Source organism: Pteronotus mesoamericanus, unplaced genomic scaffold (assembly GCF_021234165.1).
Source record: "Pteronotus mesoamericanus isolate MK-2021 breed Mesoamerican mustached bat unplaced genomic scaffold, CSHL_Meso_final scaffold_167, whole genome shotgun sequence".
NCBI classification, from domain to species: Eukaryota; Metazoa; Chordata; class Mammalia; order Chiroptera; family Mormoopidae; genus Pteronotus; species Pteronotus mesoamericanus.
The window spans coordinates 1,256,549-1,374,836 of record NW_026555308.1 but is presented as its reverse complement, the minus strand read 5'-3'; the positions used below and the strand labels follow the sequence as shown (position 1 = coordinate 1,374,836).

General features: G+C 53.5%; 10 protein-coding genes and 1 non-coding gene across 21 annotated transcripts; 6 read left to right on the top strand and 5 right to left on the bottom strand.

The window, feature by feature from the left end:
- Positions 1 to 4,779: 4,779 nt before the first annotated feature.
- Positions 4,780 to 13,748, top strand: RNPS1 (RNA binding protein with serine rich domain 1). 6 transcript variants are annotated; one of them, XM_054589427.1, is made up of 9 exons: positions 4,785 to 4,873; positions 5,176 to 5,263; positions 7,900 to 8,087; positions 8,307 to 8,462; positions 9,119 to 9,310; positions 9,592 to 9,694; positions 9,940 to 10,093; positions 12,328 to 12,469; positions 12,909 to 13,747. In XM_054589427.1, the coding sequence occupies exons 3-9, from the start codon at positions 8,017 to 8,019 to the stop codon at positions 13,006 to 13,008; spliced, it is 918 nt and encodes a 305-aa protein (XP_054445402.1). In that variant the 5' UTR covers positions 4,785 to 4,873; positions 5,176 to 5,263; positions 7,900 to 8,016; the 3' UTR covers positions 13,009 to 13,747. The 6 variants fall into 6 exon arrangements, with proteins under 6 accessions (XP_054445401.1, XP_054445407.1, XP_054445402.1 ...); XM_054589426.1 differs by lacking the exon at positions 5,176 to 5,263 and having other exon boundaries at positions 4,780 to 4,873; XM_054589429.1 differs by lacking the exons at positions 4,785 to 4,873; positions 5,176 to 5,263 and adding an exon at positions 4,919 to 4,968.
- Positions 13,749 to 14,897: 1,149 nt separating this feature from the next.
- ECI1 (enoyl-CoA delta isomerase 1) lies at positions 14,898 to 31,244 on the top strand. Its single transcript, XM_054589424.1, has 7 exons — positions 14,898 to 14,983; positions 15,074 to 15,193; positions 24,625 to 24,752; positions 28,566 to 28,712; positions 29,292 to 29,413; positions 29,518 to 29,696; positions 30,812 to 31,244. Exons 1-7 carry the CDS (start codon positions 14,932 to 14,934, stop codon positions 30,976 to 30,978), a joined length of 915 nt encoding a protein of 304 aa, XP_054445399.1. The 5' UTR covers positions 14,898 to 14,931; the 3' UTR covers positions 30,979 to 31,244.
- Positions 31,245 to 31,480: 236 nt separating this feature from the next.
- Positions 31,481 to 34,144, bottom strand: DNASE1L2 (deoxyribonuclease 1 like 2). The gene is given in 7 exon segments (XM_054589425.1): positions 31,481 to 32,475; positions 32,891 to 33,142; positions 33,250 to 33,432; positions 33,434 to 33,539; positions 33,613 to 33,696; positions 33,790 to 33,878; positions 33,968 to 34,144. Coding segments are annotated over 7 exon segments (912 nt in total). The 5' UTR covers positions 34,112 to 34,144; the 3' UTR covers positions 31,481 to 32,421.
- Positions 34,145 to 35,119: 975 nt separating this feature from the next.
- Positions 35,120 to 44,889, bottom strand: E4F1 (E4F transcription factor 1). The gene is made up of 14 exons (XM_054589423.1): positions 44,706 to 44,889; positions 42,113 to 42,264; positions 41,040 to 41,145; positions 38,551 to 38,744; positions 38,340 to 38,460; positions 38,086 to 38,238; positions 37,827 to 37,996; positions 37,279 to 37,488; positions 36,929 to 37,037; positions 36,579 to 36,796; positions 36,129 to 36,327; positions 35,910 to 36,052; positions 35,774 to 35,836; positions 35,120 to 35,701 (listed from the first exon to the last, which is right to left on the bottom strand). Exons 1-14 carry the CDS (start codon positions 44,872 to 44,874, stop codon positions 35,345 to 35,347), a joined length of 2,364 nt encoding a protein of 787 aa, XP_054445398.1. The 5' UTR covers positions 44,875 to 44,889; the 3' UTR covers positions 35,120 to 35,344.
- A 5,799-nt stretch (positions 44,890 to 50,688) lies between these two features.
- Positions 50,689 to 51,876, top strand: PGP (phosphoglycolate phosphatase). The gene is made up of 2 exons (XM_054589422.1): positions 50,689 to 51,394; positions 51,496 to 51,876. Exons 1-2 carry the CDS (start codon positions 50,755 to 50,757, stop codon positions 51,819 to 51,821), a joined length of 966 nt encoding a protein of 321 aa, XP_054445397.1. The 5' UTR covers positions 50,689 to 50,754; the 3' UTR covers positions 51,822 to 51,876.
- Positions 51,877 to 54,057: 2,181 nt separating this feature from the next.
- Positions 54,058 to 60,437, bottom strand: MLST8 (MTOR associated protein, LST8 homolog). Of its 2 annotated transcripts, none has more exons than XM_054589419.1 (9): positions 60,224 to 60,437; positions 59,207 to 59,381; positions 58,976 to 59,027; positions 58,730 to 58,892; positions 58,232 to 58,307; positions 57,997 to 58,149; positions 57,028 to 57,152; positions 56,695 to 56,858; positions 54,058 to 56,583 (listed from the first exon to the last, which is right to left on the bottom strand). In XM_054589419.1, the coding sequence occupies exons 2-9, from the start codon at positions 59,333 to 59,335 to the stop codon at positions 56,465 to 56,467; spliced, it is 981 nt and encodes a 326-aa protein (XP_054445394.1). In that variant the 5' UTR covers positions 59,336 to 59,381; positions 60,224 to 60,437; the 3' UTR covers positions 54,058 to 56,464. The 2 variants fall into 2 exon arrangements, with proteins under 2 accessions (XP_054445394.1, XP_054445395.1); XM_054589420.1 differs by having other exon boundaries at positions 58,976 to 59,024.
- On the top strand, positions 54,507 to 56,032 carry BRICD5 (BRICHOS domain containing 5). Its single transcript, XM_054589421.1, has 6 exons — positions 54,507 to 54,557; positions 54,735 to 54,860; positions 55,084 to 55,239; positions 55,320 to 55,421; positions 55,684 to 55,837; positions 55,938 to 56,032. Exons 1-6 carry the CDS (start codon positions 54,507 to 54,509, stop codon positions 56,030 to 56,032), a joined length of 684 nt encoding a protein of 227 aa, XP_054445396.1.
- A 9,609-nt stretch (positions 60,438 to 70,046) lies between the features above and the next one.
- CASKIN1 (CASK interacting protein 1) lies at positions 70,047 to 88,425 on the top strand. The gene is made up of 20 exons (XM_054589199.1): positions 70,047 to 70,140; positions 76,743 to 76,794; positions 76,902 to 76,999; positions 77,200 to 77,345; positions 77,436 to 77,531; positions 77,662 to 77,792; positions 78,288 to 78,396; positions 78,484 to 78,592; positions 78,680 to 78,774; positions 78,949 to 79,066; positions 80,069 to 80,170; positions 80,260 to 80,348; positions 80,425 to 80,509; positions 80,597 to 80,688; positions 81,414 to 81,524; positions 81,608 to 81,709; positions 83,089 to 83,227; positions 83,302 to 85,329; positions 85,999 to 86,431; positions 86,775 to 88,425. Exons 1-20 carry the CDS (start codon positions 70,047 to 70,049, stop codon positions 86,869 to 86,871), a joined length of 4,326 nt encoding a protein of 1,441 aa, XP_054445174.1. The 3' UTR covers positions 86,872 to 88,425.
- Positions 88,426 to 88,690: 265 nt separating this feature from the next.
- Positions 88,691 to 104,235, bottom strand: TRAF7 (TNF receptor associated factor 7). 5 transcript variants are annotated; one of them, XM_054589414.1, is made up of 22 exons: positions 104,153 to 104,235; positions 102,084 to 102,296; positions 100,005 to 100,123; positions 99,725 to 99,782; positions 97,452 to 97,543; positions 95,006 to 95,122; positions 94,449 to 94,541; positions 94,243 to 94,276; positions 93,438 to 93,621; positions 93,205 to 93,339; positions 92,270 to 92,487; positions 92,120 to 92,193; positions 91,846 to 91,894; positions 91,638 to 91,765; positions 91,410 to 91,492; positions 90,631 to 90,670; positions 90,387 to 90,503; positions 90,176 to 90,298; positions 89,863 to 89,982; positions 89,643 to 89,774; positions 89,441 to 89,560; positions 88,691 to 89,279 (listed from the first exon to the last, which is right to left on the bottom strand). In XM_054589414.1, exons 3-22 carry the CDS (start codon positions 100,083 to 100,085, stop codon positions 89,265 to 89,267), a joined length of 2,013 nt encoding a protein of 670 aa, XP_054445389.1. In that variant the 5' UTR covers positions 100,086 to 100,123; positions 102,084 to 102,296; positions 104,153 to 104,235; the 3' UTR covers positions 88,691 to 89,264. The 5 variants fall into 5 exon arrangements, with proteins under 5 accessions (XP_054445389.1, XP_054445388.1, XP_054445391.1 ...); XM_054589413.1 differs by lacking the exon at positions 102,084 to 102,296; XM_054589416.1 differs by lacking the exon at positions 102,084 to 102,296 and having other exon boundaries at positions 93,211 to 93,339.
- A 683-nt stretch (positions 104,236 to 104,918) lies between these two features.
- LOC129083940 (small nucleolar RNA SNORD60) lies at positions 104,919 to 105,002 on the top strand. Its single transcript, XR_008530513.1, has one exon. It is a non-coding gene; the product is annotated as a small nucleolar RNA SNORD60 (small nucleolar RNA).
- Positions 105,003 to 105,685: 683 nt separating this feature from the next.
- RAB26 (RAB26, member RAS oncogene family) lies at positions 105,686 to 111,736 on the bottom strand. The gene is made up of 9 exons (XM_054589198.1): positions 111,383 to 111,736; positions 110,189 to 110,299; positions 107,815 to 107,856; positions 107,663 to 107,729; positions 107,474 to 107,526; positions 107,034 to 107,099; positions 106,884 to 106,940; positions 106,704 to 106,780; positions 105,686 to 106,596 (listed from the first exon to the last, which is right to left on the bottom strand). Exons 1-9 carry the CDS (start codon positions 111,575 to 111,577, stop codon positions 106,494 to 106,496), a joined length of 771 nt encoding a protein of 256 aa, XP_054445173.1. The 5' UTR covers positions 111,578 to 111,736; the 3' UTR covers positions 105,686 to 106,493.
- Positions 111,737 to 118,288: the final 6,552 nt, after the last annotated feature.

Here is a 118,288-nt window from a genome sequence, read left to right as displayed (position 1 = left end):
TGAGCTGATGAGACCTCACATCATCCAGCAAGCCCCAGAGACCCCCACAGACCCACAAAAGTGGCCATCTGGGGTCTGCCTCAACCCCTATCACCCATGGAGTGCCCTGGCCCTTTGGTTGCAGGGACTCAGAAAAGCAAAACAAACTGGGAGGGCGGAGTTCTTTTTCGTTTTTTATTATAGAGGGGGAGGGGGAGGGGGAGAGAGAGAAACATTGATCAGTTGCCTCTCACATGTGCCCCAACTGGGGACCCAACCTGCAACCTAGGCATGTGCCCTGACCGGGAATCAAACCCGCGACCTTTCAGTCTGGCCAGGGCTGGAGGGTTTCTTGCTGAGCAAATTCCAACCCCAGATTTCTAGTCTAGGATACCAGGGGAAGCCAAAGTCACCTGAGTCCCAGGGACCTCTGGCCTGGTCTCACAAAGCAGCAGACAAGACTGAGGAGTGAGCCAAGACCGGTACCTGGAGGGAAGGCAAGACTGGAAGGCAGGTCCAAGGGTGGCCACAAGCTGTCTGGGATGAGGGGAGGAAGGTTCCAAAAGGCTGGCCTAAGGCTACATCACCAACCAGGGCAGCTGATTTCTGCTGCTTCACCTGAGTGACACCCCATTCCTGCTGCTGTTCAGCTCACCTCTGGGGACCAGCACAACACTCGCAGCATAAGCTGAACAGGCCCTCTGGGACTCCCACCCCCACACATATGGGTCAGCGTGAAGGTGAGTGCCGCCTACATTCATCTAGAGCCTTCCTGCTGCACTGAGGGACAGGGCTTCTATAGAGAGGGGGACAGACGTTCCTAGGTAGGCAGCCTGGGCCCCATCTGGACCCAGAGAGGCCACACTCCATCCACTCCTACATTACAGAGACAGCCCATAGGTGTGGAGAGGTACCCCCACCACCAAAGTTAGAGTTCAGCAGGTCACCCCACCCCACAGCTGAGACCCACAGGCCAAGTGTGCGATGTTCTAGCCTCCGGACACAAGACTCCATTCCCTGAATCCTGGCTCAGGCCTCACTCCAAACCCCAGAATGTTCAAGCTCCTGAAGCCCATTTCCCTTCCCCAATGGGAGGGCAGGGCACTCTGGGGACCCTGCATGAGAGGGCTCAGGGTGGGTGGGCCTGGAGGCTGCCATAGAAGGGACAACAAGGCGGAGGTCCAGGCCCCCCCAAGAAAGTCAGGCAGCCGGGAGACAAGACAATGCCTGGCCCTGGGGTGCCATCCCACCTGATGGGCCAATGCGGTCTGGGCTTCAAGCAGGCAGAGGAAGGGGTTGAAGCTGTGGGATCGGGCCAGAGGAGCAGGGCCCTGCCTTCCTTCCTCACCATACGTTGCTACCCAGGCCCCACTCCTGGGGCCTGGGTGCTGGCTTCAGATGCCTCTCAGGTCAGAAAAGTTCCAAGTTGACTGGCTATATAAGGCACAAGGGAAGGGGAGAGGGCTGGGGGACAGGCCCCAACAGTTCAGCCCCAGTCAACACGACTGCATGAGCTGAGGGTTTCCCAGTGCTGCAGCACACTATTCACCTGCTCTGCATCCAGCTCTCACCAGGCCCCATCTTGTTGCCTGTGACTGCCCAAAGGTGGGCAGCTCAGAGGTCACTATCTTTGACTTCCTTGGGGCAGAAACAAACAGGGGCTTTGGGCATTAAAACTAGCACAGGCTCCAAAACCCACTGCTCAGCCAACCTGGCCCGGAAGCCCCTCCAAGGGGCAGCCTGCCACACCTCCTGAGAGAGTCCAGAGTTGCCTGCTGCACACGTGGGTGGGAGGGGGACACCTAGGAGGTGGCTCTGGACCTAACGCCCCACACCTTGGAGACACTAACTTGGGAGGCCTCACTACAACTCCAGATCCTCATTGGCTGGCTGGCCCTTTCAGACCCAGCCTAGCCACCCAGCACCAATTGGGCTCCTTTACGGGCTGCAGGCACCCACCCCCACAGATACGAGCCGGTTTTGGGGACCTGCCTCCTCTTCCAAGGTCTCCCCCAAGGTCATTAAGTTATCACAACCTCCCTGACCCTACCCAAACCTGTCCTCCACCTGGCTGGGCCACATGTGCTCTTGGCACAGAGACTGCAAGCAATGAATAGAAGGGCTTCCTGACATGGCTTACAAGGAGTTGCAATGCCTGCTCAAAACCCCTGGGTAGCCCGCCATGACTTCCAGTGCAACCCTTGCTATCTCTGACCCTTTTGGTGTGCGGAATCACCAGCCTTCAAGGGCAGGCACTGTAGAGCTTATCAGGCCCACAGAGGAAGAAGGCAGAGGGAACATTCTACTTTGACATGAGTACACTCTCAAAGTGAGAACAGCCCCAAACTGTCAACAGGTGGCCCTCAGCACTGTGAGGAAAGGTAGAGGGGCTCAGGACACTGGCCAGAGCCCACAGGATACCTATGGCTGGCTGCCAAATGCCCTGTCCACAGGAGCCCTGCCCCACTCCCTCTATCAAATCTGGACCAAAGACCTCCTGAGGTCCCCAAAAGCCCCTGCTCCCACCCCTCAGTCCCCAAGACTGCAACAGGTTTGCACGGGGGGCTGAGGGCGTCAGAGAGGAAGGCCATGAGCCTCCAGAGTTTTTTCTTACGTTTCTTCCAAACTCATTCTGCTAATCCCCAAAATGGTAAAAGCCAAGATGTTTAAATGTTGAAGCTCACCAGATGATAACAAGTCAATAATATTTAGAAACAAATTTGATTAAATTCATAAGTGAATAAATCAGCTTTCAGATTTCCCATAAAATGTGTTACACAATACAACATATAGATGATGCATTATAGAATTGTACACCTGAAGCCTATATAATTTTATTAACCAGTGTCACCCCAATAAACTCAATAAAAGGTGCTAATTAAAAAAAAAGATAAACAGTGTTAAAAATGTATATGCATACCAAATTATATTACTTTGGAGCATTAAAAAAAGCAGAGGAGGCTGTCAGACCAGCTGGTTATTTCCCCACCCTCCTCTCTTCATGGTAAGGACACTGGCCTGTGCTCTCACAACTAGAGTGTCAGTGCTGCCCTGGGCAAATGCTTTGGATTCAGGGCCTTGCAGGCACCCACTGATAGTTGGCCCAGGATATATAGGGCTCCAACATGCTGCCAGAGTCTTCTCACAGACATCCATGTGCTGCAGGCCTGGACCACCAAGGCCACTCCATCCCCAGTGTCGACCCTCTGGGCTTCTTCACTGCTGCAGACCCAAGGCTTCCCTTCTGTTCCACTTACTCCTCCATGCCTGGCCTTGGCAGATGTGATAGTGATAGAGAATTTAACTTGCTCTAAAAGTCTCACCATCCCTGCCATCAAATCTAAATCCAAAGGGAGGACCCAAACCCAGACTGACTTAGCCTGCTGACCACCACTCCCCAACAAGTTGGTACCTCAATGGAGGAGAACCTGGGGGCAGCCTACTCTTCCCAGGCCTCATTTGTCCCAGACTCCTCAGATACCCCTCCCCACAGGGTGAGGTGTTAGGGGCACACTTGACATCCCTGGACTGGCAAAAGGGACTGGAAGAGGGAAAGGAGCCACCACCTTTGGGGGGGAACACCAAAAGGAACAGAGAGCAATGACTTTGCAGAGGACACCCACAGCACCATCCATCCGTCTGGAGTCACCAAGCCTGTCCTTTCCACTGACACCTAATCTGTCTCCAAATCGCATTGGTTCCTTTCCCAAAATAGAGCACCTTGGATCTCTTCCCTTCTCTTCCTTTGCTGCACCTACTTACACAGACAACTTCTGGGGTTGGATGTACATTCCTTCCTCCCACTATAATCCTGAAGCAAGGGCTGCTTGCCTGCCACGGAGGGGGGCAGGTACTGGAGGAGGTGGATATAGGGGAGAGGTGGTATGCAGTAGGCACAGAGGTGAACAAAACCCAAAATCATGGCCCTCTCATCGCTGAGTTTTGCTATGACAGCCTGCTGGCTGGGCCGGGTTCACCCCTACTTCTCTCACCCCTACTTCTGCCTTTTCCAGAAGGTTCTGACAGTGCCTTCCAGCCTACACCGTCCACCGGGGGTAGGGGAGAGGGATTAAGACTTGGTCGGTATCTTGTACTTCGTCCATGTCCCCCGTCCCCCCGCCCCCCCGCCAGCACCTCTGAACTCCACCTTTCTAGCCCCAGCCTACAACTCCCTTCGCTTTTTCCAAGGCGCCTCCGCGCCTTTGCATTTAAAGTTCCTTCGGCCGGCGCGCCCTTCCATTCGGTTCTGAACTGCAGTGTCCCATCCTCAGAAACGCCTTTTCTTCTGCACCTGTTTTCTACCTTGCCTTTCGCTCCCCGTTCTGGACGCAGTGCCCCGTCCTGTCCGCTGGGCCGAGTTCCGCCAGTGCAGAAGCCGCGTCTACACGGTCAACCCCTACACCACGCGCGATTTTTCTTTTTTTAATCCTCACCGGAGGATACGTTCACTGCTTCTAGAGAAAGGAAAAGGAGGAAGGGAGGAGGGAGAGTGGAGGGAGGCGGGTGAGTGGAGGGAGGCGGGAGAGGGAGGCTGGGGGAGACAGGTCTTGGGCCGCATTAACCCCCTCGGCGCTGGCCCACCACCTGTCCTTGCGGTGCGGCCCTTCGACCCCAACAAGCAGCCTATTTGTAGACCCCATGAAGCGTGCAGCCAGCCCGGGGCAGCCCGAGACACCACACCAGAGAGGGTGTCAGAGAAGTGACTTCCACTACCGCTCGCCACAAACTGCCCTGGCCCTTTAACACTCTGAGCGCTCGCGCCCATTGGCTGAGGCGCTTACGTCATCGCTGCTCGCCGAACTGCGGCGTCTTCCCGCTCCTTAACCCTGACGACTGAGCGGCGCCGACCTCAGCGACCGAGGAGAGCGGGAGGAGGTCGCGGTGGCGGGAAGATGTAAGTGGGGGAATCCGACCCCATCCGAGCTTCAGGGGGCACACCCAGGGATCGGCGGGGCGCATCGTAGAGCCAGCGTGCTCTCCAGCCCTGCGGTGAGGACGCTGGCCTGGTGGTGCAGCGCGGGAACTAAGAAGAAAGAGTGTGGCCCGGGGTGGGCGAGTGGGAGGATTTGAGGCCGCGGCCCGGAAGTAGTCAGGGCTGCGGCGGGCGGAAGGGCGGCCTCGCTTCGTCCGCTCTGCGGCTGGTCCAGCTAGGCCCGTGGGACTTAGAGCAGCCGTGAACGCGGCCCCTTCCTTCAGGACCCTCTCGCTGGGCTGGAGACCCAGGCCTGCAACGCTGGGCCCAGCCCTGGAAGCCCCCACGGTCCGGCGCCTGGACTGGGGAGTTGTGAGTGGAGGGGGACGGCGAGGTTGCGTGCGGGGCCCGTGCCCCTGTGGGTGCAGAGTTGCTTTGTGGGATATCCTGGAAGACCGACTAATCCTCCCTTCGGGGCCATTAATTCAAAGCATTAACTTCACGAACGTTTACCGGGCTTCTGTGTGCAGTTCTCGGTGCTAGCTAGCCCTTGGGTATACGACCACTGAGAGATCGTGGAGCTCAGTTTGACGGGTTACCCCAGAAGGGAAGGTTAAAGGCAATGGAGGAGAGACGTGGCTTTTTCTATCTTTCTTATTTTTGCATGAATTGTGCCTAAAATGTGCTTTTAAATGGGGAGGTGCTCTGAAGATTTGAGCTGAACGCCATCTACTCGAGATTTAACTAATTGTTTTCTCCTCTCTCTGGCTGTTGGACGCGCACTTTCCGGAGGATGGGGGAGGTAACCAAGGTCCTGTGCTGTTACCTGAACTTGTGTGAGCAGAGAACCTCAACCTTTGCTTTTTAGCATTCGGCCACACCCAACAAAGCGTTTGTTTACTATGTGATTTTTAATTTTTAGTGTTGAAGAATAACTGGTGGTGCTTGTTTTTACAAAGTACACTCAGGCAGATCTTTAGAACCGGGGTGGGGTCCAAGAATCTGCACTCTAGGTCCACGCTGTTCAATAAGGTAACCATTGGCCGCATAGGGCTATTTAGCAGTTGAAAAATACCCAGTCCATATTGAGGTGTTTTAAAGACAGTGCGGGAGAGGTAATTATTTTACTAGTAAGTTTTATACTGGTTGTTGAAAAGGTAATACTTGGGATGTAGTGGATTAAATGCATTACTAAAAGCTAACTTCACTGTTAACTTCTACTTTCCATAATGTGGCTAATAGAAAATTGTAGGATATGTTTGGAGCTCGCACTCTTAATTGGACAGAGTTATTGTTCAATTAATTACAATTAATTGGACAGAGTTAATGTCCAAATTATTCTCCTAGTGATCCTAATGGCAGCTGTCCAGGAACCACTTGTTGAGCATTCAGGGATATGAGCCTGGGTACAGGGGTATTTGAGAAAAGAGCCTCTGAATATGGAGAAACATCCTTTTCTTCTAACATGAGCACACATATACTGAGCCTTAACTAGGTGCCAAGTCTCTTTCATGGGTTAATTTGATTGATGTCCCTGATAACTATAAGGGGTAGGACTGTAATTGTCACCATAATACCGGTGAGAAATTGAGGTTCAGAAAGGTTAAGTGGCTTATCCAAGGTCATAACAGCAAAGCCAACTCAGTCAAACTGACTCCAGAGTCTTAACCATAATCAGTGATTGTCCAAGGATGCTAACCTTATCCAGTATTGCCAGATCAGTGTCTGTAATACCTTGTTGTTTTAAGGCAAAACATCTTCAAGTATTTTATAGCCCTGAAAAACAGGAGCAAGGGTGATATCCTGCCCTCTTCCACTCTGATTTGATTGTCCAAGGCCAAGCAGTCTTTCTTGAACCAGGACATTATTTGCATTTTGGGCACTCCTACACACCCAGAAACAGAATTCCAACTGATGTGCTGTGTCCAGGTTACTTACAGGCTATTAAAAAAGGTGGGACAGAAGTAATTAACATCCTGACAGCTTTGCTTACAATTCAAGCAAATTATATAAAAGCTCACTGAAATTACTTAGGCAGCAGTCCCCAGGTAATAGGGTACATAGTGAATTAGTTGTTTGTTTTTGAGTAGTGTTTTCTGATGACCACTTACTGAGTACATGCTGCAGTCCAAGCACTTTGCTAAACCATTAACTGTGGTATCTCATCCAATTCCAATGTCTACTTCCCACCCTATCCCCCAGCATTTTATTTTTGAAAGAATATAAAGATACTGAAAAGTTGAAAGAATTGTACAGTGAATACTCACATTACAACCACCTAGATTTTATAAGTCACATTTCTGCCATATTGGCTGTATCTTGTGTTTAGCCCCACACATCAATCTTATTTTTTTCTTGCATTTCAAAGTAATTTGCCTGTTTTGGTATACTTCCCCATAACACTTCCATATGCATTTCATTAACTAAAGTGTAATATTTACAATGACTACTTTTGAACATTTTGCTGCTTTTTAAATGTTTATATGAGATATTTTTATCTGTTCATTGTTGGGTAGTAAACGTTTGATGCTGGTACCAGACACTTTTGAAATAGTTTTTGCTTCTCGTCATATATAGTCAAAGTATCCTACAAGAAAATTACAGCAATAGAGCAAGATCTAGACCTATCAGGAGAGCCGCATTCATTTTGGTTTCTCTCTGTTCTCCATGCAAGTGTGCTGTAGTATTTCTAAGGGAACATAGAGAGCTCATCATCAAATTTGAGTGAAAAATCGTTATTGTACCACCGGTAAAATAACAATGACAAAGCACTACCATCATTTCCTTAAGAAAAAGGCAAGCTGAGGTGACGATTCTACTGTGTGTCCTGTGGAAATGATATCCTCCCTGAGGAAATGGTGAAGATCCCCGCGTGATCCTGGCTTTGTGAACACTCGCTCGCTGCTGTGATCCTTGTCACCGTCTCGTGTGCTCAGCTTTTGCCTACAAAATAGCTTTGTTGCCTTGCCAATTTGTTCATTCTGTAAATCCTTTTATCTTGTTATTAGGCTGCACTTTGGCGTAAATTGCAATCGATTAGGGATCGTTTCTCAGACTCAAGTTAGAAGTGAGAGTTCAGATAAGTGAGGCCACCATTGCTGCTTTGAACACCTCAGAAGGGGAGAATGGATTTATCAGGAGTGAAAAAGAAGAGCTTGCTAGGAGTCAAAGAAAATAATAAAAAGTCCAGCACTAGGTAATCCTTCTGTCAGATTCTTCTAGTGCTACTTTGGGGGTGCTTGTTGCTAGGGACTCTCAGAAAGGGGAAGATTGGAAATGTCCTAAGCCACAGATCATTTTGCTCTGTGATGGCCTGGGATCTCTGTAGCCACTTGAATCCCTTTTTTGGGTTGTGCTGTAGTTTCAGGGTTCAGTCAAGGGGTCATGTGATCTCATACTCTTCCTTACCATCCAGGGCTCCTTCTCCTACCAAACGCAAAGACCGCTCTGATGAGAAGTCCAAGGATCGCTCTAAAGATAAAGGGGTCACCAAGGAGTCGAGCGAGAAGGATCGTGGCAGGGATAAAACTCGCAAGAGGCGCAGCGCTTCCAGTGGTAGCAGCAGCACCAGGTGGGGCTTGCAGGGTAGAGTGTTGAGAGGCCTCACATCCCTCCTAAAGAGCCCAGAGAGTGCTCTGTCTTAAATTATTTATAAAGAAAACAGACTCTCAAATTGTTAATCAGGATTCTAAGTGTGGCAGACTGGTTTGGAGTTTGCTCTGGTTATATATAGAAGTTGGTGTTTGTGTTTTTTCTTTCCTTGAGATGTTAAAGGAATGGGACATCTTGGGGTATAATTTTCTCTAAAATATTTTTTATTCAGAATTGTATTTGGATTGCCCTAGCCCACAACTTGTTTGTTCTCCCATTGAAAACCAGTCTCGATCAGTCAGTCAGTCAGTAGTCGCCTTTCAAACCAAGTTGGTGGCTCTGACTTGCCAGGCTCCTCTTTACCTTTCAGTAGGCAATGCTTCTGTGTTGGTAGGAAGCAGCTCATTCTTCCTTTCCTGTCATTGCATGATATTAATGTTGTTTTCCTTCCCCACCTAGAGCTTTGGCTTAAGGGTAAGGTGGTAAATGTTCTCCCCACTGGGGAAAGTAGTGCCGCTCAGAAATATGAGGACAGCTGTTTACTCTCTTGGGAGCACATGCAGGCTTGTCTGCACTGTGAAGAAATGCTGCTCCCACCTGTTGTTGTCTGTGACCACTTCCATCTCACCCCCCAAGGTCTCGGTCCAGCTCTACCTCCAGCTCGGGCTCCAGCACCAGCACTGGCTCAAGCAGCGGCTCTAGCTCCTCGTCTGCATCAAGTCGCTCGGGAAGTTCCAGCACATCCCGCAGCTCTAGCTCCAGCAGCTCCTCCGGCTCTCCAAGTCCTTCTCGGCGCAGACATGATAACAGGCGACGTTCCCGCTCCAAGTGAGCTCCCCTCCAGCACTGTTTCTCACCAGAACTTGTGAATTATCTGTGAACTTCAGTTTGCAAACTAGCGCTGTAAAGTTGCTGTAGTTATAAAAGTAGATCAAAAAAGGAATCTTTCTGTCCTGATAGTATTTCTGAGTCAGGGATGATATGCATGAACCAGTGGGAAAGGCTTCCTTATAAAAAAAAAATCTCATACTAGCAGTTAATATCCCCACTTTTAAAAAAACTGATGTGACAGAAGTTGATTGTTTTTGGTGTGTGTTTGTTTGCATCAGATCCAAACCACCCAAAAGAGATGAAAAGGAAAGGAAAAGGCGGAGCCCTTCCCCTAAACCCACCAAAGTACACATTGGGAGGCTTACCAGGAATGTGACCAAGGTGAGGAATCCCAAATCTGTCCAGTGGACCAGGGGGTGGCATCTTTGGATGTAGCTTTTCAGAGGACTTAAGTGATGGCACATGATTGTAGTAGCATGCTGATGAATTCCTTTTAATGGAATATATACATGTGTGTCTAGATATACCCCCAAATGCCAACATTGTAGTTGTTATTAGTGAATTCTCTGAACTCTTACACAAGTGATTTGTGCCTAAGCATTAGAGTGACCCTTCTTTCCCTTTAGGATCACATCATGGAGATATTCTCCACGTATGGGAAAATTAAAATGATTGACATGCCTGTAGAGAGGATGCACCCCCATCTATCTAAAGGTTATGCATATGTGGAGTTTGAGAATCCAGATGAAGCCGAGAAGGCGCTGAAGCACATGGATGGAGGTGGGTGGCCCTGCCAGCACTCCTCTACACTCCCTTTGTCCCCTGTCGAAGATCAGCTACCAACCACATGTAGGGACCTTTAGAACGGATTTCCGACCTGGCTACACATCAGAATTTCCTTGGGGCTCATTCAGGATTTTGATTCTTACTCAGTGGGTGTGTGTTTGCCAAAAACATGTTTTGTGAAACATCATTCTTGGAAAAACATTTAGCACATATGAATATTAGCATTTAAAGACTTTTTCGATCTGTTAAAAATTTAAAATTTAAGGATTGGACTTTTTAAACAGGATATATTGTGAATGTAATGGAGCCATTTGACTTTTATATGGGAATGTTTAATCCTCTCCTGGAGTCATTGTCTGTTTTTGCTGACATTTCAGCATTTTTAGGATTACTTTGCTGAATTCACAAATTTTACCCATTTCCTAAAAGCTCTTTATGGTGACATTTGTAGCTGTTTGGTATTGGGCAGAATGGTTTGAATGTTTGTGAATAGTTTCAGATGGCTCCTTTTTTTTTAAAAAAAAAATATTGTAAGCAGTATTTTACATTCGTAGTTATTTTAATTTTTTACTTACTGATTATTGATTATTTTAGAGAAACATTACTTATGCATTCACTGGTTTCTTTTTTCTTTTTTTTTTAATTGATTTGAGAGAAACATCAATTTATTTTACTTATTTATGTATTCATTCATTGCTTCTTGTATGTGCCCTGACTGGGGCGTCAAACCCACAACCTTGGCATATCAAGACAATGCTCTAACCCTGTGAACCCGGCCAGGGTCAGGTGGCCAGTTTTAATTTTGTGTTTAAGTCAGCATTTGAAAGAACGTGTAAGTTGTTTTTGCCCCAGCTCACTGCTGCTATAGTCCAGGCACCTGGGGCCAAGAGCCAGGGCTGCCCACAACACTGTGTGGGCTGCCAGGCTGAGTGGGGAGAATAGAATTTGAGCACCCCAGGGCCTCGGCAGCCTCCAGGGCCTCGTTATACACTTGATAGATAAATGGCCTAAAACTTTTCTGGATAATTGCCCTTGAGCCTTGGTAGTTTAGATACTAGAAAAATTTCCTTAATGTTTAGCTAACTCTGTTTCAGTCTATTAATATCCCTCTGGGAGTTTAGAATAAACTATAATTCATCACTATGAAATACATCAGCTTTTGGCTCTGTGAATCACATTTTTGTATTAGGTAGTAGAGATTATCAGTCGTGTTTCACAGAGTCTGAGCACTTGCTAAAAATTTAGGAGACTTGGACACATTCAAGATGTGCCTGATTATAAACATTCCATATCTTCTCAAAATTCTGGTGGACTTGTGAGTGTCCACATATGGTGCTGTGCACCGTCAAATGGAGCAACTCCACATTGTCTCCAGAAGGAAAGTGAAAAGGCCTGACCTTTATTAGCAGCTGGCCAGAGGGTAGATTCACCTCTGTTATTCTGTAGCCAGTGCCATGAATTCCCTAACTGGGGCAGTGATCCAAGGCCAGCTTAGGCTGCAAATACTTAAGCCTTGTGAGTCTCTTCTGAACATGTGCCCTCATGCCTCAGTTATCCCCTCAGCACCTTTGGAATTTCCTTGAACATAGGAGCTGAGACGATAAAAGAGCCCTCTGCCCTTTACGGACATACCGGGGTCTGTGCTTGGTCCCCAGAGCAATCCCAAACTGAAGTTGGGGGTGTATGCTTCCTTGGGGTTCCTGGGTCTGTGTCTCAGTTTTCTTTGGTCTTCTCTCACTGAAGCCCTGCAGGCTTCTCTGGCTTTTTTCCTGAGCTGCCTCTTTGGGACACTTCCACACTTGTAAGACAAATTTGACACCTCCTGAACCTCATTTCATTTTGTCCCTCCGCCTCTGAGGTGTTCTTCCTGAATACCATGTCTCAGGAGATGATAACTGATCCAAAACCTGGTGCTGATCGTCCTCCCTTCCCCAGCTTCCCATCCAGTCTGTCGCCTAGTTCTGGTGATTTGACATCCCATCCCTTGAGGTGGGTTTTGCCCTACCAGTTTTTGTGAAACCCCCTAGTGGATCTCTCTTCTCTTGCCTGTCTTTCATTGTTCTTGAGAAGGAAGCTCAAGTGCTAGTGCCACAGTCCTGCTCAGGGCCAGGGCACAAATCACTTCAGCAGATACCAGCATGTTCTTTGGGTGTTGACTTGGATGGCACTTTTCTCTGAGAGTCCATTCCAGTGCACCAAGGTCGAGGTGACTTGATCTTTTTTAACAGGACAAATTGATGGCCAGGAAATCACTGCCACAGCTGTGCTCGCTCCCTGGCCTAGGCCACCCCCCAGGCGATTCAGCCCTCCCAGGAGAATGTTGCCACCACCTCCCATGTGGCGCCGGTCACCCCCACGGATGAGGAGAAGGTGAGTCAGTTTGGAGTCTCACAGGGAAATTACTGATTGGGATCAATGTGGGTTTGTTTTATTTACAACACAATGTGACAATGATAGCTTTGGGATCTTCGGTTAGCCGCCATGTGCTCACATATGCACACACACCATGATGGCAGTGTTGGCATGGGGGGCCTTTGAAGCTCATGTTCATTACGGCTTGGGAAAGGAAGAGAAGGGCAACTGCTGGAGTAAGGGACCAGCAGAAGATGTGGCCCTGCAGGTTATACCAGAACTCCAGAACATGTTTCCTTTCCAAGGGCTCTGTCAGCCATCCAGAGGGAGCTATCCTGACACTGTTAAACCAGGAATTGTTCAGGAAGAAGCCAGCCTTAACCCTGCAATCCAAGATGCAGAGCTGCTTCCACGGCGTGTACTTAAGTGTCTGATGTGGTTTTTCCTCTTCCCACAGGTCACGCTCCCCACGGCGCAGGTCCCCCGTGCGTCGGCGATCCCGTTCCCCTGGCCGCCGCCGCCACAGGAGCCGCTCCAGCTCCAATTCCTCCCGATAAGCAAGCCACTGAAGCTCTGCCCCGTAACTTATATCCCATCCAGCTCAGTTCTGTCACTTTTCCAGCTGAAGGAGAGTCTAGGAAACAAATCCTCACTCGGGGGCAGGCTTCAAAGGCAGCATTGAGACGTTTCCTCTGAAGGCCAAGTTCAGCTGTAGAACTGTTGGTTTGCAGTTGTGCCTATGAAGATGCCCTCCAGGTTCCTGTCTAGAAAGCTCCCATGTTTCCAGTCCCTGAGAGTCGGTTCCAGCTGGCAGTGTCAACCCAACCTGGGAGCACAGTTTTCCATTCCGCCAATGACCTGGGGCCAGTCTAGGACCCTGAGGATCCTTCAGGAAAGGGCATGCTTTTGTACAGCTGCCATTCCTATTAACCTGGCCCTGCTCCCCTGCCTGAGTCCTGACCTCTAGGGTCAAATATCCCATTAGTTGCTGTAAATGGTTCTGTTTTCACATGTACTCAACGCACATACACCTACACCCCACATCTTTCTCTGAAATTGGTGGGCAAGTTGAGAGCTAGCTCTGCAGGGTCATCACACCCCATCGCCACCCTCTTCATGGTGGCCTTTGGGGTTACCTTGGGAACATGTACATTGCTTTTTGGCTTTTATTGTACAGTCAGTACTATAAATTTTCTGTTTTGAGGTTTTTTGTAACTTTGTAGCATTTTGTTGTGTAGAGTAAAAGGATTGTGTTGAATAAACTTAGGATTAGAATACAGATTGAGTGTTGGGTTTGCTGCCTCCTTCCTGTCCCTTGGCCCTAAAGATAATATAGTTGTGTGGGAATTAATATGGCTGCCTAAGAGCTGGGTTTCAGTTTCATGTTCAAAGTCACGCCTCCAAAATCAAGAGAACATGGGTCAAATACACCCAATTGTAGAGTTGCTCCTGCATGCGGACAAATAGAAGATGTTTTATCACCTTTATTTTTCCTCCTCAAAAATTAGTTTGTGCCATGAGGAAGACTGGGAAACACTTAAGGTGTTAAAAGAACAAAAGTTTAAATCAACTGACATTGTGCTTGGTGGTTACTGTGCTCAGTGTTCAAAACAAGAAAGAACAGGTGCTATCAGGCAGTACAAAGGTTTGCTGCCTATGCCTCTACTTCATTCCCCCAGCCTGGGTGGGCGACCACCTTGTTTTGGTGTATCTTTTCAGTGTTTCTTCCCTTGAGGAGAAGGTAGCAATAGTGGTAATAGTGACTGCCTTTTGCTGTCTGCCGCAAGTGTGCTGACCTACTGGGCTTTAGGGGAAGGCTGATGTTCTGTCATTAGTCACCTGGCTTTACTGAGCCCCATGCCTGTGGTTAAACTACCAGCTTCACTTCCTTTTCCCACCACCGGCAAGAGGAGGAGCTCACACTTGAGGCAGCACCTGGATCCCATCTAGGTTGCCTCTGTAGCATCCATTTAATTGGGGATGTCGGAGTTTGAAAAATAGCCCTGGTGTGAGCTTGCCAAGGTTTCCAAAGTCACGTATTACCCCTCAAATTTACAAATCTCTCCAGGGTTCTACTCCATGAGTTTTGTGACTTAACAGTATGTGCAGTCACTCCCAGTTCCAACACTCCTGCCTGGGTAGCTTGATACTCGCCAGGCTGGAAAAGCATGGGAAGTGTGCCAGCCTCCTATGGGCACAGCTGTGGGTGGAGGGGCGGAGTGCAGGTATGCCCTGGGCAGGCCGCCCATTGCCAGGCACTGCAACCCTCCACCCTGCAGCCCCAGTGCCTGCTCAGTGAAGCCCTTTGCATCTCGTAAGCTAAAGCAGGGCGGGGCGGCTCCAGCCTGCAGGAGGAGTGGCCTGAGAATTTGCACCCAGCCAGCGAGGAGAATATATGGAGGCAGGAGACTTGGCCTGTCGCCTGTCTCCGCCCCATCCATGAGACCACATCCTGGTGCGACCGCACTGGTCGGGTCAAGATGGCGATGATGGTGGGGTTGCGCGTCCAGGCGCGAGCTCTGCTCCGCCAGTGTATGTGGCCTTAGACGGGCGGACTCGGGGCGGGGGTGTGGGAGCATGCAGGGATGGCGAACTAATGGACTCCACGATGCTGTTTCTTAGGGGCCTGGCTCCCAAGCGTGACCCTCGGGCGGGCGGAGTCTGCGGCCAACGGTGGCGTAGGCGCACACACGCGAGGCTTCGGAAGCCAGCGAGTGCTGGTGGAGCCGGACCCGACCGCAGGTAAGCGTACTGTGTGCCTTCGAGCTCCGAAGCACTGGCCTCCTGCACGCCCGGCCTCGCCCCCTCTGTGTATCGGGCACGGATTCAGAGGTTTAGCGAAGGTGCCGACGACTGGCAAGGCAGAGTCACAAAACCTCCTGAGCTGGTTCCCTGCTTGTGCCCACCTCCCTGGGCTAAAAAAGGAGAAATTGAATAATGCCTCGAAGTACGGGCAACAGACATGCTCTGTAATGCAGCTTGTTGTATTATTGTCCCCTAGATCTGGAATCCAGGCTCGTGTGAAAGCTATTGAATTTCTAAAGGCCAAAAGAAAAAGCCCAATTTTAAAATCAGTTTCTGTTGCTTTGGTGGTTGTGGCTCAGTTGGTTGCACGTGGGACTGCAAAGTGTAAAGGTCTCAGATGGTATTCCAGGCCAGGTAACGGGACTAGCTTGCCAGTTAGGTCCCGGGCTGGGGCGCATGGGAGAGGCAACTGATTGATGTTTCTCTCCTTCTCGTTTTCCTTCCCTTCCCATGTCTCTAAAATATAAATAAATGAAATCTTTAAATTCAATTTCTGTTGAGTTCAGAACTTAAGGGTCATCAATGTAGTTGTTAGTTTAAATGGGTTTTCCCACCAGTTCATTATGAAGATAAAAATATTTGTTTTAAAAGTTTGGGGGCTGTGAAGCTATTAAGTTGGAAATGAAAAATACTCAGAAAATATTTTTAATAATTTTTAGAATTGCATTTTAATAATTTTTAGAATTAAATATTTTAATTTTTCTTAATGCTCCAACGCAGCACAGAATCGAGCAGATATTTTACTACTTAAAACTGGGAGCCACAAGTGGAATCACTCCTAGAACCACCACCACCGACACCCATCAGAACACCTCTTAAAACTTTCTGAAGATGGAAAATGTAGAAAGGGCACTTTTGAAAGAGAAACCTGTGCTTTCTCACTGGAAAGCACTCGAGCTGGGTGCCAAGAAAGCTTGGGGTCAGAAATGTACAAAGTTTTGGATTTTAGGACTAGCTGTCCCATGACCTCCCAGCTCTAAGGCCTCGGCCTTTCAAGATGGTGCCCTGATGTGCATTGGGGAAAGCCAGCGTCCTCCACTCCCAAACACACACAGGTTCCACGCTGTTGCCCATGCCTGGAGCAGTATCAGGACACCACGTTCCTTGGTTCATTTAGCCCCATTCTGGGTTGGGGCTGCCTGAGCCATGTTGGCATCAAGCTAGGCCCAACTGCGAGTCCAACATAAACCTGAGTTTCTAAAAGGATCATTTCTGTGACAGATTTGAATATATATGTGCAAAAACAGATTTAAAAGTATTGGAATGGATGGTGGTAGTGACTGCACAACATTGTGAATAAATACTTAACACCCCTGGATCTTACAGTTAAGAAATGATTTAGGCCCTGGCCAAGTATCTCAAAAGCATCATCCCAATATGCCGAAGTTGCCAGTTTCATCCCCAGTCAGACCACATACAAAAATCAACCAATGAATGCATAATTAAGTGGAACAACAAATCGTCATTTCTCTCTATCCACCCCCCTCCTTCACTCCCCACTTCCTCCCTCTACAATCTATAAATTTTTTAAAATGTTTTAATGGCAAAATTTCTTTTAAGATTTATTTTTAGAGAGGGAAAGGAAGGGAGAAAGAGGGGGAAAGAAACATCAATGTGTGGTTGCATCTCGCACGCCCCCCACCAGGGACCTGGCCTGCAACCCAGGCATATGCTCTGCACCAGGAATCAATCTGGCAACCCTTTGGTTCGCAGGCCAGCACTCAGTCCAGGGCTTTATGGTAAATTTTATGTTATATGAACAAGTAACTTTTTAAAAAGTATTGTTGAGGCAATTTTTTTACCAAAGCGCTTTCCCACTCTGCCATGGAAGAACCTCTCTAGTTTTGTTGGCTTGGTAGAAAGTCATGTTTGGAGTCAGAAAGCCAGATCTGATTCTGTCCTCACGGCCAGACCCAGTTAGTGTTGATGAATCTTGATGCTTGGATGAAGTAATGGAGTAAAAGTACTTTTAAAATGTTTTTATTTAATTGCCATTACTAAAGCTGATTTTAGATTCTGTTCAGCAAACATTTATTTTAGTATTTACCCTGTGCCAGAGGCGGTGTTACTGCTATCCCTGAGGTCATATTTCTCTTTGTTGACTCATGTTAGCCTTTCTTAACCTTTCCCCCAGTGTCCTCAATTCTGCCCACACAGCTCCACTAAAATGCAGGGCTACCTTCATAAACTTCCTTCCAAACTTCTGGAAGTTTTTTTATTTTTTTAATTATATTTTATTGTTCATGCCGTTACAGTTGTCCCTTCACTCGTCTCTACTAAGCCTCCCCCAACACACAAGACACACATGCTCTCAGGCAACCCCCACACTGTTGTCCATGTCTATGGATCATGCATATATGTTCTTTGGCTGCTCTCCATTCCCTATGTACTTGATATCCCCATGACTATTGTAACTACCAATTTATACTTTTTAATCTCTTCACTTTTGCCCAATTCCCTGACCCTCTCCCATCTAGCAATCGTCAGAACATTCTCTGAATCTGTGATTCTATTTCTGATGTGCTTGTTTGTTTATTTTGTTCTTTTTAAAGATTTTATTTATATATTTTTAGAGAAGGGAAGAGAGGGAGGGAAACATCAACATGTGGTTGCTTCTCACATGCCCCCTACTGGGGACCTGGCCCGCAACCCAGGCATGTGCTCTACACTGGGAATCGAACCAGCAACCTTTTGTTTCGCAGGCTGGAGCTCAGTCCACTGAGCCACACCAGCCAGGGCTGTTTTGGTTTTTTAGAGTCAATTGTTGAGCCCTGGCTGGTTGGGTGCATGAAAGGCAACCACACGCTGATATTTCTCTCCTCTTCCTCCCTTCCCCTCTGTCTAAAAATAAATAAATAAAATCTTTTTTAAAAAATCAATTGTTGATAGATATGTATTTATTGCCATTTTATTGTTCATAGTTTTGATCTACTTCTTAAAGACCCTTTAACATTTCATGCAATACTGGTTTAGTGGTGATGAACTCCTTTAGTTTTTTCTTGCCTGGGAAGCTCTTTATCTCTCCGTCTATTCTGAATGGTAACTTTGCTGGGTAGAGTAATCTTTGTTGTAGCTCCTTGCTTTTCATCACTTTGACTATTTCTTGCCAATTCCTTTTGGCCTGCAAAGTTTCTTTTGAAAAATCAGCTTGTTACCAAATAGCAAGTAGGGTCCTGCTGCCTGTGCCACCCTCTAGGCAAAATTTTGGAGGCAGAGGTGTGGTGAAAAAAGTAAGGAGTCTTTAATTAAAAGGTGCATTTTTTTTTTTTTTTTTTTTGAGGAGAGAAATATCGATTTGTTCCATTTATTTATGCAAACATTGGTTGATTCCTCCATGTGGCCTAACCAGGGATCAACCTGCAACCCTGGTGTATTGGGATGATACTCTAACCGACTAAGCTGCCTGGACAGGGCAGAAGATACATAATTTTGGAATAACAGCTTTAACACATGCATTAGTCACTTAAGACCATTAACTAAGGCTAAAATCTTTTAACTGTTGAGTTAAGCATATAGCTTTTCACGTGGTCTAATTACTTAAGCCTATCATTTAAGGCTAAAATCTGTAATTCTTGAGTTTTCCTATTATTTTTCCTGTTAATTTTTAATTATTTTATTTCTATAAGATTAGTTTATACACTAAAATAACATAAGACACAAAAGCTACAAAATTTTGGAAGAATGGTAGGCTTCTGCCTCAGAGCCCGTCCCCTCTAGCACACCCCCCAAAAAATACAACCCTGCTAAAGAGCCAGACCAGACAAGTCCTCGGCTGTGCCTGGAGTGCCTGCTCCCATTTAAAATACCATCCTTTGTGAAATACAGGCAGCTGCAGTATGATCATGCAGGCATCCTCGAAGAGAAAGAGTGAGTCTCTGCCCTCATTCCGTTTAAATCTTCTAGCCCATAATGCCATTTATTCCAGACGTGTCCAGCGTCTCAGTCAATCCCATCCTAGACTAGCAATCTGCACCTCCCCCTACCTTGTCTCTGCCCAATGGTAGGGAGATCTGTCGTGCCATACTAGCTTATTTACCATTCCTTGAGCAGTCTCCTCCTATGGCCCCTTCCTCACTCCTACTCAGTGATGTGATCAGATCTCTCTGTATCAAGCTGACATTCTTATGGGAGCTCCTTGGTAGGTAACTCACTGCTTTTCTCTTGCTGCTTTTAAGATTCTATGTTTAACCTTTGGCATTTTAATTATAATGTGTCTTGGTGTGGTCCTATTTAGGTCCAACTTATTTGGGACTCTGTTTCCTTGACTTCTATGTCTGTTTTCTTAACCAAATTAGAGAAGTTTTCTGTCATTTTTTTCAGATAGGTTTCCAATTTCTTGCGCTTTCTGTTCTCTTCCCACATCCCCTTGATGCAAACGTTAGTATGCTTGAAGTTATCCCAAAGATTTCTTATATTATTCTTTTTTCTTTTTTTCTTTTTTTTTTTTTGGATTCTTTTTTTCCTTCTTGCTCTTCTGACTGGTTGTTTTTTGCCTCCTTATGTTCCAAATTGCTGATTTGATTCTTGGCTTCATCCACTCCACTGTTGATTCTCTGTAAATTGCTCTTTATTTCAATTAGTGTTTCCTTCGTTTCTGAGTGGGTTTTTTGTTTTGTTTGTTTTATGCTGTCGAGGTCCTCACTAAGTTCTCTGAGCATCCTTGTAACCAGTGTTTTGAACTCTGTCTGATAGATTGCTTGTCTCCATTTTTTTAGTTCTTTTTCTGGAATTTTAAACTGTTCTTTCATTTGGGCCATGTTTCTTTGTCTCCTCTTTTTGGCAGCCTTTCTGTGTTTGTTTCTACCTATTAGGTAGAGCTGCTACGTCTGCCAGACTTGGCAGAGTAGCCTAATGTAGTAGGTGTCCTGTAGGGTTCAATGGCACAGCCTCCCCTATTACCTAAGCTGATTGTTTGAGGTGTTGTGCCTACCATGTGGGCTATGTACTCCCTCCTGTTGTTGTTGAGCCTTGATTGCTATTGACACATCCAATGTCAGCCACTGACCGTTTTGTCCAGGGTTGCACAGCATAAGCTACAAAGAGATCTGCAGGTGGCTGCTACTTGTGCAGCGCTTGGTGGTGCCCAGGTGAGGCCAAGCTGTGAACCAAGGCCAGCTGCTGCAAGTATAGAGCCTGGGGCACCTTAGCAAGAGGTACAGAGGTTGGTGAAGACATATGCTAGTTGTTTGAGGGAACTGAGGAAATTCTGAAGCATAGGCCAACACAAGCCATTCATATACAAAAGCCACTGGAAACAGCTTGGGTGGGCTCGTTTGTTGGGTGGGGGAGGGGTTCAAGGAGCCACATGGGTGGGGCAAACAGTTGTAAGTCAGGTTAATAGAGTCTCAGATATTGACCCTGCTTGCGAGCTCTTTGGCTCAATTGGGAGAGGGCTCAGAAAAAGAACAATGGCCTCTGCCAGCATTTCTTTCTGGGAGAATGCGGCCCCCCCCCCAGCACTTGCCCTGATGCCAGACAATTCAGTTCCTCCCCATATGTCTCTGATGCCTTTCAGTTGCTGCCCCCACGCTGGAGACAAGAGGGAGTGAGTCCAAATAAGTCTGTGCATGGGCTATCTAAGAGGAACTGCCTGAGACTCCTGCAGTATCTGTTTTCCACAGCCTCAATCCCACTGATTTTTACAGGCGGAAGTTGTGGGGACTTAATCTTCCTGGTACTGGAACCCTGGGCTGGAATCCTCTGCTCCTAAGATAGCTCTCCTGATTTTCATCTGCCACATGTGGATGTAGGACCAGCTCCTGCCAGTCTCAATGTGGTTTCTTCTTTAATTCTGTATTTGGTTGCTACGTTAATTCTGTAGTTGTAAGACTCCCATTCAGCTTGATTTCAATGGTGGTGGTTCTATAGTTTAGTTGTGATTTTGATGTGGTTGTGCAAGGAAGTGAGCCGTGTTTATTTATGTCTCCATCTTAACACAAAGTCTCTACCCAAACTTCTGGAAGTTTTGATTGCTCCTTGTGTGTACATGTACATACCTGTAGCTAGGTAATAATTACTTCTTCCTCCTAATTTAAAGGCCTCAAAAGAGCCCATTGTCTTCAGGACTTAATTTCCCTAGAGAATGTTTTGTTTTGTTTTTAGTGTATTTTATTGATTATGTTATTACAGTTGTCCCAACTTTTCCCCCTTTGCCCTCCTCTGCCTAGTACCTCCCCTTCCCTTTAGCAATCCCTCCCCTTTTAGGTCATGCCCATCAGTCGTGCATATATACGTTCTTTGGCTTCTCCATTTCCTATACTGTTCTAAACACACCCCTGTCTTTTTTGTACCTACCAATTATGCTTTTTAATTGCACCTTTTCCCCCATTCTCCCCCTTACCCCCTTCCCTCTCCCAGCTGATAATCTGTGGTTCTGTTCCTGTTCAGGCAGTTTGCTTAGTTTGTTGGGTTTTGTTGTTGTTTTATTCAGCTGATAGCTATGAATTTATTACCTTTTTAATGTTCATAATTTTAATTATCTTCTTTTTCTTAAATTCCCTTTAACATTTCCTGTAATAACAGCTTGGTGATAACCTTTTCTTTACCTTGTCTGTCCTTTATCTGTCCTTCCATTCTAAATGATAGATATGCTGGATAGAGTAATGTAGGTTGTAGGTCCTTGCTTTCATCATTTTGAATACATCTTGCCAGTCCCTTCTAGCCTGCAAAGTTTCCTTTGAGAAATCAGCTGATAGTCTTATGGAACTCCTTTGTAGGTAACTCTCCGCTTTTCTCTTGCTGCTTTTAAGATTCTTTAACCTTTGGCATTTTAATTATAATGTCCTTGGCACGGCCCTCTTTGGGTCCAACTTGTTTGGGGCTCTCTGCCTCCTGGATTTGTATGTCTGTTTCCTCACCAAATTAGGAAAGTTTTCTTTCATTATTTCTTCAAATAAGTTTTCCAATTTCTTTCTCCTCTTCTACTCCTTCTGGCATCCCCATGATTTGGGTGTTGGCATGTTTGGAGATGTTTCAGAGTTGTCTTCGTTTTTTTGTGTTGTTGTTTTGTTTTTTTTTTAAATCTTGTATCTTCTTTCTCTTCTGGTTGAATGTTCATTTCTTCCTTATGTTCCAAATCATTGATTTCAATCCTGGCTTCCTTCCCTTCACTGTGGGTTCTCTGTAGATTTTTCTTTATTTCACTTAGTGTAACCTTCATTTCTTTATGTTGCTCCTGTACTCAGTGAGCTCTTTGAGCATCCTAATCACCAGTGTTTTGAACTCTGCATCTGATAGGCTAGCTATCTCCCTTTTGTTTAGTTCTTTCTCTAGGGTTTTGTTCTGTTCTTTCATTTGGGCCATATATCTTTGTCTCCTCAATTTGGCAGCCTCCCTGTGTTTGTTTTTGTGTATTAACTAGAGCTGCTTTGACGTCCTGTAAAAGGTGCCTGTAAATTGTGTGGGGTGGAGCCTCAGGTAATGGCCAGGGTGGGGCAACCTGCTTCACTGCTTTGTGGCTCTGTGTGAGGGGAGAGCTCAGAAAGGTGACTGTGCCACTGCCTGGCTCCTGGGGGTTTGCCTGGCACTCGCCCCGTTTTCAGACACTTCACCCACTCCCCATAAGCAACTGGCACCTTTCTAGCTGTTGCCCTGGTGTTGAATCCCAGAGTGTGTGGGTTTGCATATGTTTTGAGACCGCATGGGCCCTTTAGCAGAGTTTCCTGACAATCCAGCAGTTTCTTCCTCCACCCCTTCCCCACTGGTTTTTACAGCCAGAAGATATGGGGATTTATCTTCCTAGTGCTGCAACCCTGGGCTGTGCAGCCTGGGATCGCTGGCTCCCACAGTAACCCTCCCGATTTTGATCCACCACACATGAATGTGGGACTACCTGTGATTTTTCTGACAGTTCTGGGCGTTATTTGTTTTAAGATTTAGTTGTAACTTTTTGTGGTTGCACAAGGAAGCGAAGCTTGTCTGCCTGTGCCTCCATCTTGACTATAAGGCTTTCCTAGAAAATGGTTTGTGTTGATAGTCCAGAGATTGCCAAGGTCCTGACCAGGGAAATGCACCCTAAATGAATGGTGGCATACCCGGAGTCCTAGGGCTCTGCCCTTGACCAAGCAGTGAGAACAGATGGCTGCAGCTGGCCCAGGCCAGCAGCTTCACTGTCCACAAGGGCAGGCCCTGTCCCTCCTGCTTTCCCTGCTGCTGGCATAGAGAATGAATGGAGAATATCTGACATCCCACTCCCAATATTTTTTGCCTCAATCTTTCTTTTTTTCATCCTTACCTGAGGACATTTTTTCATTGCTTTTTTGAGAGAGGGGAAGGGAGAGAGAGGAACATTCATGTGAGAGAGAAACATTGATCTGGTGCCTCCCAAACACACCCCAACAGGGGACTGAACCCACAACCTAGGTATGTGCCCTGACTGGGAATCAAACCCAAAACCTTTCGGTTATGGGATGATGTTCTAACAACTGAGCCACACTGGCCCGGGCCACCTCAGTCCTTAAACAAGCATGAACTATAGGACCTCACTGGATTCCTCCTTGCGGGAATCTCAGAGTTGGCTCACTTGCTCCTCAAGAAACTAAGGCTATTCCTACTCCCATTTGAATGGTGGGCTTGTCTCTGGGAGAAAAGATAACAAAAATTTGTACATGAATGTTCACAGCATTATTCACAATAGCCAAGAGGTGGAACCACTTCAGGTGTTCACCAGCACATAACTGCATAGACAGAATGCAGTGTACAGCAGGATATTATTCGACCTTAAAAAGGAATGAGGCAAACCTGTCTAGTGTGGCTTGGTTGGGCATCGTCCCACAAAGCGAAGGGTTACTAGTTTCATTCCCAGTCAGGGTACATGCCTGGGTTGTGAGTTCAGTCCCCGGTTGGGGCGTGTACGAGAGCCAACCAATTGCTATTTCTCTCACACATCAATGTTTCTCTCTCCCTAAAAATAAGTAAATAAAAACATAATTTAAAAACAAAAAAAAGGTAATGAGGCACTGATGTATGTTCCAACGTGGGTGAACTTTTTTTTTAAATTCCCACCCAAGGATATATTCATTGATTCCAGAGAGAGAAGAAGGGAAAGAGAAAGAGAAACACTGATGTGAGAGAAACATTGATTGTGTGCCTCCCATACATGTCCTAACCAGAGATCAAACCCGCAACGTAGGTATGTGCCTTGACTGGGAATCAAACCACAACCTTTTGGTATACAGGACAACGTTCCAACCAACTGAGCCACCAGGCTAGGGCCTGAGTTGTTCACTTTTAAAGGGTTAATTTGTTACGCAAACCTCACTTCTATTGGAAAAAACCATGTAACTTCCCATGGCCAAGCTGAGAGTATAGATTGCTTAGGGGCACTTTTCCAATCCTGGGCATGAGCTTTCTCTTCATTTTCACACTAGGGATTGCAGTAATCAAGATGAAGAATCCCCCGGTGAACAGCCTCAGCCTAGAGTTGCTGACAGAGTTTGTCATCAGCCTGGAGAAACTGGAGAACGACAAGACCTTCCGAGGCATCATCTTAACTTCAGTGAGTGCTTGTTAGCTCCCCAAGGCCCTGAGTTCCCTGATCAAAGTATGAACCTGCTACAGATCAAAGTCCAAACTCAGAGACCATCTGCATGTCACATAGTGTGGAATAGCTAGGCAGCCCTGGATGCAGGTGCCTGCGAGAGACTTAGGGATTGTGGTCCTGGGCAGATGACGTTTCTGCAGGGACAGCCTTGATTCGTGAAGGGTAGACTCTGTACAAACTGGGCAGTGGATTCCTAGGGTGCCTTCCTTGGGTGGTCCTCAGAGTCTGGGCTGGTTTTAACACCCAGACTCTTAGGACTGGGTACCTCATATGTGCCTGCCCACCCCCCCAGTGGGCATCAGGCCCACCTGCTCTCAGGCACCACAGGTGCCAAGAGGGGACACAGATAAAACCAAGCTGGGGAGGTGAAGTGAAGAGTCAACATAGCAAGGCTTTCGTTGGGTTTGGAAGAGCACTAGGGTCACCTTTCAAGTTAGGAGCCACAGACAGCATGAGTGTCCCGCAAAGCTAAATGCCACCACACTACCGAGACCACACTACAGATACCCCCATAAAGGGGTATCTTATCCTGCCATCAGTAAAGGTGTAGGAAGCAGACCAACAGCCTCTTTCAGCCACGGTTTAGTGCATCCACTGTGGGCGTGCATCTGCTTTCTCATCTCTCAGGTTGCCTCAGGGGTGGCCTGGTCTTGTCAGACCTCTGAATAGCCTGGCTGTCTCTGACCTGGGGCAACCCAGCACTGTGCCAGAGACAAAGGCCAGCAGGGGACTGCCGGGCACTGGGTGGGACGCATGTACTTGGTGGGTCCTGTGAAGCTGGGGTTTTCAGAGCAAAGCTTGGCCCCATCCTGTGGGAGGGAGATTATTCCATGTTTCTCCAAGGGTGGGACTGATACTGATACTCATGGGTATAGATTGCTGAGGGCCTGGGGGCAGAATCCCAGGGAACTTTTGACAATCGCAGCAAAACTTCCTGGAGATGCTAAAATTGCCTGGGAACTTTTCAGTCTGCATATTTTCTGAAAATACTCCATTTAAGATGTCATTTCATAGCATGATATTTTGTTTTTTTAAGATTTCATTTATTTGTTTTCAGAGAGAGAGGAAGGGAAGGAAAAAGGGAAGGAGAAAAACATCAATGTGAGAGACAGACATCAATTAGCTGCCTCTCATATGCACCCCAACAGGACACCAGACCCACCACCCAGGCATGTGCCCTCACCGGGAATCAAACTTGCAGCCTCCTGCTTTGCAGGACTACGCCCAACCAACTGAGCCACACTGGTCAGGGCAACATTTTCTTTTTTGTGCTTTAAAATGAAAGAACTCTTTTGTCACCAAACATAGGACTGTCAGAATGAGCGAGGGGGGAAACGATCATTTTACTGAGGCCCCCAGCCTAGGTGCTTGTGGGCACTGGGTGCTACATAGTGAAGGTCCCTGCTGCCTCCAGGCCTCAAAGTCGCACAACCCTGGAGGAAGGGAGCCAGCATGTGTCCCTCCAAAGCCCACATTCTTGCCACTGCAGTGTGATCTCCCCCTAAATGTGTCATCATTGTGTTCTGTACTGAGTGCCTACTGTGTGCGTAGCACAAGGCCTGCCCAGTAGGTCCTCAGCAGATGAGTATGGAATGATGCCAGTAGTGTCATGTGACCACCATCACAAAGCACACAAATGAGGTGTGTAAAACAACAGAAACATACTCTTAACAGTTCTGGAGGCCGCAAGGTTAAAACCAAGGGTCCGGCAGGGACGGCTCCCTCTGCCGGCCCTTGGGGAGCATCCTTCTTGGCCTCCTCCAGCTCTGGGCGCTCCTGGTGCTCTGCACTTGTCTCCAGCACTCCAGTCTCCTTCATCTTCACAAACGTGTGCCCTGTGTCTGTGTCCAAATTTCCTTCTCCTTAGAATGACACCAGTCCCAGGATTTAGGGTCCCCCTACTCCAGAATGACCTCATCTTGATTGCATCTGCAAAGACCCTGTTCTGAATAAGGTCACATTCACAGATCCTGGAAGTGAGGACTTGACCTTGTCTTTTTCAGGGACACAATTTGGCCCATTAAAAACGTGTTGCTAAAGCACAGAAACGGGCCACTCCACCCCCCTTCTAGTATGTCTCTCAGAGATTATCCCAGTTAGGATCATGTGCTTTATTCTCTCACTTCCAGAATATAATGCTTTGCCGTTGATTTCCTGAAGCAGGACTATGGGCAAGTGCCGTAATCCTGCCCAACATCTGTGATGATAAAATGTATTGGATTTTGTCGGGGAGAGGGCCAGGGGATTATGGTAGGAAAAGGATGAGGGAAAAGGCAGAAAAGCTAAATATCAAGTCCTGCCATGTCCCTAAAGCAAAAGCAACTCTGTTCCTGCTGCCATCCCTCCGCCACAGTCAGGGGTTGGTTTCCAGGTCCCTATACCTGGCCCATGAGAAACGGTGGACTTGGTGTAACAACTGCACGTCTTTGTTTGCTGGGTCTTTTTAAGTTACAAGAGTAGAACACATTCCATGGAAACAAGAAGTCAGCATCCAAGTATTGTACACACACAAGCATGTGCGTATGACACCTTGCATTGCAACTTGTTTTCATAGCTTAATATAAAGATGTAGGGGACATGGAGTTTGACTGTCCCACACGTTAGCTGCCTGCTCCTCACAGACAGTGGGTAGTTGTCATTCCCACAAGCAGTGTAGTAGCCGTTGTCAGTTCTATTTAGCAAGTGGATGCTCACGCCAGCCTCAGGTGCCCCAGACCCCAGCCGTGTGAGGGGCTCCTTTGCTCAGAGGTGCTGAGACCACATGGGAACCCCAGGGGTGAGTGTTTTCAAGTGAAGGCTGCTGAGCCATCCCTCCCTGTCTGTGTTCTCGGCCAGCAGTCCTTTGAACACCCAGAACTTGGTGCCTACTGCTGGAAAGCACCGTCATGCTGGCAGCCCTTTATTCTAGCCTGTCGTTCCTCTTCTGTGTTTGCTCCCCAATCCCAACCTTGGCAGTTGTCTCAGGACGTGGGGCATCTACACAAGACACATATGCCTTCAAGGGCATTCCCAGGCTTCTGTCTTGACAGCTCAGGGCAGTGGTCTTCCTTTCTCTTTCTTTCTCTCTCTCTCTCTCTCTCTCTCTCTCAATTTTATTTATTTTTAGAGAGAGGGGAAGGGAAGGAGAAAGACAGGGAGAGAAACATTAATGTGGGAGAAAAACATCAGTCATTTGCTTCTCTTATGCATCCTGACTAGGGAACAAATCCCCAATCCATGCATGTGCCCTGACTGGGGATTGAACCAGTGACCTTTTGCTTTGCGGGATGACGCCCAATCAATCAACTAAGCCACACCAATCAGGGTAAAGGTCTCTTTTCCTGACCGGTCACTGTCCCTTTCCTGATCAGACCGGAGCACCTCCCTGTTTACCAGTCCGCAGCTTGCTTGACCTTTGCGGGTAAATCAGCATGTGTCCCAACAGACTGTCGGAAGTCTTTCCCACACCTCTTGAGTGTTCTGCCTGGGATACCGCATAGGTGTACCCAGAGCCCATGGGAGCACCTGATCCTTCCTGCCTGTTTTGCCTATTTCAGTTTGAACTTGAAAGGGGAAGAGCATCCCAGGACGTAGAAGGAACTGAGTCTGAGGGAGGTTGATGCTGAGTCCTGGAGCCCCAGCTCAGCGCTCCTGGGGGCAACATCCTGCCGCCCTGAGCATGACCTCAGCCTTGCTGCCCCTTGAGCCCCTGTGCATGCCCCCTGCCTTAGGGGCACGTTGCCCTGGAAGGTGGACTCTGATGGGGCCCTGACTCCCTCACTCACCCAGGACTGCCCGGGGGTCTTCTCAGCTGGCCTGGACCTGACAGAAATGTGCGGGCGGAACCCAGCGCACTATGCTGAGTACTGGAAGGCCGTGCAAGAGCTGTGGTTGCGGCTCTACCTATCCAACATGGTGCTGATTGCTGCCATTAATGTGAGTATCTCCACTCCCAGTGGCCTTGCTGACTGTTTAGAAGCTGTGGGGGTGGGGAAGGCAGTGTAGATGTGGCTGTGCCCCCAGGAAGCCCTCACAGGGGAAGGGTACCTTGGGGAGACCCTTAGACATGCGTAGGTAAGCATGTCTAAGTGATTACAGGTCACTGACATGGTGACAGACAGGTGGGGGCCACAAGGGTCAACTTGCTCACAGGCTGGGGCAGGGCCCAGGCCCATGGTTGACTTGGCCCTGTGAGAGGGCTATACAGGGAGCAAGAGTGGGGAATTGGGTCCACATTTTGAAAACATCACTTTGGCCTGACGTGGGGAAGGCACAGGCAGGTCGCTGAGGCAAGGTGCTGGAGCTAAGGCTTCAGAACTGGCGTGCCCTGAAGAGATGCACAACCCAAGTAAGGTGCGAGGAGGGCCTGAGCCTGGTGGAAGGGAGGAGTGGTGGGGCTGGGTCTCTGAGAGCTCACACCCACTGTCAAGCCATTCCTTGGAACCCTGGCTCTGGAATACTTTTGGGACCAGCAATAGCAGCACCCAGGGGCCAGTGGTCTTACTTTCCCTGCAGGGAGCCAGCCCGGCCGGAGGCTGCCTGCTCTCCCTCCTCTGCGACTACCGCATCCTGGCTGACAACCCCAAATACCGCATCGGGCTGAATGAGACCCTGCTGGGCATCGTTGCCCCCTTCTGGTAAGGTCAGGGACTGCACCCATATTCCACCTGGGTTGGGGCGGGGGTTGAACCAACCCACCTGGGAGCTCCTAGCTCCAGGTGAGTGGATGTCTGCATTCCAGGTTCAAAGATGTCCTTGTGAACACCATTGGGCACCGTGCCTCAGAGCATGCTCTGCAGCTGGGGACTCTCTTCCCGCCAGCAGAGGCCCTTCGGGTGGGCATAGTGGACAAGGTAGTGCCTGAGGACCAGGTGCAGAGCACAGCACTTTCAGTGATGGCCCAGTGGATGTCCATTCCAGGTGAGAAGCACAGGGAGGGACAGCTGCTGTGGGTACTGGGGGGCAAGCAGAGCCGCCTTCCCTCTCCTTCTCCCTTCCCCTTCCCGCTAGTGAGACCAGAAAGTTCTCATGTAAAAAAATGCACTGTGCAAGTTGAGAACATGTACGCCAAGTGTCCTGGGGATACAGTAACAAATTACCACAATGGAGTCGGGAACTGCTTAAAACAACAGAAATGCATGCTCACAGTGTGGAGGCCAGAAGTCCAAAATCAAGTTGTGGGTAGGACCAGCCTTACTCCAGACTCAAGGAGGCTCATTTCTGCCTCTTTCACTTTCTGGTGGCTCCTGGCATTCTTTGGCTTGTGGTTTCATCACTCCAATCTCTCATTCCATCTTCACATGGTCTCTTTTCTCTTATAAGGACATTTGTCATTAGATTTAGAGCCCACTCGAAATCCAAGGTGACCTCATTTTACTATATCTGCTGAGACCCTTTTCCAAATAAGGCCACATGCACTGGTTCTAGAGGAGTAGTTAGGACTTTCACATATCTTTTTGGGATCTACTATTCAACCCACTACACAGACAATTGGAAACAGCCTACATGTCTGTTTATAGAAATAGGGGTGGTTATATAGGGACATGGATCAGCAGACTATAAAAAGTCAAGATTTCTGGCTTTGTAGGTTACATGGTCTCTGCCACAACTGGCACGAAGGCAGCCACAAAGAGCACGTGAACTCTTAATGAGCATGTTGGTGTTCTGATAAAACTTATCACATATCACAACATATTATTATTTTTTCAATTTTTTATTCAACTATTTAAAAATGTAAAAACCATTCTCAGCTCATGGGCCGTGGGGCGACCAACTAGCATGCACCGTTTATTATAAGACTATTGAGTGACTTGGAAAATATTCTCGATAATATAGGTGAGTAAAAATAACAGGTTAAAAAGGCAATTTTTACAGTATTTTAAAAGAAATCAGTGGGCAGTGAGAAGTAGGTTATTTTCACTTTCTTCTCTTTGCTTATATCTTTTTTTACCAACGTTTCTGTCTTGGGGAGGTTGAGGATGATGCCATTGTCTCAGAGTGTGTGGGTTTTCACATGTGGGTCCCTCTCTCTTTAGACCACGCTCGACAGCTGACCAAGAACATGATGCGAAAGCCCACAGCAGACCACTTGGTGAAACACCGTGACTCGGACATCCAGAACTTTGTCAGCTTTATCTCCAGAGACTCCATCCAGAAGTCCCTGCAGATGTACTTAGAAAAGCTCAAGCAAAAGAAAGGCTAACAGCTAGGCTGCCCACACGAGGTGTAGGCCATATGCACCCTTCTGGAGGGAGGCCCTCTGGTTCCAAGAGGTTTTAATTTAAACAAGCTGTTTTCTCATCTGAAAACCCTTTCAGCCCTTTGTTTTGTTGATCTTCCCAGAAGGGCCTGTTTCTTGTAGACAGGGTCCCACGGATCACCACCACACATGAGTGCCTTTACTGCCTGGCAGGTGAACCCATTCTGGACCTTGTCAGGGTTCCACTGAGTGTCTTCTTTCCCAAAGAATTGTGAATAAAGTCTTCAGGTTACCCCATGCCTAGCCGCTGGGCTGCCTGATTGCTGATAGTCATGGGCCCTACTGTTCGCACAGAAACCCACCGTACCTGCCCCCATTAGAGAAAAATCCTTTGGCCACCACATTTGTTCATTTAGATGGAGGGAGTTAACGACAATTCAGAGAAATCGGGGAACTTGAGGAAAGAGGGAGGCATTACTTGAGAGGGATTGTATGTTCTGAGTGTCCTAGATCTTGTTTTAGGAAGATTTGTCAAGAAAAACTTGTTTACACTTTTGATACAAAGGCCTTTCCTCCCATACCCTTCAGGACAGTTACCAAATCCTTCCAAAGACGAGATGTTTCAAAAACCAGAGATCTCATCAGGCTCCTGTCAGTTATGCTGTGCACCCCAGCTCTGCTTGTTCCTGATCCTCAGGTCATGGGTTACCTTGCACACAGGCCACTGTCCTCCCAGACAAGCCTTTGCCCAGCCCAGGGCTCCTGAGGACAAACCCACCCAGGAAGGCACTGTTGAAGGGCTGTACCACCAGGAGGTGTGCAGGTTCTGTGGGCAGGACTTTAACCTGATGCCCCGCAATGCTGGATAGAATACCTGGCACGGACCAGTACCTAAGGATTCTTGCAGGACCAGGGAGTCGGACTGCGAGGGGACGTTGGTCTGGGAGGTTGGCCTTCAAGTCAACAATATTCCTGTGTGAGTGCTGATCCCCATTCATTCAGTACAAGTTCTTGAAGCATTTACAACAGTCTGGAGGTGGTAGTTCCCAGCAGGATGTGAAATGGGCAGGCTCAACTGCCTGTTACATAAAGTACTCACTGGGCTGCAGGACCAAGGTTTGTGCCACAGAGACTCAGAAGAAAGGACATGGAGGCCTGCAAGCCAGCCTGTTTGTGGTCCTAGCCAAGTACACATTTATTGAGCAGAGCCATGCCCAGTGCTCTGGGGTACTCCACACCCCTGTGATGTAGGTGGTGGTAGGCCATTTTACAGATGGGGAAACAGGCTCTGAGTGGTCCGGTAACATGTCAACGGCCACCTGTCCAGGCCCAGTTGACCCTGCCCTGCAGCCTTGCTGGGGGTAGGCCAGCCACCCTGAAGGAGCCTTGTGGGTCTGTTCCTCATGGCCACTCTACAGGGAGCATGCCCTGGCCAGTCCTCAGCTGTCAGTGGGATTTGAGAGTCACCTCCACTGGAAAATGGTCACTGATGGCAAGGGCCTGGAAGGAAAGGGGTCCAAGTCTCAGAGGCCCTGCTGGGCAACCTGTCCTCCCTGAGGCTTCACCTCAGAGAATGGCCTGCCATCTGGGATAGAGCTCACGGGGTTTCTACAAACCACTGTACCAGGAGGAGCAGGCCAGTGAGGCCTGAACTGTCCACCCCTGCTGCGCCTGCAGGTGGGGTAAGGGCACAGACTTACGAGAGGCAAAGGACGTCCTATCCCGCCATCCCAGACTTGTACCATTCAGCTAAAACAGATTTTAGGGGCCTTTTCTGAAACTAGGGCAGGGAGGGAAGCACCAGGTGCACTGGAGCTGAGCCTGGTCCTGGGCAGGAGGGAGCAGGCTCCTCCCCTCTGTCAGTACCGAGCACCCTGGGGACGCCCACCGCTGTGGGGCTCAAGGCAACACTCACCTGAGTCTGGTCCAGGCCGAATACCTCCTGGAAATTGTGCACAGCGGCCGACTGGGGCTTCAGGCTCCTACGCAGGTGGGCACCACAGACGACAATGCGGTCGTACGCACAGTCTGAGTTGCCTACCGTGGTGTCAGCACTGTCCGGAATGAGCCACTTGAAGATCTCGCTGCTGCGCAGACGGATGGCCGCCCAGTCTTGTTCCCGCACATAGCTACAGTCAGCGTTGAAGTCGCCCAGGAACAGCATGTCCTGCAGAGTATCAGGGTCTGAGCCAGCCCAGCAAGCCCACGCCTCTATGGCCGCCCCCGGGGCATGCCTGCCGGGACCCAGGACTGTGCTGTGGGCGCAGGGCTTACGTCGGTGCCCCACTTGTCGATCACGTCCAGATAGACGTCGTAGAGAGCGTCGATCTCGGCTACTGCGTGGTGTGGCGCAGCGTGCAGTGGAACTAGCACCAATTCCTTGGCAGCTGGCGGAGGGGTTAGGTATCAGAGGCCGGGTGGGGCCTGCAGGAGGGGTGGGGTCTGCGTGGGGCGGGGCCTCACCGGAGTTAGGCGCTGAGAATTTGACCACGAAAGGTTCACGACTAAAGGTGTCCTCCGGGTCAGGGTACTGGTACGTATCTGCAACTGACACCACATCCTTTCTGGAGGCAGAGGGCGGGTGGGTGCGCTGAGCTGGCCACCTCCTACCCAGTACTCTGTTTCCCAGCCCCTCACCTATAAATGAACAGGTACATTTCCTTGTACTGGTCCCGCCCCAGGGGCTCACTGCTCACGAAGCTGTACTGGTGACTGGACACGCTGCGGAGATATGGACCAAACCTGGGTCAAGGCACCACGCCGAAGCCTGTGATGCCAGCCAGAGCTCCCGATGCTGAGCCCTGCCCGCCACACCTGTTGATCTGCTCCATGAGCGCAGAGACTGCGCTCAGGTCAGGGTCTCGCACCTCCTGCACAAGCATCACGTCATAGCCAGCCAGGATCTGAGGAGGAGACCAGAGAGGCGGGATCACACGTGGCAACCTCTCAGGCGGAGCCCAGTGGTAGCCCTGGTCCCGGCCCCTGGCCTTACTTGCGCAATGATGCCGCCGCAAGCCGAGTCTGACACTTTGCTGTCGCCAAAACTCTGGATGTTAAAGGCTCCAATGCGCAGCGCCACTGCCACGGTGGCCTCCATAGCCCAGAGCACTGCCAGTAGAGACCGGGGCCGGTCCATTTCGCTGGGAGGGACAGACACGACATGGCTCGCATGAACACAGACCTGGAGTCAGACACACGCAGCCACTTGTCTCCTCCCCCAACGCTGGCTGGTGCCAAGGCACAACCTCCCCCTGCGTTCTCCAGGTCTCCTCAGGGTTGTGCTCTGGGCTCATGGCCATTCTTCTACTCGGTCAGGAAACTGTAGCCCAAACAGACTCCATTAATCCAGCCCCAGGCTCTGCCCAGCTCCCAGACTCACCTGAGACGTGGATGGCCTTGTGTCAGAGGCTCAGGATCTGGGCCCAGAGAGAGTTCTGAGGTCCAGGATGGGAGTGTGTCTGTGGTACCAGACTTCAAGGGCTTGATCTGACAACACCTCTGGTGCCTGGGCACAGGCAGGTATTTGAGGCCCTGGTCTAGGGAGGGGCCAGACTGCATTGGGTCCCGCCCCTCCCACAGAGTTGGTGCCAATACTCCTGGCTCCCATTTCCAGGGAGACCCCAGAGGACAAGGCAACAGGTAATCCACCCTGAACACTGCTCCAGCTCCCAAGTCTGTCAGAATCTGGACTCTGAAGCCCCTGACAGCACTCTAAGAGCTGTGAGAGACTTGGGGAAGATGGCCAGCCATGCCCATGGTCCAGGCCTTGTTCTTCTTCCCATTCCCCAGAAATTAGGTCACCCAGAATCTCTCTCCTAGTTACATCCCCTCAGGGAAACTAAGGCAGCACAATTAGGAAAGACCAGCCCCATTTTTAGCCCCACATCCCCTGCTGCTTCTCCAACACATCATCAGAGGCTCCTGGTCTCCTGGCCTCAGTCCCCTGCCCCAAGGGCACCACATCAGGCCTCAGGAAGCTGGGGCACAGATCCCAGTGGGCAGGGCAGCAGTAGGGGGCTGCCTGTCCACATGCCAGTGACGCCCACATGCCGCCTAGATATCACCGGCCCCGCCAGGAGCACTGGGCAGGAGGCCAGGCAGGACAGCCTACAGAACAGCCTGGGCAGGCAGGTGCTGCCACAGGGGAAGCTGCCAGGGCGGTGGCACCAGTGCTCAAGGATCACTGCTACCTCACAGTGAGTTTTCATGTTTTATTGTAAAGCAACAAAAAAACCCTGTATTTACATTCCCACATATCTGAATTCTGTGCCCCATATTTTCCGTACTAGGCCTGGTAGAAGTGAGCAGGGCACTCACGGTCCTTGCCCCTGACTCAGCTCAGTCCAGCAGGACCCTACAGGCGCCCATGTTAAACGATGACAGTCTGCACCTCGAGCTGGCCCTCTGGTGAGGCAATGACCAGCTCGCCTGCATGCTCCAGGATCTCAATGTCCTCTGATGAAACCATGGTCACAGTAGCCTGCTCGGCACCATTTGTGCCCGCGCGGGCAGTGAGCACAGTGCCCTCGCTGATGGCTGAGGCCAGCGTCATGGCCACCTGCTCCGTCAGGCTCTCAGGGGTGGCAATGGTAATGGTGTCAGCAGCAGCCACTTCAGGACCCAGCCCCGCCTCCTGGTCCATGGTCACATTCTGCACGATGATTTGGTGCCCAGCGCTGGCCTGGTGTACGATCTGCTGCACCACCTTCATGATGTGGCTGTCCACCTGTGGGTGGCTCACAGCTCAGCCCACAAGTCTGTGTGAGGGAACCAGACCACCCCTTCCCCAGTCCCTCACCTCTGTCTGGGTGCCCTCAATGATCTCTGTAGCTTCACTGGTCTCTGCATCATCTGAGGTGGCCTGTAGAGAGGGTCAGAGGTCAACCTTGCCTGCCCCTGGGCCTCAGCCCAGCCCAGCCCAGCCCAACACCCACCTCAATGATGTACTCCTGGGTGTCAGCCACCACAGATGAGAATTCGACCAACACAGTGTGTGGATCCTCGCCCAGGACAGTGGCAGCTGACGTGGGGCTCTCCTCTGACACCAGCAGCTCCTCCACCTCCAGCAGGCAGCCACCTGCGATGAGGATCTCAGTCAGGGCTGGGCAGGATCGGGCAGGACTGCCCTTCACCCCTTTCTACCAGCCCCCAACCTTTTGTGCGCAGGTGCCGGTTGAGTGTGCCATGCTCAGCAAAGCCACGGCCACACTTGTAGCATTTGAAGGGCTTCTCGCCTGTGTGGTGCCTAACGTGCCGCACCAGTGAGCCCTTCTCCCGGAAGCCTCGGCTGCAAAACGGGCACACATGCGGCTTCTCCTCCAGGTGTGTCCGAAAGTGCACCTGCTGGGCATTCTGAGGAGACCCACTGTTAGGATTGACCTGGCCTCGGCCACGGCTCAGGCTGAGGCTTTCCCCACTGACCTCTAAGGTCAAGGGAGGGGTGGGAGTCATAGGCCAGTAGGGAGGGGCCAGACCAACACTGAGCAGGCTGGGGGGCAAAAAGGACACAAGGGAGAGCTAGGGAACAAGGGATGGATCTGGCCCAGGGAGTGGGGAGCTCATGGGTGGGATCAGAAGTCAAAGGTCAGGGCTGGAAGGTCCACCTTGGTCTTGTAGCGCTTGCCACACTCAGGACAAGGATAGGGCCGCTCATCTGAATGAACACGCCGGTGGCCCCGAACATGAGCAATGGTCTTGTAGAGTTTCCCGCAGTCCCCACAGCGGAAACGGCGCTCATGCACATGCACCTCCTGGTGCTTCTTGAGCAGGTAGGCCTTGAGGAAGACCTTGCCACACTGTACACACGTGAACAGCTTCGGCCCTGGGGCCACATGCAATGTCAGACCAGGTGCAACCCCTGAGGGTCCCACCCTGGTCTGCTGCCTGCCCACCCACTCCCGAAGGGACCATCCTGGCCACTCACAGGCCACCCACTGACCAGTGCCCCACCCACCTTCATGGTCCCTTTTGTGGGCCTCTAGGGTGGCTGCTGTTGGGAAGGTTTCACTGCACTGAGAGCACAGGTGGGTCCTGGGTACAGCTGAGGCCTCACCGGCCACCTGCTGGGGAACCACAGCACAACTCCAGTATCCACTGCAAGCTGGGCCCCAGCAGTACCAAGGACAGACCCACAGCACCCCACCCTCATAGGTTCCATCATGGACCCAGGGGAACACAGATCGGGGACCAAGTCACTGCAGAAAGTGACCACAGGAAGGCTAGCAGCCAGGCCGGTGTGTGATAAACAGCTTCATCTAAGGTACAGCCCCCAGGAACGAGCTCAACGGCAGCGCAGGTACCTACTGTCTCCACCTGCTCCACCTCCAGCAGCGGCAGTTCTGGGGGACCATCTCCCAGAGGCTGGGGACTGGATATGGTGGGAGGGACTGGCTCGAGGGCCCCCTCCTCCCCAGTGACCCGCTCAAGGACGATGCCAGAGTTCTGCATGGCCTGGTGCAGCAGGTTCTCCTGACTGTTGTCGCTGGAACAGGGAAGCTCCTTGGGAGCTGGGGGCTGCAGGGGAGGTGGAGGGAGGGAAGATGGCCAGGTGGCTTGGCACATGGCACCCACCCAAACCCACCACAAGGGCAGACCCAAGGGGCCAAAGGACCACTGTGTACAATCAATATATTCACTGAGGAATGCCCCTGGGAGCTCCACAGCCCACTCCACCTACCCCGGACTGCCCTGTCTTGCCCCACCCTGCCCTTTGGCAGCTATTGGTCTCCCACCTCCCCTGCAACCAGAACCAGGAAGATAGGCCCAAGTCAGTCCTATTCCCACCACAGCCAGTGCTCAGAACAGGGCCTGGCACTGAGAAGACAGAGGCCATCCTCCCAGAAGGCCCCCACCTCTGGGGCCAGGGCTTTCACGCCCAGAGGAAGCTCTTGCATCTGGACACGGACTTCGTGGATAACAGTGCCCTTGGCATCTGTCACCAAATGAATCACGGGCGACGTCTCCATGGTTTCACCTATCACCGATGATGACGTAATGGTCTCCACAGTGGAGGCGCCAGACCCTTTAAGGCAGAACCATGAAAGTCCTTGAAGAAACCCCCCTGACAAGGGCAGCTCCAGGGCCAGGACACGGAGCCCTCACCACGCTGACCTGCAGGTGGGTCCTCTTTGCCAACAACTACATCCTTGCTCATGCTGAATCGGATTTTTTCCGTGCATGGGGTGAGAGACTTGAGGTGCCGGGTCAGTGCACCTGACTCTCGGAAGCTCTTTCCACACTTGGCACATTTATAGGGGCGCTCATCTGTGGAATGGAGTCAGCTTTGGGTGGGGAAAGCAGGTCTGGAGCCATAGCCCCACCCCCCACCAGGAAGCAGGGGTGCCCAATGCATCAGGCCAGCTCACCTGTGTGCCGCCGGTGGTGCCGAATGAGCGAGCCCTTGGTCCGGAAGGAGGCCCCACACAGCTTGCACTCATGGTCCTTACGACTGCTGTGGGTGACCATGTGGGCCTTGAGGATGCTACCCTGGGGGGAAGGGGCAGCAAGGCTCAGGCACCTCCTTGCGCAGGAGGCCTGGCCCCCACTAGCTGGCACTGCCCAAGATCCGGGGCTCACCGTCTTGAAGGTCTTGTGACACAGTGTACACACGTAGCGGCCGTCCTCATTCACCAACAGCTTGACCTGGGCCTGCTCACCCTGCCCGGCCAGTTTGGGCCCTTGATGGTCAGGGCTGCCTGAGGCCTCTGCCATCTCACCGTCACCTGGATCTGCCTCAGCAGCTACAATGACCTCTTTGATGTGTCCACTGCCTAAAGAGAAGTGGGTCAGCCTGAGCGGGATGCCAGGGACCATACCACCTCCTGGGACCCTGGACCAGGAACACTGCTGGGATATGTTGAAGCTGCCTGGAGAAACTCCAGGCCCCCAGAATGTGTCCAGTGGGGAGACCATGGTGAGCAGATACCCCTCTCCCTTAAGCCAAGAGCATAGCACTAGATGTGCACAGGGGTCCTGCCGTTTCTAAGGGCAATGGAGTGCCCGGTACAGAAATAGTGGACAGGCCAACCCAGCTCACTCACTGCTTGCTAATACAACTCCCATTAGCATTAAGAAAATGCCTCCAGAGCTGCCTGCTGGCATCTGTTTCGAAGCACGCAAGCAAGGAACCCAGACTGGGAGTGAATGCTCATGAGACACCTGGGACAGCCTGAGGTTTCTGCACCTCTCACGAGTGTTGAAGAAATCTGACAACGTGTAAAGCTAAGTTGTAAACATTTTACAATGTCTGTTCATAAAAATGGCAGTGGGAAATGGTTGTGAAACTGCTCCTTTGAAGCCTTCTCAATCAGGCTGGCACTGTGTTTTGACAAGCCATTCTCTCCAGACAGAATGGAGCCACTCAACTCAGAAACAAAACAGGCATGTCTCGCCTGTGCTCTGGCTGGCATGCATGATGCTTTATTTTTCATTTACCCTAGGCAGAAACTTCCAAAAGGACAGGGACTTGAGTTCACGTGTAGCACAGTAGACCGAAAGATCAAGGAAGAGGCAACAAACAAAATGCAAGATTGTTTTCCAGGAAGAGGCAGGACTGGGTAGCCAAGCCCCACGCAGCCCCCAGTGACCATGCCCCCTGGCCCAGCAAGGACAGAGAACTCCCAGCCCTGGGATGCCAGCAGCTGGCAGTCTAGGACTCTGGCCAACCCTGAGCTCTGGACCACTGAGCAGCTAATACCAAGGGGATATTTGGGACACCCAGGATACTTGCAAAGAGGGAAACTCCCAAGTGTGCGAGAGGAAGGGTGTACCCAGTGAGGAGCCCCCAGAACTGCCAAGCTGCAGGCAATGGACGGGCTAGAGGGCAGAGCGATAGGAAGGAGACTGACTGGACAGGCATCTAGAGACTGTAGATGTTGCCCAAACTCAATGAACTTGTTTTTCTTTTTCTGTCTTTCCTTTTTTTAAAAAAATTGTTGACACTATTACAGTTGTCCCCGATTTCGCGCCCCCAACCCCTCTCCACCCAGATCCCGCCCCACCCCCGGCCTCCACCACATTGTTGTCTGTGTCCATGGGCTATACATACATACATATATGTTCTTTAATCTCTTCCAGTCCCCCCCCCCGCCGAGATCTGTCAATCCAATAACTTGTTTTTCTATATGACACCATCAAGACCAGAAACCAAATACGACACCAAGCCGGAGCATGGCCCCACCTCCCATACAACATTCCTACCCCGGAGTGGCACCAGGTGAATATCCTTGTCCACAGGAATGTCAAGGGAAAAGACAGCATGGAGACAAGGATAGGTGTCCCGTTGCCTCCCTGAGGTAGGGCCTTGACAGAACAGCCTGCTCTGAGGTTCCCCTCCCCCAGGTCTCCTCCATCACCCTCTCCTCCTACCTAGATGGTCCCAAGGGCTTCACAAGGCCAAGTTCTACCTGTTGTGCAAACCTGATTCCTGTCTAGTTGCTCACCTACCCATGCACCTGCCAAGGTCCCTACCTAGCAGCCGCCGCTCCACCCCCAGATAACCATTTCCTTCCCAACTTCGCAAGGCATCAGGCCCAACCCAGTCTCCCTCCACTGCTGTGCACATACCCAGTCCCCAACTCCCCCCACCTTCCCCAGCCTTGGGCTGCCCTTTGAATGTTCCCCCCCAATGCTGGCCTGTCCCCAATTCATGAGCGTGTGATCCAATCCAGACCTCTCAATCCCTCCCGTACTACATCCTGGGAAGTAGTTTAACTTAAAATAAGCCATCAAAGAGACTGACTTGGCGTTGTATGCTCATAAAAGCCTTATGAGAATCAGGGCAGGAATTGCTACCCCACGCAGAAGCGGGTGAGCACTAGGGAGGTGAAGGTGAGGGTCAGGCAGCAGGTCAGGGCCAAGCTGGAGCAGCAGGTGCACCCCATGCACACCCCACCCCAAACCTCCAGGGTCAGCTGTAGAGGGGAAGCAGGAACCAAGGGGGTGGCAGAAAAGTGGGGAAGATTCTGGAAGGGACAGGGCAGAAATGGTCTAGGAAAGTAGCAGGAGAGCAGTCAGACCTCAGGGCTGAAAGCCATGAGGAGACAGCCCCAGTGGGGCCAGCTTACCAACAATATCAGGCGTGTGGCTGATGTCCTCTGTCAGAGCAGCTGCCTCCACAACAATGTGGGCCAAAGTGATGGGCTCCTCTGGGCTTGCAGCTGCTGGGACCACCTACCAATGGGGAACAGGGGACATCTGCAGGGCTCCAGAGCTCCCTAGATTTGGTGAGTGAGGGCTTGGGTTTATGTCCATGTAGGACGGCTGGGATAGAGGCTCTCTTCTCCTGCAAGAGGACCACTGCTCTGAGCCCGACTCCCAGCCTGACCCAGAGTGTTGGCCCCATCATTCTAACTCCTCTGGCCACTGAGGAGTGTGGAGCACCAAGGACCCTCAGGGAGGACTCCAGAAGGAAGTGATCAGAGTTCCAGCTCGAAGCTCAGCTGGCTGTGCAGGAATGAAGATGATGAAGGTAAGCACCTACACCCACCAGCCCAGTCCCTGACATGGGTCAAAGGGCAGGTAGAGCAGAGGGTCAGAGTGAGACAACTCTGAGCCTACTGTCCTCTAGGCTACTTGCCATGGTGATCTGAGGCAACTAACCTCTCGGAGCCTCCTTTCCCTCTTCCCTATGAGGATGACAAGAGTGCCCACTGTGCAGAGGTTAATGTGGACATTAACTGTGTCAGTACAGCACTGAGCACGCATGGGGTACAACTAAGTTGGTCATTTATTTGATGGGGTGGTGAAATCCACAGAGCCACGCTTCGTTTGTAAGATCCCCAGGAACTATGTGTACAGGACAGCAGACTGAACAAAAATACAAAAGCCACCATGACACCCCTAAGCCAAGACAGAGCATAGGGCTCCAAGAAAGCAGGGACCTCAGGCCCCAACCGCACATGCTTTGGTCAGAGGTGTCTGGGCCATCCAGGAAACCCCAGAGCACCACTAGGCTCTGGGTGGTAGGGTCCAGACCCTTCCTCACCCAAAATCAGTTGCCTGCCCTCTGCCCACCCCAGTGTCACAGAGAACCAGATGCAAAGGTCTGGCCCAGCATGCCAACTCCTCCTCCTGCCGCCAAGTGAGCCCAAGGAGGAGGGGAGCACACCCATGCATGCGCACAAGTGGTGGGGCTCACCTCTTGGTCCAGCAGTGCAGTGGCCGCAGGGGTGGCAGGCAGGGCCTCCTGGGAAGGCCGCTGGCAGACCTTCTGGAGTTTGTGCTGGACAAAGTCCTCCAGGGCGGTGAACTCCGCCTGGCAGCGACCACATCTATGCACATCATCCTCATCTGTAACAAGCCCGTGGTCAGTGGGGCTGGGGAGGGCCTCCAGCCCCAGGCCAAATCCACCCAAGGAGTCAAATCCATCGGAACCAGAGGCACCTCCCCTGGCCTTCCTAGAGGTGCTGAGAACGCTCTCAGGAGCCCAAGGTGCAAGCCCCCACCCTCTGGAGGTCTGCACAAGCAGCACCTACCTAGGGAGAGCAGCACTGAATAGGGGTGAACCCTGACTGTACACTTAGGCAGGGATCCACAGAGGCTATCATGCCCAAAGGTCCCACTTCAGAGATGAGGGGAGGAAGGTCCAGAAAGTAGTTAGAAGGCAGAGAGTTTTGTCCAACCCAGTTTGGGGACAGTGGTTTATAGGGTTTGCATGTGCCCTCAGGCACCTCAGTGACTATACCTGGGTCTGTTTCTTTGTCTCTAAAATGGGCCAACCCAATGCAGAGTACAGTGGAGGGGGAAGGAGTACTGGTGCCCACAGAGCTCTGGCTGAGAGGCAGACCATTGGAAAACACGGAAGAGAGAATGCCCTGACCCATAACCACTCTTTTCTCACTCTGACTTGGTGCTTCCTTGGTTCCAACAGGGAGCACCTCCCTATTCTGGTAAAGATGTCCATGGTGGAACTTCTCAGAGGGGCTCCATGCTTTAGGGTCATAGTACCGGAGCCCTTCACTATCTGGACTGACCAGCCAGTGCCTGCTCTTCCTGCTTACTGAGTCCCTACCACATCCCAGGCACCTCACAGGGGATACCACCAAATCCGTACAGCACCCTGGAGAAATGGAGATGACTACTTCCACTCTAGGAAAACAACTCGAGGTTCAAGGCCAGCCAGCTGGTGACTGTTGGGGCCAGAACCTGAACCTGAGGGTCTACTCCAGACACCCTACTGTTTATACAAAGAGATGGGGAAGTGTTCTTTCTGCTCCCATAAAAGTCCGCCAGTTCCCACCACCTCACATACAGTCCCACATTAAGATCAAACCTAGGCCTGGCTCACAGAAGAACAGTCAATGGCTGTTGAATTGGTGAGCAAACAAAGGGCCAAACCACAGCCATGACTTGCCTACAGGCCACCTGATAGGGCAGTTTCAACCAGATGGCTGAGTCACAAGTCAAGCACGATAGTGACCACCACCCTTCTAACCTTCCCCACCCACTGAGTCTGACTCAGCACTAAGGTGTTGCTGTTGAAGGAACTCCTGCCACAGAGAGGGATAAACCCAGCTGTGACACTGAGACAGGGCCAAGGGTAAGCCCAGCAGGGCACAGCAACCTCCAAAGAGATCTCTCTTCAAGCTGACCCTATCCCCAGTGGAACTGCCCCTCCCCAAGATGGAATAAGGACTAAGAAAAGACTCAGTAAAATACGAATACTGTGGGGACTAAGACCACCAACCCAGTATCACGAGCCCACCGCCTGCTGTCTGGCCCAGTCTACAGCCTCATGTGACAAGCTCAGAGGGCAGAGACCATAGTTCTATCTCCAAAAGCTATGTCCCTGTAAATGGGCCCTCAGTGTGTCCCAGCACTGTTCTCAGTGATTTACATGCTCTACTTTTCATTCTCACCACTGTCCTATGAGAAGGCAGAACACAGAAATTAAGGGAGCGTGTTGAACTGTCACACAGTCCTGGCATCCAATCCAGTCCTTGCTACTTACTAGCTGGACACCTGGTCACTTTCACATTTTTGAACCTAGATATTCCTCAGCCACAAAATGGGAGTAATAACAGTAACAGTGTCCAGGCTTGGTTTGAGGATGGAAAAAGCTGATGCGGGTTAAGCACTTGATACATTATTATCAGCCGCAGGATCCCTGTTTTTGTAACAGGAAATGGAGGCTCAGAGACGTGTGTGGTCACCTATCCAGGATTAAATAGCTGGAAAGTGGCAGGTCTGGGACGGAGCCCGCATGATGGCTGCAGTACACCGGCTCTCCTCCCCGGCCAGCCTAGACAGAACCCAAATCCTAGAGAACCCGGAGGCCCTGTCCTCCTGGAGCCCTCAGCCACACTCTAGCCAGGGCCCTACCAGCCCGTCAAGTGCTGTGGGAGAGGGCCCAGAGGAAAGCGGAGCCATGCCCAGACAGCAAGACAGAGAGGTGCCGGGCCGCAGGCCGAAGAGAGCAGGGCTGGCGGTGGAGGCGTTCGTGGAGGTGTCTACATGGACAGCCCCGGAGGTTTGGGCAACTGTGAGTATCCATGAGAGAGGACAGGGGCCCAAGGGGCTGACTGGAGCCCCACAGGTGAGGCCCGAGAGTCTGAGGAAACCGGAATCTCGTGGAGGGCTCTGAGGGGTCCCATAAAGACCCGGGAGGTCCTCAAGGAATCCGGATCTGGGAAAGTCAGTAGCGTCCGCAGCTCAGGTCATTAGAGCCTCCGCCAGCCCAGGGATGAGCAGCCACCATCCCGGCCGCGCCCCGCCCCATCCGGCCCTGTTACCTTCCTCGCTAAAGGGCGCCGGGAGGCCGAGAAAGCCGGCAGAGGCCAAGGCCGCCGACGCCGACGCCGACGCCGCCGCGACCCCGCCCTCGCCCGCTTCCCGCCTGGCTTCGGCCGGGGCTTCTGCCGTATGGGCGGCCGTCACCCGCACTGCCATCGCGCCCTCCATGTCGCAACGCGCCGCAGGAAGATGGCGGATTTACGACCGTGTCGTCATAACAACGGGCCGCGCCGGAGCGAGCGAGAGAGAACGAAGGATGGCGGGGTGGGGCCAGGGTGCGTTTGATGGACAGGTGGTGGGGCGGAACTTACACCCAAAGGTGGTGGGCGAGACTTCTTATAGGGACATGGTTCCTTACAGTGGAGCTGACTGACAAGTGGCGGGACGGATCCAGAGAAGGGCCTTTGGGGCTTAGCTTAGTTTGGCGGTGCAATAGAAACGGAAGGCTGGGGCGGGGCGGGAGAGGCTGGGCTGGGTTTCGGAAGTTGCATCAAGGCTTGAGAGCGGGAGAATAGGGTTGAGGTGGAACGGCGGCGCCACTCGGCCATCTTTGACAGGGTGCTTAGGCCTCAGGCGACCTGCCGGTTCCGAGGTCGAGAAGTCCCCTGCCGGGATACCGCTCCAGGCTGGACCGGTAGTGTTGTGCCCTCCGTTCATCGACCCTCTCTGGTGTCAGAACCTCCCTTGGTGGTTTCCCGGGTCATGGGAGAAAAATGGAGTTTGGGATGGCCCACGCATAGGTAGCTTCACTAAGCCTTTTATTTTGTCTATTTTTAAAGTTGTGATAAATACACATAAAACTTATTATTAGTGACACTTAGAACGTTCACAGTGTTGTGCAGCCATCACCACCATCTAGTTTCAGAACTTTTGTTGTCATTTCAAAAGAAAACGTGTATCCATTAGCAGCCTCTCCCCATTCTCCCCTCACCCCAGCCCCAGGTAACCACTTTCTGTTTTGGTGGATTTACCATGTCTGGACATTTCATATAAATAGAATGACAGGCGGTCTTTTGCATCTGCATAGCATACTTAATTCCCTGACGCAGGATAGTAAGAAGCTAGGACAATTCCTGGGTAACTGGAATGGCGAAACTGACACAGCTGAACAAACAGAAAGGGCAATTTACAGAACCAAGCTGGCAACTCCAGGACCAGCTGTAGTGACTAATGACCCTTGCCCTGGCACTCACCAATCAGTGGAGACCACAACCCTAAAAGGGCACACCTGGAAAAGCTGATGACTATTTTATTGAGATCGCTCCTAAACCCTAAAAACCCAAGACACAGCTAGCTCTGTGTTCTCCTGGGGAACACACCCAAACCTTTTCCTTTCCCCTCTACTGCCCCCACAGGCATGCATCTCCTAAACTCTAAGGGAATCCACAAAACATGCATCCAGGAGAGCAATGGGCAGTGGCAGCTCATCCCAGGCTTACCCCCTGGACTTATCTCCAAGGCCACCTTTTTTCCTGATTTCTCAGTGAGCCAGAGCAGCCCTGCCCAAATTCATTTCTTTCCTGTAATATTTCTAGAGAGCTAAAGCAGCCCCACCTAGTCTCTCTCCTGTTGCTTCTTCTATCCTAGGCCCTTCCTTGTCTCACTGTCCCCAGCTATAATAAACGTACTCTCAAAATCACCTGGACTCTTTTCGTGAAATCTTTCCTGTTCCTGTGAAGTCAAGAACCCACACACTACAGGCTGGCCATAGGCAGAGTGCTCTGGGCCCAGTCCCCTTTCTGATAACTCCTTTTTATAGCTGGATAATATTCCATTATATAGATACATCACCATTCATTTACTACATTTGTTTTCACATTTTCTAATATGCCAGGGTAACAATGAGGCAGCTTTCTGCAAGGATCTTGCTCACCATTGCAGGGTTTTAATAAAGGGGGTGACGGTATTTCAGAAGAATCCCTCTAACTGCTAGGCACAAAAAGGATGTCAGGGCCACAACAGATACAGGAAGATTCATGATGGATGGTTTCTGAGAGGAACAAACAGGAGGAAAAAGCAGGTGGTGGCTTGTGGAGCACATGGGATCTGGGAGGCTTCTGGGAAGGGAGGACCAGGAGGACACCTCACTGGACGATGTGCTGAGAAGTAATAAGGAAGCTAGCATCAGAGTCAGGGGAAGCCTGAAGCACTCCCCCCGCCCCCGAAAACTGGCGTGCTGGCATGGGGAAGGTTTTCAAAGGCAGGACATGAGTGTGGTGGACACAGGGAAGGGCCTGGCCCAAGCAGACAGAGGGCTAGCCCTGCTTTGTGCTCCAAAGTCTGTGGAAATGAGTTGTCGGGGGCAGGCCAGAGCTCCTAACTGGTTGCTCCCTGAGGGTCAAAAAAAGTTTTCCTGACAGGTGAGCTCTGGGCCCTGCCTCAGCTAGAGCCCAGGCAGCCCAGCAGACACAGGAATGGATAGGGCTGAGGTAACTAGAAGGCAAAGTTGAGAAGGCAAGGCAGGGAAGCCAGAGTTACCCTTACCCCACATGGCCTGTTTTTTTCACTCTGCCCTCTGCATGGCCTCCTGCACACTATGTTTTACAGTCAATACTATGTTGACTTTTTGTGGCCAGAGCCGGAGGGGAACTCCATCATCCTTTATGATGGCTGTTCAATCTCCGTTCCTTGGATGTACTTTATTTAACCAATCCTATGTTGAAGAATATTTGGGTTGCAATGTTATTTATTTATTTATTTATTTATTTTGCCACTAAGTCTTTTTTCAATGACCCCTTTTTTGGCTTAGCTCCTCAGAAGTGATAACTTGTGAAAATTCAGTTTCAATAGCTACTTCTATTTTCTAATACAATTTAAATCCATGCAACACTATCAAAATTCAACAGTGTTGTCCTTATACCACCTACATCCATGCCGCACTCTGCTTGTAGTATGGCTTTCCCGCATCATCCATTAGCACGTAAAAACTGAGCACCTCCTGTGTGTTGGGAATGCACCACGATGTGCCGTGCCCCTTTCTCATCCAGTTGCACAACACCTCACCTAAGGTCAGTCGTCTCCAAAAAATGGCACTGGCCCTTCTAGCCTTCTCCAGGACTTTGTCCACAACCATCCACTCTATCTCAATACTGGCTGTTCTACCTCTCCCACTATTCCAGCTCAGTCCCTACAACCTACAAGGGATGTTAAAGCAAAGAGGTGCGGCAGAGCTCAGCTTTGGGGTAAACTGAGTTTAATCCTCACTTTGTATTGTCTAGTTGGTGACTCTCTGTAGCTCGGTTTCCTCATCTATAAATCAGGGTACTAATAGCCCCTGCCACTGAGGGCTGTCCTGTGGTTCCAACAAGGTAATGCAGGTAAGGAGTAAACCAAAGCAACCTGGCAAAGAGTATATGAGGCTGCCCATGGTGGACAGCTGCAGTGTTTCCTATTCTGGCCAGTTTACCACATCCGTTGGATGTTTCTGGAAGCTTAAAGTGGAGTTTGTGATCTTCTGTTAAATCCGGTTCTACCCAAGAGGTTAACTCCACTACCAAAACTGAATGGGAAGACACAGGGAGGAAGGTGCTCCCTTTTTGGGTGGTGGGAGCACCAGGCAGGAACACTTTCTTTGTCCTGCCTTTGTGGACCATGGCCCTATCCTTCAGGGGTTCCCAGGCCAGCAGAGACTAACAGAAACGGGGCCCTAAAGGAACTGAGGTGACTGGGTTTACCTCATGGGCATGAGGGGTTAGGTGGAGGTCCAGAGACTTTATGGAGACCTGGGGCCCAAGAGAGGAGCGGGGCTTTGACAAAGTAGGGTTTGGGGGTCTGGATTGCTTGGCACAGGGCAGGTTCTAAGGAAACTGGGGCCTGTTATTGTTCTGCCACCTAGTCCTGTTGACAGTAATGATGTTAGCTGCAGAATAAACATCACCAGGCATTAGAGACAAGTTGGGTCCAACCTCAGTTCAGCAACCTTGGTAGTTGAGTTTGGCTTGAAAGCATTCAGAGCAAAGGAATTCAAAGTACAATGGGTATTTAGAAAGATACGGAGGCCCTGGCTGGTGTGGCTCCGTGGATTGAGTGCTGGCTTGTGAACTAAAGGGTCACCAGTTCAATTGCCAGTCAGGGCATGTGCCTGGGTTGTGCCATAGGCAACCACACATTGATGTTTCTCTCTTTCTCTTTCTCCCTCCCTTCCCTCCTCTCTAAAAATAAATAAATAAAATCTCTCTCTCTCTCTTTTTTTTTTTTTTTTTTTAAGTTACAGAGGTAGTAAAAGAGCTCTTGGAGCTTAGGAGAAAGCGGGGAGAGAGATACTGCCTTGAGAGATGAAAGAGGGAGGAAGTGTGCTATGGAAGAGAGCAAACCCTGGGGAAAAAAGGGGGTGGGGAAAGGGGATGGCATGCTCCATAGAGAGAGGGGTCTTTCATCCTGAGGGCATTTATGTGAGGTCTTAGGGAAGGATCTCAACAGAATATACATCAGCTTTCTTGGTGTGTCTCCTCAGGGTTGTGATCTGCACTGATTGGTTGGCACCAGGGGATGGGGTCATTAGTTGTTGCTGCCAGTCCTTTATCAGCCTTGGTGTGGTTCTAGAAGCCTGGATTGCTGCTTTTCTGGGCCTAGAGCTGAAACACAGCTGAGGGCTGATGTTATTTCCAGGGGTAAATGCTTAAGGGAGTGGCCCTGCAAGGGCTTGTATTGAATAGTTTTGCTGTTGCTAGGCAACCAGGGCTCTCCGTCCTGATGACCCTCTGCATCTGGCCCATAGTTCCTGTTCTGCTCATGCCTACCTACCTGTCTACTACCATAACGAGAAACGTACACCTACCCTATAAACCAGCACTTCATTCCTAAGTATATACCCAAAAGAAGTATCTATGTCCACAAAAGCATGTGTAGGAACAAGAACGTTCATAAGGGGCGTTATTTACAATAGCACCAAAGTGGAAACTACCCAAATGTCCAACTGGAGAACAGATCAACAAGGGTATAGTCTTCCGATGGCCCACGTGGCAACTAAAACGAAACAAAAACACTTAGAAGAAAGCATTTCACAGACATTATGTTGATCCAAAAGATCAAGATCTAAGAGTACGCACAGTAAGACCTCGTTTTTAAGATGGTCTAGAACAGGCAAAGGAGGCTATGATAGATGTCGGAAGAGGCTGGGGGTGAGGTATCCGCTATTGTTTACACAGGTATATAGGTATGTGAAAATTCCATCAAGCTACACACTTAAGATTTATGCACTTTGCTGTACATTACACCTCAATAAAAGGTAACAATAACCTAATAATAACGATGATGATTGAGACCAATTATTAAGCGTTGTGTTCTAGGCAGTGTCCCTCTCTTAGTCCCTAATCCCACTGCTTGGTATTATAGTTACTCGTTCGTAAAACCACTAAGGCAAACGGAAAGCATTTTTGCAAAGGACTGGAAATAACGCAAGGATTGTTTGGAAGGAGCCCACAGCTGGATCTCAGGACTGGCCGTAATCGGTCCGCGCGCTGACACCGTGTCCACTGCGGAGAACACCGTCCGGCACAGCCCAAGCAAAGGTGAAGATGTATCTTCCCAAAGGGTGACCGCCCCAACCTTATAGCGTTCCTGCGGCAAGCCCCGCAATAGGGGCGAGAAGCCAGCCAATCAGTAGCCTGCCCGGCCCAGGGTCACTCGATTAAGGATTTCCGTCACCTAGGCTGACCACGCGTCTCCAATGAGCGAGATGCCCATTGAGCTGCCCAATAAGCAGCGGCCTTCTGTCCTGCGCCGGCTCTGCGGCTCCGCACCGTGGTCACAGTGAACGTTCCCCTCTGAATGCCGGTTGGCTCCCTGCCAGCCAATCACCGAAGCGCCCCGGCCCCGCAGCCAATAGCTGCCAGCTTCCCCGAGCCCGGCCTTGAAGGTTGGTGCTGAGCTCCCGCAACCCGCAGTAGGCAGGGGCGGATTGGCGCAGGCGGTGCCCAATGGGAGGTGCGCGTGAGGCGAAGGGGGCCAATGAGAACGTCGGGGGGCGGGGTGAGCACGGCGGCGGGCGGCGAGCGGCTGTGAGGAGAGGCCGGTGCTTGCCGGTGGCGGTGACGGCAGAGGGCGGCCATGGCACAGGCGGAGGCCGGCCGCGATGACCCTCGCTGCGTGCGACTGAACGCCGAGCGGGCCCAAGCGCTGCTGGCCGACGTGGACACGCTGCTGTTCGACTGCGACGGCGTGCTGTGGCGAGGTGAGACGGCCGTGCCTGGCGCGCCTGAGGCCCTAACGGCGCTACGGGCCTGTGGCAAGCGCCTCGGCTTCATCACCAACAACAGCAGCAAGACCCGTGAGGCCTACGCCGAGAAGCTGCGGCGCCTGGGCTTCGGTGGCCCCGCGGGACCCGGCGCCAACCTCGAGGTCTTTGGCACGGCCTACTGTACCGCGCTCTACCTGCGCCAGCGCCTGACCGGTTCTCCGGCACCCAAGGCCTACGTGCTGGGCAGCGCGGCCCTGGCCGCGGAGCTGGAAGCCGTGGGCGTCGCCTGCGTGGGCGTGGGGCCGGATCCCCTGGAGGGAGACGGCCCTGGCGCCTGGCTGGACGCGCCACTCGAGCCCGACGTGCGTGCTGTGGTGGTGGGCTTCGACCCGCACTTCAGCTACATGAAGCTCACCAAAGCCGTGCGCTACCTGCAGCAGCCTAACTGTCTACTAGTGGGCACCAACATGGACAACCGGCTCCCGCTCGAGAACGGCCGCTTCATCGCGGGTCCGTGCGCCCTGGGGGCGGGAGGTTGGAGGGCGGGGCGGCGGGCCCCTCCGGTCCTCTGACCCCGGGCGCTCTCCTCCCTTTCCCTCTCCGCCCCGCAGGTACAGGTTGTCTGGTCCGAGCCGTGGAGATGGCCGCCCAGCGCCAGGCCGACATCATAGGGAAGCCCAGCCGCTTCATCTTCGACTGCGTGTCCCAGGAGTATGGCATCAACCCGGAGCGCACCGTCATGGTGGGAGATCGCCTGGACACAGACATCCTCCTGGGTGTCACCTGTGGCCTGAAGACTATCCTGACCCTCACTGGAGTGTCCACTCTGGGAGATGTGAAGAGTAATCAGGAAAGTGACTGCATGTCTAAGAGGAAAATGGTCCCTGACTTCTATGTTGACAGCATAGCCGATCTTTTGCCCGCCCTTCAAGGTTAAAGATTTAGCGTCTTTAAGCTACAGAATAAAAAAAAAAAAAAAAAAAAAATGAAAACCACTTAACCAGATTAATAGGTGGGGCTTAAGCTCTTGATCAACTAGGTGGCTTCAAAGAGTATACTTGGAGTTAAGCAAAAGCACTAGTTAACCTTGTAAGTAAATGTTTGGGGGACGATTTTGTTACAGATGTTTATAATTTAAGATGCACTTTTAAACTTGGAGGGCATTGTGGGGGTCCTGGTCCTTGGTTGCAGTTGGCGAGAGCAGGCTTTGCATCTGTCCAGGATTCAGATAACCTAAGGGCCTGTTAATGGGACTGAGGTGTCACATATTTTATTGAAAATTTCATTCAGGGATCAAGCCTCCTTGCAGGGCAAAGGGGAGAAGGGGCTGATTATTTTGACTGTCACAAGAAACTTGTACACACCAACCTATGGTCCCATTGGTGTGCTCATCAGCAGAGGAGCCTGCTGATGTATTCCAGCTCCTAGCCTGCAGGGTGGGAGTGGAGGAGGGGGCTACCCCTTGGTAGTGTCTCCCTGTCCTTGAGGTGTGGGGTGCCACACTCACTGTTACCCCACACTTCCGTAAAAACCACTCTGTCATAATTGAGTGTCTGTTGTGTTTCAGATGCCTAGGGCTGCTGCTCTTCATACATGGTTGTGCAGCTCTGTAAACAGTCCAGCTAAGCTCAACTTCCTCAAATGTGCATTTAAACCCAGATGACATGGACTGAACATTTTGACTGAGTGGCCAGGAGGGCATGAATGCCTTTGCTGAACTTTGGCCTGCTGTTTAGGAAGCTCAGAGCAGCTTTGTTACCAAAAATTATTTTTTTAAACTTTTGAACAACTTTGTCAAGGGGTGGAATTGAATCTTAAGTGTGTTGATTAATAGCTGTGCCCTGTCCTTAGAGCATAAATGCTACTGAAGTCTCAGTACCCCGCAGCCAAGCCAGCAGCAGGGCTAAAGTCTTGTGCAAGCCACAGAATACCTGCTACCCAGGGTATCCTTGGTTGGGTGGGGTTAGATGCCAATAGTCCACAAGGCCAACTGTCTTGGCCCTGGAGCCCTTTGCCAGGTGGGGGGCTGGCAGGATCCACCTACTAGCCACAGGTTCTTGGTAGGGAACCCTGGCCTTTTCTGCCTATTCCCTAAGATGTTGACCTTTGGCAACAGGCCTGATAAGTAGACTCTCCGGCTGCACTTGAAAGGTAGAGCCTGGGAAGCTGTTCTTTGGGCCAACTCCTTTCTGGTGCCTTGCCCTGCAGCCAGTGGTGTCAGCCTACAGCTTGTGGCTTTTCTCCTAGTCCCACAGTCACAGCGCTCTTGCTCTAAGAGTTCTCAGAAATAAAGGATATCCCAAGCCTTTAGCTCCTCTCAGGCCTGGAGTGTCTGGGGTTTGGACTCTGCAATGGAGCAACTGCAGCGCAGCCGGTGCCTATGAGGTTGGTGGTGCAGACATTGGCTCTGCAAGATAGGTTCAGTGTGGGTCTGGATATTGAGCAGGCCTGTCAGGGCATTGTCACCCACACCAGGAATACACAGCAGGAGCAGCAGCCAGCAACACCTTCCTCTTCTGTGCCCCATCTCTGCCCTTACTGCACTGTATGAACCCAAATGCGTATTAAACTCTCAAACCCATGCTGACTAGCGTTCCTTGCTCTCGCCTTGATAGCAGCCTTCAGACACAGGCTGCAGCTGTCTAGTCTTTGTGTGGGTGCGGGGTGGGAGAACTTAGTCAAAGGCCATTCTGGGATTCCAATTCCAGAGTCAGAAACCTGAGCCCACCTGAGGGTCATTATAGAGGAACAGCTTCTGAAGGTCCAGGAAAAATGAGGCACAGCAAAACCATAGTAGTAAAGGCCACCTGGTGATTGACACTCATGTTGTGAAAGCTGCCAGTGCCCAGGGAGCCCTGTTGCAATCCGGTGTCAGGTGGCCAGAGATGCAAGCTAGGAGCCAGAGCCACAGCACATTTCAGTTAGAGAAAGCCATGCTGGGCAGACATGAGTCTGACCTAACCATCCCAGGGCATGAGGGAGGTTCAAGTAGGCTACCTGTACTACAGCAGAGCCTCCTGGAAGCCATCCTGGCCTTTCATGTGCTCTATGGGATGCTAGGCAACCCATCCTATATTGCAGGGCGGCGGGGGGGCCCCCCAGGAAATGGCTGGGGTGCACGGGGAGGGAAGTAGAATGGCAGAGACCAATACCAGTCTTTCAAAGAACACGCATTTATTGATGGTGTCCTGTGCCAGGCCCTGTGCCCAGCCTTAGGAGTCTGGAAGTTAGGAGAGTAGAAACAGGACTCCTTAGGAAAAATTAATCTGTCCCCAACCAGGTTAGAAAGCCACTCTTGCTAAGTCTGGGCTGCTCTCCCTGCCATTCAACAGGTCTTGATTTCGGTGATGGCCAAGCTCTCACGCCCTCCTAGGCCTCATGTGTTCTCTGGTTAGCACAGGCCAGGTGTCAGGAGAGCCAGGCACAGTAACAAGCACCACCCCCTCCCCAGGTGGAGGGGAGAGGGCTGTCCTGGCTCAGGTAGCTGGGCTGGGGAGGAGGCAGTAGGGTCAGGAGGGGAGGGGGCCAGGACGGTGGTTTGGCTTATCAGCGGCTCCTTTAGTTTCCCTGGCTGACTCCAAGGGGCTGCGGACAATCAGTGCATTGTCACCAGGGCTGCACCATGGAGCAGGGAAGCTGCTGTGCGGAGGACCCCAGGCCTGGGCCTGTCAGGGTGAGTGCCTCCCACCCCCAGTGTTCTTCCCTGTGACAAGACCCAGGGCATTCCCTGAACAGGGGACAAGAGGGCAGTACTCAGCACCCACACCTCCTCAGCCCTTACTTTCCCTCCCTGAGCCAGCCTGCTCCCTGGTCTCTGGTTCAGGCTCCACTGACTGCAGTGTGCCCTCAGGTGAAGACCAGGCCCTGCCATGGGGGCTGGAGAGCCCGGGGCCTGCTGCTGCTGCTGCTGCTGGCATTAGCAACTGCTGGGGCTGTGGCTGGAGGGCTTCTTGGCTTTGCTCACAGCCCTCCCAAGGTGAGCCTCCTCCGGACCCAAGCAAGTTGCAGGGGTGCAGACAGCAGTGAGAAGGTTGAGAAGGGACCAGCAAATCCGGCCCTACAGTGGAGCCAGGGATCAGAGCTGAGCTGACAAAGGGAGGACAGAGGGGTGGAGAGGCCAAAAGCCTCAAAACAAGGCTGGAGGAAGAGGGTTGAAGCCTGCCTTAGCCTGCCCAGCTGAGCTCTGGCTTCCCACTCAGCCACTGCTGCAGATGTTCCATCTGACCCACCCGAGCTCCAGGGTGTACCGGTCCAACCAAACTGTGCAGGTGGACGTGGCCCAGAATGTGGCGACCATCAGGGTAACCCCGGCTCAGAGCAACGGCAGCTGGGCAGTGCTGTTCGATGGGCAGAGTGTGAGTTGGCTGGTGGGGAGAAAAAGGGTTGCTACCCAAAGGTGTTCAGGTGGACCTGCCTTACCTGCCTGCCTCCCCAGGGCTGTGTCTGTTACCGCCCTGCAGAGCACCGGGCCTGCTTCCTCCACCTGATGGAAGCCAGAGATCGCAAGACCCTGCAGCTTCTGGTGAACACCTCAAGGGTGAGCAGCTTCTATACTCACATGGCCAGGCTTCCCGGACCAGAGGCCAGACAAAGGGTCCTGTGTACAGCCTGGGCCCGGGGTGGGCTGAGGCTCTGGTTTCAGGGGAACAGAAGCTCTATCTTCCCTTCGCTGAGGCTGCTGACAAGAGCCAAGGGCGGGGCTGGCACAGTATTGGCATGTTCAGGGATTCATTGGCCCTGCCCAGCCAAAGGCAGCACAAGTGTCCCTGGCCCATGGCCCAACAGAGCCTTCTCTGCAGGCCCAGGGGTCTCACAGCCCAAGCCAGGACACCCACTACGCCCAGGAGCTGCTGGCAGTTCTTGGGAGCCATGAAGTGGACCCTGCCCAGGTGGGGGCTTCAGTGCGGCACTTCTGTGCAAAGACGCCCATTTATTGGGCCCATCGAGCAGAAGGTGAGTCAGGGTGGCTAAACAGGGAGAGGCCTGGGCTCCCACGGATAGTCTGGGAGAAGGGGAGGGGCCCTTTGGGGTTCACAGAGGCCCCTCCCTCCAGGGCCCCAGAGGCAGCGGCTGATCTACCTATGCATCGACATCTGCTTCCCAAGCAACATCTGCGTGTCAGTCTGCTTTTATTACCTCCCAGACTGAGCCCCCATCCTGCCCAGCTCCACAAGCCAGCCAGCTGGCTGGCCGTCATCAGTACCATGGAAAGCAGCCACCGGCAGGGGCTAATAAACCCCTCCACCTGGCCATGACTGTGTTCTCTGTAGCCTTGGGACATGTAACCAGGAGTGGGGAGGGGGGAAAAGCACTGGCTTGGGGGAGGGCAGCAGCCAAGCTGGCTTGGGTCAGCCCCTTGAGTCCTGTCACATCCAGATAAGCAACTGGGGGCTAAAAGAGCCCCTAGGCAGATCAGCCTGGCCAATCTAGGCTGGCCGAGGGCATCAGGGTAGGTAAGCCAGGTCCACGTAGCCTAGGCTGGCAGAGGCTAGCCTGTGGGAGTTCTCTGACTTGGCAGCTGAACATTCATAGCTAGCCAGTGCCGCCTGATGGCTGCCTGCAGTCCCAAGGGAGCATAGGCTAGCCCAACACACTGTCATTGAAGGCCAAGCAGACCACAGCTTTCTGGTGGCCACCGTACTCCCTCTTGATCTCTCCCGTCTCCACGCACCAGAGCCGGGCCAGGTTGTCAGAGGAAGCTGCAGGGAGGGAGGACATAGGTAGCAGCTCAGAATTTGGCCCCAGGCTGGCTTCCAGGTGGTAGGGAAGCTGAGCTAGTGGGGCAGAGAGGCAGGGTGGGTAGGACTCACCAGTGACAATGTACTGGGAGTCCCCCGAGAAGGCGCAGCCCCACATCCAGCCTCGGGATGACTCTCCGGGGTTGCTGCTCTTGATACTCAGCTCTGTCATCAGGGAGAAATTGGATGTCCTCCAAATCTTGCACGTCTGATCAGCTGAGCAGGTAGCAAGGAGCCTAGGAGTGGGTATGAGCATGGTGGGGGTGTCATCAGCAGCCACTCCAGCCCTGTACCCCCTTGCTGTCCACCCAACAGGCCCCAACCCATCAAACCCCCAGCCCCAAGCAGGTTCCTTCCTCCCTGAAGCCATCTGAGGGCTCCTGGTCCCCCAGGCCCCACACACACGTGGAGTCTGGACTGAAGCGGCACTGCAGGGCGTAGCGGGTGTGTGCTGGAATCTTGGTCTTGGGAATGAGCTGTGTCACCTCATCACCAATGCCTCCCGTCAGATTCCAGACGTAGCAGTTCCCCTGTTGGGTAGGAGGAAAGTCATGGAAGGACCAGAGCTTCTAGTCTGATACATAAGGAAAGCTGCCCTAGCAAGCAGGCTCAGATGCAGGGGCCGCCATCCGACACTGTGGCTGTACCCAGGGGATCTGGGGGCCAGGGACATGTAGCAGGTATATCTGGTCCTGCCTGCAGAGAGCACCTGGGAGGCTTGGCCCCAACCAAAGGCTGTTCCTGGGGGACAGAAAACAGGAGGCCATTTCTAACCTTCCTGGAGGGTGCTACTGGTCAACAGGAATGCTAAGAATGTGATGGGACAACGGCACCCCAGAAAGGGAACAGCAGTACAAAGGCTGAGGATAGGAGCCTGGGGATGTTGTGAGACCAATGATTTATTGCACATTAAAGGGAGAAAAATGAGTCCATACAGGAGATCAAGGTCAAAACCACAGCATATTGAAGCCATGGTAAGGAGCCAGAGGAATCATGGGATTTATGTAGGAGGACAACGGGATCAGGCTAGGACTGCTGAAAAACGCTCTGGTGGCAGAAAGAGAATGGAGTGGAGATCAGAGAGGGGTGAGGGAGGCCACAGAGAGGAGACAAGAGAAACCTGGACCCAGAAATGATGAGGTCATAGGGACAGACTTGGAAAGTTTAGGAGATGGAATTTGCTGATGGGGCAACAGCTAATGAGAGATGTCATCTTGACTTTGTTCACTGGGTTGGAGCTCGAGCCCAGGAGGGCGAAGCAGGACTCTGGGGTAAGGGGAGGGGTCTGGGGGACATCTGGAGAGTAAGCCGACCTGCAGAGATTAAGGGAGATAAGGGAGCTGGTCTCCCCACTACACCCACCCCAGGACTCACAGTACTATTGACTGCTGCCATGTAGCTGGCATCCGGGTCAATGTGAGCAGATGTGATGGAGACCTCAGGCTCAGGGATCAGCTGCTCATTGTGGTCAGTTTTCAAGTCCCAGATGTGGATAGCGCCGCTCTGGTCACCTACAATGAGCTCTGCCTGGGGTGCAGGGGAGGTGAGGTAAGGCAGAATCCCTGTCCTCCAAAGCCCCAGGGTGCCCAGCCCTATGCCTGCCCCTCACCTGGTTGGGGTGCAGGCACACACAGTTAATGGGCGCATTCACCTGGAAGATCCGCTGACACTGCAGGTTGCGGGACCTTCGGGGTGGGAGACATACACAGCCTGTATGCTGTTGGTGTCCCACTCAGGTGCCCTTTCCCTGGCCATTTAGTCTTTTCCTTCTGCTGATAGGAGCTGCCCCACAGGAAATACTTGGGAGACCTGGCACTCACCAGGGGCAGCATGAAGCCAGTGACTGACTCAGAAGGGGCATAAAGGCCAGCCTCCTGCCTCAAGGCAGGACTTACTCTTTGATACTCTTTGTGTGGCTTTATTCTGTCCCTAACTTGCTTTTCTCACTGCCCTCAATAAATCACCCACATAGGAAACCCTATCTCAGCCTCTGCTGAGAGGAAACCCAACTTAAGTCACTCTCAAGCCTGGCCCTCAGCTCCCCTCCCCACCACATCCAGCACCCCACATATCCAGGCAGCAGGCCTGTCCTGCCTGGCACCCACACCTGAGGTCCCAGATCCGGGCAGTGCAGTCCTCCCCACCCGTGTACATCCAGCGGCCATCCTCGTGGAAGCCCACAGACGCAATGTTCTTATTGACTCCGTCATAGCTGATGATGGGGTTGGGGTTATTGGAGTTGAGATCATACATGCGGATGTGCTGGTAACCTGTGGGCACAGACCAAATTGAAGTTTGGCTGTGTCTAGATGAGCCCATCAGAGGTTAGGAGTCAGGTTGAGGGCACAGGTACCTGCAGCAGCAATCATGCTGCGGTCAGGTGTGATCTCCAGCGCATTCACCTGCTGTGTCTATTAAGGAGGATGACCAGCAGAGCCCTGGGGTCAGGGGCCCTCAAGGCCACCACATATGGCTCAGCTGCTGCTGTATCCTCCCTACCCAAAGCAAGGCCTTTGCGGAAGCTGTTATCCCCACGAGGGGTCCTGTCCAGCACCACCCTGCCCACCTTCCCAGCAGAGGATACAGAATCCTGGTGCTGCACTGTGCGGGTGCAGATCCCACTGTGGGCCTGCCAAAACCGCACAGTGTGGTCATAGCCCGCAGTGGCCAAGATGACAGGGTCACTGCCCACTGTGCCTGGGGATGTGTTCATGTTGTGGCTGCTTGGAAGACTCAGCAAGGGTCAAAGGTCAAAGCATCTGGAAAAGAGAAAGGCACGTTCATATCCTAAACCAGTGATTTTCAACCTTTTTCTTTTTTCAAAGATTTTATTTATTTTTAGAGAGGGGAAAAGATGGAGAAAGAGAGGGAAAGAAACATCAATGTGCAAGAGATACAACGATCAGTTGCCTCTTGGCACTCCCCCAACTGGGAACCTACCTGGCCTACAACCCAGATGTGCTCTGACTGCGGATTGAACTGGCAACTTTTCAGTTCACAGGCCAGCACTCAACCCACTGAGCCACACCAGCCGGGGTTTCAACATTTTTCATCTCATGGTACACATAAACTAATTACCAAAATTCCGTGGCATACCAAGAAATATATTTTTTGCTCATCTAACAAATAGCTATAATTTTTATTCATTCACACTGGAGAGCTACTGTTGTATTGGCTGTTCTCATTTTTTTTAATTTGACAGCCTAAAGGAAAAGAGGTCAGTGCACCTGACTAAATACGTATTGCATGTTTTAGAAATTCTTGCAGCACACCAGTTGAAAATCACTGTCCTAAGAAGATTATAGGTCTACTTGGAGAGATAGGTGTTGTTCCCATTTTAGAGATGGAGAAAGTGAGGCTCAGTGAGGTTCAGGGACACGCGTGGGAACCGTCCACCGACAGCCTCCCAGCTACAAGGTGTGTGCTCGGTTCTGGCCCCAGACTGGCCCCAGACTCTCCCCAGACGCCACCCCATCCGCCGCCAGGGGGCAGTCACACCCGGGATGTCACCCTGCCGCAGGGGCAGGCCGCGCGTGCGCAAGGCAGCGGTAGGGCCACAGGGAAAGCCGAGTGCGCATGCGTAGCAGGCCGACGACTAGACCTGATGTGAAGGGGTATTCTGCGGCTGGACCCTCGTGCTCTCCGGTGCTCCGCTGATAGTCCTGGCTCCGTCCCACTAGGCCAGCTTCCTCTGGTCGCGCTCTCCCGACCACACAGCAGCCGTTTTCTAGCTCTCGTCCCGCGACCTCCGTACCTTACGGGCGACTCTGCGCTCCGCCGCAGTCCATGATGGCGAGCGGAGCCGGAGTGAGTCGATAGAGACTGAGGCCGAGCGTAGAGTTATCGATGGACCATTAGGGCGATACCACGGGAGTACGGGGGGGGGGGGGGTGGGACGAGACCAAAGTTATGGTACTGGGGGTCCCTTCCGCCTGGTAGAACCAGTAGACGCTTTGGTGATCCCTGGAGCTGCGGGGTAGATGAAGAAAAGCTGTAGCACTAGCCTTCTCACTCCACCACCCCAGCCTTGTGAAAGGGCTACTTACTTTCCGGGCTTGGGTCGTGGACGCCAGGTCGCTGCACCCCTTCCATTCCCTCAGGCCCCTATTCCCCTTTCAGGCTAGGATTCTCAGGTAAATTACCGAACGCTTAGTTACATTTGAATTTCAGATAAGTAGCAATAACTTTTAAAAAATATAAGAATGCCCCAAATATTGCATGAAATAAACTAAAAAGTTACTCATTTGCCTACGTTAATTAAAATGTAACTAGGCTTTCTGCAGTTTTATTCGCTAAATCTGGCAACCCTAGTCTGGACCCTTACAAGCCTTTCTAGCTCCTTCCTGACCCTCCATTCCTCCAATTCAGCCCAGTGACCCCTCCAAAAACTGGGTCCTTCATACCTTATTTCCCATTCCAGCCCAACCACACGCCACACACGTGGCTTCATCCTCTTTCACAGGAAAATAGAGTCCTTAAGACAGGCTCTCCCACTGTTGTTCGTTCTCACCATGCCTAAAATGCAGCTGCACCCCCTTTGGCCAAGGCCACATCCCGTGTCCATCCCTCCCGAGCCTGGGTCCCAGGAACCTTTCTTCCTTTACCCTCCTCAACTCCCCTCCTTCCTTCTCAGCCTTAAACTTAATAAAGCAATCCAAAACTCTCCTTTCAACCAATACTCTGTCCTTCAAAGAGCTATCTTTACTGCCTTGCTGGCTTCACACCCTCACTTTCCACTTACTCCTCTTGATGTCAGGTCTTTTACTTCCAGCTTTCACTTCCAGTGAAAATGTCAGAAGGTCACTGCCCTTCCCACTCTGCCAGACTCAGCTGATACTTTTCTTCCTGCATCTTGAAAGGGTTGCACAGTGGTTGACAGCCATGCTCCTGAAAAGCTCCTGTTGACTAGCTTCTTATCCAGACACTCAGTCTCTTCCCGTGAAGGCTGGTGCCCTTCAGAGTTCTGGTCTCCTTCCAACACCACATTGTCCATGGGAGATTCTGTCCATTCTCCAGAGCTTCCAATACCACTATACATGCAACAGCGCCTTTCTACCCCTTCTCCAACTCAAATCTGGCTCCCTGTAATACACTGTCCCTGGAAGTCCCCATGGACACCTCCACTTTTCACAGCCAAGACAATTCACCATAGACCTACCCCACTGTGTGCCAGTGGCCACTTGGGTGTTACAGCGGGGTGTGATCCAGGTGCATCCACCACCCTGTTCAGGTAGCAGCCTCCTGACCTGCTTCCCCACACCACTCTGGCCCTCCTTCAAGCTATCCTGCACATTGCAAAATGGTCTTTTAAAAACCTAAGTCTGAGCCCTGTTAAAAGCCTTCAGGAGTTTTCTGTCCCCTTCCAGACTCCTGGACCTGGCCACTTCAGAACCTGCAGTTTCCTCCCTCTCTCTGTTCCATAGGCAACTCGCTCCTCCATGTTCCATCTGGCCAGAGTAGGTGATTCACCACCAGACACTCCCTTTTGAACCCTTGCCCACACCTTGGATGCTTTCTCCTCCACCTCTTTATCTGTTGAGCTCCTGGATTTCTGCAACTTCCATAGCATTTTGAAGGCTTATTCTGTGTGGGACATTATACTGATGTTTTTGTTTTCATTGAAATTCACACAGTATGAAATTAACCATTTTCAAAATTTGTTTTACTTAGTACATACACAAGGTGGTACAACCACCACCTCTATCTCGTTCCAGAACATTTTCAACACCGCAAAGGAAATCCCCGTATCCATTTTGCAGTCACTCATTTCCCCTCCCCTTGCAACCACCAATCTACTTTCTGTCTCTAAGGATTTACCTATTCTGATTTTTTTGTGGTTTTTTTTTAAATTCCCATTTCCCCTGCCACCTCCCTTTTGGCATCAGCTTGTTTTCAGTCTGTTTCTGTTTTGTTTATTCATTTTTTTTAGATTTAACATGTAAGTGAAATCATAGGGTACTTGTCTCTTTCTGACTTCACTTAGCATAATACCCTCTAGGTCTAAAAGTGTTGTTGCAAATGGCAAGATTTCATTATTTTTATGGCTGAATTATATTCCATTGTGTATATATACCACATCTTCTTTACTCACTTATCTATTAATGAATATCTAGGTTACTTCCATATCTTGACTATTACTAGTAATGCTGCAGTGAATATCAGGGTGCATATATATTTTCAAATTAGTGTTTTTGTTTTATGTGCATAAATACCCAAAAATGGACTTGCTAGGTCATATGGTAACTCTATTTTTAATTTTTTGAGGAATCTCCATACTGTTTTCCATGTTGGCTATGCTAGTTTATGATCCCACCAACAGTGTAGGAGTGTTTCCTTTTTTCCACATGCTTGCACATTTGTTATTTATTGATTTATTGATGATAACCATTCTGACTGGTGTGAGCTTATATCTCATTGTGGTTTTGATTTTAATTTCCCAAATCATTAGCGATGTTGAGCATCTTTTTATATGTCTGTTGGTCATCTGTCTGTCCTGTTGGGAGAAATGTTTATTCAAGGTCATCTTCCCATTGTTAAAATTTACTTACTTACTTATTTATTTATTTAAAAATATTTTATTTATTTATTTTAAGAGAGAGGGGAAGAGAGGGAGAACCCAGGCATGTGCCATAACCAGCAATTGAACCAGTGACTTAGGTTCACATGCCGGTGCTCAATCCATTGTGCCACACCAGCCAGGGTATTTACTTATTCTTAAAGATTTTATTTATTTTCAGAAAGAGGGGAAGGGAAGGAGAAAAAGAGGGAGAGAAACATCAATTGGTTGCCTCTTGTATGCCCCCGACTGGGGGCCTGGCCAGCAACCCAGGCTTGTGCCCTGACCGGGAATCAAATCAGTGACCTTTCAGTTCTCAGGACGGTGGTCAATCCACTGAGCCACACCAGCCAGGGCTAAGATTTTTACTTTTTGATTATAGTTAACATTCAATATCACTTTGTATTAGTTTCAGGTGTCAACATAGTGGCTAGACAATCACATAATTTACAAAGCGGTTCCCCCCTGAAATTTCAAGTACCCACATGGTACCATACATAGTTATTACAATATTATTGACTATATTCCCTATTCTGTACTTTCACACCCCTGTGACTTTTTTGTAACTACTATTGGTACTTCTTAATCCTTTTACCTTTTTCACCCACCTCTGCCCATTTTTAAAGTGGATTTTTTTTTTTTTTTTGGTGTTAAGTTGTATGTGTTCCTTATATAGTTAGGATATTAACCTTTTTTCAACTGTATCATTTGTGATATCTTCTCCCATTCAGTGAGTTGTCTTTTCATTTTGTTGATGGTTTCCTTCACTGTGCAAAAACTCTTTAGTGTGGTGTTCCCATTTGTTTATTTTTTTCCTTTTTCCCCTTGTTTGAGGAGACATATCCAAAAAGATACTGCTAAGAGTTATGTACAAGAGATTGCTGCCTATGTTTACTTTAAAAAGATTTTGGTTTCAGGTCTTACATTTAAGTCTTTAATCCAGTTTCAGTTTATTTTATGTATGATATATATGATATGATATGGTCTAGTTTTCATTTTTTGCATGCATCTGTCCAGTTTTCTCAACACTACTTATTGAAGAGATTGTCTTTACTCCATTGTATACTTTTGCCTTCCTTTTTATAGATTAATTGACCATAGAAGAGATGATTTATTTGGGGGCACTCTAGTCTATTCCATTGATATATCTATCTGTTTGCATGCCAGTACCACACTGTTTTGATTGTTGTAGCTTTTTAGTATAATTTGACATCAGGGAGTGTGGTACCTTCCACTTTGGTTTTTTCCCCCCAAATTTCTTTGGCTACTCTGGGTCATTTGTGGTTCCATGTAAACTTTAGAATTAGTTCTAATTCTGAGAAGAATTCCATTGATATTTTAATAGGGGTTGCATTGCATCTGTATCATCTGTATATTGCTTTAGGTAGTAAGGATATTTTAACAATATTAATCCTTCCAATCCATGAGCAAGGTGCAGCCTTCCATTTATTTGTATCATCTTCAATTTCTTTTTTGAATGTCTTACTAGTTTTCAGAGTACAAGCTCTTTCACCTTTTTGCTTAAATTTATTCCTAGGAGCCCTGGCTGGTATGGCTCAGTGGACTGAGTGCTGGCCTGTGACCCAAAGGGTTGCCGGTTTGATTCTCAGTGTAGGGCATATGCCTGGGTTGTGGGCCAGGTCCATAGTAGGGGGTGTGCCAGAGGCAACCACACATTGATATTTCTCTCCCTCTCTTTCTCCTTCCCTCCCCCCCCAAAAAAAAATAAATAAATAAAATCTAAATTTATTTCTAGGTATTTTATACTTTTTGATGCAGTTGTAAATGGGATTGTTTTCTTTTTTGAACTGTCATTGGTATATAGAAATGCAGTGGATTTGTATATATTGATTCTGTATCCTACAACTTTACTGAATTCATTTATTCTAATAGATTTTTCATGGAGTCTTTAGGATTTTCTAAATATCACGTCATGTTATCTACAAATAATGAGAGTTTTATTTCTTCCTTTCTATTTTGTATACCTTTTATTTCTTTTTCTTATTTGCTGTAAGCTGTGACTTCCAATATGACGCTGAATAGAAGTGGTGATAGTAGACATCCTTGTCTTCTTCCTGATCTTACAGGAAAATCTTTCAGTTTTTTATCATTGAGTATGATATTAGCTGTGGGTTTATCATATATAGCCTTTATTATGTTGAGATATGTTTTTTCTATACCCACTTTGTTGAGTTTTTATCATAAAGGGATGCTTAATTTTTTCAAGTGCTTTTTCGGTATCTATGGAGATGATCATATGGTTTTTATCCTCTATTTTGTTAATGTGATATATCACATTGATTTACAGATGTTGAACCATCCTTGCATCCCTGGGATGAATCCCACTATGTTATGTCATGGTGTATAATCCTTTTAATGTGTTGTTGAATCAAATTGCTAATATTTTGTTGAGAATTTTTGCATCTGTGTTCATCAACAATATTGGCCTGTATGAATATTTCTTATAAATGGAATTATATAATATATGGGTTTTTGTGTCTGCCTTCTTTCATGTTCACAAGGTTCATACAGTTATAACAAGTATTAGTATTTAATTCCTTTTTTTGACCAAATAATTTTCCATTATGTAAACCACATTTTGTATATTCATTCATTAGTTGATAGACACTTGAATTGTTTCTGCTTTTTTGCTATTTTGAATGATCCTGCTATGAAAATTCCTATGCAAGTATCTTTTTGAGTACATGTTTTCATTTTTCTGTATATCTAGGAGTGGAATTGCTGGGTCACATGGTAAGTCTGTTTAACTCTTTTAAAAATGTAATTGATTGATTTGAGAGAAAGAGAGAGGGAGGGGGAGAGGTGAAAGGGGGGTAGAAAGAGAAACATCAATTTTTTTGTTCCACTTATGTATTCTTTGGTTGATTCTTATATGTGCCCTGACCAGGGATCAAACCACCACCTTGGCATATTGGGGCAACGCTCTAACCAATGGAGCTACCTGGCCAGGATCCGTTTAACTTTCTGAGAAACCACCAAATTGTGCTGAGCATTTTTCTTACATTAGGCACCAAGTCTTCACAATGGCTCTGCCAAGGAGAAACCACCTCCATTTTGAAGACAAGAATAATGAGGCTCAGAGATGTAGAGCCATGTGCTGAAACATGATAGAACCCATCCTGCTGGGTTCAGCTCTGGCTGAGGTGACTCTTCTCTGGGCAGCCCCCATATCTCATATATCCTCCTCATCTTCCTCCATAAGTACAGGAGCTATATATACTCCTCCTCCAGGGCAGCTACACAAGGCTTAGAGGCAGCTCTGGGAGTGGCAGATGAATATGCAGCCTCCAAAGACTGAAAGAGGAAGAATCCTGTGAACCCTAGCACCTGAAGGATGTCCAGAGGAAACTGGCCAAGGAAGCTGAGAACAGGAGAGAGGAGTGGGGCTGAGAGAAGATAGGACGACTTGGAGAGTTGTCTGTGGGGTTCCACCATGGGGCCAAGAGACAGACCCTGAGCTATTTGCCTTTTCTGTGAAGGCTCTGGGTGGAGTGTGGCAGCTCTGTATGTCCTATGCCTACAGTAACTGACAGGCAAGGCCATTCTCCTCTCCCCGCCTGAGCAGCTTCAGCATCCCTGCTGGGCAGGAAGGTGGGACAGGACACATGGGGTGGATCCCCTCTTATGTACCAAGCACCAGCTGAGTGCTTTACAAAGGTGGCATCTAGGAAAATGATAGAAAGCATGGCAGCTAACATATGCTGTATGCTCCCAACTGGTCATGGGGAGGGTACAATCCATTATCCCCATTTTATACATAAAGAGCAAGGCATTGGGGAACGCCTGAGCAGTCACACAGCTGGTGGGCCGGAGCAGAGACTGGACCTGCAAGTGGAGGCTGCTGTGCAGCTGGGAAGGGGGCCAGCCAAGGCTGCAGTGAACTTGCCGCCAGCTCTACTCCAGGCCAAGCCTCAGCAATTCTGCTGGCTCAGTAGCCCCTCCTCCCAGGGATGAGGTCTGAGGCCTGACTTCCTGGAAGGCTGCCCAAATCCCACACGTCTGAATTGTAATCCCTCTGCTGGATCAGCCAGCCCGCCCTGCAGTCCCCATCCCCAGGCTTGGGGAACCCTAGGAAGACATACATCTCTGTATTCATATGGATCCACCCGTCAGCCCTGGCGTGCAGGCAGAACTGCTGGCCCATTTTACAGATGAGGCAGCTGAGTGTCTGGAGCTTGTCCGAGGTCGCTGGGCTGGCCAGCAGCAGATCTAGGACTTCCTGACCCTTCCTAGGGGGTTAGCTTCACCAAGCAGGGTGAATCTAGGAGAATCTGTATAGATCTTTTCCCAGGTCTGTCCTGAAAGTAGACCATACAGCAAAGTGCCCACCCCTAGGTGTGAGGAAGCTAAGGGGTAGAGTTGGAGCTGGAGCTAGGCAAAGAACAAAAGTGCAGCAGCTGCAGGCAGGGGCCGGCTCATTACCCAGAGGAATCTGAGAATTCTAAATTGGAACTCGGCCTTTCAGGTCATAATGAAGGTATATTTGTCAAGCTAGGATAATAGAACATATTTTATTTAATAGGTTATTAGCATGATTTAAAACATTTAAGTATTTAGACATTCAGTGTGTAGGCCTCTATTTGTACTTTGGCCCCAGGTCCTGCAAATGTTAGGCTCAGGCCAGAGTGGTTTATCTTAGCCAGCCAACACATAGAAATAATGGGAAGAACGATTGTTATCTTTTCCCCCCCTTTTTTGTAGTGTTTCCTGCGGTCACACTGCTAGAGTCTTCAGATACAAAGATGAATAAAATACAGTTGCTTCTCGGATAGCCCAGGTAGAAAGACCCAAGAATATCACAATATTCACACCAGCCATTTCTTGAGCACTTACTAAGTTCTACTGCAAAGTGCTTTATTGATTGCATCAAAATATATCCTCAGCCCCAGCTGGTGTGGCTCAGTTCATTGAGCACCAGCCTGCAAACCAAAAGGTCACTGGTTTGATTCCCATGTCTGGGTTGTGGGCCAGGTCCCCGGTTGGGGGTGTGCAAGAGGCAACTAATTGATGTTTCTCTCCCCCTCTTTCTCCTCCCCCACTCTGTCTAAATAAATAAATAATTATATATATATATATATATATATATATATATATATATATATATATATATCTCCTCAAATAACCTAAAAGGAATATCATTCTTACCACATTTTACAGAGGGGAAACTAAGACTCAGAAAGATAGAGTGGCTGAAAAAACAAATCCAGTAGGAGGCAGAACAGGAACAAGTGCAGAGGCTAATGTGAGTTCTAAGCAGACTCATGACCTGGAGACCCTTGGATGTCAGGTGAGTTACTTGCCTTCTCTGAGCTTCAGTTTCTTCATCTGTAAAATGGGCACATTAAGTTCAAGCTCATCTATGAAGTGACTAGCACACTTCCAGACTCAGCAGGTGCCCAGGAACTGGTGACCATAAAGGATGGGTGAAAGGGTTCTTGTATTCTGGCAGCCCAGACCCAGGCTTGCTCCCTTAGCTTCATGGGAGACCCCATGGTGGTAGTGGGGAAATGACCAGCTGCCAAGATCAGGGGAATTCAGTGCCTGCTATTTCCCCTCCCTTACCCTCTGGTAACCTTCCTTCTAGAGGTGTTTAATGGTCTGGGATGTAAAGAGGAGGTGCATCAGACTATATCATGTGTGCAAACTCACCTAACAGCCTTATCCCATTAGGGTGATGATCGTCTCTTCCCTACAAATGAGGAAACAGCCTGAGCTAGGAAACACACTCCAAGACTGATGTCTCTGGAATGCTGCAGGCTTTATAAGGTGAGGGCCTGAGGTCCAAGAGGTCAGAATGGTAAAGTGTGTGTATGTGTGTTGGGTGTGTCAGGCCTGTTTAGCATCGGTCAAGCAGGACTGCCCTGTCTGTGGCTGGAGGCTGGAGGGGTAAACAGGCTTTGGTGGGGGCTCAGATTGGTGCAGGGCAGGCTTGTGACCCCATTTGGGCTGGGGATAAAGGGACTGAGGACCCTTTGGTGGTAGGTGGGGGCTGGACCCCAGTTGAGGGTGCTGCACTGGGGGTGGGGTTCACATTGTGAATGTTGCCCTGTGTTGTTTATGGAGAGAGCCAGAGGATTCAAGAGAAGGTGCAGTTGGGGTGGGGGTGGGGGGTGCGGGTTCCCTGACACTGAATTCATTATTGGGAGATTCCTCTTCACAGTCCCTCGACACCTCCCACGGGAACCATGGGCCAGAAATGTCTGACAGCCTCTGGCGCGCCGGCTCCCGTGCCCCCGCTAGTGCCCGGGTTCTCTCCTTGCCCGGGTCCCCACCCGCCCACTGCCGCCGAGTTACTCCCCCGCTTGGGTCCCGCAGCCTCTGGAAGCCTCCCTCAGGCTCAGCCTCGAGGCACCGCCGCCCTGTCAGGACTTAGGGTCCATCCCCCTGGTCGCTGCTCTCCCTAGACTGCTGCGCTGCGGGGGTGACGGGCTGTCCGCAAAAGCAGGGCCTGACTCCCGCGGCCTGCACGTGGGGAGGGGGCGTCTCAGGACTAGGCGGCCTGAGGTAGGGGCGGAGCCAAGGAGCCGGGCGCGCGGCTGGCGCGGGCGCACGGAGGTCAGCGGCCGCAAGAGGGGGACCCAGGCGTCCAGGAGGCGGTGCCAGGTGCCTCGCCCCCGCCTCGCGCCCGCCGCCGGCCCCCGCCCCCGGGCCGCCCCCCACCCGTGACGCGCTCCCCGCCCCATCCGCGCCGGGAGCCCGAGCGGGAGCCGGAGGACGGCGAGGGGCGCGGGCGGCGGGGGAGGGAAGAGGATGCGGCCGGCGCCGCGGGGCAGCCGCCGCCGCCGCCGCCTCTGAGCCGCGCCGAGAGCACGGAGCGCTGCCGCGTCGTTGCGGCCCCGGCCGTGCCATGGGGAAGGAGCAGGAGCTGGTGCAGGCGGTGAAGGCGGAGGACGTCGGGACCGCGCAGAGGCTGCTGCAGAGGCCGCGGCCGGGGAAAGCCAGTGAGTGTAGGGGGCGCGGGGTGGGGGTGGGGGGTGGCGGGAGCCGCGGCACGCTCGGGGGCCACCTCCAGCGTCGAGCCCCTAAACCCTCCCAGCGAAGGGCGGGGAGCGGTGGAGCGCGGGGGGGGGGGGGATGCTGTAGGTCCCTGGGGGCGGGGCGGGGCCGGGGCCGGGCCAACAGCGCCCAGAGCCTCGGTGCGAACCCTCATCGCCAGTCCTGAAGGAGGGGCGGCACCAAGCGCTGGGCTGTCACCCCGAGACCCCAAGCGGGCACCTGACGGCACCAACCTCTCGCAGGCGTTCGCATCCCTCCCTCCTAGCCTCGGTCCTCCTCCCTCCCCGGGCTGCGGGCTGATAACTGGAGGTCTCTGCTGGGCCTTTAAAGGGCAAGGCGATGCCCTCCCTTGGAGAGAGGGAGGGGCCCCTTGCGGTTTGGGACATCAAAGGGACTGATGGTCCCTGTCAGACCCCCTTCCCGCTCCATGTTTAATAACACGTTTGCAGGAAAGAGGGGGGAGCAGGACCATGCTGGGGGTGTGGCTGCCCAGGCATGGCTGGCTGTGGGCCATTTACTGATAGGGGAGCAGTGGTCCAAGGTCGCCCAGCCCGGGCCAGGCTGAGCTCCAAGCAGGTGCAGACCCTGAAACAGACCTTGTTCCTTTCTGGCTTCCCTAATGGGAAAGGGAGCTGTGGGAGAGGGAGGGGCATCCCACCAGCCATCCTGAGCTAGTGCTGTTAGGGCCCCAGGGAAGGGTTGGGAGCTTGGAGCCCTGATCCCAGCACTCATCCCAGCTCAAACGGGAGACTCCCCCAGGGCTTTTGGAGACGGATGGATGGGCGTGTGGACCAGCCACATGTGCGGCTGCGCACATATGACTGTGTCAGTGTGTCAGGGTACCTGTAGGGGTGTGGGTAGGGTTCTGCAGGATGGCACGTGGAGTCTGGGCACCCCACTCCCCTACCCCACCTCCTGGGACTGTATGTAAGCCAGGGAGGCCCCCCACTCCCGTCTCCTTGAAAGATGCTGAGGACTAAGGCTGCCTCAGGGAAGGTGGAAGGTGCATCCTTGAGCCTCAGAGGGACCCTCCTGCTTCATTACCTCCTTGCCAGGTCCTTTCTGCTCTGTGCTAACTAGAGAGCTACACATCTGTACCTTGCAGGCACACATACAGAGGCTGGCCTTGCCTTCCACACCCAGTTGAGGCTGGCTTCAGGGTCTGAGGTCTTCCAGGCAGATGCAGCCTCAGCTGAACCTCAAAAGCAAGTGAAGGCATTGAGAAGTGGGAGGCAAGGTCAAGACTTCCACCTAGTGGCCATGCCATCTTGGGCATAAAAAAAGCCCAGCTCCCCAGGCCTCAGTCTCCTCATCTGTAGGATGGGGATATTTGTGGTCCTCTGTATCCCAGCATTGTTGCAAAAACAGCAAGAGTGCACATGAAACCCAGGCTCTTACTAAGTGCTCAGTAAGCACTAACTAGGACCATTCCCTCAACCCAGAGCATGCAGGCCTGGGAAGAGGGAGCATCAGATTTGGGGGTTCCTCCTCCCTTCTAACTCTGGCTACCCTGGGAAGTTGTGGGGACTTTTACCTTTAGCTGGGTCTCACCTGGATCTCTGCATACACCCCTTCCTAGACTGGTGTCTGAGCTCTGACTCATGGGAGCGGGCTTAATAAGTCAGACAGAGAAATCCCTCCATGAATTAGCTCAGTCGTCATGGCAACGCTGGCCTGCTTTGGAGTAAGATGTATTTTGATTCAGCATAGTACAGCTGGAGTTTGGGCCATGGGGTGGGGGCACCCAGCAGTGCTCCCATGGGCCCCCTAGACTTCAGAGGTATCCCATAATCCTTGTTCCCATATCTCCTTGTGCTGGCACCTCCCCTTGGCCCCAGAGCTCCAGTGTGGCACCAGGCTCCATCAGTCCACCCTCCCACCTTGAAGGGAGCCTCTCTTTACACACACCAGCACTAACACCCTTAGCAGTTTCCTTGAAGGGAAGAAGGGAGAATGCTGGGTGAGGGCTGGCCTTCTGCCAGCAGGGGTGGGGAACCCTGCCCTTCCTTCTGGTCCAGCCTCCTCTTTCGGAATTTCCTGAAGACTACAGGCCATTACTCGTGCACTCTCTTACCTAGGCTCTCTCTCCAGCATCTGGCCCAGAGATACCTTCCTGGGGGGAACTGGGAAGAGACTGCATTGGCCCTGCTTCCCTGGAGGAGCTGGGAGGGTGTCTTGTCCCCCGGAGGCCATAGGGCTCAGCCACTCTGAGATGGGACTAGAGAAGACCAGAACCATATCCCTGTAGAGGAAGAAGTAACTCTGTGGGGGTGGCCTATAAATGGCTTCTGAGGTTGGAGGAGCCTCTGTCTGGGCAGAGGGGTTGAGGGAGACCATGAGGGCGGGCTGGGAGAGGGGCTGGGGCCTCTGCAGCCTGGAGTTTGGAGCTGACTTCAAAGGTAGAGATGGCCTCAGGAGAGCAGTTTAGAGAGGCTGAGGTGACCAGAGATCGGAGAGCCCAAGTAGTGATGATTGGTTGGGGGGCAAAGTTTATGCGCCCTCACTGATGTAGCGTGCATAGGACTTAGTGCCCTTGTGGAAAGGGAAAGGGGGCTGCTAAGACCTTCAGCTTGGTTCCCACTCGTCCCTTCTCCCCCACCTACCGGGGCCCCTCCAGCTGTGCTCTGCTCCAGCTTCATTCAGAGCCCCTGTCTCCGCCTGGTTCAGCCCCCCAGTCCCATGCAGACTTCATTCCTTGGTGGCTAGTGTCTGCCACAGGAATTGGGGAAGTGCTCCAAGACCTCAAGCTCTCCTCCATCAAATTCCAGCTATTTTCCTCTTTGAGGAGACCAGTGGCAGGGAGAGGGTAAGATGACCTTAGCGTGATACCCCTCCTCATGGGATAAGTTGTCCCTTTTGGAATGGAGACTCCTCCTCCACTGGTGTCTGTGTCACTCCAGCCCCTTTGAAATTTCAGGTAAGGCCAGGTGAGCAGGTGGGCCTGGCTATTTGTTCCACTTGGAGCACTGAGCTCAGCAGCTGCCTGGGAGTAGTTGACTGTGAGAAGGAGGAAAAGAGTCTAGACTGGGAAGTCTTGCGAGAGAAGTTGAGAACTGGATACTAAGAACTGGAACTAAGAAAAGTGACAGGCAGCAAACATTAGACTTGGGCAGAGTGTTGTGTGTGTGTGCGTGGGTGGGGGTGTTTGAGAATGTCCTGAATGTGGCCCTAGGCAGGATTGGGGTGGGGGTGCTACAGGACAGCCTTGTCTTCAATTTAGTAAGAGACTGTGGCAGGCCAGGCTGCACAATTCTCAGGGCCCAGTGCAACATGAAAACACGGGTGTCTTGTCCAAAAGTTAAGAATTTAAGATGGTGACAGCAGAGCATCCAACTAGATGGGGGGCCCTTCTGAGTGACTGCACAGGTCACATGCTTAAAACGGGCCCTGGCAGGTGGACAGAGTGTGTGGGACTAGGCTATGACTTCAGTCTCTAATTTACTGAGCACCTTGTATGTACCTGGCACTGTTTCAGCCTGCAAGAGTACAGCAGTGAGCAAAATAAATAAAAACGCATGTCCTCTTGGAGCTAGCAGTTTAGTGATGGAGATGGGCAATAAACAAGATCAATGGTGGTGACGGAGGCTAAAGAGAAAAATACAACAGACATGGGGCGGGAGGGGGTTACCATTTTATTTTTAAGATTTATTTATTTACTTTGAGAGGGGATGGGAGGGGGAAAGAGAGGGAGAGAAACAGCCATGTGAGAGAGAAAATTGATAGGTTGCCTCTTGCACACGCCCTTGACTGGGCCCCCAACCCAGGCAAGAGCCCCGACCTGGAATCGAACAGGTGACCCCTCATTTTGCAGAATGATGCCCAACCAACTGAGCCACACCAGTCAGGCAGGGTTTATCATTTTAGATGGGGAGACCAGGGAGGCTTCACCAAGCTGGTGACATTTGAATACAGACCTGAAGGAAATGAGGGAAAGAATCACAGGAATAACTGGGGGAAGAAAAGTCCACACATATATATTGGGTTGGCCAAGAAGTCCATTTAGTTTTTTCTGTAAAATAAGACACATTTTTCATTTTCACCAATAACTTGATTGATCTGGATATTTTGAGGATGTCAGCTATCTCCCGCTGTTGGCACCTAGTGGTCAGAGGCTGGGGTGCTGGTAAACATCTTCCAATGCGTAAGGCAGCCCCACAGCAAAGAATTATTTGGCCAGGATGTCAGTAGTACCAAGAAACTTCGCAGACCACTTTTCACATGTTTGATCAGTCACAGCACCTTCTCCATATACTACACAAACCTTTTTTTATGTTTCAGTTGCATTTTTACCTGTCTTGAAATAATAAAGCATAATACACCAAAAATGTTGCTGATTTTCTTCCATCTTCAAGATTAAAATGGCTGAGCAAAAATTCACCAATTTTGATGTTTTAAAAAAGATTTATTTTTAGAGTGAGGAGAAGGGAGAGAGAAAGAGAGGGAGAGAAACATCAGTTGGCTGCTTCTCGCACACCCCCAACTGGGGACATGGCATGCAACCCAAGCATGTGCCCTAACCAGGAATTGAACCACAGACCTTTCAGTTTGCAGGCCTGCACCCAGTCCACTGAGCCACACCAGCCAGAGCTGGTAAGTTGTTTTTTTAAATGCACACTGATATGACAGCTGTCACAATACAATCTAACATAATTGTTTCGAATGAAGTTAAAGACAGCTAAGTGCTACTAGAGGCATCGTACAGAAAAAAACTAAAACTTTTTTTGTCAACTCAATATAATGTGTGCTAAGTCCCTGTAGCAAGGTAGCCAGTATGTCAGAGCACCATCATATGGCTGAAATGGGGGTGCTGAGGAGGTCAAGGACTGCATCATGCAGAGCCATTGTTCAGTGTGACAGGTGCTTTTGGAGAATCTTCTGGAGAGGAGCGAAGGGACTGGACTCATGTTCTAATAGGATTCCCCGACCTCAGGTGGTGTGGAGGATAGACTGAACAGGGCAAGGAGGAAGTGAGGACACCAGTGGGGAGGTGAGAGCAGTGGTCCTTCCAGAGATGCTAACCTGGCCCAGGGTGGTGACAATGGCAGTGGCGAGAAGTGGTAAAATCCTGAGTGTGCTTTCAGAGTGTCATAAAAGTAGAGCCAGTGGAATTTATCAATGGAGAAGATTTAAGGTATCGGGAAGGGACCCAGGGCTGCTTTCAAGGTCTTGACCTGGACCACTGAGGGAAGGGTGGCATTGCTGCCATTGTAAATGGACTTCAGTGCCAGCAAAGTGTCCGAGCAGAGAGGGAGGGACAGGGAGTAGCAGTGCCTTTCTTTCTGGAGCCTCTGCTCTGCACAGGAGAAGCCCCCTGTTGCCGGAGGGTGTGGGTGGGGTTCCCGTAGAGCTAATATTAGTCATCACTACTTACTGAGTCGACTCCTTGCCAGACCCTTCATGCTTTATGTCTGGAAACGTCCTTAGGCCTGTGAAGCCAGCCCTCTTAGTCCCCTTCAAGCTCAGGGCCAAGGCCATAGGGGTAGTAAGGGGCAAAGGGAGCATTTGAATTCAGGCCTGTCTGACTTTGCAGGCTTTGTGGGCCATTGGGAGACTCACACCCTGCACTGAGCTGCCCTACAGCAGCCCCTCTGTGACTCAACTCCTTCAGTTCCTCCAGTTCCTCGCTTTTGGGCCCCCCTGCCCCCATCTCTGTCCTTGGCCTGACAAAGGGGCTTCTGTCCTGCCAGCCCCTCCCTCCCTCACGAAACAACTGACCCACAAATGGGTTATGTAACCATGGCCTAGACAGGCAGGGGTTTGGCGTGAGCCTGGCTGGACCTGAGCCCATGGGGAGGATGTCAGTGGGCCCCCCTCCTCTGTCAGGCAGCTTCTGGGGGCGAGGACCTGGGAGGCCCCAGGAGGAGACTAGAGCTCTGAAGGGAGCACTTGGGCCCCCCAGGCTGTTACTCCTGGGGCCTGAGCCTGCCCCTGTAGGTGAGGTGGCCATTCTCATGGGGTCAGTCAGAGCCACTGGACCAGTTGCCTGCCTCCCTTTCATGCCCTGCTGAGTGGGGCTCATCTGTAGTGGCCAGGCCCAGGGCTGGGAGTAGGGGAAGGCTATAGCCTGGAAATGCAGATTTTCCCTCAGAGATACCCTCATTTCTTGGTGTCCAAGCCTTCCCGGGCCACCCCCGGCCCATCTGGGTCCTTCTGAGAGACAGATTGGGCTGGCTCTCTCCCTCCTACTATCAGCAGAGGATACATGTGCACATATGTGGATGTATAACCCTGGCTTCTGTTCCCAGGCAGGGACAGGCCCAGAAACTTTGGCCCTGTGGACCTCCCAACATCTGAGTTTAGTGGGAAACTAAGGTCCTAAAGCTGGCACCTGGTGCTGAGTGCTGGGAACAGAGTTGAATGAATGAATGAATGAATGAATGAATGATTCTAGACTAAACACTTGGATAGCTTTGGCTCAGAGCCTGCCAGGGAGCCAGCTAGTACCTTCTGCCTGCTCTTAAGCTGCTGGAGGGGGCTAGGACCCAGGCAGGCTACAGGAGGGGCTGGACAGAGCCCCCGCCTCACTGTGTCTCCTTCCCATTCCCAGAGCTCCTGGGTTCCACCAAGAAGATCAATGTCAATTTTCAGGACCCGGATGGGTGAGTTCTCAGCCAGGGGGATACCAGTCTGGGATGAGGGCTGGGGGGCTCCTGGGGAAGGCCAGGAGCCCAAGTACTTGCCCATATGTGTTTGTCACCTGCCCCAGCTTCTCTGCCCTGCACCACGCGGCCCTGAATGGCAACACAGAATTGATTACCTTGCTGCTGGAGGCTCAGGCTGCTGTGGACATCAAGGACAACAAAGGCAAGGCCTGTCAGGAATCTTAGAGCCAGAGGGCTGGGGTTGAGGTGAGGGGTCCCTTGAGGACTGGATGGTCCCTCGACTGAGGTCACCACCAGGGTCTCAGGCTGGGTCTAGGAAGGTCCTCATGGGATCTGCGTTTGAGAGGTCGGGGTGGGCTCAGGATCAGAGGCCAGCTCCCAATGGCCCCTGCCTGCCCCCAGGCATGCGGCCACTGCACTACGCAGCCTGGCAGGGCCGGAAGGAGCCCATGAAGCTGGTGCTAAAGGCAGGCTCAGCAGTGAACGTCCCATCGGATGAGGGCCACATCCCCCTCCATCTAGCAGCCCAGCACGGTCACTATGATGTGGTGAGAACCACCTCAGGGATTGCAGGGTGCCTGGGGAGGCATGGGCCTGACGGACACCCTGGGGTTGATTGTGCTCCGTGGGCCCTGCAGTCTGAGATGCTGCTGCAGCACCAGTCCAACCCGTGCATGGTAGACAACTCGGGGAAGACACCCCTGGACTTGGCCTGTGAGTTCGGCCGCGTTGGGGTAAGTCTCCCAGAAGCTGAGAGGCACTCCAAGTCTGTCTTCCTGTCCTCCCCTGAGCCTGGAGTGGGGGACAGACCCATGACCCCCGGCCCATTTCTGGGCCGCCCCCCACTCTGATCCCTTCTTCAAGGTGGTCCAGCTGCTCCTGAGCAGCAACATGTGCACAGCCTTGCTGGAGCCCCGGCCAGGGGACACCACTGACCCCAATGGCACCAGCCCCTTGCACCTGGCAGCCAAGAATGGTCACATCGACATCATCAGGTATCGTCATGTGCAGGTGGGGTGGGGATTTCCAGCTCAAGGGTGCTGCTCCTGGCTTGGTGATAAGACAGGAGCAGTCTGGGAGCTGTGGGCATGTGGTCAGGCCTCTGGATGCCCAGGACACTTCCAGCTGCCCCCTTGAAGGATGTGCTGGAGGAGGCTAGGGAGTGGGCATCCGCAGCCACATAGCCTGGGCTCCATTGCAGTCCTGCCTCTTGCTGGGTGACTTCGTGGACCCACTTAACTTCTCTGAGCCTCAGTTTCCCCATGGACATCATAGCAGTGCCTGTGCTGGGATGAGACAAGATAACCACCATGAATGGTTAGCACAGGGCAGGCACATCCACAGGTGCTCATTGTCAGGTACCCTGTTGTCAGGGAGGCGGGTAGGGCTGGTTAGTCCTTAGGCACTTGGAAATCAGGGCCCAGCTTTGGGGTGCTGGGGCAGGGGGCTCCTGCCAAAGGTCCTGCCTGTTCTCCCTGCCTTCCCACCAGACTCCTCCTCCAAGCTGGCATTGATATTAACCGCCAGACTAAGTCTGGCACGGCCCTGCATGAGGCTGCACTCTGTGGGAAGACAGAAGTGGTTCGGCTGCTGCTGGACGTGAGTTGGAGGTCCAGGGGGAGCTGGGTCTAGTAGGGGGTGGGGGGATGGGGGCTCTTGACAGACCTCACCTTTTGGCACATACAGAATGGGATCAATGCTCACGTGAGGAACACGTACAGCCAGACAGCCCTGGACATTGTACACCAGTTCACCACGTCTCAGGCCAGCAAGGAGATCAAACAGCTACTGCGAGGTGGGCCCAGGCGGGGCAGGGGGTCTGCAGCAGGGCCTGGGCCAGGCTGGTTCAAAGGACTGGGGAGTCTACCTCCTGTATCTCCAGAAGCCTCGGCAGCTCTGCAGGTCCGGGCAACCCAAGATTATTGCAACAATTATGACCTGACCAGCCTCAACGTGAAAGCTGGGGATATCATCACAGTAAGGATGGCCTAGGGCTGCTGCAGCAGGGGTGGGTGGGACCTGGGATGCTCACACCACAACATTTTCCCCTCAGCAACTGGGAAGTCTGGGGTCTGGGCAGAAGGCCCAGGCCACCCACCCACTTGACCCAGAAGTCTCCCTGAGTGTTCTCTCCCTACCTCACCTGGTCAGGTCCTTGAGCAGCATCCAGATGGCCGGTGGAAGGGCTGTATCCATGACAACCGGACAGGCAATGACCGGGTGGGCTACTTCCCATCCTCCCTGGGCGAGGCCATCGTAAAACGAGCAGGCAAGTCCTACCCCAGGTCTGGGCCAGAAGGAAGTAGGCGCGCGTGTATGTTGTATGGCAGAGCAAGGACTGAGCTCTAGCCATTGCTAGGGGTAGGGTCCAAAGTGCTGTCCAGAAGTGTGTCCTGCCAGCTGTCTCCTTGTCAGTGTCCTCATGCCCATTTCTTCACTTATTCAACAGACATTGCACACCAACCACTAGGAACAGATGGTGACTCAGATGGACATCATTCTTGCTTTCAAGGAGCTTGCTCCCAGGGAGGGAAGGGAGAGAGGACAGTGCAGTAAACATGGAGGAAAACATTCCAGCCAATGACAGGAAATGTGGATGGAGATCTGCTTTAGATAGGATAGTCAGAGAAGACCCTGAGAAATGGGAGGGACTGGCTATAGGCAGAGCAATCCAGGCTGTGGGGACCACATGTACAAAGGAACTAAGGCAGGAAAGAGTGTGAAGGTCCAAAGGAGGCCAGCATGGCTGGCGCAGAGTGAAGGAGAGGGATGCAGGACATGGCCACAGGGCCTGGAGTGGTTTCAGGCAGGGGACTGGTGAGGTCACAGAGATGGACAGGTGGGGTGAAAGAGCAAAGTGGTCTGGTTAGGAGATGTAGCCACCCCACCCACTGGAATCTAGTTCCCTGGGGTAGGGGGCGTGGCCCCAGGCTCCTGCGTTGCCTCTTCCCTCCCCACTGTTCCCCAGGTACAGAGGAGGTTGCACACTCTGGCCATCCACACTGCCCCACAGAGCCACAGGGCCACTGGCAAGATAGCTGGCCTTGGACCTTTCTCTGCCACATTCTCCTGCTGTCAAATATCTGGGGTGGGGAGTGGTCTTCTAAGGGTCTCTCAGGGAGGGAGGAGACTGTAGTGCTGACCCCTGAGGCATGTATGTGTTGGGCCTCTACTGAGGTTCAGGGTCAGGCCAGAGGACACCCTTTTCTCAGTGTCAGGCTCCCAGGCCTGAGCTGGTCCAGGACTCAGGGAGACTATGCTTGGCTCACAGGTTCCAGAGCAGGCGCTGAACCAAGCCCGCCTCAAGGAGGCAGCTTGTCGGGACCCTCTGCACCTCCTGAAGAGATCTGGGTGCTGAGGAAGCCTTTTGCAGGTAGGGGGGTAGCCTCTGGAGGGCAGGGGCGACAGCACTTCTGCAAGGCTAGACGGCCAGCACCAGCTGATATTCCCTTGTGCTGGCAGGCGGAGACAGAAGTGGCAGCTTGAGCAGTGTGGCTGTTGGCCGGAGCAGTGGGGCCCACACCCTGCATGCAGGCTCTGAAGGGGTCAAGGTAGGTGGGGTGGTGGCAGGGCCAGGGTGGCCTGTGCCCAGAGCAGCGCTGGCCAGCCAGTCTGTCTGGGTTGCAGCTCCTGGCAACAGTGCTCTCCCAGAAGTCCATCTCAGAGTCTAGCCCCGGGGACAGCCCCGTGAAGCCTCTGGAGGGCTCCGCAGGTAAGAGCAAGGACGCAACACTGTTGTCCTGGCAGAGAGGTGGCCCCTGAGCAGCCCTTGCCCATGCCCATGCCCTTTCATCCCCAGGTGCAGCTCGGTCCCAGCCTCCAGTGGCCCACGGAGGGCAGGTCTATGTAGAGCAGCCACCCAAGAAGCTGGAGCCAGCATCGGAGGGCAAGGTACAGGGCCTGGGCTGGCAGCAGGGAGGGGTGCCCAGGGCAGCCTTCCTGGCCTGGCTACGATACCACTGAGGGCTCTTGACGGGCTAGCCCCCTCCTTCTGTCTGTCTCAGTCTGTGTGTGTAGGTGTTGTCTACTGTGTGAGCTAATATGTCTAAGAAGTGTGACATGGGTGTGAGATGAACGAGGGTGTGCATGGGTGTGTGGTGTGACTGTGAGGCGGGCACGTGTGCGTGTGTGTGCTTGTGAAAGGGCATGTGTGTGAGACAAAATGTGTGCATGGGTGAGATGGACCCTGTGCGTGTGACCTGCATGCTGGGGAAGGTGCGAGCTGCTGGCTGAGTCCTGCATTCCTCTGGGCAAAGCACACCTCCCAGGGAGTGAGGGGCTGTGCTGAGGCCCCATTCCCAGAGTCCTTCACATGGGGCCACATTGTAGGGTGTCCCTGGTGCAGGAACAGGGTTGGGGGGATGGTCAGGGAGCAGTTGGACCCTCCTGGTGGAGATCACGGAATGAGGCTGCAGTGCTGCGCAATGCTCAAGATGGCGGCATCCCGGACCACAGAGTGAGGAGGGAGCACCGGTGCCAGACTGATTGGGGCCTAGCTGCATATGGACCAGCGGACAGCAGACTGAGCTTACAAAGGAGGCACCATGGTGGCTGGGGTGTGCACCTGGTGGGTGGGTGGGTGGGCGGGCCTGCAGCGGGTGCCTTGTGTCTTCCAGAGCGCTGAGGCTGTTAGCCAGTGGCTCGCCACGTTCCAGCTGCACCTGTATGCCCCCAACTTCCTCAGCGCTGGCTATGATCTGCCTACCATCAGCCGCATGACCCCTGAGGTGAGCTGCCCAAAGGCTGGCCATCAGCCATGACCCAGAAATAGGCCCCCAGCCTCCAGCTAACAGGCCTCTCCTCTACCTAGGACCTCACGGCCATTGGGGTCACCAAGCCAGGCCATAGGAAGAAGATCACAGCAGAGATCAGCAGCCTCAGCATCCCTGACTGGCTGCCTGAGCACAAACCTGTAAGGCTCCCTGCACCTTATGGCTGGGCTCAGGATGGGCAAACAGACAGACAAACTGCCTCCCTGGTTACAGCCCTCGCCTGCCCTCTGGGGCTCCAGGGAGAGGAGACCAGAGGATAGCCACCCAGCAGTGACCCACCTGGACCACCTTTGTTCATCACAGGCACTGGGGCCAGGCTTCCTGAGGCAGGGGCAGGGGTAACAACCTGTGAGGGCCCTCAGGGTGAGGGGAGAGTACCCCTCTCCACTACATGCTCCTGCAAAGACCTCCTCCCTATTCAGGCAGTCACACTGGGATACCTGGCACTCCCTCAACGCTGCCCATTGCACACCCACCCAGACAGCACAGAGGCGCCTGCGTTGATGGGATGTGCTTGCACACACCCAGGCATATGTGTGGGGAGGATGTGTGTGTGTGTGCTTCATGTACACAGACAGCACATGCACATTAAATATATTCAAGGTGCTCATTGATGACTGCATGCACACACCCATGCCTTTAACTATACGTGCCAGCTGTGCTGATGGCTGACACCCACACTGACCACAGGCTGTGCTATTACTGTCAGGCACCCATGTGGTGGGACAGGTTCTGGGCCAGGAAAAGGTAGGCCCAGGGCCTGTTGCATCAATGCTGCCTCTCTGGTCCTCATGCAGAGCTGTGATTCCCCATCCATCGATGGGGGAGATGCCATGACCACCAAAAGCCCCCAGGGCTGTGGGTCAGGGACAGGTAGGTTCACGCTCATTCACCTTGCCCCACTCAGTCAGCAGCTCAGGGGTCCTCTCAGTGAGCACATCTAGGTCCCATGGTCCTTTGCTCTGTGCGGGTATGCTGTGTGTTGGTGCTTGACTGATGGGAGTGTGGACAGGTGGATACCAGTCAGGAAACCACTGGGTGAAGATTATCATGGTTATTTGCACACGTGTGATGCGGCCGTGTGACCAGCTGTGTCTGATGTGGGAAGGGAAATGGTGAGAGGACATGAGCGTGATGCAGAGGGTTGTCAGTGCCCGTGTATGGCTGGGATCCAGGGTGTGCATGTACACGTATCTGGTTGGTGGTGCTGTGTGTCTGCGTCCATGATGTGGTATGTGTCCACTGAGTGCTGTCCCCATAGTTGCCTGGGCAGGTGAGGAAGTGCGTTCTTCCCCCAAATGATGTCCTGAGGATAGGGTTGCCCTGTGTGTGTTTGCATGTGCACATGAGCTGGCCTTGGGCTCTTGCTGAGGCTGCGCTGTATCTGAAGTTGACACCTGTTTGTTTGTCCTGTCTGTCTGTGCCGGGCTGGCCCGGTGCCCCTCCCCTGGCAGCTCCAAGTAGCTGGCAGACTGTGGGTAGCCAGCTCGGGCTGCCCTCTGTGTCTCCTGCTCTGTAGGCTAACCTGGCCGTGTGGCTGTCCATGATCGGCCTGGCCCAGTACTACAAAGTGCTGGTGGACAACGGCTATGAGAACATCGACTTTATCACCGACATCACCTGGGAGGACCTGCAGGAGATTGGAATCACCAAGCTGGGTGAGGCCCTGGCCCCCACCACTTTCTGGTCCTTGCCACCCTCCCTGGCCTGACCTGCCCCATGCCCTACTCAGGACACCAGAAGAAGCTGATGCTGGCAGTGAGGAAACTGGCAGAGCTGCAGAAGGCAGAGTATGCCAAGTATGAAGGGGGACCCCTGTGCCAGAAGGCGCCACAGTCGCTTGAAGTGATGGCCATTGAATCGCCACCCCCGCCTGAGGCTGCCCCAGCTGACTGCCAGTCTCCGAAGATGACGACCTTCCAGGACAGCGAGCTCAGTGGTGAGCTGCAGGCTGCTATGACTGGCCCAGCGGAGGGGGCCGCCGCCCCTGCCACTGCCGAGAAGCCTTCCAACCACCTGCCACCCACCCCAAGGGCCTCCGTGCGTCAGGAGCCCAGCCTGGGTGGGCGGGCACGGCACATGAGCAGCTCTCAGGAGCTTCTGGGTGATGAGTTCCCTGGGCCTGGCAGCCCAATGTCAAGGAGCCAGGAGTACCTGCTGGATGAGGGACCAGCCCCTGGTCCTCTGCCTAAGGAGGCTCGGCCCAGCCGCCATGGCCACAGCATCAAGCGGGCCAGTGTGCCCCCAGTGCCTGGCAAGCCACGGCAGGTCCTCCCACCGGGTGCCACTCCCTTCACGCCCCCCCAGACTCCCACTAAAGCCCGGCCAGGTTCCCCTCAGGCCCTGGGGGGGACTCATGGTCCAGCCCCAGCCACAGCCAAGGTGAAGCCCACCCCACAGCTGCTGCCACCAATGGAGCGACCTATGTCGCCCCGTTCACTGCCTCAGTCACCCACACACCGTGGCTTTGCCTATGTGCTGCCCCAGCCTGTGGAGAGTGAGGCAGGGCCAGCTGCTCCTGGGCCCGCACCTGCACCTGTGCCCATGCTGTGTCTGCCCCCTGAGGCCGATGTGGAGCCAGGGAGGCCCAAGAAGCGTGCCCACAGCCTGAATCGCTATGCAGCGTCTGACAGTGAGCCAGAGCGGGATGAGCTGCTGGTGCCAGCTGCCGCAGGGCCCTATGCCACAGTCCAGCGGCGTGTGGGCCGCAGCCACTCAGTGCGGGCGCCTGCTGGTGCCGACAAAAATGTAAACCGCAGCCAGTCCTTTGCTGTTCGGCCCCGAAAGAAGGGTCCGCCACCGCCTCCACCCAAGCGCTCTAGCTCAGCCATGGCTAGCGCCAACCTAGCTGATGAGTCACTACCAGATGCCGAGACCAAGGTGGCTGGGACTGAGGATGGCCATCTGGGGGTCCGGGCACAGCGCCGGCGGGCCAGTGACCTGGCCGGCAGTGTGGACACAGGCAGTGCTGGCAGTGTGAAGAGCATTGCAGCCATGCTTGAGCTATCATCCATTGGGGGTGGGGGCCGGGCAGCCCGTAGGCCCCCTGAGGGCCACCCTACACCTCACCCTGACAGCCTGGAGCCAGGCCGAGTGGCCACAGTGTTGGCCTCAGTGAAGCACAAGGAGGCCATTGGTCCTGATGGAGAAGTGGTGAACCGGCGCCGCACGCTCAGTGGGCCTGTCACAGGACTACTGGCCACTGCCCGTCGGGGGCCTGGGGAACCAGTGGCGCCTGCAGATCATGGCCACTTTGTGGAAGATGGCACTACCCGGCAGCGGCTTCGAGGTCTAGCCAAGGGAGAGGCAAGTGGGGACGGCCCTCCCTTGGCCAGGGTGGAGGCCAGTGCCACACTAAAGAGGCGCATCCGAGCCAAGCAGAGCCAGCAGGAGAATGTCAAGTTCATTCTGACTGAGTCTGACACAGTCAAACGCCGGCCCAAGACCAAGGAGCGGGAGACAGGTCCAGAGCCGCCCCCATCACTGTCTGTGTACCAGAATGGCACGGGCACTGTACGCCGCCGACTGGGCTCTGAGCAGGCTGGACCCCTGGAGCTGCCCCCGCCACCCCCACCTGCCGAGCCACCGCCCTCTGGCCTGATGCACTTGCCCCCGCTGCCCCAACCAGACAGTGATGCCCGGAAGCCAGCCAAGCCACCTGTCTCTCCCAAGCCTGTCCTGGCTCAGCCGGTGCCCAAGATCCAGGGGTCTCCCACGCCTGCCTCCAAGAAGGTGCCGCTGCCAGGTCCTGGCAGCCCAGGTAGGTGAGGGAGCCAGCTGGGGAAGGGCCTCCACCCCACCTTCCCCCTCCGTAGTCTGAGGGGTTTTTTCTCTTGGATTTGATGGCAGCCAGGTGGAATGGGGTGGGAAAGTGTCCTCAGACTCTCATCCATCCACCTATCAGACAGCTATGCCAGCTCAGAGCTGGGAGGAGGGGGTGGCTGGTCCGCAGGTTGCTCAGTGAAGGAGGATTACAGAAACCCATTAATAGTGGCACCTGTGGAGGGAGGACAGGCGCAGGATGCTGGAACGGTCAGGGAGGAGTCTGACCCTGACCCAGCTGGAGAGTGACCCCAGCACAGTAGGGATAGGAGAGGCTTCCAGGCACAAGGGTCAGAGTTGCAAAGGCCCAGTGGCAATCAAGGGAGCCAAGGGCCACACCTGGAGGGGGATAGAGTTGGGGGCGGACCGGGCGGGATTTGGAAGCAGTAGAGAGACCAGGTTTGCATGGGGAAGCACGCCCCACGGAGAGGCGGGCTGGGGGCGGAGGGGCAGCGAAGGGATGCGGCCGGAAGCTGGCCGCAGTTCTGAGGGCCGCATCTCCGCTCCTGGGCGCGAGGCAGGGTTCTGCGGTAGGGCTTGTGCCGGGATGGCCAGCTTGCGCACAGCGTGACCTCCTGCAGCGGTGCGAGTTTCCTCCTCCCCGCAGAAGTGAAGTGTGCTCATGGTACGCCGCCGCCCGTGTCTCCCAAGCCACCGCCGCCGCCTACGGCGCCCAAGCCCGCCAAGGCCGCGGCAGGGCTGCAGTCAGGCAGCGCCAACCCGTCACCCACGCCCTCGCCGGCGCGCCAGCCGCCCTCTGCCCTCGCCAAGCCAGCCAGCACGCCTCCCTCGCTGAGCGCTAGCCCCGCCAAGCCCCCATCTCCCAGCACTCCGGCGCTGCACGTGCCCGCCAAGCCGCCGCGCGCCGCTGTCGCTGCAGCCGCCGCTGCAGCCACTGGGCCCCCAGCCGCGTCCGTGTCCGACGGTGCCTCGCCTGGAGACAGTGCCCGGCAGAAGCTGGAGGAGACCAGCGCGTGCCTGGCGGCGGCGCTGCAAGCAGTAGAAGAAAAGATCCGGCAGGAGGACGCACAGGGCCTACGGTAGGTGTGGGATGGGGTCGGTGTGGGCATGGAAAGCGTCCGCGTGCTGCCCGCCCGGGTCAGTGCACGGGGCTGAGTCGTGCAGGGTGGGGCGTGACTGATGCTTTCAAGGCGTGGCCTTGGACCCACACCTTACTCGGTGGGGTGGGGTCTGGCGTGGGCGGGGTTCGCACGCCACCTCCAGTCTTCTACATTTTGAGGCTGGAATCGAAGGTGGGGTGTGGTCTTCAGCTGGCTCCGCCCATGCTCTACTGGTGTGAACTGAGCGTAGTCTAAGTAGGGGCGGGGCTCTTTTCGCTGGCCCCACTCTGCTCCACTCTACTCACGCTATGCCCACCCCCAGCCCCTCGGCCACGGAGAAGAGCACGGGTAGCATCCTGGATGACATCGGCAGCATGTTTGATGACCTGGCGGACCAACTGGACGCCATGCTGGAGTGACGCGGCCCACGTTGGGCCCGCCCATGCTGTCTGGGCTCCGCCTGCACACTGACCTTTACCTCAGGATGGGCACCTCTGGGCGCGGCCCAAGTGGGCAGGGTAGAGGGCTGAGGGGGGCAGGGTGCAGGGGGCGCCCGCCAGGGCCATGAGGCAGGGGCGGGTCATGCTACCCAGCCCCTGCACAAGCACAACTCCTGCCCCCTGGGCTCAGGCAGGATGCCCAGCTTGGAAAACTGCCTGGCCTAGGGACCCAAGGGCTCTGGACAGATGCTGCTGCCCTGTGGGTGCCCATCCCTGTCTGCTGCTCCCTGTGCAATAACTGCTGGGCCACCTGCCCACCCACCACCAGGCTCTGCCCACTGTGTAGAGAAGGGGCGGCCCCAGGCACCCCTGCCCTGAGTCCAGGCTGGGCCCACCCTGGGAGGTAGTGAGAGGGAGGAAGCCACTGTAGCCCCCTCCCCAATCTGTGGCAGAGCACAGGCCTATGCCCAGCACAGAACTGCCCATTGGGGACCTCTGCCAGCGGCTCTGGCACAGCACAAGGGGCTGGGGTCAGCACCCCTGCCTCATTGTACCCACAGAATATAAGCTATCAAGAGTATTAATTTATTGGGAATGAGCTGAGGCAGATTTCCCCAGAGAAACAAAAAAGGTATAACTTTAACGAATATATATTTAAAGAAAAAAAATATTATTGATCCTATAGAAAACCATTTACCAACTGCAAGGACACTGGAGTCTAGCTTGAGACAAAAGCTGTTAGAGTCCCTGGCCACTGTCTGTCCTTTCTTGCCTCTATCCAGGAGTGGCCAGACCCCTGGCCCAGTAGCACAACAGGAGGGTTCAGTCTGGGGAAGGGTCTGTGCTCCACCAGGGCCTCCCTCTGCTCTCTTTCCTAACTTCTCTGCATCTGAAGAACTCGAAGGATGTGCCTTGCTGCTGGGCTGTGTCCTTCACACCGTGGAGATGATGCAGCGGGCTCCCTTCTCTCTGTGGGGTGCTGCTGTGAACGTCTGCCTGGGTTTCAGGGGAGTTGTACAGTGTGAAGTGGTGGGTTGGCTAGATGACAGCGGCGGGTGCAGGGCATGCATGCCAGGCTGCGTGTGGAGCGTGTGAAGGTGTGCCTGACCCTCCCTCTCCAGGCCCCAAGCAGGCAGTCAGCCCACCCCCACCTGAATTCCTACAGATGCTTCTGCTCATGGTCCAAGGCTGTGTCGTGTGGTTGTTCTCGCCCTTTCTCCCCTCTCCCCCAACCCCTCCAAAAAGTACTGACCAGCCTCCTCTACTGTGTTTGCTGATCCACTTGTGTTGGACACAACTTTGACATCTCTTTAAAAAAAAAATTAAAAATGCCAAAAACCAGCGATTGTGATACAGGTGGGGTGGAGGGGATCGGAAAAGGTGGCATCTGGGAATGTGAGGCCCCTTCCAGTTGTCATGCTGTGTTGCTTCTGGCGGATATACCTGGCCTCTCCTTAGTAGGTGGCCCAGGCTGGGGCTCCAAGCAGGTGAGAAGTGGGGGTCTGGGCAGGAAAGTACTGTCAGCAGTCAATAAACAGCAGAAAATGTCCTGGCTCACTTTTTGGTGGTGTGTGTTGGGAAAATGGGGGGCTAGCCTGTTCTGGCAGGGAGGGGAAGTCACTGTGAGGGCTACATCCTGGGGTGGAGAGACAACAGGAACCCTTTTTGTGGCCCCTCCCCACCCACCTCCCTATGGCTACTGGTGTCTGAGCACACCCAGTATTCTCAGGCAGCCTTCCCCTTACCCCAGAACCATCCCCGCTCACAGCCATAGCCTGCAGTTTTGTTTTCCTTTTTTTTTTTTTTAAGATTTTATTTATTTTTAGAGAGTGGGGAGGGAGAGCAAGAGAGGGAGAGAAACATCAGTAAGAGAGAAACATGGATCAGTTGCTTCTCATATGGAGACGGAACCTGAAACCCAGGCATGTGCCCTGACTGGGAATTGAACTGGCGACCTTTCACTTTGCGGGATGATGCCCAACCAACTGAGCCACACCGGTCAGAGCTGTGCAGCTTTTATTTCAATCAGGAAGTTATCAAATCTATGTACAGTCTAAAAACAATAGAAAAGTTGAGTAAAAAGGCCCTGTAGTCCATCAGGAATGGGGATGGAGGGTGGACTGGGCGAGCATTATACCTGGAGTGTAGAAAGAGGGGCTGGGCACTGTCCTAGCAGCAATGATGACAGAGCCAGGCAGAGAGGGACGCTCACCAGGTGCAGGATCGGGAGGGCACCGCGCGGCCAGCTGAGCCTGCCTGCCTGCCTAACCCCAAATGGGCAGGCAGGGACTCTGATACCACCCATGTGGCCAGCCTGGCGTGGAGAGGCTTAGGGTGGGCCCAGAAGACACCAAGACCTGGCCTGTGTTCTGTCAGCAAGTCCAAACCTGCAGAGGAAGGTTCTGTTTCAGGTGCCCCTTTGGCCATCCTGATGCCATTCATACCTGTCCTCTACTGTCACCTGCCCAGGGTTGCTGCCTCCTCACCCCCAACCCTTGCTCCGTATGTGCAGCCAGCCTCTTTGGATGACCCGAGCCAAGGCACTGACCTTCACAGTGCTGTCCACAGCCCCCGAGAAGAGCCGGCCCCGGGACACGGCCAATGCGGTTACACTGCCCTGGTGACGCAGCAGGGTCTGTGTGCATATCATGTTGTCCATACTCCACACCTAGGGGCACATGAGATGTGAGGACCTGCCCAGGCCTGGCAACTCACTCTGAGCTTCCCACTGTCACCAGGCCAGCACAGACCCTGAGAGACCGATCATAGGATGCGCTGAAGACTTTGGTCTGGTCTGGTGTCGAGATGACTGCCAAGGCATACACAGTGCCGACGTGGCCTGTCAGGGTTCGCACCTGCTCCTTGGACTCGATGTCCCACACCTGGGGTGATGGCATAGGCAGGTCAGAGACACAGATGGTGGGGACAGGGGTCCAGAGTCAGGCCCTGCCCCTAGGTGTCCACCCTTACGTGGATGAGGTTCTCGTAGGTGCCACAAACAATGTGGTGATTTGTCACGGCGATAGAGTATACGCTGCCACCAGATGTCTGCAGGACATGGATGCAGTCGAGGGTCCGGATGTCCCAGATCTATAGGCAAGTGCCGGCCACTTGGTTCCAGGTCAGGTGCCTTGTGTCCAAGACCTCAGGGGCTTCAGACACCATGGGCAGCCCACCGACCACCCAAGGTGTGTGTGAGGGTCTCCCTGCCCAGGCGGGAAGGAGGCAGGGCAGTGCTCATACAGGGAGGGGAGCTGCCACTGGGAGTGTGGTACACAAGTACCTTGATTGTCTGGTAGGAGCCACTGTACAGGTAGCTCTGGGCAGCCACAAGGGCCCGCACCCAGTGGTTGAGGCCCGTTAGCTCCTTCTTCAGCTTCAGCTCAGTGCCCACAATGTCCCAGACCTGCGGGGACGGCTGTGAATATGGGCTGGGCGGCCAGGCATCTAGCACCCCAATGCCTGGCGCATGCACACACACCACCTTGCCTGACCTTGATGGCCTTCAGGGAGCCACTGAAAAGCATGTTGTGCGAGGAGACTAGCGTGCACACTGGGTTGTCATGGGCCCGGATTGTGTTCACTTTCTGCAGGTTCTGGATATCCCACACCTGGCAGTGGGAAGACAGGAAGCCTCAGGCACCAGCCCTGCTGCCGTGAGCCCGGGCCCCAGTGGCACAGTGTGCCTGGGGCTCCCAGATACTGATGTGGCCTGGCCCTCCCGAAGGCCCCACTCACAATGATGGTGCAGTCTGCTGAGCCGCTGTAGAGCTTGCACCTGGGGAAGCAAAGCTAAGGTGTCAGGGCCGGAGACGCCACCATCCTCACTGACATTGCCCTGCAGGCTGAGGTAGCGCTGGCCACCAGGAATCAGCAGCTTGGGGCAGTGCCAAGGCCACTGCTGCTTCTTCAAGCCCAGCCTCAGTATTCCTGTCTCAGTGAGGGGACGTTGGAAGTGGAGGCCCAAACTCTGGTGCTTCTGTGGCAAGTGTCTGACAGATGAGCTAGGTGGTCATTACCTAGTTAGTGCTGCTGGCAGTGAGGCTGCTGCTTCCTGCAAATCCCCCGCCCCACACACTCATGCCCACAACACAACACCTGACATAAGACGGGGGGAGAAGGTCTAGAAGGAACCACCACGGGGGCAAGGAGGTAGGTAGGCCAGCTCCTCTGTGGTCCTGTCCCCAAGCTATGCCCAGGCCAATGACAGCTGCGCTCCTGCTTCCAGTCTGTGATGTCCCATCTCTGTTGTCTGGCTGCCTGAGGCACTCTAGGGCCAGGGCTAGGCTTTGTGAATGTGCAACATCAGAGATGGAGGACCCACTTGCTACCACCCGAGACGCCACCCTGCTCAAGATCACAAGTGCCTCACAGGAGGAGAGAGAGACAGGCACATTTCGACATGTGGCTACAAAGGCTTGAGCTCACAACCCATGGGGCAGCAGCATGGGGTCTCATGTCCCCGGCTCCACGTGGGCCCCTGTGGTCAGTGGATCTACACACATGCTTACACTCACCCCTGGATGCAGAGTGCCAGCACGATGCCATCATGGCCCTCCAGCGTCTTCTGGCACTTATAGGTGGTACATGTGTCCCACACCTGCAGAGACCAGAGGCAGGGTGGGTCCCAGCAAGATCAGTCAGGTGCCAGGGGTGGAATGGTGGGAATGAGGAAGCAAGCCATCCTCAGGGACAAAGCCCTGCCTATGGGAGGAAGGCCCACCCATGGGCAGTACCCTACCCACCTTGATGGTCTTGTCAGAGGAGCCACTGAAAAGCAGGTCCCCCATGGAGTAAACACAGAGACACCAGACGGGGCCCTGGTGGCCCACGAAGGTTCCTTTGCACTTGAAGATCTGCTGAGGGTCATAGGCTGCAGAGACAGGAGGAGCTGGTAAGGGACAGGGGGCCCCTTGCGGACAGTGGTGGGAGCAGCAGTGGGCCCATACTCACATCCTAGAATGCCCATGTTCAGCCGTGCATTGATGTGGGACAGCTCATCCTGCAAGGCCAAGAGCAGAGGGCATGGTGGATGTGGCTTCACAATCCCCCTGCCCGCCAGCCTGAGCTCGGCGGGGGCGGGGCAGGTGCAGCTGCAGCCCTCCACAGCACAGACACCTAATCCTGAGCAGGGCAAGCGACCTGCTGGAGCCCAACCAGAGGGACAGTCCTGGGTCCCCCACCCCACCCCACCCCACCTCCCTGCACGTGTCCCCGGCCCGCTCACATTCAACATGGATGCATCCCTGCGGAACTCCATGAGGTCCTCGCTTAGCTTGCTCTGGTTTTCATCCAGGACATCTGAGTGGCAGGGGAGAAGGTGTCAGGGACCAGGAAGAGGAGCTGCACCCCCACCCCCTCTGAACCGGGCTCTCACCGAACTTGAGCTCCAGGCTCTTCTCCAGCTGGTCAATCTTCTCTGAGAGCTTGCCTAGCATGGAGCGCAGGAAGGCAATTTCCTGGTCCTTCTGAGCCAGCGCCACATGCATCTCATGGAAGCGGTCATCTGTCTGCTGCAGGAACTCCTTCAGGCCCTCAAAGCGGCAGGTCTCCAGGTGCGTCTCATATGTGTCCTGGTTCCCAATGAACGTGCACCTGGAGGGACACGACGGCTGCCTGTCCCCTTGCTCACCAGCCCACAGAGCAGGACCCTTCTTCTGCCTCCTCAACCCCAAGAATCTCTCTCAAATCCCACTTTGGGGCCCATGGCACCCCAGATGGGCCTCCACACCTCCAGCCTCCACACATGCATGCCTGCCCATCTATCCTGCTCCCACCAGCATGCAGCAGGCCACTCTGCAAGGGGTACCCAATCATTTTGCTCCTGCTCAAAACTCTTCAAGGGCTCCACCACACCCCTCATCAGCCTGCCTCTTTTCCCACCCTACCTCCCATCTGCTCTCAACTCTGGCCAGTTGCTCAAGTCCACCCCTGCTGGTCCAGCTGTCAGAAGCCCTTGCCCTGGTTTTTGCCTGGCTCATGCCCAAACATTCATTAGTTCTCGTCTCATGCCTTCCCCGACCACTCCCAGCTCCCCAACCGCTCTGACCCCTCGGTGTTCCCATGGGGCTCAGGTCTCTTCCTTGCAGCACCTGTACCTCGGTTTATAATTACATAGTCGACGATGTGGCTCCCGCTAAGGTCCATCTCCCCAGGGACCCTGGCTGTCTCCCCAGTGCCCGGCACACAGGTGGATCTCAACAAAGGTTTGCTGAAGGAGGGACGGTGAATTCCAGCCCAGGCCCACCCGCCCTCCTGCCTGCCCGCCCCTGCCCCAGGGCAGCCCCCTGGAGCCCACCCCCGCCCACTCACCCGTACTTGGAGTGGGGACACTTGATGTGCTCGCACTCCTTGAGATGGGCCTCCAGGTTCATCTTGAGAAGGGGTGGGCAGTTTGGGTTGTTGGGGCACCGCACAGGCCTGTAGTCACAGCTGCTCTCGTGGTCCCTGTGAGAGGGAAGACGCAGAACAGGCTGAGTCCCCAGAGGCATGGTCTTTTAGCACCCCTGATCAGGGGAGAACTGGGGGCTAAGGGGGGCACTTACTTCCGGGCACTGAGCTTTATGGTGAAGGGGCAGCCTCGGGGGTCCACCTCAAAGACAGTGGGCTTCCCGACCCCTGCTGCCCGACAGCCATGCCTGCAGTGGATGGAGAGCTCCCCAATCTGCTCGGCCACGGCAATGTTGTTCACCACCACCGTCAGCTTGGCGTTGTCCACAGGACACTTCTCTGGAGGGGAGGGCATGCTGACCCCATGGCCCACTCGGCCAGCCCCTCCCCTGGCAGCTCTGTTCCCTGGTGAGCGGCCTGGAACCTGCTCCCGCGGCTGGTGGGCTAAGCCTCTGTCAGGGGCTTGATCCACCTGTCCACCTGCTCCTCTGAGGTGCCCAGAATAGGAAGGGGTGCGTGACCAGGCCACCAAGAATGACTGCTGGATGAGGCCTCTCGGCTGACCCAAGATTGCAGGACAGAGCCAAGAGGGCTGGGGCTAGAGCAGGAGGGGACCCAGCCCTGGTCCCGGCAAGGGTGCCTGGATGCTACTAAAGCATGAGACTGCAAGGCAGCAGCCTGGACAGTGAGGACAGCCTCCACCAGGGAGAGCAGGTGTGGGGCCTGGGAATCCCCGAGTCGTAGGTCTTACTGCTCTGCTTGTCAGCGTCTTGAGCCTGGCCCAAGCGTACCTACGGGCCACTGCCACCCACAGCACAGACGCTTTGTGCAGGACTAGGGAGAAGCTGCCATGCAGCCAGGGGCATAATCAGTGCTGGGCCTGGGCCGGGACCTCCCTGGAGGGGCCACCCCGCCAGCTGGGAAACAAGGTGGCCAGGCCTGGGCCTGAAAGGGCCCTACCTGACTTTAAGGCGCATCTTCGACAGAATGTATGCTGTGGAGACAATGGATAAAGTTGGGGCACAGCCACAGCCACCAACCCGTGTCCACAGCGGAGGGCACCTGCTGGGTAGCCAGGCCAGGCCTCCGGCTCCACATGAATGGAGCTGGCAGCCCACCCGGCCCTGAGGTGGTGCATAGGTCAGGCGGGGGACAGGCGGCCTCACCCCACATGTGGTGATCACAGGGTCCTTGAACACGCCGCAGCAGAGCTGGCAGCACAGCTTCACCGAGAGCTGCTCAGCGAATACCAGTGGCTCCTAGAACCAGGCAGGGCAAGTGAGGGTGGGCCCAGGGGTGCTGAAGTGGGTGGGGGGAACCCAGCCCCTCCCCCTACAGGCCTGGGCTGCCCTCAAGGGTGGGGGCACCTCAGCTGGGGTGTGTCCCAAGGAATCTGCCAAGGCTGAGTGCTGGGCCCGAACCTGAGGGGGGCCAAGCATGGAGGACCCCTCCAGGTATGCCCTTGGCCTGCCAGCACCTACCCTCTACCTGGTATGGCAACAAGAAAGGGCCCCGCACAGGCCCCTGCGGTGCGGAGTAGGAAGAACATGCCTAGGGGACCTAGCCTGGGGTCCTGATGTGGACCAGAGATGAGGGGCTCTCACCAGGCCTGTCTACTCCCTCACTGTGCCCAGGGGGTAAGTGCCCCCCGCCACTGCCACAGCACAGTGAGGATCCCTTGGAGTCATCCATGCTGAGCCCACCCTGTGGCCACCACACCTACCGGCTCCTCCTCCTCCTCGGGCAGCGAGAATGTGGAGCGCAGGGACATGCTGGACTCGGAGTGCAGGGAGCGGACGGAGATGGCCGAGTCAGAGCGGCGTGGGGTGCTGATGGGGGGCTGCAGCGTGGAGACGGGCGCCCGTCAGCCCGGGGGAGGGCGGAGCCAAGCCCCTGTGAGCACTGAGGGCGGTGGGCCCCCAGGGCCACCCCATCCTAGTGGGCGCTCACTCAGGCTGCAGGGGCCATGGTGTGTGTATGGGGAGCTGGTGCAATGCCCGGACCCGCTCCTTTCCAGCGATCCAGGTCCTGTTGGGCCACCCACTCACGCCTGCCAACTTTCTTTGTGTAAATGGAGAGACTTCCTGCTATTCAATTCTGTGAGGACACACTAGGCCTGCTTCCTGCTTCCCGTTAGGGAATGTGGGCTGCAGACGGGGCATCTCCAGCAGCCAATCCCAGAGCAGTCACAGCCCCGGACTGCTGGAGTGAAGGGAATGAAGGCTGGCCGGAAGAAGTTCCAGGTACCCGCTAGGCTCAGCTGCCTGCCTGGCCTCCCAGGCCTCCCTGGCTGGGAACACTGAGCCAGGCCAGTGAGACTCCCGGGGAAGGAAGAAACACACCCACTGAACCCTGGCCAGGTTTCTGAGTGCAGAAGGGACAGCCACGGGTGCCTGCCTCTGCCAGAGCCACCAAAAATGAGATTTGGGGGAATCTTGGGGTGGGGAGCTGTCCCTTCCTCCCCTCTAGGCCTGGAACGCTCCAGGAGCGGTCCTTCAAGAGCCATTGCTCTCACACTCCTCCCTTCATGCTCAGAAGCCTCATTCATAAGCCACAAACCCTCCTGTCCCAGCTGCTCTGGGGCCCAACTGCCTCTGAGCCTCTGTGGGGGTGGGGGCAGCTGGAACCATCCCCTCCCCACTGGCTCAGGGTGTTGGACTTGCCAGAGGGTACAAGGAGGATTGGCCGCGTGGTGCCAGCTCTGCACAGAGGCCTGGCCTGTTCCGAGGCCCACCTTTCCCAAGCAAGGGTAGCAGAGACCCCTGTGTCCCTCGTGTGCCTACAGACAGCACTTCCCTCACCGGTGCTGTGCCCACCTCCCTTCACAGAGTTCCAAGTAGCGAGTCTGCATAGAAACACTACATGAGAAACAAGGGGCAAGTCAGAGGAAGTGAGTCAAACCACCCCACAGGCAGCAGGGGAAACCAGAGGGCAAGAGCAGGTCCAGACAGGAGCTGGGCTAAGCAAGCCAGGCCTGGCCTGGCTCCACTTTCCCCTGCCTGCCCGCCCACCCGCCCTCCTGAGCAAAGGGGCTGACATCGTCAGGAACCCAGGGCAGATAGAGGGGCAGCTTCCAGGGGCCCAGCAGCCAACAGAGAAGAGAAAATGCCCAGGCGGCCATGGCCTCAGGGCCTTCACAGCACATTTCAAGGCCTTCACAGCACATTTCCCCTTCCTTCAAGCTACAAAGCGCCAGATTCACAACCACACACACAGAGAAGTCGCTTCAATGGAGGCCCCGGTGGGAGGGTGGGCCTTCTAATTCCAATCACACTTCCATGGCCAGTCAGAGGTTGTGGAGACTGAGGCAGGAAGAACTGGGAGAGGGGGGCAAGTTGTGTCACTTGTCCTTACGGAAGGCCAAGAGCAGGTGAACGTGTCTGTTCAAATAATTGAAAAACTGTTTTCTTCCTATTAAATAGGAAATAAAGGCCTGGCATCCCAGCGTAAGGAGAAGTCTTTGCCCTGAGAGGCTAGGAGAGTAGGAAAACCAGGAGTTTGTCAGGGGCCACCACCAAGGGAAAGCGGAAAGCAGGGCACAGAACAGGTCAGCGGCAGGAGGGCTCAAGTGCACTCGTGTGCCCCCTGCCTCCAGCTGAACCAGTCCTTGCTTCCCCACGCAGGGCCGGAGCCCAGCAACGAGTGCCGATCGACAGGCAGGGCGGGTCCACTATGACCCCAGCCATGTGGCCTGGGCACTGACAGCGAGCCCCAACTCTGCCTTGAACCCTTTTCTCACTCTGCAGGCCCGTCCTTTCCCCATCGGCTGGGGCCCATCTCCCTCATCAGGAGCCCCTCCTCAGGCCTCTTGCTGCTCCCTGGCAACCCACCCGTCATCCTCTAACCAGGCAGCACAGAGCCTCAAAAAATGGGGACTCTTCCTGACTGAACTTTCTGTGGCTCCCACCCACCCAAGATGGAGCCAAATGCACCACACCCTCTGGCCCCGCAGTCCCTGATGGTCACCTCCCCATGCAATCCAGCCTTGGTGCTCAGGCCTCAGACTGTCTGCACGTGCCAGCTGTCTGTCCCAGCGACTACTTCCCGCTACAGACTATAGCTCAAGGCTGTGCATCCTATCTTCATCCTCCCGGGACCGGGGCCTGGAGGCCAAGGCATGGTGGGAGGCTCCTGTGAGGTGGGGATGGGTGAGCATGACCCAGACCTACCATGCTATCCTCCTCGTCCCGAGGGGAGTAGGCAAGGGTGCTGGAAGAGGAGGGCGTCCTGCGGTGCTGTTTGTATGTGCTGGTCCCATCCGCTGCCAAGAAAAGAGGGCCAGGGTGCTGTGACTGTGGGCGACAGGGGGAAGCCTGACGTGTCGTGGTGAACAGTGGGCCAGACACTGGGCTGAACATCTGGCTAGTCCTCTCTAGGAAGCCTCCTTATCCATGCTGGTTCGCACTGCCTCCTTCTGGATTTGACGGCTACTTGGCTGGGGCTGGGCTGGGGGGAAACTGGAAAATACCTCATCCTCAGCAGGTGCCTAAGCAGGGCACAGCATGAACTGGCCCCGTGCCTCCAGCGAGAGCCCTGGCCTGCTCTGCGGACCATCACTACCTCTCAGCCCTCCCCAGTGTCGAGGCAGGTGGAAAGTGCGCAGGGCCCAGTGGTCTCCCCAGGTCTAATCACTAGAACTCTGCCACGGGGCTTGGCTTGCCCTGGACAGTCCTAGGGCTGAGCCCTGCAGCCCCCAGGCAGGCAGGCAGGCAGGCAGGCAGGCTGGGGGCGCTGGTGGAGGGGTCTTCTCTCAGCCTCTACAACTAGCTCCCAGCACCCAGCCCGACCCCTGGGCCACTTTGCCCAGCTGAGGCTTGAGGCCAACACCTGAGTGATTACACCTAAGGTCACCTGGCAGGAGCTAGGACATCATCTTATCTAACCCTCGAAGTGACCCTGCCAGGTGGGTTCTCTGGTAGCCTCAGTCCATAGAGGAAACTGAGGCAAGGAGAGCTCTGAAGCCCTCAGCTGGCACATGGAGGCCAAGATGGCAATCTGGTGCTCTAGGGTCACTCGTTTCCCACCTCCTACCCCGGCTCACCCACAACGCCGGACCTGGCCACTGGCCACCTTGCGGCCTCCGGGGAAGGCTGCTGGAAGCTCATGCCCTTCTCCTACTGTCCCTCAGCCTGGCTGCCAGAACCTTGGAGTGGCTTCCACTGGCCTCAGGCCCCAGCCAGGGCCAGATGTCACAAAAACCAGCTCCAGAGGCCTGGATTTAGAAGACAGGCTTCAATAGGCTATCCTGAGAAGCCGAACAAGGCAACTGTTCATGCGCGGTTCTGCCCTATCCCTACCACCAAGGGGGTCGCTCAGTGGAACAAGGGCATGATGGGCCCATCAATCACTGCCTGGGAGCTTTCAACTGCTATGACAAGGTTTTGCCCTCTCTACAGGTAGATGAGGAATTAAGAGAGTTTCTTGGGCCCTGGCCAGGTGGCTCAGTTGGTTGGAGCATCGTCCAGTAGACCAAAAGTTTGCGGATTCGATCCTCGTTGGGGCACGTATGGGAGGCAACCGATCAATATTTCTTTCTCATATCAATGTTTCTCTCTCCCCCTTCCTCTCTCTAAAATCAATAAAACATACCCTCAGGTGAGGATGCAAACAAAAAGAAAGTTACTTGGGTGATAAGATTAGAAATGATATTTATTTATTTTCCCCTCAGGAAAAAATATCTAAGAACAAAAAGAGGGCTCTTTCAGAGCCCCTGAGGGTGTGACCCAGCAACAAAGAGGAGCTGGTGTGAACAGGTGTGCAGTGGCCCCAAGACCGTACTGCCACATGCATCCAGAGGGAACCGGGGAAAAGAAATTTAAAAACCAATCAGCAGCTGGTATGCTCCTATGAGGAGCTGAGTGCCAAAAAAGGCAAATGAAAAAACTGCCCTCAGACCCTGGCACTCACAGGATGGGCCCGCTGCCCCCAAGACTTTGGGAAGGAGACCATGCCCTCACGACCCCCCTGGATACACATCACTGGAGCCACAGCTGTGGGACCAGACTTGAGAAAGGATCCCATGAGCACTTCTTATTCCCTATCCATGCCCACACAGTTCCCAGGCCCAAATTTGGAGGCTGCTAGGAACCTGGGGCAGGGATGAGTGGGGGTCGCTGTGACAAGGGACAGGGGTGCATGGGGTGCTGGGGAAGTTGCAACAGCCCTCCCTGGAGAGGTGATGAGCAAGGTGCCACAATGAAGGGGAAAGGGGAGGCTGGGGTGGGGAAGAAGGACACGGTGGCAAGAGCAGAGCCACAGAGAGCAGGACCGCACGCAGACTCCTGCCTGGCTGGCGGGGTACGGGGAGCTGCTGAACTGAGCTGCCTTCTGTCCAGTGCCAGCTCCCACTCCCCACCCCACCAAGAAGGGTCCCACAGGCCCTGGGAGAGTTAACGGTGCCCAGATTCTGCCTCGCTGGGCTGGCCTGGGCTCACAGGCTCACCTTTGGTGATAGTGGTGACAGCCGAAAAGGCAGGCCCGAAGGTCGTTTCCATTCTGGTCTGGAAAAAGAACTGATGAGACTTGGCCTTGACTCCAGAGGATATGGACCCACGTGAACATGCACTGACATGCTTTCACACTAACACACCATGTGTGTGTATCACAGCCCACCCACAGGACCTCCAGGTAGGGACAGGACCGCTCTAGAAGCTCTGCCGGGGGACCCTGGACCTGTGGGGTGTGCATGAAGGGCACAGCCTTACCCACAGGCTGCCCCTTACCCCGGTGGTGATGTCTGGGGTGGGAAGATTGGTAGGTCCACCAGAGAAGCGGTTGTACCAGGCGCTTTTGCCCGAGCTCATGCTCTAGAGGGGCATCTAGGATCCTTCGGCAGCGTCTCCTGTGGGTGGAACACAAAGAGGGACTTTAGAGATGCTGGTCAGGCCACTGTCAGCTGGCCGGGGCCGCTCCCACGGCAGGCCTGCTCTGGCCAGTCCACCACCGGGCACATTTCCGCCTCTCCATCGCCAGTACCAACAAGGGCAGGCCCACTTGGGCAAAGTGTCTCCCCCTCCCTCCCATCCCAGGTGTGACAGGCCTGAGGAAGGGAGGAGGCCCTGGGTGCAGGCAGGAAACTGGTGCTCAGCTTCACCTTCCGTGAAGGCTTAACGCTTTGGAAACGCCCAGCTCAAACCCAGAGGTGGAGAGCCATTCCACCCATGTTCTCTCCGTTCCTCTGGGTCCGAGGGCCAAATGTCCCTGGGGCCAAGGCTGGGCACACACAGAGTGACCAAGTTACCTGCTTATTTCCTGCCACAATGGCAGACATGGCAGAGACACTGGCCACACCTTAGAGAACCTATTGGGTGGCGCACCTGGAGTCTGCCTCCTCACAAACCTCATCACATACGGGAAGCCCCTTGTGGGCAAGACGAGGCACCAAGACAGAGGACCTGACTCTTCACCCTCCACAGGTCACCCAGCCCGGAAACACAGGCTGCCTCCTTCCTCCGACTGTGTGACTCAGGTCTTGGGTTGATGGCAGGGAGAAGGCATAGTGAGAATCATCCCCGGCCTCCAACCACTCCAACCCTCTGAAGAGAGGGGCTAGGGTGGCCCAGGAGCACCGACCAGACCCAGGTGTGCCGTAGGTGAGGGAAGAGATTAGAGACACTGAGGACAGCTGGAAGAGCTGCTCTACCGCCTGACGGTGCCCACCCTCCGGTGGCCCTATCAGCAGGTGCCCCTCCAGTGGTCTTGCCACTGTCAGGACTCACAGCAGGCGGTTGCCACGGGCCCCGTCTGCCCCCTACCGTGGCGGAGCTGGCCGTGTTGAACTACAAGGCCCAGGCTTGAAGCTGGGCTCCCTGTGGGGAGGGAGGCCAGGCTCATCTTACTCCCAGTGGAGCCATGGGAGGTCGGGGACACCCCTGTGGTCTAGAAGCACCATAGGACTAGGAAGGCTTCTAGAAGGCAGAAGGCTGCTGAGCCCCCACACTGTGGGAGAAGGTGGGAGATGCTCTCTGCCCCATCCTGAAGTGAATACGGCATGGAGGGCGACAGCACAGTCCAACCAGTTCTGGCACCTTCTCCCTCAGGCTCTCCTGACCTGGCTTATCTGGCCATGTTCCCTCCCCCGAACCCCCCCAGCAATAGTGTGCTGAGGTCTACCCAGTGGTCCCACAACCCAGTCTACGGGTCTGCAGGGACGGGCTGGCTCCTGAGCCCTGTGCCTCCACACTGCTCATGAGATGTCCCTAATGTCTCCTTGCCCCTCTCTCCCTACCTGCTCCTTCAGATGCCACCTGCAATACCACTCTCCTAGCCTTCATGACTCAGTCCTCATTGGGACGGCTCTCAAGCCCTGCAGTTCGCATTGCTGGCAGGCACCACCCCTGTGCTGTGCTCCAACTGCCCTTCAGGTCCAGCTAAAAGGGGTGCCCAAGAGCTTGGCCAAAGTCTCCCCATCCTATCCACCACTCCCTCTGCTATGACTCGAGGGGCTTGGCTGTGTGCCCCAGACCAGACTGCCTGGTGGCTTGTCCTCTAGAGGAAAGACAGTCTCCAGAGAGTGGGCAATCCCAGGCCCTCAGGCAGAGGGGTGAATGTAGCATGCTCAGAAGCCTCACCTCCAGCACCGCCGCTGGTTTCCATACTAGGCAGGAAGTCTCGGGGGCCGCCCTGCTTGGGCGATACCTGGCCACGGTGAGGTCTGGGCAGCATGAAACAGGAGCTCCAGGACTCACCCAGCAGCAGGAAAGGTTCCACCCTCTCAGGAAACCCAAGGTTGGCTGCTGTCTCAGCACCACAAGGCAGGGAGGAGGCTGGGGACTCACAGGGCGAGCATTGCTGACACAGACCTGCATCTTACAATCCATCTGCTCCCTCCACTGCAAGTTCCCAGGGCCAAGAGGCCAGATGATGGCTCCAGTGAACAGTGCCCAAGGTCCAGGGCCAGGACTCCAATAGGCACTCCCCCTCTGACCACAGCCAGCACACCAGCTCCTGTGAGTCCAGCGTGTCCAAGTGCCTGTCACTGCAGTCTGGGATAGCAGGCGTCTGGCTGTCCCTCACTATGAAGTGAAGTAAACAGAAAGGCATGCAGGGCTCGCAGGGCAATCGGCTGGAAAGTCCTGGGAGGCCAAGAGCGGCCAGGTCCACAGCCCTGACACACGTGTTGTGGAGGACCTATAAGGCTGGTCCACAAGTCAAGCTGAGCCAGGAAAGGAGGGAGGGAACCATTTTGGCATTCACACGGGCTCAGCCAGGGACAGGGTGGGCAGGACCTGGGGCTGGGATCCAGCACCCCCTCATCTGTGTGCCCCGCCCCGAACAACGATTGCTTGCTCAGCATCTCAGAATTGAGCAAGATGCTCTCAGCCCAGTTCCCCAAGGGCTGCATTTTGCAATAACAGTCTTCCTGTTACGGTATCTTCTGGTCCTGCAGGCCAAAATCCCAGCTACAGGGATGCTGGGCCCAGCTCTACTGGGGATGTGCCCTGGATCCCCAGAGCAGTCGGCCTCTTCCCTACCCCACAGTCAGCCTGAGGGTCTCAGGCTGTCAGGAAATTGTCAACTATGGCAAGAACCCTCACTTGTCTGAGGGCCTGGCTTCTCCCAAACTGGGAAAAGCCTTGGGCTGGGCAGGCCAGGAAGACCTCGGTGGGGGTGGGAGGAGGAGAAAAGGTTTTCCTCCCCTCAGCTCCCTCCAAGTCCCCACCCTGCCTACTCCCAGGGGCCTAGGGGAGCCCATGAAAGGGGCCCACGGGTCTCTGCCCTTGTCTGTATCTAAGGGTTCCAGGGCTGTGGGCCTTCCAGGGCCCTGGGGTGCGTTCCCTGTTCAATGAGGAACTGAAGAGCCACATGCAATGCTCTAGCTCCTCTTTAGGAAACACCCACCCGATCCTGTCTCTGAGCAGTCTGCATGGGAGGGCAGTCCAGCTAGTTGGGAACCCCTCCCCAATCCACTGCCCTGGAGAAAGTCCAGGATCTGCTGCCCCTACTTTCCCTTGGGAAACACCCAGAGGGGTTGTGGATCAGGCTAGCTGGAGTTCCTATCCACGTGGGCCCTGTGGCTAGCAGCCAGTGGAGTGTGTGGCTCAAGCTGGCCATGCTGAAGTCAGGGGCAGTGGGCTGGCCAGATGCAGGTCTCCATTAGAGCCAAGCCCTGCTTCGAGGCAGCTCTTCCAGCACCTCCAGACCTTTGCACATCCTGCTCCCTCCGTTTGGCATGCTCTTTCAGCAACTTCTAGGATAGTCTGCTTGCTGTAGGTCCCCCCACCCCACCCCACCCCAAGCCTTTCAGGAGCCTCCAGTACTTCCTTTCTTAGCGCCCTGTTTCTTTCATAGCACCTACCACAATTCCTCATAATTTTGTCTGTATATTGTCAGCCCTTCCTCCATCTAGATCATCGGTTCTTAAGGTTGGGGAGGATTTTGTCCCCCAGGAGACGTTTGGCAACGTCTGGAGACATTTTTGGTTGTCACAGCGGGGGTGGGGGGGGGACGGGGAAAGTTACTGGTATCTACTAGGTAGAGACCAGGGATGCTTCTCAACATCCTACAAGGCACAGCAGGGAATGATTAACCCTGAATGTCAACAGTAGGGAGGCTGAGAAATCCCACGCCAAAAGAGCCTATGAGAACTGGGATCTTGGTCTTCGCAGTCTCCGGGCGCCTAAAACAGTGCCCGCCACCCCGGCCGCGCTCAATAAACACAAGAAGAAGGAATGAATAAAAAGGAAGAGAAAGAATAGAGCGAGCAAGGAGCCAGGTGACAGGCAGAGGGACAGGAGCAGAGACCCCGTTTCGTCTCAGCCCCGCCCCCCAAGGCTCAACCCCTCCCCGGACCCCGAAGCACCCAGCCTCCGCCCCACCGCGCGGCCCCGAGGCGCGAGGCCCCGGCCGGGCGCGCCGCGCGGACACTCACCCGCCCGCGGCCGCCCGGGAGTGGCAGCACCACCCTCCCTCTTCATCGTGCCCCCACGGCCGCCGGCTGGGAAAGGGACAGGACGCGGGAGCCGGAAGTGCTGAGACGCCGAGCCCATCGGGATTTGTAGTTCTCCGGCTCTCTCGTTGCCCGGGAGGCTGTCCCAAGCGCGACTCCTCAGAGACTACGACTTCCGGCGACGCCACTGTCGCGGGGCTGGATTGGCAGCCTCAGAATCACTCTATGTTGCAGATCGGAGCCTAATTGGCTCTGTGCATCCGTCGCTCACAGGTTTAATGGCCTCTACAAAAAGCGATATCGCCCCCAAAAGAAATGCCATGGTGCGGTTGGTGAAATCAACAGGAGTAGAGAGCGACGAGCGGAGTGTGTCAGCGGCGGGGGCGGGTATCCTGACGGGATTACCCAATCGCAGAGGAGGGGACGTTTCTATAAAAGCTTGAACCTCGCTTGTTCTCTTCCTTTCGGATCAAGTACAAGACTGGAAGTTGCGTGTTCTTTGGTCTCTGTGTGCCATACCTGGAGAGGAGCTGGGCACGTAGTGAAGCTGAGAAGGTCGCCTAAACCCACAGGCCGGCGTAGCCCTGGGGTCCAGCCTCAGCCTGAGCTTCACTGTGGTCCTCAATGTTATACATGTTTCTTGTCCATTCTCCATCCCCCAAGTTCCGGCGGGGAAGTCCGAACCTCCAGACCTATAGCTCACTACAGGTAAGAGTGGGCCAGACCTGGCTTCCCCGATGCCTCTTCCAGCCTATGATGAATTGCTTTAATTTCTGACACCTCGTATGAAAACTGCACGTGCAGTCTGATTATTTTTGCAAGACTGAGGCTTCAGGGTGACCCCCATTGACGGGTGGGTTTTGAGGGTAAAAACAAATGGGGACAGTGGGTTTCTGTACATTTCTGTACTGTCTGCCTTTCAGGGCCGTTGGTGACCTGGTTGGAGACCTTGAGTGTAAATGAACATCAGTCAGGCCAGGGAGCTGGTGGTAAGGCTGGAGTAGTCCCTATCTACAATACTTGAACTGCTTAGCAATAAAGCAAAGGTGGTAAGAATTTATTGTAGTGCAAGAGTCTTTATTTTCACACCATGGGACTCTGTAAGGACTGGTTTATACCTGGGCAACCTTGGGAAAGACTACAGGCATAGAAATGGAAATTCATACTTCCCAACTACTGAGGCAATCTCCATTTTGTTTATAAGGCAAAAAGAAAAAAAAAAGTTCTTTGTGCTTTTGCCCTAGGGTGGGTCATGAAATCTTAATTCCTCACTAACATGATTAATTGGCCCCAAGTGCTTTCTTGTGTCCTCGGAGGGAAGTTGAGTTGACTGCTCAGGTCACCACGTGCTCCTTGGACAGCGCTGTGTGTCCAGGCAGCCCTGCTTTTATTTTTTTGCCAGCCTGGTTATGAGGAGTACCACCCTCTTAGTGTTGAAGTCAGGACCTGGGCTTTGCCGAGAGCTCTAAAAGGTGATTTCAATGGATGACAAAGGCATTCCAGAAAATACAGCTTTATTCACTAGGACTGAAAACAAAGGCCCTCAATCAAAAGACTTGAAGATTTTAGTATAAGATGTAGTGCATTACCAGCCCCCTCGGCTTGACCTTGCCAAGTATAGGCCTGAACTGTACATAAACCATGCCCATTGCCATGGCCTGCTGAGATGGTACCCTGGTCAGTAGGCAACAGCTGGTAATCCTAGTTTACCTGACATTTCTGCAATCTACCACATGCTATTCCTTGTGTTACAAAGCCACAGTCTTGGCATCCTTAAAGGGAAATTGAGAGGAAGACCCTGTTGATGAAACCAGAGCCTCCTAGTATGGGCTGTGAGCACGCGCCCCTGGTCCTTGGCACAAACGCATGTGATTCTCAGTGAAGCCCTCAGCTTGGAGCCTTGGCAGGAACCTTGCTGTTCTCTGCCTGGGAAGCATGTGCAGCTGAAGACATGGCTTTTTAAAGGGTTAGGGACTGCTCTCTAAACTCAAGGCTGAGTTCTGTCCAGAAGGGGGCAGCAGAGAGCACCAGGTGCCTTGCATCGCCTACCCTTTTTACAGTTGCTTTCCCTTGAGGGTCTTAGCTGTCAGCAGGTGAAGAACGTCCGCATGCCTGCTAGCTCCCTGAAGCCCATTTGTTACGACTGAGGCTACAAAGATTGCCACCCAGACAAGAGAAGGGCTAGGCTTAGCCTGAGAGTCCTGGAAAATCTGGGATTGACCATTGGATGATGAGTCAGAAGGCCCTGTAGACCAGCTTTTCCAGTGACTAGGCTGAGCCTGGGCCTCCCAGCAGGAAGCCCAGTGGCTGTACCCAGCTAGGTTCAGGGTCTGCAGCAGGAAGCACTACGGCCCTCCCTCTTGACATAGTCGTGCAGCTGGAAGTGGAGCTCGCTGGGGACCTTCATGGAGCGCTGCTTCAACTCCCTGTGGGGCAGGGATGACAATGGGACAGGGTGGCCTATACCCCCAATAAGGGGATACAGACCCTGGATCTGAATCTGGAGGTCTTCCTGGTGACTGCCAGGACTTACTTTGCTATGGCTGTGAAGGCCAAATCCACGTTGAGGCCCATCTTGGCACTGGTCTCCATGAAAGGCAGCCCATACTCCTGCAAACAGCTGCTGCTAGCCAGGAGGCATCCTGGTGGGGACAACCCAGGCCCTACAGTCCCAGGGGGGCACCCCCTAGCCACCCACCTTGCCCAGACTCACCTTGGCCAGTTTTTCCCCATCCTCCCTCTTCACCACACGTTCCTGGGCAGAGTCCACCTGGCACAGGGGTCTTGGTGAGAACTTGCCTGGGGCTCTCCCCACCACAGAGCCAGAGGGACGGGACAGGACAGGACAGGGGCAGGTGCGCACCTTGTTCCCTAGCAGCATGAGCACCACGTCGTGCTGGGCATATTCCTGGATCTCAGTCAGCCAGGCCTGTCGTGGGAGGGCTGAGACCAGACTGGTGTTCCCCACATCCCTCCCTTCTCCAGACCACAGCCCACACTGTCTCTAACAGGAAGGGCCCAGAAATTGACCCATGTGCTATGCTGAGGTGCCCCTGAAAATTGTCCAAGGTACTGGTTGGGCTAATGGAGCTGAGAGGTCAGCCAGGCCACCATTGGCTCATACTCTCAACTTGGGCCACCAAAAGCCCAAAGGGGCCCTCTTTTCCCCCTCCCTGCTGTCAGTAGGGTCCTCAGACCCTGATGCCATCCACTTGAGGGAGGCTGGGGTTGGGCTCAGGCCCTATCACGCATGGCCCATCACTGCCACCACCCCCTTCACCCGCCCAGAAGGAAGCCACTGACCTGGATGTTGTCAAAAGAAGCCTTGTTGGTGACGTCATAGAGCAGTAGCAGTGCTGGGGGCAGAAGGCCAGTGAGGACACCTCCAGTTGCCCACAACCCTTCTCTGAGCAGAAGCCTAGGGAACAGGGCACCCGAAGACACAGACCACAACCCCGCCTCCCTGGGCTGGGACACTGTCCGGGAGCTCACCGTGTGCATCACGGTAGTAGGCATGGGTGACACTGCGGAACCGCTCCTGGCCAGCTGTGTCCCAGATCTGCAGTGACAGATACAGGCCAGTGGTCAAGGCTACCCAGTCCCTCCCAGGTGCCCTCAACTCACCCTCCCCCCCGTTGCCTCACCTGCAACTTCACCTTCATGCCATCCACGTCCAGTACTTTGTTCTGAAACACAATCAGCCAGCTCCAGCAATGAGCCCAGTGCCATGTTCTGGCAGGGGCCTTTGGCTGGTGGGGGGGGTGGGGAGTACAGCAGGGGGAGGCAGGCAGTGCCAGGCCAGGACTGAGCCTGAAATTGATGATCCCCTGGTGTGCCCCTGAAATCAATCTTAAACTTGTCCCTCAGTTGGCCAGGCTCTGCCCCCAACACCCACCTCCTCATTAACCTTACCTCCTAACTGGAGGGCACACTTCTCCTTGAACCCAAGTCCTGGCATCAAGGCAGCTCTCCTCGTGCCTTTGGTGAGCCCCTCCTGATGACATGCTCAGGGCACCCAGGCCTCTCCTCAGATGGACATAGTAATGGACTTGCAGGCCGCTGCCCTCCATGACCATGGGGGTCTAATTCTTGGCCAGATTGTTCTTCCTCTGCCCACCCTGCAGGCCTGGCACGCTGCCTCACCTGTTGCACTGCCCCTTGCCACCACCCATGCCACCGCCCTCCCAGTAGTCACTGAATACAGTTGCTCTGGTCCTCCCCCAGCACTTCTTCGGCCCAGCCCCTTCACCTAGCCTGCCATCCTATCCCTGTGCCCACCAGTTCAGCCTTAACCCACACACCTTTTCCCTGCACTCTCCTGAGTGTAAATCCCAGCCCCCTTACCGGCCACTGGCATCTCTCAGCTCTGACATGCTGCTCCTTTTGTTTGGAACCATTTGTGTAACATTTGAAGTCACCCACCATGTGACCCCCGGTCCATTACTAATACTCTGCGCCTCAGTTTCCCCATCCACAAATGGGGATAACTGCGGTGCCCAACACATGGCTGCTCCAATGACGTGAGCTACCACGTGCAAAGCACTGAGAACTGTGTCTGGCCCAGATCGAGGGCTAAGAGCATTTGCTGTAATTTAAAAGCTGCTCTCCACATGGGGATGGCGGTTCCCTCAGGACAGGGCCCAGTGCAGTGACCAGAATGCAGAACTGCCTTGTATATACACTGGGTGCTTACCATGTGTTTGCGGCCTGGCCATGCTCTCTAGTCAACCCTGAAGGAGTGGCCCAACCCTGATTTCCATCTGCTAGGTGGGGATGGGGGTAGATGGAATGTCACGGTCTCCCTTTTCCCAAGCTCTTGCTATCAGGGTGCTTCTGGGTCTCCAGGGAGCCAAACCCAGCTAACTGCCTGGGTGGGGAGGACACCCCGCCTTCCCTGCCACCTGGAACAGGGGTATGAACCAACCACCTCACCTCCCTCATCACCTGCCCCAGAACCAAGAGGGAGGTGAGAAGGGGGGAAGCAGGGCCACAATAGGCAAAAGACCACTGCCCTGGGCCTACACAGTCCCCTTCTGGCACCTGAACCTTTACACTTTCTTCCAGAGGATCTGAGGGGATCTGGTCCTCCCAAACAGGGTAGAGAATGACTCCCAGGCTGGAGGGAGTCCCCTTTTTTGGTCTCCAGAATAGGCCTTCCTCCCAGTCTCCAACCAACTGGGTCTAATTAAAGGGTGAGAAAAATGCAAATTCAGGATTTGCAGAGAACACATCAGCAACTACACAGCACCTCAGCACTGGCACATCAAATTTAGACTGGTAGACAGAGGTGGATGCTCTAACACTGGAGCCTGGAATGCCTGAGGGTCTCTATCATTTCCTACTGACCCCATAAGCTGCTTGAGGTGCTGGAATGTCTTGGGAGCCAAGAGTCCAGGGCACCCCCAGAAGAACCCCAAGACACAGCCCCTCAGCTGGGGGTAGTTATGGGCCTTTGGCAGGGGAGGGCAGCTGAGTAGGAGCATTTCCCATGAGGCTCCTCACCAAGTCAGGGACTTTCCCCCAAGCAAGCTCCCAATCTCTAGGTAATACACTTTCTCCAGCTGCTGGATGGGGTGTGTGCTCAAGAGCTATAGCCACTTGTCTTGTAGTTCCTGGGTGGCCTGCCTGGCATCTCAGGGTCCCTTTTATACAATGGGACAGTGATACTGGCCTCCCAAGTGGATATGGCCCTTGAGTTCCCTCTGATGGCTCTGGGGGAACCAGTGATCACCTGCCCAGATGCACAGAATCGAGCCCCAGGATTGTTATACTGACCCCAGCCACAGGGGCACCATCTTTACTTCAGTCAGAAGCAGCCACCATCCGCCTCCAGGACCCTTGGGCTCCTTAAAGCATCTCACCTCAACCACCCTGATGCTTGGACTCAGGGGTCCATCCAGGAGCTCCACTTTGTAAGCCCGTCAGTGCCATGGGATAATGGAGAATCAGCTGCCCGGGGTGCTGTGAGAACTCAATGAGCTGGTGTTGGGGTCCCAGGACGTCAACCTCCACTCTTACCCGAAAGTCGATGCCCACGGTGGAGATGAAAGTCCCTGCCAGGAAAGCTCCATCCTTGAAGCGCACAAGCAGGCAGGTCTTCCCCACGCCTGAATCTCCCACCAGCATGACCTGGGGTGAGCAGGAGGGGCAGAGGAGACCAGAGTGCTGGCCCACTTAGAGGAGTGTCTGGTCTTCCCTGAACTGGCCTGGTTAAAAAGCGGCTGGGGATGAGGAGCAGGAGTAGAGGGAGGCACCCCAAGCCCACAAGCGGACCCCAGGACTTGCGTTCAGGACTGCTGGAGATACAGCAGCTACCATCCCAACTGGCCTACACCTCCAGTTTCTACCTCTACAAGTTTCTGTCCCCGACAGAGGCCCACCCCAATCAATGGGGAGTGAGGGCAGCGGCCTCCTTCCATCCAGGGATTTACCTAACCCCCACGCCCCAGGCTCTGGATACCATACTTGATCTAGAAGGGGAGCATCTGGGGCTTGGTGAAGAGCAGAACCCCAGGGGGTTGGTGGCTAGGGACTTCCTGGGAGGCCTGTAAGGGCTTCTATGCCAGCGGGCTTCCAACCCAGCCAGACACAAAAGGAATGTGCCACATAAGGGTCAGATTTTGGCAGGAGGAAGGGCCCAAGACACTTCTGTGGACTGGAAGAGGCAGTCAGGCCTGACCCCTCCTCCACCCTTCCACAGCCTGCTGCCAAAGGCTGCCAAACCCAAAGATCGTCCTGCCAAGGCCCCACAATTTCACAAGTTTCTGCCTTGGTCTGGAGAGCTCCACACCCACTGGCAAACCTCTCCTTACTCTCCCTGCCCTCTAGAAAAAGAGGAGACCCTCAGACACTAGGGGTGAGGGGAAGCAGCATATGGAAAACGATGAGACTGGGGCTGCAGCGGGGGTGGAGGTATTTGGGAGCGGGGAGAGGACGCCTAGCTCTGACTTCCGCGGGGTCCTTTATCTGCCCTGCCATCTGGGGATAGGGTAGGGGGCAGGCCTGTTTGGTATTCCAAACCCAGGTCTCACAGCTGTGTGTGTGTGCGCGCGCGCTCGCGCGATGCGCTGTGGTATGCCAGCCAGTCCAGCCAGCTCCGCGCCAAGGGTTCTCAGAGTCCTGCACCCCTGCCCGGACACCCTCGCGATCGGCTCCTGCCAGACTCCACTTGCTGCGCTCGTATGGTGGGGGTGGGGTGGGTGCCCGGCTCACCTTGAAGGCTACGTCGTAGAAGTCGCCACAACCGCCAAGCGAGGGCCGGCCGGGTTGTGGGGGCCCGTTGGGTGGCGCCTCGGAGCCGGGGCGCGCAGTCCTGGGGCGCGCCGGCCGGGGCCCGTTGGCGGCGGGCAACACTGAGGCAGCGGGCGCGCTGGCCTCCTTGCTCCTGGGAGTCTTCTTCCTGGACATGGCAGGCGGGGCGGGCACCCAGTGAGCTCCCACTGCAGCCGCCGCACACCAACAGCCAGCTGCCCTGCTCCCTGCTCACACGGAGCTCCACCCGGATCCGAACCCGTCGCGTGTAGGCTCTGGCGGCATCCTGGGCGCCCAGCTCTCCACAGCACCCCCCGCCCCCACAACCCGCACCCACTCAGCCCCGGCTCCCTGCCGCTGCCACCAATGGCTGCTCTGGGGCGGGGCCATGCAAATGAGCCGGCCGCCTGAGAGACGGGGTCTGAAGGCCCCTGCACAGCCAAGAGTGAGCTGATTAGTGCACCTCTGTTCGGTGGGCTCAGCTCCGTGACCCGCTCCTGGCCTAGGCTGGGGTGTGAGGCGCTGGGCCTCGGTGAGGGAGCATCCGAAATCCTGTCATCCTCTTTACGCTGCGCCCCACAATGTTGCGCACTGCCTCTTGCCCGGTCACCCCTACTGGACAATTTTCTGGGTCTGGGACCAGGAGAGTGCTCTGAGGTCGGGGGTGCTGAGGTAGTGGACCTACAAGGGGGTGTGGGCACTCTGGAATTCTGTCTCTTCTTAGCCAGGGATGCCACCTGGCCTGTTGCAGGGCCTCCCTCTCCTCCAGGGCAGCCAAGTCCAGGAACTCCGGCTTGGCAAACAAACTCCTGTGCTCCAAGGGCTGGGGCTCAGCACACAGCTGGTTATCAGAGGCAGGACTTAGCAGGCACCAATGAACGTCAGGGCTGAGCTGGCAGGAGCTCTTCCCCACAGCTCCTGCCCACTGGGCTGAAGTTCTGGGATCCTTGGGAAAAGGGAATTTGCTGTCACAGCCATCAGCAGGTTCTCTGTTTTCAAGGATCTCATTGGTGAAGGGGGTGGGAGGCCTCTCGCCCAGGCAGTGGCTGGCCCTTGGACTTCCAGCACCAGGTTCACACTGGTCCTTGGCAGACCCCTTTTCAGGGCTTGACACCTCCTCCGCACCTGGGCTACCTGGGGCTCTGTCCCAGAACCCCTACCTAAGATGCTCTGGGTTTTGAGCATGAGGCTGAGACTGTAATGGAATCCTGGGAGTGATAAACCAAGATGCCCCTCACTCAGGGTTTGGGGGTAATAGGTGCAGCCAAAAGGGCAGCATCCCTGGGATCAGCCTCTGCTCTATATTCTTCTGGGAGCTGGAGGGATGGCCTTGCTCTCCCCCCTCCCAGATGTGACAGGCCCTTCAGAGACCTGAGTCCTGGCAGCTGGCAGTGCCCAGAGCTCAAATAATTATATTGGCAGATGTTCACAGGCTCAGAGGTCTAGAAAAACACAGATGGAGGGATGCTGTCCAGAAGAGCAATTCCTCGAGAGGACCTGGCAGGAACTTGCCTGGGAAAGGCTGTGGAAAGCTGCCCTTCACTGAGCATCACCATGTGCCAGCCACATGCCATCTTCAAAACTGTCCTGTGAGGTGAGTGCTGCTATGATCCTGTGTTCAGATGGGAAAACTGAGGCCCAGAGAAGGAAAGGGAGTGTCCAAGATCACCAGGCTAGGAAGTGACAGAGCCAGGATTTGCACCTGGGAACTCTGGCTCCAGAGCGCATAAAGTGTCTCATGGCAGGGTGGACCCACAGGTCCCCTAGAGACCCATCCCTTAGGGCCCTGTCAGAGCTTCCTGTGAGGTAGCCCCTAGCCTCCTTTCTTGTCTCATCCTTCTGGACTCCCACTTTTTCCAGGCCAATAAATGGCCAGATGTGAGGGTAGTGGGACTGGGGTGGGTTTGTTGGGCTTCCACTGCTATGACTCGAGGTACTCCAGGTGTCCCACCCCTAGGAGCCCAACTTTAGGGTGACCGGTCCAGGGTCTCAGATAGCCAATGCCCCTGGCCCCAGGGTCCTATGCAGTGGACTCCCTGCTTTCTGCTGCCAGTCACTGCTCAGAGCATCCCTAGGTCATGGAGACACTGTGGAGTTTGGGTGTCCTATGGGCTGAGGCTACAGGTAGGGCAGCCTGAGTTGGGGGAAGGGGGAGCTAGTGCTGGTGGGGTGACCAGGAAGAGAGGGGACAGGTATGCTATAGAGGGTAGGAGACCTGGAGGGGAGGAAAGCTGAGAGCAGCAGAGCAGAAAGGTTTGACCTTGCAACCTTTAAAATTAGGAGAATATATGTGAAACTCCAGGTCTCTGGTTTCTCTTGAAAAGAGGGAGCTCTGGGCCCCTGCCTCACAGCGCCCCCCTTGCCTCTCTTGCTTTCCAGCAGTCCTCCTACTATTTGATCATTAAGTCTCTTGGTTCCTCTGTTTGCCATCTGCATCACCCTCTGGAATGTGAGCTGTTTGGGCACAGAAAGTCTCTTGTCTTGGTCACTGCCATATCCCTGGCAGCTGGCTCTGGGCCTCAATAAAGTTATTAAATTGGTAAAAGAAGTATGAGTTAGAAACATGGGTCCCACACTTCAGGAGGACATATCATTGCTAACAGGGATTTAAAGCAGAATGTGTTTCAAAGTGCAATGATAAGACTAGTGTGATTGTCCTGGCCTGTATAGCTCAGTTGGTTGGAGTGTTGTCTCATACACCAAAAGGTTGGGGACCCTGATTTCTAATCAGGGCACATGCCTACATTATGGGTTCAAACCCTGGTCAGGGTGCCTATGGGAGGCTGCCGATCAATGTTTCTCTTTCTCTCTCTCTCAAATCAATAAACATATTTTTTAAAAAAACCAAAACAAGACTAGTGTGATCAAGTAGTAAGAACAGGCATTGGGGAGGAAGGGCATTTTTGCTGGGCTTTGGAGGTTGAGCAGCAGTCCAATAGGCCAGGAGACAGAAAAACTTGCCTGGTGGAGAAAGTGAGTATGTGCAGGCTCAGAGTGCCAGTAGGTGGGCACTTTGAACAGAAGAGGTCAAAGTGTGGTCCAGTTGCTTGCAGGAAATGGCAGGTAACCCAACTGGTAACATAGAAGGGGGACTAGATTATAAGACAAATGTAAACATTTTGCCTATGAACTTGGAAATTGTTCAGCGAGAAGTAGGGAGCCATGCATGGCTTCTGAGTGGAGCAATGGAGGACACTGCTACAGGAATACTGGGCAGCAGCAGAAGTGGAATGGATGGTGCAGCCTGTGGTAAGGGAGATAAGTTTGAGGGGGATGCAGTAACCCAATGGGAGGTAACAGGGACAAAGGGGACCTCCAGGAGAGACCGGATCTGTAGGCCTGGAGTTGAGGCAAAGAAGAATCAGAGTCCATGGGGCAGAGACTGTGAAGTGTCTCGATGGATTAGAGATGGCAAATTCTTTGCTACTCCTCCCAATCACGGTGGAGGGTCTATGTTCCCCGCCCCTGGGTCTGGACAGGAGCTGAGATTGCTTTGCTGGCAGAAGTGATCCTGTGTCTATTTGTGGACTCAGAACTTCCAGACTGGCAGCACCTCCTTCCTGTCTCCTGGAACACTCATTTTTGGAACCCAGCTGCCATACTATGATAAAGCCCAAATAGTTTCTTGGAGGAGCCCTTGTGGAGAGGAACCCACTTGCCAACCTTGTGAGTAAAGAAGGCATCCCGGCAGATTCCAGGCAAAGCAGTTATGCCATCCCACTGAGCCCTGTCCAAAATGCAGATTTGTGGGCATTTGGGGGATATTTGTTATATAGCTACAGATAATGAGGCTGCCAGTCAGGGGAAGGAAAGTGGCCTGTTTGGTGGGGAAAGTCAGGAGGGCAGCCTTGGCTGGATCTGGGGATGTCCAGAATCTTAGGACCTTCAGATCTAGAGAGGAGAAGACCTTCTGCAGGCCAGGTCAGGTTCCTGTGGCAGAGCATGGAGTTGTGAGCCATGGGGTTAAACAGTGCAGGGGTGGGTGAGAGGAAAGTGTCCCACTGGGGAGAGGAGCCTACAGCCCTCAACCCTGTTGGCATAGGACTGGCTCTGCTATGCAGGGGAAGGTGTATATGTGTCCATGTTCCAGCAAAGGGATGGAGCAACCCAAGCTTCCTTGAGGCCTCACTTCTGGACCCCAACCTCCAGCACCCTCTGGCCCTGATTTCTGGTCCCCTTATGCCCTGGGTCTCGAGCTGCTGTACTCCTTTTGGGTGTCTGACCCCCTTGTCCTGGAGTCACACACACACACACACACACACCCACCCACCCACCCACCCCATGAGTCCCAGATGCAACAACACTCTAGGATCTATGGTCTGGGGCAGCCTCTCTCTGGATTCCCATTTTCCAAGCCCTCCTGCTTCACTCCAACATTTGCTCACACACAGGACATGGCCCTTAAGTCAGGCAGGCTCAGGAAGGAATGAGAGTCCTCCTCAAACTTCCAGTCACTGCTTGGAGCTCACTCTTCCAGGCAGCGTTTTCTGACTTTTCCCATTCCCACTTCTTGCTCTGTGGACACTCAAATTTGCTGTCCAGTGGTCCCCTGGGGGTGGGGATTGTGCTGCTCCTGCACCAGACTATGAGCTTCCTGAGGACAGCGTAGATCCTGCCTACTCCTGCCCCCAGCAAACACTGAATGAGCAGCACAGAGCCAGGCTGGACTTCAGGAGTCCTTTAGCAAGGAAGATATGGAAAAGCCCCCAAAGTTTGTGCCCCCTGGGTGCCTTCCAAGAAATCAGTACTACAGAATTCATCTGTCTGAAACCTCAGGGAAGGGAACCCTGGCTGGGAATGGCACCAAAAGATAGGGGTCCCAGCTGGGCCATGCTTTGCTGTGTGACCCTGGGTATGCAGCATCCCCTCTCTGAGCCTGCTCCCCTCTCTGTGAAATGAGGGGGTGGAAGGAACTGATTTCTAAAGTTCCTTTCAGCTCAAACACCTTATGTTCTATGAAATCTGCATGAATGTTGCCATAGAGACATCAGAAAGGAACTGCAGCAGCGCTAAATGTGACTTCCACCCCAAAGAGAGAAGAACCAAATCACCCCAGAAGCAGATGGTGTCAGAGGTGCGCTCTCCCACTGCCCTCAATGCCCAGGTGCAGCCCTCTCATCTTTGTGGTACTGAGGCCCTACCTGGCAGGTGATAAGGTGCAGGTGTCCATCCCTGCCTGAACAAGGGAAGGACTGTTCCATGGAGGGCTGGAACAGAGAGCAGAGCCACCCTCTGCTGTCACTCTCCACAGCAGCTCAGGTCCTCACACGTGAGTAATCTTGGCAGTTTCAGGATGGAAAATGTGCCAGCTGCAGAATAGGGGGTTAGCAGAGGGCCTGGCTCTGATCCAGACCCTGCACTGAGGCCCCATGTTGGTGAGACCTGTGGGCTTGGGCAAAACAGAACATCCCCAGTTGCCTCATGGCCCAGGCTCTTCAGGCAATCTCTGAGTGCCATAGCTGGCTTTTTTTTCTTTTTAAATTTATTGATTGATTGATTTTTAGAGAGAAAGGAAAGGAGAGAGAGAAACATCGATTTGTTGTTCCACTTATTTATGGATTCATTGGCTGATTCTTTTCTTTAAAGATTTTATTTATTTTTAGAGAGAGGGAAGGTAGGAAGAAAGAGAGGGATCCATGTGTGAGGATATATCGATCAGTTGCCTCTCACATACCCCCTAATTGGGACTTGGCTCGTAATCCAGGCATGTACCCTGACTGGGAATTGAACCAGTGATCTTTCAGTTTGCAGGCCAGCACTCAATCCACTGAGCGATACCAGCCAGGGCTTACCTGGTCTTATGGCGGTGGTGGGGGCACAGGTGTAGGTTAAAGAAATAAAAGGGACCCCTGTGTAGCCATGACAACCACGAAAGTCAGAGCAGTGGCTGCCTCCGGGTTGGACCAAGTGCTTCATTTGCATTGTCTTTTCTTTTTTGAAATTATAAAAGTAATAGCCCTGGCTGGTGTGGCTCAGTGGATTGAGTGCCAGCCTGTGGACCAAAGAGTTGCTGGTTGGATTCCCGGTGAGGGCACATGCCTTCGTTGCAGGCCAGGCCCCACGTAAGGGGTGCACGAGAGGCAACCACACACTGATGTTTCTCTCCCTCTCTTTCGCCCTCCCTTCCCCTCTCTCTAAAAATAAATAAAATCTTTTTTAAAAAAAGTAACATATGATATTTGCTGGCATGTCAACAACTACAAGGTAAAGGCAAGAATAAAAGTTCTCATCCTCCCCAGATCCTATCCTTCACAGGTAACCACTATTAGGTTTGGCAATGGCACCTGTATCAGTTTCCTATTGCTGCTGTAACAAGTTTCCACAAACAGTGGCACAAAACAACTCAAATTTATTATCCCACACTTGGGAGGCCAGAAGTGTGAAATGAGTCTTAAGGGGCTGACGTCAAACTGTCAGCAAGGCTGATGCCTTCTGAGGACTCTAGGAGAGAATCCTTATCTTTCAGCTTCTGGCAGCTTCCAGCTTTCTTTGGCTCATGGCTGTATCACTCCAATTTTCATTTCCATAGTTACCTGGCTTTCTCTTCTTCTGCTGTCAAATCTTCCTTTTAGCCCTGGCTGGTGTGGCTTAGTGGATTGAGTGCCAGCCTGAGAACTGAAAGGTCACCGGTTCATTTCCCAGTTGAGGCACGTGCCTGGGTTGCAGGCCAGGTCCCCAGTGTGAGAAGTGACTAATCAATGTATCTCTCACACATCAATGTTTCTCTCTTTCTCTCTCCCTCCCTCCTCTCTCTAAATATAAATAAATAAAATATTTTTAAAAAATATTCCTTTTGTAAGGACACTTGTGGTTACATTTAGGTCCCACCTGGATAACACTCCCCACCTCAAGGCCCCTAATTTAATC

Excerpts from the sequence above, each read along its gene's own strand:
- BRICD5 (XM_054589421.1), top strand. The coding sequence starts at position 54,507 with ATGGAGCAGGGAAGCTGCTGTGCGGAGGACCCCAGGCCTGGGCCTGTC. Across the intron at positions 55,422-55,683 it reads TTCTGGTGAACACCTCAAGG|GCCCAGGGGTCTCACAGCCC; the intron begins GTGAGCAGCTTC and ends CCTTCTCTGCAG. Across the intron at positions 55,838-55,937 it reads TTGGGCCCATCGAGCAGAAG|GGCCCCAGAGGCAGCGGCTG; the intron begins GTGAGTCAGGGT and ends CCCTCCCTCCAG.
- MLST8 (XM_054589419.1), bottom strand. The coding sequence starts at position 59,335 with ATGAACACATCCCCAGGCACAGTGGGCAGTGACCCTGTCATCTTGGCC. Across the intron at positions 58,893-58,975 it reads CAGCATGATTGCTGCTGCAG|GTTACCAGCACATCCGCATG; the intron begins GTACCTGTGCCC and ends CTGTGCCCACAG. Across the intron at positions 57,153-57,996 it reads TGGCAGCAGTCAATAGTACT|GGGAACTGCTACGTCTGGAA; the intron begins GTGAGTCCTGGG and ends CCTACCCAACAG.
- E4F1 (XM_054589423.1), bottom strand. The coding sequence starts at position 44,874 with ATGGAGGGCGCGATGGCAGTGCGGGTGACGGCCGCCCATACGGCAGAA. Across the intron at positions 41,146-42,112 it reads CTGCACTGCTGGACCAAGAG|GTGGTCCCAGCAGCTGCAAG; the intron begins GTGAGCCCCACC and ends CCCCATTGGTAG. Across the intron at positions 38,461-38,550 it reads GTCACAAGACCTTCAAGACG|GGTAGCATCCTCAAGGCCCA; the intron begins GTGAGCCCCGGA and ends CCTTCCCCCCAG.
- ECI1 (XM_054589424.1), top strand. The coding sequence starts at position 14,932 with ATGGCGATGATGGTGGGGTTGCGCGTCCAGGCGCGAGCTCTGCTCCGC. Across the intron at positions 24,753-28,565 it reads GAGGCATCATCTTAACTTCA|GACTGCCCGGGGGTCTTCTC; the intron begins GTGAGTGCTTGT and ends TCACTCACCCAG. Across the intron at positions 29,414-29,517 it reads GGCATCGTTGCCCCCTTCTG|GTTCAAAGATGTCCTTGTGA; the intron begins GTAAGGTCAGGG and ends TCTGCATTCCAG.
- RNPS1 (XM_054589426.1), top strand. The coding sequence starts at position 8,017 with ATGGATTTATCAGGAGTGAAAAAGAAGAGCTTGCTAGGAGTCAAAGAA. Across the intron at positions 8,463-9,118 it reads AGTGGTAGCAGCAGCACCAG|GTCTCGGTCCAGCTCTACCT; the intron begins GTGGGGCTTGCA and ends TCACCCCCCAAG. Across the intron at positions 12,470-12,908 it reads CCCCCACGGATGAGGAGAAG|GTCACGCTCCCCACGGCGCA; the intron begins GTGAGTCAGTTT and ends CTCTTCCCACAG.
- PGP (XM_054589422.1), top strand. The coding sequence starts at position 50,755 with ATGGCACAGGCGGAGGCCGGCCGCGATGACCCTCGCTGCGTGCGACTG. Across the intron at positions 51,395-51,495 it reads GAACGGCCGCTTCATCGCGG|GTACAGGTTGTCTGGTCCGA; the intron begins GTCCGTGCGCCC and ends TCCGCCCCGCAG.
- CASKIN1 (XM_054589199.1), top strand. The coding sequence starts at position 70,047 with ATGGGGAAGGAGCAGGAGCTGGTGCAGGCGGTGAAGGCGGAGGACGTC. Across the intron at positions 76,795-76,901 it reads AATTTTCAGGACCCGGATGG|CTTCTCTGCCCTGCACCACG; the intron begins GTGAGTTCTCAG and ends CACCTGCCCCAG. Across the intron at positions 86,432-86,774 it reads GAGGACGCACAGGGCCTACG|CCCCTCGGCCACGGAGAAGA; the intron begins GTAGGTGTGGGA and ends GCCCACCCCCAG.
- RAB26 (XM_054589198.1), bottom strand. The coding sequence starts at position 111,577 with ATGTCCAGGAAGAAGACTCCCAGGAGCAAGGAGGCCAGCGCGCCCGCT. Across the intron at positions 107,730-107,814 it reads GCATGAAGGTGAAGTTGCAG|ATCTGGGACACAGCTGGCCA; the intron begins GTGAGGCAACGG and ends CTGTCACTGCAG. Across the intron at positions 106,781-106,883 it reads ATGGGGAAAAACTGGCCAAG|GAGTATGGGCTGCCTTTCAT; the intron begins GTGAGTCTGGGC and ends AGCTGTTTGCAG.
- TRAF7 (XM_054589414.1), bottom strand. The coding sequence starts at position 100,085 with ATGAGCTCGGGCAAAAGCGCCTGGTACAACCGCTTCTCTGGTGGACCT. Across the intron at positions 95,123-97,451 it reads GGGACGAGGAGGATAGCATG|CCCCCCATCAGCACCCCACG; the intron begins GTAGGTCTGGGT and ends TCCACGCTGCAG. Across the intron at positions 90,299-90,386 it reads GCTCCCTGAAGGCCATCAAG|GTCTGGGACATTGTGGGCAC; the intron begins GTCAGGCAAGGT and ends CCGTCCCCGCAG.